The following is a 142,891-nucleotide window of genomic DNA, read 5'->3' on the forward strand; positions in this document are numbered from 1 at the left end:
AGAAAATGTTCCAGAGTTTTGTGTGCGTGGTCAGGCACAGCGCTCCAGAGGATGGGGGCGATCCATTAGACCCATCCCAGCATAGAACACAGTTCACTGGTTCCTCTGTGCTGTAGGTTTGGACCCCAGCACTGGATAGGAACATTTGCCAAGTCGAAACTCATTCAGCAAATGTTTTTCATCTCTCCTTTTAGCATATTGACCTTTTTTTCAGAAAAGCCAAAAATCACCTCAAGCTAGTGTAAAAACATTTTTGAAAAGTTATTTTGAAATTTTGCTGTTTCAGTCAACCTTTTCTAATGGCTAGTGTTTTCAAATTTATTGTCATCCAACACTGACAATTCTTGGACGTGTAGTGGGAAAATTTAAGGTTACTGTGATTATTAGCTGAATCATTGCATTGCAATATTAAGATCCTTGTGTGATGCATGAGCTCATGACAAAAGATTTCTGAAGGACTTTAGTTTCTCTGGCCTTAGCATTTCAGTGAAGTCATTGGGTTGTTTCTTTAGCTCCTGGTGAAAGAAGACGTGTGCTTCCTGACTGTTCTGTAATCAAGTAGATTATCAAACCATGTGAATGGAAAGCAACTCTCCCTCTAAAGCTGTAAGTTGTGTTTTGCTGGAGGTTTTTCCCCTGAATGCGATCAGTGAGACTTCGAACACTATAAAACCTTTGAATAAATACTGATTTCTCTGGTTCTTGAAACAGTTTTTCCCTCAATCTTTGTGAAAGAAAAATTTCTACAACAGATGATACATTTAATTTCCATTTCGGATGAAGTATTTCAGCGCTTTTCTGAAGTGGCAAAAAAATTGTACTTTTGTCTCGAGCTTTTAGAGCCAATTCAACATCTCTGTTCGTTAGGATGCAAACTGAATCATCAGACTGGTCATATAGCTAGATATCCTTACTGTAAATTTATCCCATGGAGCAAAGAGTTCTAAAAGTATTGGCCTACGAACTGAGCCCTGTGGAACTCCATGAACACAGAACAATCTATGATTACCATTAATGACTCAACAAGTGAAAATATTTTTACTGTCACTTTCATCAGTGCTGTTTGTTTGATGAGCATAAGGTGCATTATTACAGCCCCCAAAAAACAAGTTAAATTGCATAAAATTAAAAATGTCTATGTCCCTGAATTAAAAGTAGTGTTTTAATGGCATAGACACATTTTCACTAAAGATTTTGGCAAAAAAAATAACTATTTTCTTGTCATAAAAAACTTTTTTTTTCATAGTAGACTTTGATGTTGTAGACAACAGTGCCTCTAATAACATTCTGGCAACATCAGTAGCCAAAGAATCATATCTGCTGCATTTATTGTGTACAGTAAGAGCCATTTCATCAATATGCATTCATATACTCTTATTTTTAAATCAAAGTCCATATAGGGACGTCAATATCAGACATAATTGACGTTAAGCAGCGACAGTGATGATGATTGCGATGAGATGACAGGAAGAAAAGCCCAACACAGACAGCAGGTAGATTTAATGACATCTGCCAAACATGTTAAAACTGCATATTAAATGATGAGATCTGCCCAATACGATCGACACTATCTGAATTTAATTGATCACAGAAAGTAACTGTATTAAGTGAATATGGATGTGAATCAGAATGCACCAACTGGTTGTGAGAGTTTTTCCTGCTGAGTTTAGGCAGAGACTGATGGAACAGGAAAACCTCCCTTAAATGATGTTCAACACGATTAAAAATAGACGTTTCCTGCTTTTCTAGTCTAAACTAACTCAGTTCAGGAGAGACTGTTCCATCGGTTTGGGGCGGCGAGGTTGGTGGTGGGTGGAGGCTGACGGGGTCTATGAGTCGTTGACAGACATGCTCTCCAGGGCGTTGGGGAGGTTTTGGTCTCCTCCTTCCATCTTCTTCTTTTTCTTCCCTCCATCCTGCTGCTTCTTTGCTTTCTTGGACATCTCCTGATCGATGGGGGCCGGCTTAACAAACTTAAGGATTTCTGTCAAACCTGGCAGGTGGACAATGAAAAAAAAGAAAGAAAAGAAGTCACTCACGGACTGCGTCCAGAACAGAGACATGTTCTGTGTGACCAGTTGATGCCCAGTCTTACCAGGAGGCATGAACTCCCTGAGCTTCTCTGGAACGACGATGCCTTCGTCCGTCTGGTAGTTCTCCAGGATGGCGCACATGACGCGTGTCGTTGCGCACATGGTCGCGTTTAACATGTGCACAAACTCTGCCTGCAAGAACGCAACAAGAGCAAGACGAGTGTTCAGCACTTTGGTCTGCAGGGAAGAGGCTCAACTGCTCAGACTGCTGGCATTACCAAGGCAACATTCATAATATAAACTACTGATCTTAACTTAAAAATATCAGATGGTCTGGAAAATAAAACCTGAAGTAAAAATTCTATTTGTCTAAAACAAATCAAAACTACAACTATAGAATCAGCTGGTTTTAATGAAAATGAATAAATGAGGAAAACAAGGAAGACACCAGGATCAGAGGGAGGAAGTATAACAGAAGAGAGGAAGGGGGAATTAGAAATTAGTAAAAACAAACATTTCTCCATAATCTTATTTTCTTTCTCCATTTTAATCCAGATCTGCAGCAACTCAGATTTAACAGAAGTTATGTCTTTTTCTAAAAATGACTGGATTATTTTCCATGATGTGTCAATCACGTCTTTTTCATTCCAGCACGATGACACCCAGAGTTTTTTACACATAAACTGGTTGAACATATTTGCAACAGGAGACATAATTGCTCTTTGTTGCTAACCAGAAGGATCTCTGTAATTTAATATTATAAAACTTGCAGGAAAACCTTAAAAAAAAAAAAGTCCATTTAAGTCAAACAATCCAATTTGTGTGCTCTGTGCTGAACCTGAGCACTCACCTTATCCATCATCTTTTTGGTCTGTCCGTAGCGGATGCGGAGTCGCCTGGCCTGGTAGTCTGTGCAGTTGGAGCAGGAGACCAGCTCTCTGAAGGCCCCCGATCCGGGGAACCAGGCCTCCAGGTCCAGCTTCTTACTGGCTGCGTGGTTCAGGGCCCCTGCAAGAACGACGACCGTGAAGAAGAGGCTCCGTGAAGCTGACATGTCAGCTCCAGACTCTCACCGCTGGAGACCTTACCGGAGACGATGTTGACGATGCGATAAGGAATTCCCAGTGACTGGTAGAACTCCTCTGCTGTTCCGATCATCTCGTCAAACATCTCCCATGACTTTCCATCGTGAGGGGAGGCGTAGACGAACTGCTCTATCTGCACGCAGAGACACCTGGATCAGTCTGAGCTGTCAGACTGGTAACATTTCACATGATGTAGAACATGTGACTTGACTGCATAAATAGACAGCTGGACTTTAAATCCTCACTGGTTGTCATGGTTACCCATGCGCCGACTGTTTATCACAGTGTGATAAAATAAGTTACGTCTTAGTGACCCAAACCTGCTTCATGCAGGTGAGTTGACAAATGTTCCAAACTTCACTTCCATGGAAGATGAGAACAATATTGATGGTGATCTGGACTGATTGCAAATCATTTTATTTGCCTAATGGTAAATAGTTTAACTATTTAAAGTCATAGAATAATTTATGCTGTCTTTCTGCAGGAGTTATTTCTGTGGTGCTAAAGCAATATAATGTCCCTGTATAGAATTGATTTAGATAAACAATATATTTATTTGCCTCGGGGTGAATAAATGTATTGGGGCCCAGCACACAATTCATTCAATTAAAAATGCAAAAGTTAGCTTAATGTGATTTTTTTAGTTGTATTTGATCAACAACAAGGTTTTTTTTTTTTTTATGAAATTTGTATATTATTAGGGATCCAAAGAATAAAAACCCTTCAGACTGTTTTCTTATTAAAAGAAAGAGTCAATTTCCAAATTTGTTGGGTCTTTGATTGTTTTCAGTTTTAAGTGCCAAATTTTTTTACCATTCTCCATTTGTGGCGAGGGGCTGAACAAAAATCATTCCAGGGCCAGAAATGGCCCACAAGCCACACTTTGGACACCCTTGGTTTGCACTCTCTTTTCCTCTTATCAGTCACATCATTTAAACAAAATCTCTAGACGGCTTGAATACAAAAAAAATATTTTTGAATTGAATTATTGCCCCAAAAAGCAGAATTGCCAGATACTTAAAGATTTGCATTTCTGTCACTGACCTTTTCAAACTGGTGAACCCTAAAAATGCCCCGGGTGTCCCTCCCATGGGAGCCCACTTCCTGCCTGAAGCAGGTGGAGAAGCCGGCGTAGCGCATGGGCAGGTCCTCAGGCTTCAGCCACTCTTCCCTCAGGAAGGCCGCGATTGGCTGCTCCGAGGTAGCGATGAGGTACTTCTCGTCGATGGAGCTGTCGTCTGATTTCTCGCTGCTCTTACCGATCACCTGGAGGAAATGTGGGACGGGAGGCAGGAAGTCGGCAATTACAATTATAACAGATTTAAAATGCATTGTACTTTCCCTGTTGGATTAGGTAGGAAAAAATTGCAAGATTTGTTGCTTTTGTCCTGTTGTTGGAAGAAAAGTTTACTGTCTGATCATTTTCTGATTTATGGAGAAAATTCACTTATTAGTTATGGCCACTAGAGGGCACCACTGCAACTGTAGTGCACTGACTAGTTTTATAAATGGAAAATGTCTCCCTCCTGACCTATTTTTTGTTTCATTTATTCATTTAAACAGTTTATTTAGTCCCTCTTTAAGAACATCCTGCAGGACAGGAAGTCTCCACTGAAACAAACAGACGACAGAATTCAGTCGAGATTTACAAACCTTATAAAGTTCCTCGTCAAACTGGCTGAGCTGGGCCACTTCCTGCATGACCTCTTTCCTCATGAAGAACGGTGTGTACAGCATGGTGTAGTTCTTGCTGTGGAGGATTCTTAAGGCGTAGTTGATCAGAGCCTGCTCCAGGAACACCAGGGGCCCCTGGGAGCAAAACAGGAGAGCAAAAAATTAGCAACCACTTCCAGAACGTACAGGTGAAGGATTAAAACTTCAGTCAGAAATGTTAATTCTTGGTGAGTTATGCCTGCACAGTTGAGGCCGCAACATTTTTATGCTAGTAGGAACAGAGCAATCTTGTCTTAGTATACACAGAGGAGCTCACCTTTAGAAAGTATCCTCTGCTCCCAGCCACAACAGCTCCTCTCTCTCCGTCAAAGCCGTCGATCATGACCACCAGGTCAACGTGGGAGTACTTCTTCTGAACGCTGCAGTCGCCCCAGGTACGCTCCACCTTGTTGTCTGCATCCTGACAGAAGAGTTCAGCTAATGTTTCTATCCATCTACTGTTACATTTTGTCCAATAGAAATGTAACATTAGTTATGGCCCCTAAGGTCACTACTATAATGAGGTTATAGCAGTGATGCTCTGACTCAGAAAAACTTCAGCCTGATGGGGAGTGAACTAGCAAGTTGGAAACTTAAAAATCCTCTTTCAACGCATACAAAACTCTTCAGTGAATACATCACTACTCAGTGTTTGCCATTTCCAGTAGCTGGAAATGGATTCTCTTCAGAGAAGAGTTTAAGCTAACTTTATGGGAGGCACGTACATTTAGGAAGCTTTTCAGCTAAAACCTTAAGCTTTCTCTGTCCCTTTCATCGTAAGGTACGTGGAACAATATAGATATGCACTTTGTGTGCACTTCAAGACCCATTCTTGGTCCCATTAACGTCCATTACAACCAAATATTTTCAATGGATACTTACACTACTATTTTAAAATGACTTTACCATTAAAACCAAACTAATTTAAGATTCTGTCTTTAATATGCAATAAATAATTGTTTTAGGTGTGGTGACCCCTCCTCAGTTCCCCGCCCCTTTATTTAATCAAGATTCAATGATTTAATGGTTCCATTATCTTCCAAAATCCATGGTAATAAAAAGATTGACCTCAAACATAGTCTTGGTATGTTGGCAACTATGTAAAGGAGTGGTGTGAATGTGATTGAGAAAATATTTAATCTGCACATGTATGTATGTGTGTGTGTGTGTGTGTATGTGAGAGCCTGATGAACCTGCAGATTTAAACACTATTATTACTAGATTCATTTGGCGTGATCCATTGCCTACCTCATCATTGCTGACCGGTACAGATGGATGCAGGAGATTGCCGATCTCCCTCAGATACTCGAACCTCTCCGCCTCCAGCTTCATCCTGTCCCGGTCGGTTTTCTCCACCGCTTCGTCCACAAGCAAACGCACCTTTTTGATCTGTGTTACTGTCAGCGCCTGACCCGAGAAGAGTCACAAAAAAAAAGTAAGAAAGAGAGTGGAAAAAAAAAGAGGAGAACATGTGTCCGTAACACCCACCGACAGCGTTTCAGCTGTTAGGTCCTCCAGGTTCTGGGCTTCCTCTGGTACAGTCTCATCATCCCCTACTGGTTCCTTTCTCTGCAATGACACAGAATTATGATTGAAAATCTCCACTTAAAATTCCAAGCAGAAGTGTTTTATGTTGATGTTTTGCCTCTAATCCAAAAGTCGTTTCAGTTCTGAGTGTCGACTCCTGTTTTCATACGAGCGATCGTAAAAAAAACTTGAAATCTTTTGTGTTGTTTTGCTACAGTGAAATCAACTAAAGTTTGCAGTTTTAACCCGAAAAACTTTTGGGAAAACCCAAAACTGAACCACATTCAGTTCTGCATTATCCATACCTTCATCTTCTCCCCGATGCTCTTGCTGCAGAGGTTCTTGGCTTTGTTCAGGTTGTCTGCAGTGAAGCGGCCTGTCAGAGGTGACATCAGTCATTTGGAATCAAATCTGGAATCAATAAACTCTTTCATGACTTAAGTAAGAGTTTTTTTAAACATCACATTTGGGATTTTATAATGTGCATAAAAATATCTGTTATGGTGAACCAAAATGAAAGAGTCAGCAGCTGCTCTGCAGGGTGAGGTTGACCTGATGCTGCAGGGATTGCATCAGATTCTACATTGTCAAGCTTACTCAGAATTAGACGTGAGTTTACATTTATCTCATTTAAAAAAGATTATTAGATCTATATTTAGTTGCCCATTAAACCTCTTTATGTATAATGTTATTTTTTTTATGGTAACCATATGGCTTATTTGTAGTCCTAGAATTACACTAGCTAAGCTAGCGTTAGCTTCCTTCTGAATGACCCACAGAAACTTTTTATTATATCCGCTTCTAGCTGTTTGCTTTGCTGTAGCATAAAATTTCAACTCTTCTCATGATAATGTATCTATTTACATCCAGGAAACTGGCTTTGGTGAAGTGCTGTTCTCTGTGGAAGCGTCGCTAGCCTTAGCAGCATTAGCCTTATTGCTAACGTTAGTTGTCATGACTCAAAACAGCAGCGGTGTTTTTCACACTTACATTTTCTCCACTCCGTGTCAGCGGCCACCAGTTTATCCACCAACGTAACGTCCTTAAATCTTTTCCTCTGAGTCTCGCGGATGATTTCGGGATCCCCGCCTTTGTCGGTCCGAAACAAGTCCAAGTCGAGCACCATGTTTCCACGCTGCCTGCCTGTCAGAGAGAGGCTGAATGAAGCAGCACCAGAGAACCAGCTGCTAACCGGGTTGCCAGGTCCGACCGGTGTTCCGCATTAGGGCGCCGTCACGCAAGTTGCGCTTCTAAACATTGTTTTCTGGGTCTGGCGCAAGATTGTGGTACTTTCAGGTGCAAAAGGGGCTTAATAAAGCTTTTTAAAAATATATAGTTATTTATTCAATTATTTATAGCTATTTATTTATATTTATTTGCTTTCATAAGACATTGCCAAAGTCGAATTGCAATTTTCTCAAACAACATCCTTGCTCATATTTAAATGATTTTCTCACGTTTTTAATTGTCTGAACGATTAGGGTTTATTTTATTTACTACCAGATCAGCTTTTAAAATGGTTTCAACCTGAAAGTGTTTCAAACTTCCAGCCATCAGCATCTGGAACAACTATTCAAAAAAAAAAAACTGTATGAATAAAATAACATTTCATTTTCTTGGGTCTAACAAAGCATTTTTAAATTTCAATAAAATCTACATTTCGGCTTTTGATAAGTGATGCATATTTATTTGTAACATTATTCAACTGGAACATATTTGAATAACTCTTCACAGCCTCCTCCCTCAACTTTTATCAGCACTAAAGCCAAACTGACTCTTTGCCACAAACAGCATCAATATTAGAGTGGAGTTTTCATCGAAAAGGTTCTGATGTACAGTATGTTGACATCAACAAACTTTTTTAGCCCATTTTTTAAAAGATATTAGAAATTTGCCAAGTTATGTAAAATGTTCCATCATATCCAATCACCTTTCTTCACATTTTAGCACTAGACAGTGATAATTCATTAGACACTGAAAAAAAAGGATAAGAGGAAAAAACTTATGCATATTTGATAAAAAAAAAGTCATAATAGTTGTTTATACTTTGCATTCCTTATCTTTCATTTTTGCTTCCAAGAATATGTAGGATAATGTTAATATTAAATTGATTCTTTGTGTGTGTCTGAACTAACTGGGATTGTGGTCAGGTTTCGTCACTTGATAAAACCATTTAAAAGTTCTATTCACCAACTGTTGACTAAGACCTGATTATCTTATTTGATGAGTTTTTTTGAGTCATTCCCAGGCACATATTGTGGTACGAGCAAACCCGAATGCACCAGAGTCAACTACTGTGGAAATGCAAATGACCACTGCCCTCTACATGCTATTTTATTCAGTCAATTAAACAACTCATTAAGCAGTTCAACATGACATGTAGAATTGTTGTCTGCTGATTCTAAATCACTCTTTGCTATATTTCAAAAGTCAGTCAGAATCACAGCATGGGCATCAAAACTTGATTAGTTACATTTGGAAACTTTGGCAAACTTGGTTCCAACTATTGTTTATTATAAATTTAGTACGTAGTAAAAATATATGTTTTACAAAAATACTTTGATGATGACAATTTACATACATAAACATTCCATTCAAAAGGTTCTCAAAAAGGGAAAGGAAACAATACATTATTTCATTCATTCTTGAACAATTTGAGATTAGCACAAGGATAAATAAAGAATAAATATAAACACTGATCTTTTTTTAGATCCATAGGTAACACTTATTTTCAAAGTGTTTCAAATAATAGCAGCATTTTGTAAAACATTACTCAGTTTTTACATAGCGGTGTCAGGACTTATTTTTTTTTCCTGTATGATATTGCATGCATGAAGTCATAAGTAATAGCACAAAATTGTGTGTATCTGAGGTCCAACTGGAATATAATGTATGTATAATAATTAGTGGGGAAAGATATTGAGTTTTCAGTAACTATGTTTCTGATGAGGCTATTGGCATGAAATTCACTCCATGTATCAATAAAAATCCAAGAGATCCCCACATACCAGGAAATCAAAATAAATGAGCCCATGAAATTAGTTATGTGTAAAAAGGTGAAATGACAGAAAAACAAACTACAAAAAGGCATAGAAAGCTGATAAACCATCCAAAATTTGCCAAACATCAATGAACATTACTCAGTCCCTTTTTTTTAAATTATGTGATTATGGAAAGTCATGATCCTCTTTTTCACGCTAATACATAATTGTGCGTTTCAGCAAAAAAAAAAAAAAGTCAAAAACATTGTGACTTCTAACTTACAACTGCAGGTGGCAGTATTTATTACTTCCACTGCTGCCTCTGTTGTCTGGCTACTGGCTTTGCCCTACAAGAGATGCCTTGAACTTCTCACTTAGGTCGTTACTGACATCTGGAGTGAATTATCCACCTTTATAACACTTCTTTACTACAAAATAATAACGTATATTTTTCCCCAATACGATTATGTTCAGGCATCCACTCTATTATAGCTCAGCTCCTCCATCTGCTGCTGCTTTCCGTTCAGTGCCATCCCTGCCTCCTGGATTGCCAGCTGCAGAGCAGCTCCCATTGGGACGCTGGTGTAACCTTCCTCTGTGATGCTGTTTATCTTCAGGTAACTGCCGGGTCTGTGCAGGGCCACTCCATGCAGGTGTGAGAAGAGCAGGGGCAGGTCGCGTGGTAACGTGTAGTGAGTTGCCAGCCTCAGCTCAGTGGGAATGTCCGTTTCCTTGCAGTACTTGAAAACAGCCGCCATGTATTTAGACATGTCTTCTCCCCGGGCCTTGGCCCGTCCCACCTCCTCACCGATAAGTTGGACAATGGCTTTGCAACTGCAGGCATTCGACATTAAATCCACACTGTCGTCATGAGTCACGTCTGGATCATATCTCTGCCTGAGTCCCGGAGAACAGATCACCAGAACAAAGTCACTCTCCCGGATCTGCCGACAGTACCAGGCCATAATTCCTTCCTCAGCAATGTTCAGATAGTCCCAAAGGTCCAGACACACCTGTGAAGACATGCATATTCAAGTGTCTCACAAAAATATTCATGGCAGTTATGGTTTTTCTAAATTTTGTTGCGTGGCAACCCCTAACTATAGTGTATTTCGGTGGGTTTGACAAATATTACTTTAGGGAATGCCTCACAGTTGTGCATATCCAAGACTCAAAATGTGTAGCGGAAGTTTTTAACCTAAACACTGCTTCTAGAAGGTCATATCTTTGTCTGAATGGAACAGAGTACATCCTTCCACATAATGAAATAGACAACATTTTGCTGGAGTTATACATAATACAGACAAGATTCTAAGAGTGAAGATGTTTTAATGTTTGCAGCATGTCCTGTTTGACAGTGTGACACTCAGAATTAGGGTTGGGCATTTATCATATTGTTTATCATTCATTGTGAAAAAAAAACTCATCAAGATAAGAATCTTGATTTATTGTTATCTTGATCAATTTTATCTATTGGTGGTAAATAAAAACACTGACAGTAAGATCAGAAATCACATATTTGTTTTTTGCTATTTTCTCCAATGTTTGCTCCAAGAGAACGCCAATAAATATTAGTCATTTGAAAGTATGATTAAATGCAGTTAATTAGCAAAGCTTAGAGATATAAATCTCAGGCTTTTAAGAAAGTGGCATACTGAAGAAGCCAGTTTCAAATGAGCATGTTTTCCAAGAACAATATTTGTGTTTGGGGTGCTATGAAGGCTGTGCTATGCAGTCACAGCCATACAGTTAGTTACCTAACAAATAAGAAATGAATACTTGTTTAAATCAAAATCTTTATCGTTATCACAACAGCAGCACAAAATATTGTGATAAAATTATGAATCCATATCACCCACTCGTACTAAGAATTGTTTTGTCAGTGCTAAGGTGAGGTCCAACACATTTACCGTCACAAGTGGGGAATTACAGCTTTTGCTATGATGCTCAACTTGATACATGTACCAAACTTTTAGAAAGTGCTCTGAAATTCTTTCAAATGGAAAAGAAAGGGGGGAAAGTAAGGGAACAAAGTGTAGAAAATGTTTAAAAAAGGAGATGAGAGCAGAGGAGAGACAGAAGCCAACAGCCTAGAAGTCTGCTTCTACACCTGCAGAAAGAGAACCATAGCAACTAGCAAAATATCCATATCTAACAAGAGGAAATACAACATCACTGAATGGTACACAGTGCAAGTTAATACAAGATTTTGTGGCAACTGCAGCCTAATGTAATGTGTCTGAAAAACCTCTGAATCTAAGGACGTGGGTTTGTGTGTGTGAGTGCGTGTATGTGCAAAGGTTACCCGGGTTGCCATGTGCTGCTGTATGAAGGCTCCCAACTGCATGACGGCTTTGACATGAGCCGCTCCGTCATAGCCACTGTAGCATATTAGTAGACGAGGTGGGGTCGTCCTGTTTCCAGACAACCCCACCGGTTCTTTTAAGGCGTCTTTCTCTTCATAAAAGGTATCGATTTCTAGATACAAATAAAAAATAACATGTTACACATTTGTGTCAAGCCAAAGTGTGTTTTTGCGTGGTTTAGTAAGCATGTATTTGCACCCGGGTTTGCATCGAGTTTCTTCCTGTACACCTTCGACCTCCAACACATGAGCGCAGCGAGGAGGACTCCAAAAACAGCCACCACAGGCAGACACACAGCTAACACCACAGCCAAGGATGGAGGAGTAGAGGGAAGAGTCTCTGCTGATGGAGGAAGTTTAGATGGGGAGGTTAATGTCCATGTTTTCTAAAAACACTTTACTCAAGACAGTTCAAATTTCAGAACCACAAGAAGAAGAGAATAAAAACAGTCATTAAAAAGTGAAAGTGAGACTCTTTTAAATGCATTAAAACTTTACAGGATTAACTCCACTCTCATTAAGAAAACTAAGGTACCAATTTACAATCAATTCTGCTTGTCAATTATTTGCACTGATCAGACTTAAAAAGCACAACTGATGTAATTTTAGGTATTTTTGTATATACAATTGATCTAAAAAATGTACACACCCCAGTTAAAAAATTGTGACAATAATACAATATTAAAAAATATATTTACAAATAGCTGTAAAATGTTCCTCATCAACCTGCTTTTTTAAGTCTTGGCCTTTTGATTCCCACATACTGACTTGGTAATACTTCACCACTCTGCCTTGTTAAGACAATTAGAATGGAAGCATCCTTGAAGCCTTCCATACCTTTCTGGATAGAAATCTTGAAGCGCTTTCTTACTGCGTCTACCTCCTTGGCAGCAATCTGTGACAGAAGCAATAAAGTTAATTTCAGGTTTCAAAATCTGAAAACAGGAGCAGCGATCTGATTCCTTCCACTATAAATTCAACATTGACACAGGTTTTGCTGTGTGTTTACATTTGATCACATAACTAGAGTGGGTTGTTTTCGCTATTGATCAATGTATCAGTTAGCCTGGCAATTAATTAATTATTAATCGGAAAGAAACAAATCCCCACATTCTTTTCATTTGTTACTTAAGTTTTTCTTATACGCAATTAGAAATACATTAAAAAAATGAAATTAAACAAATGATTACACATTTTGACAGTAGACTGACAGGAAAGAGGGCAAGGAGAGGGGGGGAGACATGTGGCAAAGGTCGCCGGGCCCGGGAGTCAAACCCACGTCATCCGCATCGAGGTTTGAGGCTTCCAAGCGTGTGGCGTGCTAACCCCTGCCACCACAGCGCACTCCCACAACTGTCAATTTAAAATTTCAAATGTATACACATGTAAAGATCCTCAGTAAAAATGTGTTTATTATTAACTCTTTGGTTCAAAGAAATGATTGAAAATATATATTTATTTGTCTAAAATGCAAGACTTTTTATGCTTTTTGTCTCATTTTTCTTATTCAGTCTTTATGATGTCAGATTTTTGACAATTATGCATGAGTTTGAATAATTTATAAAACTCCCATTCATAATAAAATCCATTTACAGTGTGATTTAATGTAATAAAGTGTAGAAAAAAGAAACCTTTACACTGGTTAGGGTACAAACTTTTGTCTGTTAACAGTACCTGGAGTTATCTGAAATACTAAATGGGTTTATGTTGCTGCTCTTCTGAAAAAACAAAACAATACATTTTTTTAAAAAAGTTAAAAATCAGCAGAGCGTCTTACCTCGCAGGTGTAGTTGGTTCCTTCATGAAGGTCACTCAGCTGAAAACTGTGGTGGGTTTTGCTTTCTAAGGAATCCTAAGAAAAATTACAACAGTGTTTTGTTTTTTTCCCATTTATTATACATATTGACATATGTATAATAAATACATTTATGTATTAGTTGGTCAAAATAAAACAGACCAACTAATGCAAACACGATGCACATGCCCAGAATATCTGACGATTGTCATGACGAATGCTGTTAAAAAAATTCAACAAGTCTCATCGATGTTGCAAGAATAGAAACAGGAAGGGAGAGGAAAAAAAATATATCTTAGCTTTACATATATTTATTCATTAAAGGACAAAAACTGCCCTATATTTGAAAAAAACATAATCTATTTGTTCTAATTCTTAATAAATCCCTCCATGATTTGTAAAATTGTTGAAAAAGTCATCCTTTCCAAAAAATAAAATAAAACTATTGCATTTTGTTTTAAAATGAAACAATGGAACAGCATCTTTTCAGTTATCTTTCCAAACTAGGCCAACTATAGATACTAGTATTGTTAGTGTAAATATTTTCTTTCACTTATTCCATAAAATTAGCCAGGAAAACTGCCACAACTACCCTGGCAATAACTAAGGAATGTTTTGTGCAGCCAAACATGAATGTATTTTCTACACACTATAGGCCAGCCTGGAGATCAAATTACAGCTTGTGTGATTTCATCCCCTGTGGAAACAGGGCATCTAAATCTGTAGAAACATAAATATAATTCAAATATAATTAAAAAAAAATTAAATATTAAAAAAAATTCCAAGTCACACAACATCAGTGACAGAAAGGATCTGTATTTTTTCCCCTCTGAGAAAAGCACTGATTGCAAAAGCCTCCAGTATTTACCTCGTGTGATCACTTGGGGGTGCTGTTGTTAATTTTTAGTGAAAGGGCAAGTCAGTGTGTTAGGAATGATAGGAAGTTCATTCTTTAAAACTGGGTTAAAACTAAAGCCAAATTATTACAAATTGAAAAGAAACATGAAACACACTCACCAGAATTATGTCTGTGTATTTCACTTTTCCGTCTCCACGGCAAAGACAGAAGTACCTTCTGATCCCCATGATTGGTGGAGCCAAGTTGAAAGTCACAATAACGACAGAACCGTCCTGCTGGACCTCAATGTGCTGCGGGTACCAGTCTGCAACCGTTTCACAAAATACTTACATGCAGAGTTGATCTTCAGAGGAAATGTTCCTCTCAAGTTACAATAACTTGTGTTTCTTACCTTGCTTACATTGCTCCAAACCACTCTTCTCTGCACATGCTGGAAAGACAGACAACTTGTAACTATACCTAATTCGATATAGAAAATGGTGGGCCAAGTTTTATGAACACACAAGATGAGAAGTCTCATACAATCTAAAATGGATTTACACAATAAGTAATAAACAACAATAAATATTGCTCCGAAGCAACGATTTAGTTCCTCATCTGTGAGTGTCGAGGTTTCACATTGACAGAATACCAAGCCCACAGCTTCTTACAGCGAGTGCTGAAGTAAAAACTTTGGTAAAACTTGTCCCACTGCTCAGGAACCGGCAAGGCCATGACAGTAACGGCATACTGGGATCCCAAGGAGAGGCCGGGAAATGGGTCTGACTTGTAGAACTGTAAAAATAATATATACAGATATATTTTAAAAATCCAGCTCATTTAAAAATATTGGAATGACTGTATTGTGCCCAGGCTTATTGGCTTTGCTGACTGAACAATGTTGCAAACCAAATTTCTTGTTTTATTGGAAACCTTTTGGTGATTTTAAGAAGTCAGAGATGGAGAGCAGCCATCAACCGTAATGACTTGTCAGCTCTTGGTGTATTCTTCGCTGCAAATCTTCAATCTGCAGCGAAGAAGACTAATGTTTACATACTTCATAAGTGAGATCAGCAAGTTATAATCAAAGGGTTAGATCTGCACCTAATCATTAGCAACCATCATGTACGATGGTTACCAATGATTAGGTACTATTATGAACCTAATTATTAAATAACCCTCCACCATCATGTACCAAAAAACTGTTCTTTGAAGTATGCTTTCAAGTCTGCTCCTGAAACAGTACTGTTTATGATATGGTGATAAAAATAATGTGGCATGAATTCAAGCAAAGTCAGCGATTTAATCAAACAACAAACACATCAGGAGGGAGGAAGACATGGGGCAGTTTCTAGGCCTGCTAAGTATAAGCTGCACAAACCAGCTGGATGCTTTGAAGAGGAATTTGGAAAAACAATCACAGTCAAAACACCTGTCCCTCACTTCTCATGTCCATCAAAACGCCACAACTTGATTAGCTGACGCAGTTGCAAAGGGTCAACATACAAGCTGCTAACATTTGCTCAGCAAACTAGGTGCTAGAAAGATAGAAAAGTGACAGCTGAAAACTAAATTTTAAATGATTTAAAATTGGATTTAAAATTTTGAAATTTGTCACATCAATTAGTTACAAATGGGAATTAAACCAGCCAATATGGAAACGCTGAATGAAGTAAAGCAACCTTTTGCAAAAAAACAGTGTGAACTTTCATTGTGCAAACTAGCTAGACGTTTGGAAGAGAAACAAAGAGAATGCCGCCTATTATACCGTTTGAGCATGAGTGGCAGAGAGGGAGACGTTACGGCTGAAGAGCAAAAGTTGGCAGGCAACAGCAGTCCCTCCCAAAGCCTGCACAGACACTTGAAAGCCTCGCAAGAAGGCAATTCCTGCAGAAAGCACAAAAGAAAACAGCATGAAAGCATCCTTATTAAACATATATTATTAAACTTATTAAACATGCAGAAAATTCCATTGACAAAATATAAGGAATTCACTGTATGCAATCTATAAAAAACACAGGTGTGTCACAGGTGTGCGATAAATACAGTTCAGTTGTGCCTGCTGTGAATAAATGATAAATGGTTCCTTCTTGATTTTCAAGAAATCTTTAGAGAGTATCAAGGTAATTCATTTCCACAACAAAACATCTGGATTAGGGGTGTTATGTCGTTGCAGTTGCAGGAACATGAAAGCTAGAAACCAAAAGACTGACCGACAGAGATGTCTGTGACAGATGGAAGAAATTAAAATGAGCAAAGTTCTTGACCATTATTAAGTGTGCACAAGCCTTTAGCTTTTGTTGTTTTTCTGACATATTTTGGTGTTGAGCCTTTTTAAAAGGAGGAATTTCCTTTTATATTAAAAGAAGATTCTTGGGCGTGCTGTGGCGGCGTAGGGGATAGAGCGACCCAGGTTTGGAGGCCTTGAGTCCACGACTCAACTCTGCTTTAGGCATCAAAACTGTGTAATAGGAAAACTTTTTCTCCTGTTCTTGTCTGGAGGAGCTTAAAGTTACTAATCATCTGGACGGGATTCAGATGTATGCCAAGCTGGTATTATGACAAGATCTCCAAGTTGGCACGCTTTGCAGGTTTGTTCAAATAAAGCTTTAAAATTGTGACCGTCAGAGAAGAAGTTTGAACTAGCACTTAGCCAAAGGATGACATGAGACTGGAAATAACCCTCCATCTGAGAAATGCTTTATTTTTTTTCACTGAAGAAAGAAAATTGCCCAAAATGACTCACCAATCATTACCCCTCAGAAGGTGTTTTTAGGTGAAGAGTGTGAGTGAACATACCGTAGTGGCTGGGCTTCCAGGAGACAATAACAGTGTCCGTTTTAGGGTTGGGCTCATGTACGAACTCAACCTTCACATTGTCCGGTGCTTGGACGTAATGCTCACAGATTGATGGGTCTTCATCCCCAAGCAGCTCCAAGCAAGGCCATGGAATACAGCCTGGGGAGGATCAATATTATGGCAAAATTATGTATTTATTTATTTTAATTACAGGGTGACAGTGTGAAGGTATAGCACAACAAATTAGTAGCAACATGCTTTTGGAAAGTGATGGGGGGGGATTTGTATTAACTTTCAGGTCATTTTTATTAAAATTAAACACCTTTCTTTCATCTGTGTGTGTGACATTTTGGTCTAGAACAGGGGTGTCAAACTCCAGTCCTCGAGGGCTGGTGTCCTACAACTTTTAGATGTGTCTCTGCTGCACCACACCTGAATAGAATAATTAGATCATTAGCAAGGCTCTGAAGATCTTATCTACACATAGAGGAGGTAATTAAGCCATTTCATTCCTGTGTTTTGTACCTGTGGCACATCTAAACACTGCAGGACAGCAGCCCTTGAGGACTGAAGTTTGACACCCCTGGTCTAGAATGTCCACTCACCGGTAAATCAATATTCCTGGCTACCATTACATCGTGGAAATAAAAGGTCCAAAGAAAATCCATAGTAAACTTATCTGGTGTGGGGAGATTTAAATGTTTGTAGGTTATAAGTTTGAGAGGATCAGGGAATAATAAGATCTTGAATCTTCTGTCTGCTCCTTTTCCAACAAATAATGTCAAATAGCATGCCAATGGGCACGACAATCTGTTTTGCATTTTATCTTTTCTTGTTTTTGCTTTTTGTCTGTTTGAAATAAATAAACATTAAATTAAAATTGAATTAAAATCTATGAACCCAAAGAAAAAAAAAACAATCAAACATTCAGTCTGTGCCGCCAGGCTGATTGTGACCTACCATGGTTGGAGATGAGACCCACTTTCTTCTTGATGTCATCTCCGGTTACTCTGCAATATTCACATTCAGGTCGTCCCTATAGAGCAGAAGGTTTGTAATTAGATTCAGTTTCAGCTTCTTTGTTTTTCTTTGAATTCCTAAGGAATGTCCACAGACCAACATAAAGGAAAAAAGAGGCCAACAATAAATCTCCATTTATTTAATGGAGCTCAGCTGGAAAATCTCAACTTCCCGACACTTTTATGCCTCCACTTTCAAACTTTAAGGACAGTATGCTTTGATACTTTCCATCTACAAGAGCGTTACAAAGTTGGTGCAGTCAGACTTTGAAAATATAGGCATGAGATGAACTTGGGGAGAGACAATCATGTTATCTGCATCAAACAAAACTTTGGCAGTTTTGTTTGAGAAAATAAGTTGAGCAAAGAAAGTAGTTCTGGAGCCTTATTTTGTTCAAATATTGTACAAGTTCCTTAAATTGAAACCTACCAACTTCCAATTTCCTTGTTTTCCTTTCAACTTTGACTTGTTCATTCAACCACAAACTTTTTGCACATGGTCTGCCTACAGGCAAAGAGATTTACATTATATATCTGCTTTGACAAAGCCAGTAGATCTAATTAACAGTGAAAAGGCTTTATGGAATTTAAATTGGAAGCAGATCTACAGGAAGAATGGGCTTTTTCATCCATAAGCAGGACCATTTGTTTCCCTGAGCTAACAGTAAAACAAAAATGTAACTTAAACAGTAAATTTTTACAGCTGGATTGTTTTCATTCAGACCAGTTTGCCTAGCAGCAGTTGTAAACTAAAAATTTGAAATAGGAAATATTACCTAAACCTTCTTCTACTCCCCTAGAACTTTTGCTTTCAGTGAAAGCAATCCAAGGACCACGCGTGAAACCATTGTGTCTATACTGGCCTAATGACATTCTATGCGATAACCTTGGAACCAAAGTTTTATGGTATTTACACAGAAATATAGAACACAAACCAAATAAGTAGCAATTGTTTCAAAAATAATGTGATGTGTTATTACAGCCCTACTTAAACACCTCAGCCTCTATCTCCTTGCCAGATTATTGACAACCATGAGCCAGTAGAGATCATTCCTTCCAAGCCTTCAGTGTTTCTACGACCCTTTTCTGTCCAAGGACTTCCCCCTTCTGCCAAGCCCTTCGTGGATCCCTTCTATTCTGGATTTCTGGACCCAACCTCTGCCTCACAACCAACTGTTTATCATCAAAGTCCCTGGGTGTTGCCTTTTGGATCTCCTTGTGGAGATCTTCATTGCTTCCACAGAAGCCTGTTCTGTTACCTGCAACTCCCTGTCATCCTACCTTCGGTTCCTCTGCTGCACCCGTCCACTGCTCTACAGGTCAGCTTAACTGACACCCCTCCTTTATCCATGCATCACCAGCCTCTTAGTGCTGTGTTTGACGACTTCATCCTGAGCAGCAACCAGAATCCAAAATAAATTAAACTTCATTTTTTCCTTTGCGTACTCCTGTGTGTGGTTGAATTTCCAGGTCCTCACTGAGTGTCCTTAAAACAAACATGTTCATTGAAGCAGCTTTTGGAACATTTGGCAGTGCAGACAGGTGCCAAGTCCTGTTGAAAAATGAAATCAAAATCTCCATAAAGCTTGGCAGCAGACGGAAGCATCAAGCGCTCTAAAATTGCCAGGTATTGAATTCACTGACTGTGGAAACTTCACTCTGGACTTGGAGCAACATGGGTACTGGGCTTCTGGATTTATTTATTTTTCTTCAGACTTTGGGACTTTGACTCCCAATGAAATACAAATTTTATATTCATTTGAAAACGCAACTTTGGACCAATGAGCAACCGTTAAAACATCTACTAAGTCCAGGTATGCTGTCTGTCTTGGCTGCAAAGGTATCCAACACAGATACTTATGCAGGTATCATTGACTACGGTCAAAGTTCAACTATTTTTAATTTAAGAGTACAATGTAAGCCCCACTGACCTCTGTTCCATTTGTCAGTGTTGAAAGGCAAATACATACATTCAGAGCTAAATGTATCTGGTACTTCTTTCAGTCTGAAAGATAATTTAGGATATAAGTGACCTGTATCTGAAGCTTTCAGAACCAACTCACAGAGAACTGCTCAATCCATGCAAAGGTGGAAAGAGTGCGGCACAACTACCAGTTTAGATGGTTGGTTTGAAGGAAGACTCAGGAAGGAGTCTCAAAAAAGAGCATCCCAGTCTCTGGATGTGAAAAACCTGGAGAGGCAAACCTGTAGAACTACAAAGATATTCCTATATCCAGGAATATCCAAGTAATTCCTGAATATTTATACCCCATCTTTTTATAAAAAGAAAGCGCTGAATTATGGATCTTTTCCCTGCTTTGAGTTAAAACCAAAACAGACCAACAAAGTAGATCAAGGCCTGTGGTTTTACCAGGGCAAAATGTGGAATTCAAGGGCTGTTAAAACTTTCTCTGTAAAGTTTTAATAAGTGATGTACTGAACTTATTAGGTTGCCTCTGAGCTTTCACGTTTTTGTTTTTCTTGTGATTAAATAACACTAAGTAAATTCAATTCACATTTAGTCCCAGGAGTTTCAGTTATACAGTTTGATCTTCCACTTCCAGCCAGATGGTCGTTTCTTCAGTCTACAGCCTTCTTAATGATTAGAACATCCTACCATCTTATATGTCCTTCTTTGGAAATGATGCTCAGCAAGTCATGAAAACAATGCAGAAAAATTTCATCCAACTGCAATATTAAAATTTTGACTTGTTCTCTATTACTAATGAGATTCCACTGGAGTTATGTTGCTATTATAATTGCTATTCTATAACCTTTGTATTTACAGTAGATTAGCATTCCTCATTTTTATCAACCTGCTTAAACAATATTCACAGATGATTATCTTATACACAAAATGTAAAAGTTTTAAGTTTTGAGGTTGAGAAGGATTTTATAAAAATCTCAAATTTAGGCTTGTTTCCATTTAGACCACTAAAGCTAGTTAACCTGCTGGCAAACTGTGATGATTCATCTTGGGGCAGTTGATATACATGACTGTCTGGGGAAAAAGGGTTAAATATTTCACGTTAGAATACATGTGAAATATTTAACACTCCTTAAGTTATATTTTATGCTTAGACACCAAATCAGGCATATTTGTGATTTTGTTTCTCATAAAACTTGTCCACATCCATGTTCAAATGGCAGCTGTTTGTTTTTTATCTTAACCAATCTGAACTCGCAGGTTTTAAATTTATTTAAGAGGGGGTGATTCTGGACTGACTTTTCATGCAAATGATTATACACTGTTTTAACTATTTAAAACAACAATGATTTGACTTTTGAATAATAAAGTAAAAAATAATACATTTGCTGATTCTTAAGTTTTTTCATTTAAAACCTTTCATTTAGGTCCTGGTTTGTTTTCAGTATTTTAGTTCAGTAGGAGCAAAATGATATTCAAAATGAGACAGAAGTGAACAAATTTGGTTGAAACAACTTTGGTTTCATTTAAATTTTCCAAGCTGGTAGAAGGACCAAAAATTAGTAGTGTTAGTTTTCCAAACATCTGTGCGTAATCATCTCAGTAAGAGCGCTGGGAGTGTACTTTTGGCAGATTGCGATGTTTTTACTTATCAACAATGCAGTACAAACAGGATGGAATTGTTTCAAATTCTTTTCTATTTAGCTCATTCTAAAAGAAGGAGTAATTATTGTCTGAAATTAGGTCTGACTGACAAATCTGTTACTCTAGTGAAATGATAAAACACACTGAAGAAGACATTTAGTAAGGTTTAAAAAAAAAAAAGACACCCCATACCTTTCAACCACAAAGTCCCCAAACCTCAAAGGCATCTTGAATTACAGAAAATGTTTCTTTTTCCTTGAATAAATAAAATGAAGTTATGATAGCCATCTGAGAGTGAATATAAAGTAAGAGAAAATATTTAGTTAAGGGAAGAATCAAAATGTTGAGAACATTTCCACAGGGCAGCTTTTTTGTTCAATTTTGTTGCAACAAAGAAAGTACAGTTAGTTGGGAGATATCAGGTGCAGGTCAGTTTTTCTAAAAATAAAAACAATTATTCTTATGTTTTTATTAAATAGGTGTGACATGTTTACTAATCGAGTAGATTTATGAAGTCAAACGATCCCTTTAATACTTCAATTTTCTGCAAGGTTTCTTTCTAATTCTTCATCGGTTTTGGAAAGGGCTTCCAAAATTGTGATAGTTTCTATTCATACTATTTAAACTTCATGCTCTGGCAGCAATAAATAATGCTTCTTCCTTCATGTGTGTCCAACCCACTGTTGTGTAAAAAGAAAGTATTTGCCTCGAGCATAAATTCATATCTTCTAACCTTTCTTCTGGCAGGCGAGCTGATGAGCAGCAATAATCTTGACAAACCTGATGCAAAAGTACATAATGGGTCAGGCTGCAGGAAGCAAAACATGCTCCAATTACTGCTAAAGTCACCATATGCTGAAATAGTGGTTTTTTTTTTTGTTTGTTTTTTTTTTACTCAATCTGAACCACTTTTTCCACCTCCAAACAATGTTCTTGCTTCTTGAAAAATCTTTCAGAGATGATTTCTAGATTTAATGTGAAACAATTCTTGCTAACTTTACGCTTTGAGATTTACCATTTTAAACCTTTGGAAATCAGATATTAACTAAAATGAAAGCATGACATGGGTTGAAAAACTGTACTTCAGTAAGCTCAGCAGTACATCGACATTTTTACTGAAGAAAAAAATTATCTTTCAAGAAAAGACAAGTGAAAAAGTAATTTGTAAAAATGCTGTTTCAGTAACTGCTGATGGGGAAACATAATTTTATGTGAAAATTCTGGAATTTTAAAATATAAGAGCCATACAAATAAATCACATAACTACAAACAAATTTATCCAATTAATTTGTTCTTGTTATTAAACTATGAATATAGTTGGTAATGATACTCATGGCACTTCACTTTTTCCACATTTTATGTTTCAGCCTCATTCCAAAATGTATTCATCTCTTTCTGAAAGGTCTGCACTCTAAACACACATTCAGAATGTCAGAACAATCTTGTTTACTTCCGTGTTGATATCCAAATAGTACAGAGGGCTCAGGTGATAAAACATTAGACAATAAATTGTGTAATAACATTACTCAAATAAAAGTATGGTGTAGTAGAACTACAGCAATAAGAACAAGTTCCCCACGCTGTGGTTAAAGCACTGTGCAAATGGAGTTTTCTCTTGATTATTTCATGTCTTCCTGAAAATTCAAGTGAAAACAGTTTTTTCTTCTGCTAAATTCTCTGTTGTCAGTCTATATCTAACTTGATATAGATTTTCGTACGAGTGCAATTTGGAAACGTGACCGTCGTACAACTATTCATATTCGAAGCTTGTATGGCTTTATTTTACACTGTAAAGCCCAAACAGTCAATCGGCGCCAGTGTTTCTGCTGTGTGCTGTTCCTCAGCTGCGGGGGTGACCGTCACATGAAGCAAGCCTCCAGACAGGAGAAACCTACCTGCCGGACACATTCCAGGCTGCAGTTCTGAGGGGCGACGGCTGAAACCGGGACTTCCGTCTGAGCCCACAACGGCTGGGACGCAACCAGCAGCAGGTACAACCTCCACATGCTGCTGCCACAACCACGCTTACAAAAACACTGTGGAGCTCCGTCAGAGGCCCGACTTTTAAAGGCGGCTGCTGTGAAAGCAGCATATCCAGGAGGAGGGAAAACGGCAAGGAGGGGAGTGGTGTCCTGAGGCCGCGGGCCTGCGCAGGTGGAGCAGACACTGCAAGGCAGCGCGTGCTTCCTCCTGGATATCCTGTTCGAGCCGAAAACACGCGAGACGCTGAGCTGCAGCGGCGCTCATACAAGTTGTTTTTTTATGCGGGCACAGAACGAAAGAATGAAAGCTCTGAAGCTACTAATGGAAACTGATTATATCAAGTGCAACAGCTTCATTTTTTATTAAATGTAAAAGTAAAACTGTGAAAGTAAAATAAAAAAATGAGATCGGTCCAATGTATCAGTTAGCTATAATTTCTATGTAACAAATATAAGAAACTGACTTTGTATTGTCTCTTCAGCACAACTGCCAGGACCAGTTCTGCAGGGCGGTTAGAACCGCCCCTGCTGGGATCTCAAAGACGAAAACACTGCTTTGTGCATCTTGGCATGCTGTTTTAATATGCTCCAAAAGAGTGCATTTCAGCAGGGCCATTAAAGCAGACTAACACTAATCACGAGTCCATCAGGGTTAATATCCTTTTTATTCAGCACTGATGTTCCATCATGTTGGTTTTTATTTGTCACCCATTTACAGAGAATGTGGTTAAAAAAAAACAAACTGATTTACAAAAACTAAGGTTAAATACGTAACTATTAGCTACTGAACAAGGGTTGATGGAGAAAAACAGTAAAATAAGAGTTTTTTTCAACAAAAAATTCCCAGCAAGAGTAGGTAGATGTTGGTGATCACCGGATCTGCAAAAAACAAAATGAATACCATAAAAAGCATGTCACACATTAGCTGAGCAGTGATTTTTTTTAATCGAAAGCTAACAGAAAGGATAATCGGCATGACTTCTTCTGATGTTATACATCCCTGGAAGGTTTTGAGTCATAAACTCAACAGATCTATCAAAACTTCAGGAGAGACGTGTTTCTACATGTCCCAATGAAAGTCAATCAATAAATGTAACAACATACAGAGCATGCAGGGTAATATTGCTTTCCTGGCACACTACCTGACCAAATAACCGAAGGTAAATAAATCATCGTCTGGACTTGATGGAGCAAACCGGTTTAATAACCTCCTCATGAGCACATCAGTGATTAATAGAGAGAACATTCCACGCTTTGGTCTTCTGCATGTAGAGCTTCACAAACAACTCAAGTTCCAGAAAAATCCATATTTTGTCACATTATAACCACAAATCCATGTGGCCTGTGATAACTGAAACTAGTCATTTTCGAGATGTTGGTCTTCTCACAACCTTCAGACCAATCAAGTCCAAAAATAAGGAACAGTGAGTTCAGTTCTCCACCTTCACTTGTACGTCAATTGACATTTATATTGATGACTGTATTCTGAAGAGTTTCCTGTTTAACTAGTTACTAAAGTGTTAAATTTATTGGACAAGCAGCATTTTTTTGTAGCTGCTGCTTACATCAAAGTTTAGCTTCACATAAATGTTGCAGTGCACCTGGCTAAATGAGTTAGGAAATTGACAACTGCAATTCTAAACCAGAAGGTTTATGAGTCCATTTCTGACCATTCTACCAGGAGAGCATTTGTGAGGTCAGACACCAATGTTGGACATGAAGACCTAGCCATTGGGTGCCAATGTACAGTCCTTGAGAGCAACCATCCTACAACTTTTAAATGTATCCCTTCTTCAACACACTGATTCAAATGAATGACGCCTTAATTCCAACAACCAAGGAATTCAACCATTTGATTCCGGTGTTTTGCCAGAGAGAGACAGCTAAAAGTTGCAAGATTGTAACTCCTGAGGTCTAGATTTGGGCATATGGCTAGGTCACATATAATTTTGCATGCAAATTTGGTAGAATTTATTAATCTGTGACTGGTAAAGTAATTGCAACACCAAAAATGTTTTGAACCTTGTGAATACAGCTAAGTGGCAATAAAAACAAAAAATTTCAATCTATGGATGTGCAAAAATGGAAGAGACATACTCGAAAAGCTTATATTATACTGAAATGTTCCATGAAGAAACATTTTATTCAGTTAGTATTCAGTTAGAGTAAATAGAAACTATAAGACTAAAATTAAGGTTGTTTTTTTTCTTACCGTGTATTTATCCCATTTCTTCTCAGGATCGTACGGCTCCCAGCGACTTGCAGGAAAGATATGCTTGTTCTTCTCATACCAGCTCCTTAGTACCACTTTTCCTGCATGGGACTTTACACAGAGAGAAATACAACACCATTAACTATAATCTTCCATCTATAAATCCATCTGGCATCACTTTCTTTTGGCCCAAGGTTTGTGGAGTGGATCCATACTTTTATTTTGTTTACTCCATGATGTTGACCCCGTCTGAATGCACAATAGTTGATATCAAAGACCGAATAGACCAGATAACATTTTTCTAATCTGTTTTGGGGAACTTGTGGCTTTCCCATCCTTTCCTAAGATGACTTCAACTGTTGCAGCCCATCTGGTTCCAGGTTCAACATGTGTGTCCATGAATAGAACCTAGAAACAGATTTACAGATGGGTATACTGTAAAGCTTGTTACTGCCAAACATGAGAAAATCCAAACGGCGCCTAAATAATCAGGGCTGGGAGTAACAACTGAACATTCCCGTTTTGCTCCCCATTCTGATGCTCACTTTATATTTCTGCATGTCATTTTCACCTCTTCAAGGTGCTTTAAAACACACAGTTACTGCCATGTGATTGACTGCTTTGGGATTTGTGTTAACAGGCAACTGAACAGAAGTACCTGACTCACGGTCTTCCTCTGTGTATTATAAGCCACCAAGCTTCTGTTGCAGCCCCATCAGGCTACACATTAATAACTTCAGCAAATTAAGTGACAAGTCACAAATAAAGAATCCAAAAATGTTGTACACTTTAATTAGATGAAACAACTGAATTGCAAAAAAGTTCATATTTAATTTAATTTTTTTATGTTTGCCTTTTTTAAGACTTTTTAGTTGGTGTTTAGGTATTGTTAATAATGTCGTATAGTGATATTTTCTTGTCAACTTTGAAAAATGGTTAACACAAAGACACTGTACACCACTGGATGGCTGCCCTGGCGCCTCTACCACTGGACTTAGCAAGTTTCCTGGGAGAAACCCTGCTGTATGCAGGTTGAAATACAGCTGATTTTGTATGGTTATTTGAAGTGTGATGCTCAACTAGGGCCAGGATTTTTGACTTGATGTCACTGTCTCAAGTGTCCCACTGTATTTAAGGATCAACATTCTTATGCTTATGCTTCTTGTACTTTACTTGGAGGACAGATAAAGTAACACATCCCTGTGAGATTACTGTTGTTTGAAAAGGTTTGATTACCCTAATCATCTTACATATTAAAAGCATATTTTTCACACTAATGCTATAAATAAATACATGTGTTTGCATTTCATTCTATTTTTTCTTAGATTACATTCCATTTGTTGGAACATGTTTCATTGTGCTGTTTCATCGTGAAGTTTGGGAATTAACGTATTGCTTCATTGTGAGCTGTAAATCTTAAGAATAAAGTGTACAGAATAATAATGCAGAAAAATGAATGTGCAATACCAGCATGGTTGTAAACACTTATTTACAGTTGCAGGGAGGAAGCATCTTATATAATGCTATTTTGTGCACTTAGAATGCAACAATCTGTCACTGAAGGAACTCTCACATTCAGAAATACTGGGAAGAGTCAAATACGAAGGAAAGCTACGGCTAATCCACATGTCACCAGATATCTGGGCATGCTAATACATTTTTATACGTTATGTAAAAACAAATACATTTTTATGTGTTTTCTTATATCGGGAAATGGAGACTTAGGGTCCCATGCATTACAGTCTGATAATTTGCCAGTATATACTTGCTTTGACACAATTCCCAATTGACAATGTCTTTAATAATGCACAATGCGTTGTGTTTAATTTCTAACAGGAAGTTGTGGTTGTTCTGAAGAAATCTGAAAAGTGCAGGGAGGCTAATTTAGAAAACGGTGGATGCAAAGCTGTCTGTTAAAATGTTGCATAACTATATGCAACATTTCTGAATGAAAGCTTCTTCTCTTATCCAAAGTTGCACCCACCTGCATTGTCCAGTGGAAGCGCAACTCTGCCAGAGTGACCTCTGACATGACTTTGAACGTCTATGTTTTGTCTTGTGTAGATGTCTTTTTTGAATATTCACATGTTTATGTAGAGCACTGTTGAAGACGTATCTCTGTTACCTTTAGTGGCACAAATAAAGTTTTCTACTCTTTTCTAGCCTTTCATGAAGTGGTAGATATTTTAGACTAAATAGTGGTAGTCTTTGGTAATCAGGTGAAGCAATTTGATCAAATATATTTCAAAAATGTAGTTTCTTTTAGGTTTTTAGTGGGTTATTGTTACCTAACTGAACACAGCAGAGAAATTCTGATAGCAAGGCAGAATTTGAGAAGTGAATCTTGTTTTGCCGAGATGATCAGTGATATAACAGGCTTTGCAGATCCAAAAACTTGTCTGTCTACTGACCTGATAAATAACTTTCTCCTGTGTGGAACTTCATATTAACATTCACATGTGGTTTTGATGGAATGCAACTTAGATTTTGGAGTTTTATTATTTATACCAGCCTTACTCATATCCTGTTTATATAGTACACGCCTCACCTCATCTTTTTCCACAGTGGCATCATTCACCAGTCGAATATCATCGTGGACATCAAAGCTGAACAAAGGGCCTGTAAAAGGAAAAAGATTTCTGAACATGACAACATATGGAAATATATGTTCATAAATTTGGTGTGTCTTTCAAGGGTATTTTTTTTCAGAGTAAATTAACGCCAATTAGTGTGTAAAGACCAAGAGCTGACATGGCTTAGTTCAAAAATGCAAAACCAAACCATCAAATTGGAAACAGAGTACTTTTTATTCTCGGGGGAAACAATTCTGAAATCCACTAAAGTCATTTTTCACAAAAACAAGAGTCAGGAAAAAAAGACTTTGTCTCTGTAGCAGTTGCGCTTTCTAGCCATGATATTCTCAAATGATGCAGATTTCTTCATAGTTGGCATGAGGTGCTTCAGCTAACGGAAAACAATGACACATGTATAGTTGCTGGAAAAAAGTGACTTTAATAACTGAACTGAACATAGTAACTGTATTTAACTAGATTTTTTAAATTATTATTTATGCTGTCAGAGAACCAACAGTGCCAAAAACAGTAATAGTAACATACCCGTTCATTACGCACAGTTTTGGGCTTTTCAGATATTTACAGGACTTTATTGTCATAACAAATCAAAAATCTTGTTGCGCTAAGAAATCCTTTCAATAACAATAAACAATTCAACAAAAAACCACCTCTGCATCAGACATCATGCACTTTACCGTATTTAGTACTCAAAAATAATACAAAGTTGAGTAGCACATAGCTAAGTGTATTGTTCAAACTGTCTGAAACATTGCCTAACTTGGCTGGTGTTTTTTTGTTCAATTGCAAAATTCCAATGTGATTGAATGATGTAGGTATACATTAGCACCAGTAGGTGGCAGTGGTGGTAGCAATGGTATTACTTATTCCCAGCAAGTTATCCAAGGCACATTTTTAAATCAGACAACATTATTAAACCTCATTTTAACGTATTTTTGGGGAAAAAACTAAGATAGCACAAAACTAAGGTGAGACTGCAATGTCAGCTTAAAGCTTTATTGCTTAAAACTTTAAGCTAATGCTAATCAGAACTAAAGCGTTAGCGCTGATGTTTTTCAGAGCATGGTTGTATGACATTATTTTACCATAATAGTTCCTTTACCATAACGTAAATATGCCTCTTAATCATCAATTTTTACTAGCTAGTAAATTAAAACTGTTGTGTTTGTTATTGTTGCCCAATAAAGTCTTCGTTTTATGTGGAGTTACACTGGTTATATAATGATAATCAGAGCTAACCCTTTTAAATGTAAATCTTAAATTCCTGTCAGTGGTGGGTGTGAAAGTATAACTAACAACAAACAGTAAGGTAGAGTGAAAATAGTTCAGCTTGAAGATAAAAGGCACACATAAAGTTGTTCAATCTGACTGTTGTCAACTTACCAGACTTTCCTCTGGCTTTGGTCACAATGAAGTCATAAAAACTGTGGTGCTACATAACACAAGAAAATGAGAACCAGTTTCATTCAACTTTCCCACAAAACATTCCTTTCAATACTCAAGGAAGACATGTTTTAACTCTTAGTCAGTAATAACTGTGTAATTAAGAAAAGTAACTGTACTCACATGTGGGATTATGAGATCTTCCTTGATGTACATCAGTTGCTCCACCCCAGCAGACCTGAAAAGAAGAAGTGTTGACTTTAAAGTACACACAGAAATGAAACATCAACACCTCTTCCATTAGTGGTGAAAACCAGAGCGAGTACAAAATAATACAAAATAAATGACAGGAGGAAACATGTTTCCTGATAAATAAGTAAAAAAAAATCTAAAATTTTTTATTCAAAGAATGAAGGAACCGTTTCAAAACAATGAATGCTTAAAATAGAGAAGAAAAACATCTCGGACTACTTTTTGCGTAATGGCCTTTCTTCTAGTCTAACATTAAGGCACTTTGATTATCTCCTGCTTTTATTTTGTCAAACATATCTGAATAAAACATTTAAACCCAGTGGAACAAGTTTAAACAAAAGCCACATCTAAATTTGATGAAGTTCTTATTTTATGAGTCTCTCCAGAACCCAAAAGCCTTCTGTTAGCTGGTTTTCTGTTTTTTAACTGCCTTCAAACCAAGAACTATTCTAGTCCCAAACGTCTCTGGGGCAGGTGTGCTGCAGACCTGTTGAGCATGTTAAAAATATGAGAGGAAACATCGGTTTTAAATTAGGACTGCAAAATATCTTAAGGTGTAATCGTCAACCTCATCTCAGCAACACAATCCCAAAGGAAAGTCTGCATACAATCTGCAAATAAAATATTTGGCCATTAACACACTCTTGTTAATGAATGTAAGAATGTGTTTATTTTTGCTTGGCTCTAAACTGACCTGAGCTCACTGAAGTCCTTCCTGAGGACCTCCAGGGCCTTCTGCAGGAAGTTCTGGATGGTGTTACCCTTCTTCATCTGCAGCACAGGCACACAGAATAAATATGATGGCGCTGCATGGGGAAAAAAACAACAAAAAAAACTACACCACCATATTGGGGCTGCTATCATTAGAAAAAACAATTTATAAATAAATTTCCTCCTCCAAAAAATATGATATTTTGAGATTAATCTCAGAAATTTCCAAGCAAATTTTGCACTTTTAAGACAAATATTTCCACACTCTTATGGAACATTTCTGGAATTCATTTCACAATCTCTGTGTCTTACTAGAGAAACCTTTCAAACTCAAAAATGTCCTTACTTTTTCTACAAATCTTCTGAAATTGATCTCACATTTTCTGACTTTTTTTCTAGCAAATTTTCTACTTTTCAATCTCAGAAATTTTCTTGACTTTCATAGAAAAATTCAGAGTTTAATTTCAAAATTTCTGATTTTTTTAGTGAAACTCTTCTTTTTTTCTACTGACAAATGCCCTAATACTCCTTTGTAAAAAAACAAAAGAAGAAATTAAGCTATCAATCATAAACTGTATGATATATGTAGATATACTTACTTATTAAGGCATACTTTATCACTCTGTGAGATTGTTTTTCTTTAAATTTATACCTTCCCTTAAATTCTGTTACATCAATTAAAGTTTGCACATAATGTAAATTCACAGCATTGTCCAAAAAGGACAACACAAACATTGTGCCGATCCAGACTTCCTGTTTTCTCATTTTACAACTCCAGAAAACGGCCGCTGTCATCAAACTCAGCCTCCTGTTTACCTTGACAGTTTTCCGGTGGCCTGAGCCATCCCAGTAGCTGAAGGTAATTTCAATTTCTTCATCTAAGGACAGAAATTTATAAAAAGATGTGGGTTACACACATGAAAGTGTATGACAGCAAATAAAAAGAAAAAGGAGAAGTAGATTTCTGCCAAAAACTCAAATTTTGAGATAAATCTCAAAAACGTTCTTAGAAAAAAAAGTTAATTTCAGAGACTCTCAAAATTTCAGACCTTTTTTCTTACAAATATGTGACTTTCAGAGATCAGAAATTTCTTTTTAGCAAACATGTATTCTTTTTGTTTCTACATACAATAGCCCTAATATGCTGTAAGAGAGTGCTACATGATTTAGGTTTAAATACAAATAAAAGTCTGACCACTCACTCTTGATCTTCTCCTGTTTCAGCTCCCACTCCTGTCTCAGTTCCTCTCGGAGGCGGTTTTCCTCCTCCTGCAAAAAAGAAAATGAAAAATTGAGGAAAAAATGTAAGCACCAATGTAATTTGAAGTGTAATTTAAACCAGTGGTCCCCAACCGTTTTATCACTGCGGACCAGTCAAGGCTTAGCAATTTTACTGAGTCCTGAGAGGCAGCGGGATGGGGGAGACCATCAGAGAAAGCTTCTTCAAGTGGGAGTGCCCGCTAAAGCCTAGTTCACATGGCACAATTTAACATTTTTTGTCCCGCTTTTCCCCTTACGATGGTCTTAGAAAGTTCCGAGTTCTAAGATTGTCACTTAGAACTTATGTAGAACATCGGGACTGCACCGATCTAAAACTGGGTATATGGAACATGTTGGATTGTCTTGGACTATCTCAGCGAGAGGGGTTTTCCCTGACTGGGAGTGAGAATGCAGCCTGTTGAAAGGGACAGGTAGTCAGTCAGAAAGCGCGTGAACGGAGAGTCCAGTGGACATCAGAGATGATATGTGGAAACAGCATTAATGTTCATTCAGCATTTCATACAAGAAATATCAACAGAAATGATGAGAAGAGGAGTTGATAAACCCAGAAGCTTTCCAGTTATCATTAACACAACATAAATAGGTTATAATGATAATATTAATTCAGTCAGGGCTTGACGCTGACACTAGCTCACTTAAAATGAGTCCATAAACTATCACTATTGTTTTGTCATCTGTGTTTGTTTATCTGAGGGTTTTTCTTCCGAAATCAGGATGATTGTGAGTGAAATTGGTTTGTGTGTGGTGTGTTGCTCATCCAACCTACCGGGATAAATCCATTCTCCTGTCTCTTCTCTGGGCCTTTTTCCCCTTCGCAAAGAAACTTTCCAAAGACATCTGATCTGCTTCTTACACAGTTTGCTGCTTGTGGGCTCAATATTGATGCGCAAGACGTAACCGAGAGAATCCACTTAAAGGATTTTCAAAATAAAAGATCTTCCAGACTCAGATAATATACAAAACTGAAATCTTTTATTATCTCTTGTGTGGCACGGTACCAATTGGTCCACAGACCGGTTTGGTCCGCAGACCGGGGTTAGGGATGACTGATTTATACGAACAACATTTCAGCTGCATAAGGCAGAGCAACTTATGAGGAAGACCACAATTTGGTTTTCCAAGTCTGAGGTTTGTGTGGACCTGACCTCTCTGTCTCGATCCGGAAGGAAACTCGTATCCACATCTGGATTTTTGCCCAATTTCTTCTTCTTGACTGGAACACCTGCAATAGACATAAAATAATATAGGGAATGGCAAGCTCTGCTCACAACCGACATAGAAAATCCCACATGGCTGCAAGTCTCACAAACAAAGCCTCGCGGTGCCCAAATCTGCAAATCTAAGGAGTTTTCTTGAAGTGATGCAAATGTGAAATTTATATTTAGGAATGTTTTTGGAAAGTTTCCCCATTGATTCAAGAGGAAGAAGAAAAAAAAGACATCTGAAGCTACAACTTAGCTTTTGATGTTTGACGATCAAAATACTCACAATCCTGATCTTCCTCATAATTTTTGTCATCATCGTCATCGTCGTCCTCATCATAATCGTCATCTTCCTCCTCTTCTTCATCAGGATTAAAAGATAAACTGGCAATTTTTCTCTTTTGTTCTTCCTTCCTCTTTTTCTCTTTCTGTTTTTCCAGCTTGCTAGAAACAAAACCAAAGAAATATAAAAAATAAAACTAATCAACAGAATATTGGTTTACTAGACATTTCAGTAAGACATTCCGGAGCTATAAACAGATTTGGGTTAATTTATTACAGTGGGAGACATTAAGACAATTCATATATTGGCCTTTATGGCCTTTAAATCAGCTAGAAAAAAGCTGATTGACTAGAACAAAAACACTGGTTGTGTGGGTGGTCTTTAAATTGTTTTCAACAGAAGCAAAAGTTCCAAGGGAAATACGAGAACCACTACGATGTAGGGAATGTGTCCAATTTCAGCTTTTTAATTTACATCTGCTCCTGGAGGAACAGTTCAGATTGAAAACAGTCCTGTCAAATGCATAAATCTGCTTTTAGGCTGTTTGTATTGAACTGACAGCAGAGCAAAACAAATGGTCCTGCCCTTGGCTAACAAAGCCCAGTCTTTCTGAGAGTCTGCTTCCAATTTAAATACCTTCACATTTATACTAAAACTCTAGTGGTTTTGTCAAAGCAGATATATCATTGGGTAAAATAAAAATAATAAATGGTCATCTTTTTGTAAGCAGTCATCCATCATATTGCACATCAAAAGTGTATAAATGTAGGACTTTGTATTTAAAGCCGATGGTTGCAACATTGTTATGAGGTAGAAGGTAAATCATGACTTTTTTCAAGCAGATGAAAGATGGGGTGAAATCCAGCCCAGACCTAAAAAGTTCTCCAAGGACCCCAAAAGAACATGCAATAAAATCCTGAGCCTAGACTTTGAGAAATATCTTCAAATGATTTGAGGGGAACTAGTTCAGGGAAAGAAAATGCTATAGAGACTGAAATGTTTTTCTTTGGTTGTAAACTCCAGCAAAGTCAGCCAAAGAAGACAACTAAAACATATTTTTTACACAAATGATGTTAATAAATAAATAAATCTAAAGAAAACTGCATTTAAAAATAGGCCAATGTTAGATAGAAGGTGATAATCCTACAAAATGCAAACATCAATTTGCTCCTCTAAAGCTCAATAAACAAGCAGCAACACCAGAAAAATGCTTTGGTTTTTACAGAATATTAAATCTATATCTTGCTTAAACAGACTACTCAAAAAATAAAGGGAACACCTGAACAACACAACGTAACCACAAGTCAACAATACTTTTGTCTATCAAGATGGCCACCGTGGCCGTGGTGACGTAACTATGGAAACTCACAGAGAACATTGGTAGAAGAAAACCAAAAAAAAACTGATTTTCCAATCCAATATTAATTTCTGTTTCTGTCCCAATTTTGAAAGAAATTGCAGATTGAGTATTGGTGACAATGTGCCTGATCTATAAGGGCAGCTTATTCTATGCCATGAGCAACGTCATGGTTTGTTATTTATTTTACATTATATTTAGAATTGCTAACTGCTCTTTCTGAACAATTTGAAATAATGTTTGTTGCAGTTTATTTTTTACATGTTTGACAAAGGTAGTCAATTTGTTGTTTTTGCCAGTTTATTTTCTTTATTATTTATTTTACATTGGCTGCTATACTCCTAGTTGCACTAATTGAACACATTAAAGATGATTTTACATGTTTGATCAAGCTTATAACTGTTGATGTATTTATTTGTGCTGCATTGATGCAGAGTTATCAAATAAATTGGTAATTCAGTATACTCACATCTGTGTTCAAGAAAAAAATCATGTTTTGAGTCAATTTAGAACTATTTTTTCTGTATTGGATCAGTATTGGCCAATACTGAATCTCAGATGTTGGTATCAGAAGCGTAAAAAGTGGATCAGTGTATGCAACAAGAAAAAAAGACTGTAAGCTATTCCGTGTACTGAAAAACTTTAATTGTTCCAAAGTTATTTAGTTGTTTAATTAAATAATTGTCACCTTTTTTTTAGGTAGGGAAATAATCAATCAGTATACAAGTTTGTCAGTATTCACCCTGAATGATTTTTAGAAATCTGCAGACTGAAGGTGGAAAAAAAGCACAAACTAAATATGGATATTTGGCAACCTCTGCAGAATAAACCAGGGCATGGCTAAATGTAGCCATGGCTAAATGTTTCAGGTTAATGTTTCAGGCCTACATATAAAGACAAAGTCAAAATGGAGAAGATATGTGTGTGTTTAAAAAACTAAGTGCATTTCCTCCATAGATTGTAGAGTCATCATTAGCAGTGAAACATGTAGGCTTTCTGTTAGACTTTATCAGTTTCTCACATAGATTCAGACATCTGTTTCCGTGGAGCTACTTTGGAGTTTTTTTTAAACTTTTTTTTAAACTCAGTTTAAAAAAAACTTTTTTTTAAACTGAGTTAGGGTTTGGACTTTTAACCATTTCAACACTTTGACTCTTTCAGGCATTCTGTTGAAGGCTTGCTGATTGCTGTGTTTGGGTCTTATGTTGCGGTGAATTTTCTCAACCACTCCATAAAGACAGACATTTAACACAACTAGTATGAAGTGTTTGCTGCTGATCAAACAGCGTTTGTGTTTGATCAGCAGCAAACACTTCATAACAGATGGTATGAAAGTGTTTGTGTTCCTTCTTTGGATGAGAGAATTCAACCACAGCAGAAGCAGCATGAATGTAGTTAGTAGCACTGTTGCCAAGCAGCAAAAAGATTCTTGTTCTTCTGACAATGGATTGTGAAATATCAGCCAGAATGCAGTCCAGATTTTAAAATCCCATTGAGAATGTTTGGGACGTTCTGAAAGTGAAACTCTACAATCATAAAAACAAGACCTTGCTGATGCCACCTACCTTACTTAGCTAGCCGTGAGAGAATGAGCGGCCTAAGTTATCAATGATCAATATTATTGGCTTTGGTCAAGTGTCTATTGCAATATATATTATTACTGATTTATTGTCTATCCCTTGTGAATAACCTTTAGTGAAACTATGGACTTTTGATTGTTCGGAACATTTGCCAAGTTTGATGGGTAGCAAGCTTTGTTTCTCTACAGTCATTACTGAGGTCTTTCCAACTTGGAATTGCTGAGTTAATTAAGTCCCCTTTACACCTGAGTGAAGTTATTTTGGCTTGTGGACGGCAGACTGATCTGAAGAGACTCAGATCATTTAAATCAAACTGTGTTCACTCACAGCTGCAGTTCCTTGGACTGCTCCTTCTTGGCCAGCTGCTTCTCTCTCTCCTTCACCAGTGCCTCCTGCTTGGCCTTCATGTCATTCAAGGTCACCAGACCTGTTTCAAACATTGAAGTACAGAATGTTTGGAAAAAAGCAAACATTCAGTCAATGTCAGTAAAATTGTCAAACATACTTACCAACAGTGCTGGACTTTAGCTCTGCTTCCACAGCATCATAGTGAGCAGAAAATTTCTTGTCAATGTTGGCTTTGACCATGTTGTCCTGCAACAACCAACATGCACCAAGGTAGAGACAAAGAAATACAAATCAAACATTGGTTGACCCAAAAATTCCAAAACTTAGAGAACTAATTCACTCGTGCACATCAACGTGTGTGCTCCACATGTTGATATTCCATTAATGTCATTAATAGAAATTTCTGTGATATGCAGCCTTTCTGATCTGACAGATATGCTTTGAAAATGCTCTTGCAATAGCGGAAAGTACCGAACTGCACTGAGAGGGGGCAGTGCTGAGCCAAGAAGGATAAAAGTCAACAGGAGATCTACGCAATGAAAGGACTGAAAACATTCAACAAGGATGACTTTTACAACACGGAGAAGGTAAATAAAAATAAGTTTCAAAATACTGAGATTCACCGAAAATATTTAGATGTAATCAATCTAATTTGACTTTTAATTTTATTGTTCTTACAGCTAAACAGTATGGAGTCGATTGAAGCATAATTAAAAGTTTTAAAAAAAACAATTAAATATTTAAATTAAGGCCAAAATGTAAATATTTTGAGTTCTCTACATTTGTACATCAGAATCAGATGAGTCAGATCCTCACCATACTTCACTGTAGTAAAGATTTTAATATTCATGTGCGTTTATATTTTTTGTTGAATGTACAGTCATGAAATCGCCAAACTTGCACCTATATTTTTGATTTAATTCCGCTATTTACCGTTTTTTAAACACTTAACATTACAAACACCCGTCCATGGGTTCCTGTAGCTAAACTATATGCAGAATATTCGAATTAATTTTGAATAGGACGTAAAACCAAGTGCGAAGCATAACTCTGTAGGGAAAAACTATTCCAAAAGTAACTGCTTACAAACAAGTTACTGATAGGTGACAGCTATGAGTTACTTGAGTAAGCAGAAGTAAATCACGCTCACAATGACAGGAGCATTTTTTCATAAGCACGTGCATCTAAGATGTTCCAAACCTCTGCTATCTTCTGTTTGAGCTGTTCAAGTTGCTCCCTCTCTTTCTCTCGTTTTTTCATGAGCTGCATGGCTCTGCCCGCCTCGCTGGCAGCTCCTTTGTACTGCGCCATGTCGGTATCTTTATCTTCGAAGCTCCCGCGGAAAGAATAATAACAAAGAAACAGCGAATAAAGGCGTTCAATATACGAATTTAACTAAATATTGTTCCAGAACTGCGAAGACGCTGCTGACAGCCCACCATAACAAGAAAAATGGCGACTACCCAGCAGTGCATGCTGGGTAGTTGAAAAAGAAGACGAGACGCGTTTTCGCACCTGCCATATTGGTCAGGGAGAAGTCGCCTTTTCCAACCCCGGGATGGCTGAAGAGGTGGATTTAGACGTTCAAATTAAAGGTTGGTTTTTAATCAGAGACATTTACTATGATGCAATACACTTCCAATAAAACTTTAGTTAAAACGTCAAAAATCGTAAGGCCAGCCAGGAGACCAGAAACCTTTTAAAAGTCACAAACTCAATAGAACCCCATTAACTGAACATGTTGATAAAATGCGTAACACAGAGACTAATATTATTTCCCTGCTTTGCTAATAGCAGTCAGCCGCATTACTGGGAGCTGGAGTTAAATTTGATGCTATTCTTATGTTACATCTGAAATTTGAACTTCATATGTAAGAAAAACACAGCCAGAGTAGCTTTTTTCTGGTTTAGTAATTTGCTCAAAAAGATGGTTCTCCTTAAGTATTCACCAGGGATCATACAATAAATTATACAAGCCTATAATCACATATTTACCAATGATTTAAAAAAATAAATAATAAATAAAATAGGACAATACATTAAGAACAATTTTTTTCACAAGACTTATGAAAAGAATTTATTTCAATAAAATAATTTTAAAACTTAGAATAAAAAAAAATCATGTGCATTTAAATAAAAGCACTCTGCTTCCCATTCACACACTTCTTCAGTCAAGATTCCTTGGTTTAGCGAGGAAATATAGCTGGCGGATTAATGTAGGACGCACAGTGTTTTGTTTCTTGTTTTTTCTTTACATTCACACAGTGTCTTTGTCTTTCTTTCGATCCAAGTCTTTGTTGGACAGTGAGATGGAGATCTGAGTGCAGCAGAGTGCCAGAGACATACAGAAGGGGGAGATGAAGACATTCACAGCACATATAAACAAGGAGCGCAAGCAGGGCAGGAAGGTGTTGCTCAGCTGTATGCAGGGAACCAGGAACCTGGAGAGAGGAAAAAAGACATCAGAAAATAAATCATAGGTAACAATTGGTTTAATTGCTCTAAATGGATGACATTTTGTTAGGATAGTCTGCTTTGATAGGTCAGGTTGATATTCTGGTACGGACCTGAAGTCGGAACACTGGTCTGCTTGAGAATGTGGGAGATGCTCACAGTGGCAAAATGAAAATGGAGTATTAATCACATCAAGGAGAAGAAAGGATATATCTGCTGTACACGTGATTTACAGACATATGTAAGATCTGAATATTTTTAAATCCTCACAAAACATCAGTTCAATGTAAAAGTGAGCCACACCAGCATAGAATCAGATTGTTGCCATTTAAGTTTCTTGAGCAACAAGCTGATACTCTAGCTTCAGCAAGCAATTTCAAAGCAATAACATATTAATAAATCTATATTTTTACAAGTTATCACTTGTATTTTGCATGTGAAGAGAGTGAGGAATTGAATGTGTCACTGAATGACTGATTTGGTCAGAACATACCAGACACGTAAGCAGGCAAGGACGGCTAGGAAGAGTCCGCACAGGAAAGCAAGAGGCACAGCGAACAGCAAGGAGAGGCAGCGATAGGTCCAGATGCGAGTCCTCTCAAAACCAACCTGACTGTAGGTCCACACACCATCTAGGCTATGAGGAGTGGTAGGTTCAGCCAGAACATCTCTGACCTCCACCTACAGAAGACAAACAAGAAATGTATTCTGTTAGAAAAATATATCTGTCAGTCTTTTATGTACTCTCTTTTTCATTATTTTAATCGGGACTGATTTTGAAATTAAATTGCTTAATGATATCCTTTTTTTTGTATGCTTCGGAGCCATTCTTTTGAGTCAGGTCGGATAGGTAAGGGAAAGATCTAAAACATGAAGGACATTTCTTGACAACTGGAATTAGCCACCTCTCATTGAATGCTTGCTGAAAATTTGTAATCTGTAAAAGTAACTCAATGACGTACTAAAGAAAACCTGGTTTCTGAGACTGAGGAAACACTCTGTTTTTCGAGACAACTCAACCAAAACATGACAGTAGCTGTGCCTCCCTTAACCATAACATTGTAAAAATTTAAATGACAAAAAATGGTTAACAGAAGCACACCAACTTTGAAAAAAAAACTCAAGTTTTTCTCTAAAGTTTTTTTTTCAAAAGAGTTTTTGGCGGTAGGATGAAAGGGCTTTTCAGCCATATCAAAACACTTTTTTCACATTATACGAGTCAGGTGATCAACAACTCGATGTTACCACTGGCAAAAACGAGGAAGAAGACGACAGGAAGTACTAGAAGGATAGTGATTTCTTTTTTTTTTTTGACAATGTGCAGCTGGCTCCACCAGAGCTCTCACAGGATCGCACAGTCCATTAAGAGTTGTGTTATGTTATGAGCAAACTACAATTTCCCCAAAACGGCACATAGATGGCCTCTCCCGAGTATAAGGGTCCAGTTGCTCAAACGTCTTATTCAGCGTTGTATTCAGGCATTAGAATAACATACCAATGTCTCCTCTGACGGCTGATGGATGATGAGCACTTGTGCCAGGGCTGAACTTTCAATGTATCTCATGTAACTGTTTACTGTTACTGCCATGCTTTTTAATGACAAGCTTATTAAAATCTAATTTCAATTAATGACAATGCCACAATTACAAAATTGTTTTTTTGTTGTTGTTTGTTTTTACATTAGCAGAACATGTGTGCACATTTGTCATGGAAACACAGCTAGTGATTCAAATTTAAGTAGAACCAAGGACAAACTTTGAGGTGCTCCACATGAGACAAATGAATTGAGAAATTTATGACAAAACAGGTCCACTGTTATGTCAAGGAAAGGAGAGTCGGAAGGAAGAGCCAACCGACTGACCAATTGACCTTAAGGTGTTGGTTGATGCCATGTGGGTCTCTGTTGACAGGTCGGGTTGGAGCGGGAGTCGGAGAATTTGCGGGAGGGGTTGGGTCTATTGGAGCTGGAGTTGAAGCTTTCGATGCAAATTCTGGGGGAGGAGGAGGAGTGTTCACCTGTTCCTCATCACTGTCATCAATCTTACACTCCACCAGACAATCATCGCTCACCATCATCATCTTTGCTAGAGAAAAAAACCCACATTTCTCTGTTATAACAACAGAAGCCAAAGACATGGGATATTGTACTTGATCAATCAATTAATCAATCAAGTATATTTGGATAGCACTTTTCAGTAACAAGGCATTTCAAAGTGTTTCTCATCATAAAAACACAAGAATACAAAATTCTAGAACACACAGTCAACAATTGAAACATTTTGTTAAGTGCCATAGTTATACACCAGAATGTCGATTAATGTTTAATTCATGATGTTTCAGAAGCAGCTCTAAATAGCTGGGTTTTTAGTTTAGATTTAAAGGCTTTCCAGAAGTTTGTTCCAGATTTGTGGTGCATAGAAGCTGAATGCTGCTTCTCCTCGTTTGGTTCTGGTTCTGGGGATGCAGAGCAGAACCAGAACCAGAAGTCCTAAGAGGTATGGAAGCTTGATACAACAGATCTGCTGTATTGTGGTGCTAAGACGTTCTGTGGTTTATAAACTAGAAATAGTATTTTAAAGTCTGTTCTCCTGAGCATGGAGTCAGTGGAAGGACTTTACCACTGGGTGATGAGCTCTAGCTTCCTGGTTTGAGTGAGAACGTGAGCAGCAGCGTTCTGGATGATTGATCTTTTAGGCAGTCCTAATGTATACTGTTGCAATAATCGGTGCAACTATATTTATACGTATGGATGAGTTTCTCTAGATCTTGCTCCGTTGTTAGTCCTCTAATCCTGGAAATGTTTTTCAGGTGATTGAAGGCCGACTTTGTAACTGTCTTTATGTGGCTCTGAAATTTCAGGTCAGAATCCATCACTACACCAGATTTTGGGCATGACCTCTAGTTTCCATCTGAAATAACAGAAGCTGAGTGTTGACTCAAGATTGTTCCTCTTTAGGTTCAGAGATAATAACTTCAGTTTTGTTCCTGTTCAGCAGGAGAAAGTTATTACACATCACATATTTATCTGTTCTTACCATCCGTTTAGTGCTTGGATGGGTTGAGAGTCTAAGCAGAACTGGACACACACACACACATGCGCACACGCACACACACACACACATGCACACACACACACACACACACACACGCGCGCGCGCACCCCCCCTCCCCCCCCCCACACACACACACACACACACAAACTTCTCCACCAGACTGTGGTTATGTTAGGCTATATCAGCCAGCTCAGCCCTGTACTACCACCTGTTTTAGTGCCCCAAAAAGATGTCACACCAAAATCTGTAAATAGCAGCTGTTGATTTTAGGATGGATTTCTTTAGATGACTTGCATATGCTGCAGTCGCTTCATATCATTAGAAAAGTTGCATAGAATTCAGATCACATATCTATCTCATTGCAGTTTTAAATATCAGTGTCAAACCTGGGATTTCTTGAACATACCAACAATTAAAATATATGTTTACAAAAACACAACAGGATACAAGATGAGGTGATACAATTTCTTGACTTGTTGAGTAAACATCAAAGTAGATCTGCTAAATCTCTAATATGGTTGAACCATGTCTTACTTACCTCACTTAAAACGCTTTCCTAGTCCTGTATCAGTAAAGAGATTTTTTTTTTTTGCAGAGAGAAGGGACAGACTGCAGCAAGTTAATCGAAAACGTTACAAAGATCATCAGATTCATTACCAAGCACTTCAGAGATTATATGCCATATTCACCAAGCACACCAACATCAACAGTGCTCTACTAGGTCTTTAGAGTGATAGAAGTGCTAATGTGGTACTGTACGACTTATTTCTTGTGTCTGGGTCTTGGTTGGCTGTAGGGGAAAGGAGTTATTTTAGGAGGAGGAGTGGATGGGTCCAAAAGATCACATTGCAGTGGGGGAGTGGTCTTAACACAGAAATTGAAACAATGTCAAACCTACTGTCTCGTTTTGAACACAATGTAGAAACATAGCACAAAAGTGAAATATTAGCGAAAGCATGCTGTGATTCTAGATATGAGCAAAGTGGAAATGAACACCATCTTCCCTTTCTGTTTAAAGAATTGGTTAAAAAAACAGCAAATATTGTGGTATTTTATATTTTTTTAAGATAAAAAATGAAAACATTTGAGTGTAAAATTTATTTTAATATACAATTTTAGTATGAAAGAATCATGATAAAATTAATGTCCTAATAGGTTTTCAGTTGTTGTGTAATTTATATCCACATGCTCAAACATACTGTGCTTGCTTAAGAAAACACTATGCAGCATAAACACACCAAAACTTGAATCAATTTCTTTGTCGTCTTTATTGTATTCATAATTCTTACCCACATATACAGTTGAACACACTAAACTTAATAACATCATCAAACAGTGATCCAAAATATCAAGATGTTTCAACCACAGAAGAAGAATCATTTCAAAACAAAGACTCTACTTCTATTTTTACATGAGTGTAAAAGGACAGTGAAGAAATTACACATGTAAAAATGATTCAATTATATATATTTTTAAAATCAAATTCAGAAGTTCGTTAGAATTGGACCAGTGCATTAGACTGTTTTAAATGCCAACAGGGCAGAAACGAGTGGCAGATAAAAGAAAAAAACAAGTTTCTATTATGGCTCCAAGAAGCCAATATTGGTTTCACAGTTTAAACCAGAGCAAGTCACTGACTCCTCTGATAAAGGGACCATTTTGGCTCTTCAGGCAAGGGGCACAGTTTCAAGTTGAAGGGTAACAGTGCATTCCATTTGACTTGAAGGGTGGAAGAGATGGCAGATAAAGGCAAAACATCTGACTTGACTCCACTGTAAGCCAAACAAGCCTGAAAAATCAATGGCGTTTGCAAGCCATGTAAAGTAAACATTTCAGGAAATGCAAGGACTGCAAGGAAAAACTAGTCAATGGTCAAAGTTGTTTATGAACATAGATGACCCTAGTAAATAAGTCAGTGTTCCCTCATTTTCATGCACAGAGCTCCCTTCCCGGACATTGTATTTGAGAGCTGTTAGATTTCAATAAATTCCCATCAGAATCCCAACCAAAACAGAGGGCGTTCCAGGTAAAATTTCGGTAACGGAGTAAATCCGACTTTTGAAGTTCAAATGGAAGTCACCATAAGTCAACCAAAGACCTGAGAGAGAAACTCATACTTATTCTATCAAAGCTAAACCTGAGTTAGCTCATCTTGCAAAAGCCCTGAGTTTTGGCCTCATATTTATGCCTTTCATCACATATAGAGGGGAATGTGTTTTCAGTCTGTATGTTCCACCGTATGTAAAAATGATACTGTTTTTCTCGTTGTAAAATGGAACCTTAAAGAACAACGCTATCAGCATTCATTTGAATAAAATACCTAAAATAATTTGTGATGCACTATGTAGCTGATGTGTGTGACAGTGGTGTGGTCAGCCCCCAGCATTAGCTTCCTAATTTAGCAAACCCAATAGCCAAAAAAAAATAAAATAATGTTTTTGCTATTAGCAACGGGAATAAAATAATACCCTTTTATTTGCATACACCATTGAGTAATGTTGCAAAAAAATCCAAAAAACAGTTCAGATTCTAAAAATGATTTGAATGTGATGCAAGGGAACTGCACAGCAAAAATGTAAAGATGCTATGCTAACAAAAAGGTAACTGTTTCCAGCTAGCTGCTTTTTCATTGGCTGATGATAAAATTGCTCTAAAGAATACAATAATGTTTATGATTCTAAAGCCAAATATGCTAGTTATTTTGTTGATTCTACACTTGTTTTACCATTAACTATACTAGCCTAGCTTGTTCAACAGTAGCTGCTTGTTAAGAGATTGAAAGAATAATGTGTCCTGTATTTAATGGCAAATCCATTGGGTTTATTTGATGTTTTGTTTTTTTAGCATCATGTACTGGAGCTAACTGATTGAGTTAGGCAAAGTGGGAAACCATCTTAACTTGCCTTAATATGCATCTAGTGAGTTCACAATTAAAGCATGCAAATTTGACTCCAGAAATTGAGCTGCCTAACATTTTACTATACAAGGAGCAGAAAATCACATAAACTTGGCAAAAGGTGTTCAGGTGAAAAATTTCCTTACATTAAATTTATTTTGTAGGTTTTTTCAGTAGCAACAAGAACAATTCTAATTTTTAATATCACACCCTTATTAGCTAGTACATGCTTCAACCCGTTCTCTTGTCTAGCAACAAAATGATTAAAAGTATAAACCCAACATTTCAGAAAAAAAAGGTTTATAGGAATACCTTTTTCTCAATGGAAGAACTGCTCAGGTCTGGTTGACGTTTATGTCTGTCCACACTTCGATGTGTTCTATTTCTTGAAGCAAAACTTTACTTTTTTCTTGAAACAGTTTCACTAAATTCTGCATGACTTCGTTCCTTAACATATTTTAGAAAAATAATGCGTAGAAATAAAATAACTTGAGAATACCACAGGCATGGCTCCATTTGAAGGCACCATTTAAAACCGAAGTTACGCAAAAGTAGCATGAGCCCAACTACTAAACTAAAGATAGTTTTCAATTGATTTTAAAAGGTAATCACTGATGTACTATGAAAAAGTGATGAAGTTGGTGGCAAAGGTTCAAATGACTTCTGTTTTTTAGTTTAGTTTTTTTTTAAAATCATTCGGAACACTTTTGGGCTGACATCATACCGGTACACATTTTAATTTCATAAACAAAGTCTTATCTGGTGTTTTCAAGTGAAAAACGTCAAAAAAGACGCAAAGGCACTCCTAGGCACAGGCCCCAGATCAGTTTTCAAGAGCAAATGATTAGGGGGTGCTGATCTCAGACCTGCCACTAGGGGGCAGCTTAAGTATTTTCTTGTTGTTTATGTACACTCAGTACCGTACCAAGCAGTTTTTCTGGTGATATCTCTGGTGAATCCACATCCCTGATTCTCAAAAAAAAAAAAAATAAATAAAAAAAGTGCAAAAGTCAGGAGAGCAAAACAAAGCTAAACAAAAACCAGTTGAAAAAACAGACGCACTGGACATACACCTACACGGCACCAAGACTAGTGGCACTATGAGATGGCACACGCAATTATTGTTGTCCATAAAACAGAAAAAAGGGGAAAAAAACTCAAGATCTTCACTTTCAAACAATGAACCTATAACTCCACAGCTCTTCATGCTTTCATCTCAGTCCGGACTGAAAAGGGCCTGCCCTTCTCAGGCCAAATACTTTCTTAGCCGAGGGGGCGGCTGGAGCAATCGAGGAAGACGAGGAGGAAGGAGTGGCGGAGACAGAAGGAGGGAAGGGAGACGACTGCACAGGAGGCTGACGGGACAGGAGCTCCTTAAACACAGAGTTCATCTGCCGGCTAATCATGTCCTGTGTGACAACAAGAGGGGGAAGCAGACAATATAATGTCTTTAACAATATTTTCTACTATGATGCACCCCCAATTAATTAATGATTAAGAAAGAACATGCAATTTGCAGCCCTGTAACAACACAAAAATTTGTTTTGGAATATACAATAAAAAAATGTCTTTCTATGGTGGACATTTTGTGAGAAAAAAAATAAAAACACAAAAGAAATGTTACATGTAGCCTTTTTAATGTTCATGTTTAAAAGCATTTCTAGAATATGTTCATTTTATGCAGCAGGCAGGATGTTGATGCTTCTTTTTCCCTTTAATAATGAGAACTGCAAAAACACAAAATCTTACCAAGTATTGTTGGTCTAGTTTCCAGTGCAAATGTCTTAGTACTCTTGAAGTAAAACAAAACTAACTTACAAGTGACTCTTCAGCAAGATATAGGAGCTTGTTTTAAGTCAATAATTTCTTAATATTGATAAAAACAGTACTTGTTGTGCATTTTATTTCAAGACATTTTTCCCACGTTGAGTGAAATAATCCGCCGATGGAACTAGAACATTGTCATCAATATTAAGGAATTATTGACTTCAAACTAGCCCCTATCTCTTGATGAAAACCTAATTCTAAGTTTAGTTTCATTTCAAGTTTACTAAGATATTTGCACTAGAAACTTGACCATAAGTACTTAAACAGATTTGTTGTGTTTTAACCCTTAAATTAGCAATATTATATATTTTCCAGGCACATAGTGCCATTCTATAGTACAATCAAGTAACTGTGTTTCCTTCACTTGTTATAAAATTGTATATTTACATATATCGAATATGATATAAAAGAAATTTGACTCTGTAATTTAACACCTTGAAATTGGGCTGATGTCTCTTTAAGAAACTCCTGCTCTTTCTGAAGCTCTGCCTTCATCAAGTCATCACAACATGGCTCCTCTATTAACCCTTTAACATAGTTTTTACCAGTAGCTTGTGGAATGAGCTCAGTAGAGTCACAGTTTCACGCAGGTGTTTTGCACAGCTGAATGGTTGCCATTGGAGATTAGAAAATTTCTTACATATGCATGAAAGAATCAAGATTTCACTCCAGGTATGATTCTGAATAACATTGTAACATGATATAAAGCTCAAAATAGTCAATTTTACATGATGGTCGGCTCCTTTACTGTCAGCTGACCAGAATCAAAGGCATATACTTTCTTCATAGAAACTTGGTTACCCAACCTAACCTGTGTGCTTCTGAAGAGCTTCGCAGAATTGCAGAAAAAGATCCGGCTTAGTAGGACCATTACCTTGTCAACTGTTGGTCTTTCTGCTGTAACGAATGGAGGCTTGTCTGGGATTCTGCAGCTGGGCTGCCTTACAGTGTCCAAAGTGTGTCTCCGTTCCTGAGACCTGTAAGAGAGGAGAAAAATAACCCAAATCATCACACACCGCAGAGCTTCTCGTCTGTTTGTTCTTTGAGAGGAGCAGCAGCTAAGAGCTAATGCACTAACAGAGGAGCTCTTTTTTTTGTTAAGTGCATTAGTACATTTGCTAACTCTGAAAGCATTTAGCACTGTTGGCTTCCTCTAAATTAAGTTTCCCACATAAATTCTAAAGCATTACTTTACTTGGAAACTTTCAGTTGAATACAATTTAACATTTGTGTCAAAGTTGAGGTTGATGAAGGTGAATAATTCTTCAAAAAGTTTGGCGTTTGTATTCATGCTCTTATTTTCAAGTGGATGAAGATGTTTCCCCCTTTAAATAAACTTTATTGAGCAAATGAAAAGTGTGCAACCAGGAGGTATTAATTAAACAAATGTATGTAAAAATATGAATTGTTTAGAGCCTCCTTACATTCTCTTTGTGACAAATGGACATGGTGGTTATCGACCTGGCTGAATTTAGCATTTTACCACTTTTGCATTAGCTTCCACTAACTAACATGTTGGCATAATGCATTAAACAGGAGGCCATTCATTGCATACGCAATGAACAACACATACATGAACAAACATTTAACTGTCTGACAAAAGAAAAATCTCTCAAATTGATTTGCTTAATTAGAATATTGATTATATAGTTTAATGTTGAGGTACAAAAAAATCTGTTTTTTGGGGGCTTACAGTTGTATTGTATTAGAATCCCAAATCCTCCAATTCATGTAATTCTAAATGATCGTTTTGTCTGGCGTCATGAAGGGGAGACATCTCTCCCACCATGTGGTGAAACTAGAAATTACAACACAGTCTACACTTAATCCAATTTCCTGCCCTCTGCCTTTTCATCCAGTAATCTTTGTGGTATTTCAGGTCACAGCTGGACAGAAATTCGCTCCACCTTTTCTTACGTCCTGCGCCAGCCGTTGTTAGATTGATGCTCTGCTTTGTCCCATCCACTTAAATTCAGGCTGTTATGTAATCCTGGCACTCTCTGTTGCTTTGCGCAGATGTGGCTGAATCCGGCCAGATTGACTAAATGTCTCTTGACTTTCTGTTGTTTTCCTCTCTGAATTCACTTGAATCTGTCTCAGTCTCATCCTTCTGCAAATATTTGAACCATGCTAAGCACACACAGAGTTTGGTGTGTGCCTGAGGTATGCAGCCTTACACAGGTATTTGTTGTCTTGTGGCAGGGGAAGCTTGTGGTTTTCGACTTGGGCTCCCCTCACTTCCTCTCTGTCTCCCTGGCAACGAAGCACTATCGCTGTTTACTCGCATCCTGTTGAGACACGCCGAAACGGTAAGTGTCTGTTAGCGTTTGTAGGCTTGAAGACTTGTATTACTACTGAAGGTGTTCTTCATTTTGCTCATTTTTTTGTCTGTGTAAGAGTTTGGTTCACCTCAGATTCCTTGGTTTGACAAATCTACTCACATTACAACTGTTGAGATGTCTGTAATAGCATTCATAGGAGTGTTTGAGTGAGTGTGTGCTTGAGCATGAGTATTTTGTATTTGCATGTATACCTTGTTGTGTTTTCCGTATGTGGATCTTCTGCTGATAGATTTCCAGTGCTGCCTCCGCCTACTCTACCTTCTTCTCTTTTCCCTCGCTCTGACCTAGAGGAGGAGAAGCAGAGGGAGTTATATATAAAGCATATTGTTTCATGTTTTAGGAGAAGAAGATGAAACAACAAAAGTTTGAATGTGGGATAAAAACTGACCTCGTAAATATACTGGGGGAACAAGAACAACGTGATTCTACAGACAATCTAAACCTGCACACACACACACACACACACACACACACACACACACACACACGCGCACACACACACACACACACACACACACACACACACACACACACACACACACACACACACACACACACACACACACACACACACACACACACACACACACACCAGCTTGAACGTCATACAAACACTCCTTTGTATTTTAGTAACCTGCCTACTTTTATACCAAATGCAACCCAATCAAGCATTTAGGATGCCATCTCCAATATCTCTCCACTAAAGCTGCCCTGGCACATGTAGGCAACCAGCTTTTCATTTGGTTTGCATTAAATGTTGCGCGGAAACACAATCTCTTTTATCAAATATTATCTTTGCAATGCCAGCTAGAATTGCTGACACATAAAGATCACTTACACTTCAAGAATGCTGATGTACTTGTGTGGGACTAGACCCTTAACTCCTCCAACTTCGCCTCTCCACCAATCACACGAGGCCTTGCTGTAAAGGATAATAGGATCTCCCTGCTTGAAGGAAAGCTCTGCTGGAGATCTGGCCGTGTAGTCGAACAAAGCTACTGCCTCCCACTCTACAAGACAAAAGAAATCACAACAAATTTGATTGAGATAATCATTTGTGTTGCATTTATGCGGGAGCTTTTTTTGATGCCTGGCGTGCTGTCAGTATGTGCACTGACCGTCCTCACTAGGCAGATGCTCGGTCTCTCCGTCTCCCTCCTCTGTGATTGGCTCACTGCACACAAGCAGAAAAACAGAAAGTAGGTGGTCACACAATTCCTCTAGTGGTTGAGACGCAAACCAGAACTGCAGCACCACAGTCCTAAGTTGTGACAATGTGCTTACATCACACGCAAGACTTAGAATTAGACAGAATGATTTAGTGATTTCTCCATTTTGACACAACACAAATAGTTGAGAGGCTGTAGGCTTGTGTTCATTTAAGTGAGTAACAAGCTTATTTGTATTTACACAAAGCATGTGAGCACCACCAGTGTGTCTTTTAGCTTCACTGTGAAATCCTGTTTTGAGATGATGAATTATGAAAAAGGGACAGAAAGGAAAGCTGCTTTATACATTTGGAACTGTTCTACCCACCGTCTCTAACTTTAAAATAACATAACAAAACTGTAATTGGGGAGGCAGATATCAATCACTGGATATTATTTACATGGACCACATTTAGTCTTTTCTGTTGGTGAAAGGATTAAAAAATGTAAATGAGAGCAGATGTTTTGAAAATGTAGCCATTATAAAACAGTTTGTGTTTTATAAACACAAAACAAATAATATGCAAAGAGATCATTTATACGTAAATGTTTTTGCTAATCTTTCACTTACAGAGGTCAGTCCATTTACCCCATAAAACAAAAGAGTTCATTTTTTTAAAAAAACTTAAATCAATCAAGCCTTAACTGGATTATTTTATACTACGTAGAAATTATACAGTAATAAAAAGCACAATATATTATATGAACTAACTAAACATCCTTTAAAACAGTTAATGATGGGTGAAATGTAGTCTTCTTGTAAAAGCAAACAAAATATTGGGTATTTTTTCCTGTTTTAAAATGCAGAGCGACGACCCTTTGAAGGTTTGTATTCATATTGTCACTCAGGTCTCACCAGTACTCCTGCTCCAGTGTCATGTGCTTCTCGTAGACCGGACCTGGCAGTTCCGATTGGCCGGGGAAGATGCTGTCATGCTGAAGGATCATGGTTTTAACAAGATCATTGATCTGTGGTTGCCTAGCAACGGCGTCGTCAGATTCCATCCCCCTCAGCAGGCTCGGACCGAAGCAAACAGCCAAGTTGTAGGGCTGCATCATGTTCTCGTCGCTGTACTGAGACACGCTGTGACCAACAAAAAATTGAAAAAAAAAACAAACAAACCCGAGCACAGTGACCAGAAGTTTCAAAACGTCGGTGGATATCAGTAAGAGGAGGACATCAATCACTCGGTTTCAGCTTACTGGTTGAGGAAAGCGAAAAGGTATCGCATCACGATGAGGAGAGGCCGTGGGAAAGTAGAAACAATGGCTCTGATCTGGACAGCTTTCTCAGTCTCATCTTCGATTTCTGACCAACATGGGGAGGAATCAGATGAGAAACTTGTTGAGAAACGATTATGTGTTATTAAGTTACAGCTTCACTGAGAGCCAGAAACCCCAGAAAATGTGACTTAAATCAATGACTATCTATGTGAGATGGTCACTTAAACAAAATCTAAGTAATATTCAGCTCAAGGACAAAGTTTTTGTCTCCCGACTGTATGGGCTTTGAAAGCAGATACAGCTGTTGCATGGTTTTAAAACAGGTTTCCACCAAAACAAAGACACAGAGGTTACATGAAGGCATCTTACGGACACATTCCAGCAGCGGAGAGTAGCTTTCGTAGGGGAACAGAGGAGGCTCAAGCCCCCTGAAGTACAGCTTCAGCACGCCGGCCACAGAGTCCAGATCACACTCACTGTCTGACAAAGGATCCTCCCCTGCAGGAAATTAAAAGAAGTGCATGGGAAAAAAAGATTGCTATTGATAAATTGGCATATTATTTGTCACAGACTGTATTCAGAGACCCTAAATCTCTCATGTGCACACGGCAACACAAATATGGATTTTTCTCAAATCTAAACTCAAGTCTGAGGGGTTTTTTTATGTAAATAAATGTTTTTACGGATATGAAACAGATTTTCTGTGTTTATGAAAGACCAACCCATATAAAAATGTATTCATTTTCCTAGATATCCGGCTATGTGTGGACTCGGCCTAAAAATAATATCGGCCGTTGGTAAAATAATTTATCACCCTTCTGCTTTTCTACATCTTTTCACTTTGCAACAATAAATTGAAATTTTTCAATTGGGATTTTTTGCAAAGTAGAACATAATAGAGGAGCAAAAATAGTACGTGGTTACATTTTAAGGGCAACAACAATAAACATACAGCCACAGCTACTATGCGGTAGTTTAGGTAAAAGTAGATTCATGTGTTAGAATTATTCAAAGTCCAGAGCCAAATATATGGGGGTTAATTTAGTGGCAGGACTTATAAATTGCTTTTCAGAGACATTCTCCATCCACTCTTGATGGGCTGGAGTTATTAAGCAAAGAAGAACAGGCACAAAAAGTCAGTCTAAGAGTGTTTTCACACCTGACAGTCCAGTAGACTCAGTTTGATTAGGGAACCAAAGTTGCAACATTTGTTACATACATTTTCAGCTTGTGTGGTTCTCTTTCACACTGCATTGTGTTAAACAAACCAAAGTCTTTGAAAAACTTGTTCTCCTCCATGTCTGTGGTGGCGCTGCACCAAAACCTGCTGTAGCAAACCACACAAAAACTTCTGATAAAGGCACTACGCACAACTTCCTTCTTTATAAAATGTAAATAAAAATGGAGTGACGTCAGATTGTAGCGGTAGTTTCTTTTTCTCTGGCAAAAGATCACAAGCCAATTCTCCTGCCAACGCTAGACTAGACCGATCTGTTTTGGTTGTATTTACCCAGAATGCTCTGCACTATAGTCCGCTTCCTACTTTTGGCTGCCCACTCTGGTCCGCTTGCATCCTCTTATGCATTCGACCACCAGCTCATCAGCATTCCCTTCAACCCAGACCAAACCGAGGTCTCTAGGCTGACCAAACCAGTTTGTTTTGTTGGTCTGCATCACAATCCAAGTACACATTTCACATCTTCCCCATAGAACCAAACTTTAGTGAATGCTCCCTTAATCTACAATTCAGGGAATGAATGTAAAAGGTTCTTTATGTTTGGTCTAACATGCTAAATCTCAATAAAATACCTATTTGTGGTTGCTTTTTGACCAAAAGTGAAAAAGTTCAATGTGTATAAATACTTTAAATGTAAATGCAAAAAGAAATCCCAACATGGGGTCTTTCTGGGTGGAGTTTACATGTTCTGCCTGTGCATCCGTAGGTTCTCTCAGGGTTCCCTGACTTTCTTCCATGGTCCAAAAGCATGATCGTTAGTGTAACCGGTCTCTCTAAATTGCCCTTCGGTATAAGTGTGTGCACAGTTGTTTACTGTGTGTCTCTTTGTTCTCCTGTAGTGGACTGGATGGATCACTTACCTCTCTCAAATGCATCTCTGATGAGGTTCACCTCCCTCTGGGAACCAGGAACTCTGAAAATTCCTTCATGGTGGAGGCCTGCAACACACGCCCTGACATCAAAGTCCATCTTCCCCATAGAAGCTAAAGGTCTGGACAGACATGTACCCAAGCTAAGAGCAGTTCCACCTACTCATGACCCCCATCATCCAAAGCTCTTTCTCTCTCTCTGTCTGCTTGCTATAGCAGATAAACTGACTCACCATGAAGGTTTATGAAACGAATGCAGCTCTCAACCACCACAGGAATCTGCTGCCCAGAGCTCTGCAGAGACAAGACAGGCATGCAAATGGAGAGTGAAGATACAGTCAAACATAGAGGAGAAGGAAATGTTAAAATGTGTAAGAAAAATGAAGCAAAAACAGCAAAGAAACAGGAGAAAGTTGAAGCAGAAGGCTAATATAATGCTACTATTATCTAATAGTATTTTTCAGCCTGTAGCCCCCAAAGCAACAGTTTCAGAGACTGTTGACACCCTAAAAATACATAGAATTATTGATACTGGCTTAAAGGGGTGTATAGTGCCTTTCAAGTAATAACTATGTTAACTCCAGTTGATAAAAAATGAAATGCTATATAGATAAAATATGACTGAAGAGAAATTTTACTTTCTGATTTAATGGCTTGAGAAATTGGGCCACTGTGTCTTTAAAAACTCCTGCTCTTTCTGAATCTCCGCCTTCGGAAAGTCATCACAACAAGACTCCTCTATTAACATTTTCACCAGTGCTGCATTGGGAGGTAGCTTGTATCATGAGCTCAGTGGATGCCCGGTTCCAGCAAGAACTAATTGATGCTGGCTAGTCTGAAGGAGCTGAGTGGGGGAGTCTGTGAAGCTTGTTAGCTTGTGAACTGTAGCTCAGAAGAGGAGCTGTGTCTTGAAGGCAGTGCTAGGTCCAAGTGGGCGTGTTGCACAGTTCAATGGTTGCCATGGAGATGAAAGCATTTCCTAAATATGCAGGAAGAAATCGAAGCAACACTAATAATCTTCTGGTAATAATATGCCTTTATCCTACTAATATTATGACGTTAGCGTCATATGATGTTTTTATAAAAAAAAAAGACAATCTCTTAGCCTGGCCCTAATATTCAGTCACAGTTCAAAACTTTCTAGTCATAAGGAGTTCTTTCTACACCGCCGTCGATTTCGGCTTAAAACTTTCCCCGTAGGATTTGAACTCCAAAAATGGGCGAACAGAAGCGACACGCCGGACACGGCTGTGGCTGTGTACCTGGGTCCGAGACATTCTCCTTCTTCTTCTGCGCCATGCCAACAGCAAAGCAAGGACACAGAAAAAAAAGGCAGAGATTAGAAAAGAGACAGAGAGAGAAAACGAGAATACGGAAAGTAAAGATTTAAAGGAAGTGGGAAGAGACACACACACACAAACACGCACACGCTTGATAGAGTAGTCGAGAGGAGGAAGCAAAGAGGGCAGCATTTCAAATCCTTTTCATAAGCGAAGGGGCGGCGGGGGGGATGTGGGGTGAGATAAGAGGAGTTTGGATTGAAAGGAGAGAAAGGCAGCAATAAGCTGTAAGCATGATGGCACACATGACTGCAGCGTGCATTTCCACCTTCAGTTCTTCAGCACTGGGATTTTCTCTGTGATTTTATTTTGGAGGGCTGAGCAGCAGAGCAGCAAACTGAAAAAAAGGGGGATGGAAGGAGGGGGGCAGTAAAGTGTGTGTGTGTGTGTGTGTGTGTGTGTGCTGTCAGAGTGTGTTACCTCTATGTAGGAGAGTATGTCTGTGGTGAAGAGTGTGTGGCAGAATTGGGAAACTGGCCTGGACTTCCGAACCCGGACTGACCGAGTAGTACATTGCATTCTGGGAAATATAACAAATGAAATGCTGGTAATCATGATGATGTCTGACAGATCTGTGCAAAGGTTTTTAAAACACCACTCATTTATTTACTTCGTCCTTCCAGTTAACTTTCTTGAAATCTTTAGAAATGCAGCATGCATCCCCAGTTTTTCTAGTGTTTCTGAAAGTCTTTCCGACATTTATAATAATTGGAAGTAAAGTATAATGAAAAAATTGAGTATAAATAAATACTTATGCATGGTAATGCCATGTTTTTTTTAACATAATGATGATCGATTGGTCTAAATTTCCTCCATGTTTTTCCTCTGCCCCTCCCCTCGACTTCTCACTGTCCTCTCTCAGGCACACTTGTTCTTGTTTTTGAACATGTGCATGGAGCCTATTTACCTGGAGGGGTCGCTGTCCACGGCTTCCGCTGGAAGGAAGATACAGAAGAAGTGTGAAAAAGGGAAGACTAACAAGTGTAGCAGTGAAACAATACAATGGGAATGCTAGTAAAGTGTCTCAACAATTACAATCTCACTCTTAATGCCAATTTTTTTTTACACTTTGTCACATTAATGACCACAAAGTTCAACAATATGAGTGAAACTTTATGGAAAAAGGTTCAATCTGCGTGAGAAGCAAAAATAAAGTGGAAGGAATGTTACATGTGATGTTATTTCTAGACATAAATATTGTGAAATATAACCAAAAGTATGTCCAGTTCCTATTGAATCAATGCTCACTATTTGATGCAATTACAGTTATAAATGTTTCTGTTTGAAGAAACATAAACATTTATGGCCTCCTCTTTCTAAAATAACTCTATAATAATCAGATTTTATGGAAAATGTTGGAATTTGATGGCAACCTAAAATGAAAAAAAAAAAAAAATCTGTGATATATCGATATATATGTATATATATTCTACAAATAATTCAATAAGCAGTGGTGAACTCAAATTTTTTATCAATATCAAGCCGTTTCCAAGAGAGAGTGCAGCTTAGTCATGCACTGGCACGGTAAAAATAACTTTAAAACAGGATGAAACTCCATGAGAGGAAAGATTAGTCATGATCTTTTGTTTCACATGAATTTTCCACAGAACTGTGTGAAAACCATTAGCGTTCGGCTATTTCTTCATTTCCGCCCATCGTGTTCTGTTAGCCTGAAGGGCCTCATGAAAGCAGGCAGATTCTTGGTAATGAGTTTATACAATTTTCCATGTCGATTATTAGCAATGTTGGGTTTAAGCTGCTTCTAATACGCTGTATAAATATATGAAGAGCACCTTTCTGTATGGCATCTTGTAGAAGATCGTGTTTGGCTTGAAGTTTGGAGGCCAGAGAGCTGCTGTTGAGGAATTCTTTTACTTTCTAAATGAATGATAATAATTAAAAAAAAGAAAACAGAGATATCAACAACTAGGTCACTCAAAAAAGGATTTTCCCATTGGGAAAATGCTTCAATATTCTTTATTAGTGAACTGTGTCCAACTCACTGTTAAGTAGTAAGTCTCCGTCTCCTGCTGATTGGCTCGACGCTTGGCGAGGGAGAGTTTCGCCGTGGTTGTGACTACTGTGGTAGGCGGCTCATGTGATAGGCTGGCGGACACGTCGGGGGAGGGGTTGCACTCGCTGTCACACATGGAGTCCAGCAGGGCAGCAAGTGTGGCTTTAAGCGTTTTACTGATCTGAAAAGACAGAAGGAGCGATCGCGTTGTGTTTTCCATGTTTCCAGCAGCAATTCTTGACTAAAAAACACAAATTTTCTGCAGTCATGCTGTTCATAACGCAAAAAACACAGTGTTAACTGACCTCCTCTGTTTCCAAGGTTACGGCAGCGAGTCGAGACTGAAGCTGTTGGAATCTGGTTTCGAGCTCATACCTCACCTGGCTCTCCGCACTCACCTCGCACACCTAAAATGTTACAAAAATATAATGCGACCCAAAAAATAAGATGTGTTTGGTTTGGTTAGAGAAATTTTTTAGATCTTTTTCCAGCCATCATTGGGCGAGAGGTGCTCTGTTTACAGGGCAAAACAGGAAAGAACAACCTTAGCAAACATAAACTTGACAGTTAAAAATCAACTTTAGGACTGTAGGACCATTGAGCAGTCATATTTTTAAACTGCTTTATGTAATAAAGTTAACGTGTCACATTACTGTGAAGCGTAAACTGAAAACTATGTATTTGTATTCATCGCCTCCCCACTGGATAGTTTATGCTTAACTTATTGCTGAGTGGCTAAAAAGAAAAAAGAAATCCCATTTGCAATTTTAGTTTTTAAAAATACTTTTTTTAGATCTGCAAGTACCTTCAAGCTGATTATTTTGGACATGTAACAAAGGTTTGGACACCCCTGGTTTAGATCAAAGCATTGTTATGTATTCAAAGGGTCCAATCAAATTCCAGACCTAAATCTAATTGTGAATTAGACTTGAAAATTGACTCTATCACAACTGGAGCTATGTTGGAAAGAACGCAGCAAAATCTGCAGTCTGATGATGTGCAAAGTTCTAGAGACGCACCCATAAAAGACTTCTTAGAAGTTTTGAGTCAGTTGAATTCAAAAGCACACCACACTTTTAAGATTTTCAACTGTAAAAATGCTGAAACTCATAGATTGTTTTACTTCCATTTCACAACTATGCTTTAACACCGAAGCTTGTGGCTCAAATGCAACTAAAAGTGAAAACCATCAAGCGGGATGAAATCCTTTCAGCTCATGTTGGACATCCAGGATGTTTCATCTTGGCGCTGGACGCCATAGCAACAAAGAGTGACAGTACCTGGTCACCCTCGTGTGGGTGATAGTTGAATCTGAACGGAAGGCAGAAGGCGGCATCATGTTGCTGTAGCAACGCATCCCTGTCTCCACTCTGGTCCAGGGATGTCACAGCAGTTTCCAGCTGCTTCAGCCCCGTTTCCTCTGTCTTCTGAATGCGCCACCTGCTGGCCAGGTAGCACTTCATCACTCTCTCCACGGACAGATGGAATCCAAGGTCACAGCACTGCCAGGAGAACCAAGAGAAAATGATGCAGATCTTGTGAAAGGATTTTGAGAAATTTTTGGTATGTATGAACTGTTTCTGCTTTCTAAGATCCAAAAACCAAAATCTATTCCAAAAACTAAATTGATAGAGCTTATGATTAACAAAAAATCAACATAAATGACCACAAACCTAACCCTTCATTGTAAGAAGAACATAACTGCACTTAAAAGCAAACAAACATCTGAGTAGTTTTAGAAATCCCCAGAAATGTTTCTTACATCAATGAGAGTGCTGACATCCTGCAGGTAGTATTTGTTCATGGCTGCATTAGCTGCAGCGAGATTCAACAGGTAGTCATTCCGTGCCTTTGTACACTTCAGCTGGGTCTCCTGCATTTTTCCATGTCTCTGTTCACACAAATACATGAAAAATCACATTTAAAAAAGGTACTCAGGTACTCGCTTTTAAAATTCAACAGAAATTTCCATTTGCAGATGTTGAAAACACCTGAACTCATTTAGCTCAAAGAGGAAAAGGAAGTGGCTTCCGCTGCAGAAACCTCACTTCAAGACTTCCTGTGGTTTTGTTCAGTTTTTGATTCGACAGACGTTCACATTCACCTTCTCCATCAACCGCTCCATCTTCTTGACGGAGCTCCGCCTCTGCCCTGCCAGTTGGCCGGGGCCGAGCTCGGCCGACTTCCCAGTGTGCCTTTCTTCCAGACGCTCGGCTTCCTTCAGTTTTCCCTCAGCTATCAGGCAGTCTGTGTGGTACTGGTTGTACGTCTTTAGAGCCTTCATTGAAATGCAGAACAGCAAAACGTGTCGTGAGCAAAATCAAAAGTATTGTCCTTTTAACGTGCCAGATGTTTAACTCCGCCTGTACACGCCATCTAATAACTGGTGTTACGTACCGTCTGCAGTTCGGTGGTGACCTTTAGCAGCTCGTCCTGCATCTGGATTCCCACCTCTTTGCTCTGCAACGTGCACAAGTGTAGGTTGTTAGCAGAAAATGTGAAAAGTGTATGTGTAAATGTTCAGATATACACATTTATGGCGGCCAGATAGGTTTTTATTTTTGTGGTCTTGTCTGTCACTTTATCAATGCATGGCTGGTGATTTTCTAAAATGTCTTGATAGAGTTCCAGTAAGTGTTACATTCGTATAAATGGTGTCTATACACAATACTGTGCGTTCTATTTTTATAGTTCAAAATGATTCTTTCAACACCTTTTTGCCAGTCAGCTAAGACAGTGACTTTCGTGGGCTTTTTCAGTCATCCCAGTTTTGACTTGTATAAACTAAGACTAAAATAAGATGTTTTCTGCTGAAGCTAATGAAACAAAACACAGGTTGAAACTGGCAGCTACAGTATAAGTGAAAAAATATTGTATTAGCTTAAAATATGGAATAAGTTATAACTTGTGACTGATGTAGCAATTTACCTCAACAAAAACTTTACAGCTATACTGTAAATAAAGACAACAACAGTATTTCTCTAGTTACAGTACGGCTACAGTAAGGAAGCATCTAGAAGGGCTTTCTTTACTCTTGCTGAGGTTCTGCTTTAGCAACTGATATTAACAGCCACCATGATAAGTTCCTTTAGCAATGAGTCAAGCGGTATTAACGATCAGTAGGAGAGCAGCAAGGTATTTACAAAACTAAAATAGCAAAGCTCCTAACAGATGAATATGGGCGCATGTATCCAGACGAGCTAATGACGTAAGAAAGAAGAGTGTTTTTTTCTGACACTTTATGTCAGTTGATGATTTAAGAAATATTTGTTTCAGCAGCTGCCAAACATAGCAATGTGGAAGCACAAATATAGAAAATATGCATGTCTAAATTAGTTTCTTTGCATCAGCAACATTTAAGATACATTTAACATTTAAGTTGAACTGATATAATGTCTAATGTGGACAGGCTGTTAAACAGTTTTAGGGAACATATTATACATATTAAAGAGACGATTTCAATGCCAAAGAAACAACCGGGTACTTTCTGCAGAGAAAAGGGAAGGCAACTTATTTATCCGAGCATATTTCTCTTGCCCAATTCTACTTTTGGCTAGGACATTTTCTCATAAATAATACAATGACTTATGCTCCAGAGCACAGCAGTATATATATGTCCTCTGCAGAAATGAATGCAGGGTTTAAAAACTAAAACTGTGTCTTTAATTACTCAACTAGTCAAAGTTGGAAGCAGAAGTTCCAACATCTAGCGTATGATAGATTAAAACACATGTATGCTACATTTTATTTCCACTTTACTGTCAGATTCATAACCTCAAATTATGGATGTAATCTAAAGGCTCTTTCACACCAGAAAGATAACAAACAGTGAGATTACACTGACAATGTGGGAGCACTGAAAGGTTTTCAGATCTCATGTACTACATGTCTATAAATCATACCATACCAACTTTATTTATAAAGCACTTTAAAACAACCACAGCTGAAACAAAGTGCTGTACATAAAATAGATAAAAACAAATACAGTTTAAAACAACAAACATACAATATAAAACTAGATCTCGCTGGAGTTGAAAGCCAAGTAAAATAAATGGGTTTTAAGACGAGCTTTAACTCATAATCCTGACTGACATAAATCATATGTTTAACATGTGAAACAACCTGCCCTCTCTCTCCTTGGTTAACTAGATAGTACATCTGATTTTTTTTTCTCATAAAAACTTTTTTCAAACCTTTGCTATGACATTTACAAAGGAAGAACAGAGGAAGAGAAGCCCAGTGAGGTCACCTCAACTTTGTCTGAGGATCAGATTTCCGTCTGTGACTGAGAGACCAGACTAGAGCTCAGAACTGACACACTAGATGATTAAAAAATACTTAATCTATCACCTTACTGTTCTATAAAGAAGGAGAAACGCTTTTCTGTTGGTTAACAGCCCGATAGATGTGACTCCAGACAAGAACATATGTTCTGAGCCAACTTTACCGAAGAGTCATATCAAAACAACTTGGATCATGGCTAGCATTAACCAGCTACATTGACCAACATCTAAGAATTTGGCAGAACATTAAGAGAGGATTGTTACATTTCAAAATTTATGAGAACATTATTATACCTGTGAAAGATTTTGTAAAGCCCAGATATAGATGTCATTGATTTGTAAGTTTCTGATAAATTATTTCGCAATGTTTCAGTTTAACTTATACACTGCAAAAGTTTGCATTGACACAGGCTGAAAGGCGACCCAGAGAAGAAGCCATTAATCCAAAACTAATAAAAAAAAACCAAAAAAGTGAATGTTAATGATATTCTGCTAGGAGATCTGTCCTCTGGTCTGATGAAACTCCAATTGAAGTGTTTGCATCTAATGGCATTTGTTGGGAAAAAATAGGAAACACGTGAGACCAATTTCTAAGAAAATCTATGTACAATTCTGTTTGAAGAAAGTTACCTCGCTCATTATTCTGCAGTTTTGTTTTTCATAATCCTCACTGACATAAATAGGTTCACTCTGATTTAATGCCAGACAGAAAGAACAAATGTTTAATTTTGCTCTTAATGTGCCTAAAATTGCTTATGTTCAACCTCAGAGCATAGACATGAAGATGACAGTTGCTTTGAGGTATTTTACCTTACTTGGGTTTGATTTACTTTGATGTTTTTTTTAAATAATGAAAAGTAAAGAATATACTTTCAAAGAAGCATGTTTCTTTTGAAAAAAATAATTGAGGTATTGTGTGATGTTTCTAAAAGGAGTCAGTACCGTATTGTTTTTAAGGCTGTGCACCTTTATTTTATTTAATTAATTTATTTTTTGATCAGCTGCAATAAGGCCTCAAAATAAAAAAACTCTCAGCTGCTATAAAACAACTCTTGAAACCTAGTTAAGATTCAGCTCAAATTTCAAAGTGCAAAAAGGTTCGGAGAACATCACTGACACGCAGTCATTTCAAACAGCGTCCTGTGCACTTTGTAATCGAATGAGGCAGCTGATCTCACTATTGGAACAAATGAACAAAGGTTAACAGCGAAGCTCTTGGAGCTCTGCTGTTCCGTAAAGTCAGAGTTGCGTTTGCAACGGCGGACGTTGCTTTCACCTTTTTGTGCAGGCGGTGTGCGTCCTCGCCACTGTGTGTCAGGCTCAATGTGAGCGTGTTGAAGCAGGTGTCCCCCAGCGCCGCGTGTTCCCGGCTCTCCAGACGGGTCTGAGTCAGCAGAACGGACCAGACCTGACACACAGACTGACCCCACTGCTCCTTCCTGCGGACGGATGGACAATAACATGATCACTGCCCCGTTCTTTCAATGGACGCCTGTTTGACAACACCAAACAGGCGCTATAGGTTGCTCTTTGGAGAGCAGAAAGAAAGACAACCTCATGCCTTACTTTTTAGTCTTGTGAGTGAACCTCTCGGTTAGTTTGTCGAGGGCTCTTGCATATTCAGTCTCGATGTCGCCTCGGCGCCTGAGAAACTCAGACAGATCTGAGAGCTGCTGCTGCTTCACCTCCACCTGGGAGTCTAAAATCTTTATCTGGTCTGTCAGCTGGGCCCGCAAGTCTGGTACGTCAGAGAGACAGAGAGAAAGACAGAATAAATACATATTGATGACAACACGTGAAAACACCGTGAACAGAGATAGGATGCTGTTTTCAAACTAGAGGTGTCATTAATCTTTCCTTTAGACTAAAAATATAAACATGCTTAATCATATTTACAGTGTGTTAGATTTTAATATACATTCTTCACTGATAAAAGATGCATACCAGCTGCTTTTCACTTACAAATGTGTGCAAATCTTTATTCTGCTAATGTTGGAAAAACACAATTTTGCATTTAACTAAGAGATTAAATTAAATCACACGTGAATGAGCTTGTTTAAGTGACAATGAATTAAAAATCATACCAGACAAGAATCTAAACAGTTACATGAGCTATAGTCATAATTTAATCATGGTGCTAGTGCTCATCATATGTCAGCCAATCAGAGGAAACATCTGCGTTTTATTTGTGCAACAAATGCCAACAACTTCACGAAAAAAGAGCATACTTACTATTTCATATGCATTCTCTCAATGAAAGAATGTGCTTCACAAGGATCTGCATGTTGCTTTTGTAGGAAAATATAACAGAACTTTCTTTACCGGTCAGGATATTGCCTGATAACACTGAATACTGAACACAAAGTTCTACCAGTTTTTAAAAGATATTTCAAACATTGCTATGTCCTCTGTTTAAAATATGTCACAATGTGATTGAGTTAGCAGCTATTCTACCACAAAACACTGTGAAGCCTGCAGGAAATTCTGTATTTAGCTCTGAACAGCTTCAAAGTTCCTGTTAAAGAATAACATCCCAACAGCTAACAGTTAAACGTTTTGTGCAGTGTTAGAGCTCCAAATTACCTTGCTGCTTCGTGTTGGTCTGTCATAGTTTTGGACACACTTTCGCTAATGTGCTAATTGCAAAGCTAATTTTTTGTTCAGCACTATTAGTGCATTTCTTGACCTTGAAATGTTTAGCGAACTTTGCATCCAGTTACATTCTGATGCTCCAATTTACCTGATCTGCTTTGCAAACTTTCAGTTGAATAAAATTTGACATCGATGACGTTTTGGTTACTGTCTGCAAACAATTCTTCAAGTAGTTATTTTGAAGTGACTGTTTACACAGCAGCTCTCTCAGTTTTGTGATCAGTGCTTTATGGTTAGCATGACTGACCTTTTAGCTCGCAGTGCTCCCCATTGAATCACATGAACCCCCATGGCACTGTCAGCACTCTTTTATTCCTGAATAATGAAAGACTCTTCTTTTTGTAAAAATCCTGAATAAAATGCTGTCTCTGAGAGGTGTGTTTCAATCTACTTTGCAATTGATGGATCATCGCCTGCTGTAATCCAGTAATAACATGACATTATATGCACAAGCTTGTAAGCAAACACAGCAGATCCACTGCACTGCACTTTTAATATAAAATGACTAAGACAAACATTGCTCTGTGAGATGTCACTGCTTTCAATTTGCTCCTTCACCCCTCATTCTTTTTTTTCTTCCTTACTTTCTACTATTATACTCATTAATCACCCCTCCTCCTCTGTACTCTTTTCTTCCCCTCTTGCTCTGAGTACACTGCTCCAGGCTGACTCGATGTGAGGAGACAACATTGCTAATGCTAGTTATAAATACCCCCCGTTGTAGTAAAGTACAGAGAGGCAACGGGGTGAGACACGCACATTCCAGACTGTAGCAAACATAAACAAGCTGTTGTCATGCATTTGCCTCATATTGCCAGGACAAGCTTTTTAACACAGAAGAAAGTTGCAAAATTACCAGACAAAATTTGTTTTAAAGGGGAAGTGTTGTGCAAAATCTAGGTTTTTGATCTCTATATTAAGTTATTTCTTCATCAAAAACACACCTGGAGTGTTGATTTTTTCATGCATGTTTGACCAATTGCTTAATCTCCCATGGCAAATATCCAGCTCTGCAAATTGCCTGGGAGGACTTAGCCCCGCCTTCAAGGCACAGCTCCTCAAGAGAGACCATGCTTCTGAGTTTCTGCCTCACAGAGAAGCCCTCCCCTGCATCCCTCCCCTGCAGCCCTCCCCTGCAGCCCTCCCCTGCAGCCCCTTCCTACCTCCCTGCTCATTCAGACTAGCCAGCAGCAATTACCAAACACCTGGTGATAATGCAACATCTGCTGAGCTTATTATAGGAACTTCTTCTCAGGGAAATGCTGGTAAAAATATTGTCAAAGGGTTAAAAGAGGAGCCATGTTATGATGACTTCCTGAAGGCAGAGTTTCATAAAGAGCAGGAGTTTTGTTTTTTTGTTTTTATTTTTAATCAGAGGCCCAATTTCAAGGCGTTAAATTGGAAGACAAAGTATTTTCTGAGTCATTTTTGATATAAATGGATTTTTTAACAACAGAAGTTAACATAGTTACCTGATTGGATTATAAAATGGTGCTACGTGTCTGGAAAATACATAAGACTGCCCCTTTCACTTTCTGTAACATGTCAGCTCCATGAAGTGCTATTTATGTTGGATACATGATGCATTTGTTTGCAGGAGCGCTCCCTCTCCTGCATACAAGGATCTACATGGATGCATACAATCATGCATCACTGCATCTTTAATGCACTCATGCATGGTAAAAGGTGTATGTACGCAGACACTAACCCTTCATTTGCGACTCGTACTCCGCCACGCTGCCCTTCTCCCTCCTCAGCTTTCCATGTGAAGTCATCATCTTTGATCCGCCGACCCTTGACCTTCTCTCCCAAAGCCCTTGCTCCTCAACCTCAGCTTCAGCTGCAGCCCTGTAATCTTTGACCTTTCCCCGTTGGCCCCCTCGGTCTTCCTCCCTCTTTTGCCTTCTTGCTCTACAGCTGCAAGCGGCGCGTCGGCATCAGGGTCAATAGACGGTTCTCAGCAGGGTCGATTTGTCCATGAAATTCCGGGGTGGGATGGGCCTGAAAAGAAGACGAAACAGAGAGTGTGATTAAAGACAGAGCTGATACGGTGACAAGAGGGGCCGTGAGGGACCGGGGGGTTACTGAGATCAGAGCGGACAAAAAGAGTCAGAGGAAGAGGGCAAATGAGATCAGGGTGACAAGAAAGGAAAGGGACAGTGACACCGGGGAAGAGAGACGCCAAGACAGTAAGAGAGCAGAGTGATGAAAATGAAGCATGGGGGATGGAGCAGATGAGGGTGATGAATAACGGCGGTAATAAAAAGGGCACTCGCTGCCTCGAGGTCGGTGGCTGGGGATGCCCTTCAAAGCAACACTTAAAAAAAAGCTGGGAATTAATATTATTGGGACGTAAGATGAGAGAATTAGCAACCAAAGAGCCTGAAACAAACAGGCCTTTGGTCTGATTTGCATGTAGTTTTAACACATTACTCCACTAATGACGCAAGAATTGAATCAGAGTGAAATATGATTCTCGGAGTGAAAAAGAGGTTTTCTGTGACTAAGGAATGACTCCTGGAAGACAGATGACCTTTATGTGGATTATATTAACACATCATAAGTACTGAGGTTGCCTCTTTCTCATTTTCAAACGATGATTTTAATTTATTAATGATCTACTCTGGGTCATCCTGGGTTAGCAGCAGTCCCACCATTTTATTGAGCTGGCATCAATTTAGAAACGTCCAAGCAACTTCAAGCTATGAAACGATTGTAAACATAAATGTGTATTTGCAAAATTCAAACAAAATGTTGAAAAAAAAAGTATATATATGCAACAATTAGACTTGATAGATGTGCACCAAATACAGTTTTCTGGTAGATTATCGATCTTCAAAACACCTGACCTTCCGATTCCCATTTTGCCCGACACTAATTTGTTTAGTCAGAAATATAAATCTAACAAAGAAAGTTGATGAGTTGGTGACGGTGGGGTAACTATTGTTAACTATTGTTAACTGTACAGACATGACCTGGTCTCTCAGTCAACTCTCCCACAGCAGAGACAGTGATTGATATTTAGACATTTGCTGAGGTAGACAAGATCGGTGGATAAAACTGACTTCACATGAAAGCATCGGCCAAGATCTGATCTCCCAAAATTAAGAAAATCAGCACTGATATATTGTTGTGCCCCTAATACATAGTACTTGTTCTTTCATCTTTCCTTGTTGACATTAAAATTTGTAGAACAAAAACTGAGGAAAATCAAATCAATAGCAGACTCACTGAAATAAAAAACACTTCACTGAAGAAAGAGCAAAGACAATCCTATAACTCCTGTTACGTTTGGGGTATTACAACAGTACCAACACCTATCATACTTTCTTCTGCAAATTTCTGTTCAGCTTTAACAGCATTCAGCCATTCACTGTGTATTCCTGCAGGGTCAGAGGCAGAGGAGTGCTATCTCCAGCAGTGCAGTGGTGTATATGTTGAACACTTCATCTGTCTTTCATGGGACAACACAGAGACCAATGGGACAGTGGGAGTGTAACCAACCACCAAGCAGGCCTCAATTCAATTCACTTTATTTACACATTCAACTCACAGGCTGCGCAGGGAAGCCGTTGGTAGAGCGGCTGCCTTGTAGCAAAAAAGTCCTGGGTTTGAATTCCTACTTGTGGTTTTTCTGCATGCAGTTAGCATGTTCTCCATGTTCCTGTGTGGGTTCTCCGACTTCTTTCCACAGTCAAAAAACATACAAGGTTTTTTTTCAATCATCGACAGTCTGTCTTGGTGTGGTTGCCACTAAATATCTCTTGTTTTACTTAGAATCATGTGCTTTTCAGTGACATTTTTTCTCTCTGTCTTTCTGCATGTTTTGAAGCAGACTTTGTGTTTCCCTCTTTCCTTTTCAACCCACCTCTCTTCCGTTCTTTTTTCTCTTTTGTCCTTTTTCCCCCTCCCTGTTTTCACTGCATTTGAAATAAACCCAAAGCAATTTTAAATAAAGTTTTTCCATCTACATCCACTTGATAAAGCTCTTTCCCAGGTTTTACCGAACTGAGCATTGTAGCAAAAGCTGTAGCGCTCCTCTTATGAAAGTAAATCTGTTGGATTTCATCTTGGCTCTCAGACAGCAGCTCTGAGTGCTACACTGCTGGACAGGTCATATTTAAAAAGTCAGTGTGTGAGCGTGTGCATGCATGCGTACCCTTCCTGTTTGTCTCTAAGTTGCCCTGGTATAGCACACCTCATATCTCTTCCTATGACACTCGAAGATACGCTCCACCGTTAGGGAAATATGGACAATGGATGGATGACTTCAGATCCAATGTAATACTAAGGAATCCTACAAGCCAGAATCCAGAATGGTCCAAATTCTTTCTAGATCAGTCAAATTAATTCCAATACACACCAATCAGTCAGATTAAATACAGACCAATTAAATCTGCAGTGCTTCACAATTTTGTGACACACAAGTGATCATATAATGCCAGTTTGTAAAAGTATGTCAATGAAAAGTCAATTAAATTAAAGCGATTTATTAACTTTGCAGCAATCTCTCTGCTCTGTAGGCATGTGGAGGTAATGGAAAGAGGACAGAAGGAAAATAAAGAACTCAGCACCTGAGCTGCTGGTGCCTTTGCCACCCGTGGACATTTTCTTTAAGTTATAATCAGTGGATCGTTGTTCACTTTGAAACCTGGACTTTTATAGCCTGTCCGCATTTGGCCTCAACAAAAGCAATGACAGTCAGGCTCTGTGAGACCGTTCAATCGACCCCAACCAGCTGTCAACCACAATCTTTACATCATTCCCTATTTCCTCGCTTTCACATGTCTGTTCGACAGAAGCGTTCGTGTGCATACACTCACACTTGAAAACAATTTGGGAAGACATGCAACATCAGTGATTTTGGACCGTACGAGGAAGTCCTCAGTGAAATCCACCCATGCACCTCAGACTGCATGAATGAAGTCCCAGCCAAACTGAGATAACAGGTTTGTTATAAAAGGCTTGTTATTTTTAAAGACTGATAATGTGTGGTTTGATTTGGTCTTTCTTTTAGAATTAACACATGAGCAGAGACATAAATACACAAGCTTCAGCAAACAAACATTTTCACTTCTCACATCCTGTGTCTCAGCACGTCATGAGTGTCAAAGTGTATTGCTTTCACTGATTCCAAAGCCGGTTTTGGACAACCAAACCAAACCAAACCATCCCCTGCAGCAAACAGGTTCAGAATTGTCTGCTGGAAAGTCAGGCTGCGGAGTGAGAAGGGCAGGCAGTTGGTAAGTTGTGTCAGTTTGGCATAATGAAGGAGAGGCAACATTAAAAAGTCCCCATTAAGTCTTTTTCTCCTTTTCCTTGTCCAGGAAGGCACGTTGAAGTGATCCATCAAGAAAGTGCAAAACAAAGATGGCCTCAAACGTTAGCCTCACATAACTGAAGTCAACCACCTTTTCTTTAAATGCTCCATGAACTGTACTCTCGTTTCCTGTTCTAGGAAAATGTGGTGAATGTGAGTCAGACATGTCTCAGCGACGGTTTCAGAAGTGGAGAGTAAATGCAGAAGCGGCACAAATACGCGCAAAAGAGATTTCTGCGAATGAGGCGGCGAGGCCCTGAGACTCCCGAAGTCCACGGACAGGCTTCGTCAGAGTGCGACCCTAATCTGCAAAGAACAAAGCGGAAGTAAATGATCTGAGAAAGAAATAGGAGGGGGTTGTGGGAGAAAGAGATCAGGACGAGGGAAAAGAAACAGCTTCAAGCAAAAAAGGCCAGTGAGGATAGAGAAATGGAGGTTATTGGAGAGCAGCTTTTCATGCTTGAAGTCATGGTTAATGAGAGAAGGAATGTGATAGCCAGAGTGAATATGAAATAAAATGATGACAAGAGAGGAAATGGTGCATCGTGTACAGTAATAGATCTTTATTTCCATGGGATTTTCTACCAATTCCTTCAGAGAAGAAAACAGGAATACAAAGAACAAGTATCAACAGACGGGACATTGTGTCAGATATTACGTCCTGATACTCTGAGGGGATTTTCTGATGCTGACGACAGCACACAACCCCTGGCTTTGTTGACAGCTTACTGTAATTTTATGCTGTGGGTAACTTTGAAGAACATTTAGCAAATGTGTCCAGTTCTTCTACAGCTCTGTCTCTTAAAAGCAGCTTTCTGTGAGAAGCAAATCCTCTTCTCACTCATCTGAAGCCCTGCAAACTTCAGATAAAGCCAAACTTAGGATGTGACAAAATAAAAAAGGATAGAAACGAATTTCTGCCGGTCAGATGATCTTGCTTCCTGGAAGCCGTGACACTCCTGGGAAAATAAAACGCTTGCCTGCTGAGGAGGACTCGATGCGTGCAGGTGACAGACGGTACAGGAGAGCACTGAAATGTGAATGAAGATGTCGAACTTGATGTCATGCTAATCGGTGCTGTCAGCCACACTTCAGCTGGAGACAGGTGTGATGGCTGCTACTCCGATGGATGGAAGGAAGTGGATACGGTACAGGCAGAGCTTAACCACGGTGAGCTTATTGTACTTAAAGCTGATCCGGGAATCAGTGAGATACAGCATCGCAAAATATATTTGCGCCCTTTGAACTTAATAAGGAGGACTGCAGGACCTACTTAAGTTTAAATAACAGTAGTAAAGGGAAGATATGAGGTCAGACAGGAGTCAAAAATGAGCCAGAGTGAAAGGAGGACTTTTAAGATGGAAAAGTTGTTTAGCTTTTCGAAAAACAATCCCATCAAAATTGGGACCCTCTCTGAGCGATGTCCCACACATGAGCTTTCAAAAATTGAGTCTCCTGACAGAGGAGATGGATGTCAACCATCTCCAGTTCTGAACACATTGATGGAGTATGACACCACATTGCTGTGTGCAAAGAAAACTACCCTTTGCTGAAGCCCAGAGAAATGTTGGGTCTCATCGCACTTCAGTGCTAACGGTGCAATGTGTTGATGGTAAAAAATGATGTGCATGTTGTCCTGCTCTGCCCACGTCCCGGTGTGTTTAAAGCATAAATCTCCATGCCGGAAAGAGAGAGACTACAAAGTCTCTCTCTCCGGCCAACACTACATCACATCACACCATTGAGCTGGGAAGATAGCTGATCCTTACTAAAGTCAACGCATTCAAGCGAGACTAAATCATGGACGAATATATGCATCAGGGTAACTTCAATCCACTATACTATTGCCATAACAAGATCTCATCATACAAAATTTCACAAAATTAAAACATTACTCATTGAGGTTACTGTGAGCAATAGGCAGTTGTGGCCAGCATGGCTTCACCTGACAAAGTTGTATAAGAAGACGCCCAAATGACCTTTTTAACCATTTGTTTTGCAACATTTTGGTTTTCCAGTAAAGACGATAAATATTGACATGGTGACAGACATTGATGGAGTAATGACGTCCTAAACAGCACTGCAAGGTACAGCACTGCAAGGTATTTGCCTCCTTCAGATGCTGAAGGAAGCAAAAAGCCTCCTTCAGAACCATCAGTTGTTTTAGTCTCCTAAAACTAAAACAAGTGTTTTAGTCTCCTAAAACTAAAACAAGTGTTTTAGTCTCCTAAAACTAAAACAAGTGTTTTAGTCTCCTAAAACTAAAACAAGTGTTTTAGTCTCCTAAAACTAAAACAAGTGTTTTAGTCTCCTAAAACTAAAACAAGAGTTTTAGTCTCCTAAAACTAAAACAAGTGTTTTAGTCTCCTAAAACTAAAACAAGTGTTTTAGTCTCCTAAAACTAAAACAAGTGTTTTAGTCTCCTAAAACAACATCAACAACCCTGAGATGGTCTGGAAATGACTAGAAGATTCGTGGCTGTAATGATGGAAGAGAGTTTCTGTAAGTTGACAGGATAAAATTGAATCAGATGAGCCACTATGAGAAGAACAAAAAGCAGAAGAGGATGATCGATCAAAACATGCTTCACTGCTGAGAGGGATATGTCTTACAACTTTGTCAAAGCTACTATGTAAAAAATTGTTTCACAACTAGAGGTGTCCTAGCTATTTATTGACTAATATTTAAGAACCTTGAAAAGTTCACCAGACTGCTCTTCAAAAGGCAACGCACCTTGAAATTTGGGCCCACAGCACGTCTCATTGACAGCATTTTTAGAATCACTTTGTTTCAGTGTATGAAGACACGAACAAGCAACATTTAGCACCGGAAACAGGAAGCTCTGTCATCTTGTGCCACCACAGCGTTTCACTCCTGCGCGTCAGCAGAGAATTACTCTGTTCCTTCACGCTTTCAGAAGCCGCTTAGGCCTCTCTTCTCTACTAAAACACACACCGCCGGCACAAGTAGTTACAGATACACGCTTAATACAGAACATGTAACACATTTTGAAGATGTTGGCTTTATACGGATTTTGAAACATTGAATATTTGCAAAGAACTGCATCATATTCATGGCATAAACTGCCTCTTAGATTCGGACTTGTTCCCTGTCTGCAGCAGGGTTCCAGTGTTGTCATAACATGCTTGACTTTTAATGCAGAGCAATACAGGTAATGTTTATGAAATGCATACCTGATGGAATCAGTAAAGAGCAAACATGGAAAAAGAAAACTGAAATGAAATGGATGGGTCAGTGTGCCAGAATAGGCTGGCCCCCTGGATGCATTGATCTTTCGGCTCAAAGCTTGGATTCTTCTTCAATATTGGAACTCTCCCAAAGTGAGCTGAAACACAGAGCTTGATGATATCTGAATCTGCTGTCAGTTTTGATCCTTATTTATACTGTGTAGACGGATGAGTCAGTATCTCTCACAGCTGTGATGCACACACTGTACTATTAGGATATAAATACTACAAATATGCAGTTTCTTTTTTTTCTTTTTTTTTTGGTGTGTTAGAGTAAGATTTCTGTTAGCTAGTTCATCAGTCCATTGTCAATCAAATTTTTGAATGTTTGCACTAAACGAATACTGAACCATACATGTGTTTCACTAGGAACATTCAGTACCTTGTAAAAGTAGTCACACCTCTTACATTTTTCTTTTAATTAGTTTTGACTAATTAATTAGTTAGATTTTAAGGCATACATTTTTTCATGCAATTAATTATTAAAATTCAATAGTCCAGGGCGGGAACCTTTGTATTTGCGTTTCTGATACGTCCCTAAATTTGATGCACAAGTGACATCTGCTAACAACATCGATGGACGACAAAGCCGCTTGTCTCAGCCCGTTGGGGGTTAATATTTGCTTTGATCTGATTGGTCACTGGAAAAGGCTATTTTTGTGCTCAACTTATCTAATAGGAATTAGCCTATCAGAGAAGCTTTTCAAGCCTAAAATAGTAGCTCAGTACTAAACATATAGCAGCTAGCACCCAATGCTAAAGTTAGCATCCATAGGCTGCCCTCTGCACCAATCAGCAACATTAAAATAATAAATATCTTTGTTGTTGAGCTAATTCAATAATTTAGCCGCAAAAATGTTTTTGAATTGAAAATATTGCTCATTTTGTCAAAATATGGTTTTCAATTGAAAATGGAAATAATTACAAGGCCTGCAACTAACTCCATCTTAAAAATGATCAAGTCCCACCACAAGTTACAACCAAAAGAAAGATCCTTCAAAAAATGAAGGACATTAGAGACAACACGCAGCCCTTTAAGAACCTGTCAGTCAGAGACTATTTCAGATTTACTGTAATACAGACTGCTACAGGAGATCCTTCCCACCCACAGCTGTCAGCATCCACAACAACTGTATGAGGAAAAGTGCACAATAAGAGCAAGGGAACGTAAACTTTCCCTTTAAGTTCTTTTTAATTGAGCTGAAGTGAACTGAGAAACCTGTTTGGGGTTTTCTGTGAGAGATCAGCACAAACGTAGTACATAATTGTGAAGTGAAAGGAAAATGGAAAAGAAAACACAAATCCAAAAAGCTGATGTGCATATGCCTTCAGCCCCTGTTAGTCTGACACCCCAAAATAAAATTTGGTGCCATCAGTTGACTTTTGATGTCACTTATCAACTGAATAGAGCTCACTTGTGTGTCAGTGAATCTCAGCGTAAATCCAGTTGTTCTGTGAAGGCGGCAGAGGTCTATCAGAGAGCAATAGTGAACGAAGAGCACTGAAAAAGCAAATATTTTTTCTGAAAAAAAAAAAAAACAGCTGTTGAAACAAAGCCATGACAATATCTTGTTTACAGTTTGCAATGCACCACTTAGGGAACCAGCGAGCATGTGGGGATGAAAGAGCTCTGGCACAATCTCTATGATTGTGCAATGTTTCTTTTTTTGTGTGATTTTTGCAGTTTAAAATAACTGATGTTCGGTCAAATTGGTGATTTTTATTTATTTTTGCTTTATTTTTACAGCAACATGTTCTTGGAAAAAAGTTTAACTTGCTGCACACAACCTTCCCAAAAAAGACCAGACTTTAATCTAGTTGATAATTACAGTAAAAATGACATTTTCAGATATCTTCTTATAGCCTTAGTACAAAAAGAATCATGTCCTGAATGCAGAAGATCAATTTCATATTCCAAGTTAACATGAACTATACACCCAGTTTGCAAATCCTACAGAACATCTCTAAGTGGTTGTAGCAAAATCAAACAAAGAGGGAAAATGTTATAACGTTTAGCATCACAAGCTTTCATCTCGCAAGTTAGGTGTTCAAGAAGTGTCATGAAACAGGAAGTTAAATTACATTTGGGCAAATTACAATCGGACTAAGGGAAGTAGTCAAAATTCAGCAGAGTTTCAGTGATTGGTCAGAAAAAAGGGGAATACAGAAAACATTACAGGAATTGCTGGTCAGATTTGTGAAAAAGCTGTGACAATTGGTGGAAATTGCAGCAAATTTTGAGAATGACGAGTTTATTTGTGTTAATAATTGAGATTGCAACCTCCTGAAGGGAATCTCAAAAGCTAAACTTTCTGGTCTCAATTTAAATCATTGTGAGCAGGAAGACTTTAGTCTGAACACCATCCCTGAAATAAAACATGGTAGTGGCAGCATCATGCTGTTTGAACGCCTTCTTCAGGGTTTGATGACGAATGGAGCGAAATACAAGAAAAATCTGTTGGAGGTTGCCAAAGGTGATTCATTCGATTTTTTTATTTACTAGGCATCATTTTCCTTCTTCTTGCCAGTTATGCATTATTAGTCAGTCACATAAAATTCCAGTAAAACACGTATAGATTTGTTGTAGCAAAAAAAATGTGAAAGAAGGAGTTGTTTTTTTTCCCCCAAATGACCAAAGCTGTGCTGCAAACCCCTGATCCAAATTTGGGGACAAATAAAAATTCAACATCCTGAGCTTCCCGTTATGTCACAGATGCCACCACAACAGCTTGCAGGCTAACCACCACATGAAGGAAGTGGGGCAGCTCCCAATAAGTAACACATGATGCACTTCATGCGAGTGCAGGTTAAAAGAGGCACATGCAGCGCAACAAATGTGGCTCAAAAAAATAAATAAACAAAAAAGAGCTCGACACAAGGAGGAGGAGGAGGAGGAGGACGGGACGGTGTTAGCCTGCAACCTTTTTGCCTTGTTGCTCTTTCAGGTCAGGGATTTAAATCACAATAAGGTTGCTCATTATGATACACAGACCATTTGTAAGAAATCAAGGTGCACCATGATCTGACAACCAGGAGTTCTGTTGTAAATGAGCTAAAAAAGCAAAAACAAAACACACAAAGACAAAAAAAAACAACAAAAAAACAAGTAATTTTTTAAATCTTTCAATATTGTAGTGTTTCTCCTGATCGTCACTGTTGCAAGAGGGAAAGGCAGCGATTCGCAGCATGCATTGCTTATCTGCATCTTTTGATTGGATGCACAGTGTTGGTGATGAGGGCAGGGATTTAATGGGGAATTAAGAGCTCCTCAGAAAAAACAACAAAAACAACAAAACAGCAGCAGCAGCAGCAGCAGCAGCAGCAGCAGCAGCGTGTTGAGTTCTGTGTGCAGTTTTTGTTTGCTGTGAATGTGACCATATGGTTAAAGCAGTGTTCACACAAAGGCCACAGGAAACACCTCAGGATAATTACACAAGCATGTAAACACAGTCTGAAAATGGTGCACACGTATTACATAAGTGGTAAAAAAATTAATAAATAAAGTGAAAAATAGGGTGTATTTAGAAGGACTTTATTACAAATAAACATCTCTCACTCATACTCTGTGGATCACACACACACACACACACACACACACACACACACACACACACACACACACACACACACACACACACACACACACACACACACACACACACACACACACAGGTTGTTACCATAACCAAGCAGCATGACAGCTGTACATACCTTACTTTATGGTCCTCCTCTCCCTCTTTCTAGCTGTTCCTCTGCTCTTCTCTTCTCATCCCTTGTTTTTTTGTATCACACACTTACGCTTACACACACACGCACACACACACGCAGACAGGCAGGAAGGCAGGCGTGCTCACACAGAGCGGAGTGTGTTTGAATCTGACAGATTTCTCCCAGCTCAGTACTCTTCTCTCTCATTTCACACACACACACACACGCATGCACTCACACACAAACAGCCCTCCCCCTCCATCTTTCAAAATATGCCAGATCGCCTCTCCGCTCACGCCAGAGCAGCGTCTCTCCTCCCACTGCCGTCCGCATCAGCGAAAAGCCCCAACCCGAGCCCAGGCCACGCCCCCTCCCCTCTCCAGTCCCCCTCTCTCCTCTCCTCTCCTCTGGGCGGCTATAAATACCGCTGCTGCTATGAATACACCGTCTTTCTCCCTCAGCATCTCCCACTCTCCCTCCATCCATCCTTCCATCCATCCATCCCTCTTTTTATCCTTTCTTCCTTCCGTCCCGCGCCTGCGCTGCCGTTCCTCCATCTCTGCTCCAAAACCTGCTTTCCGAGGATGACCTTGTGTTTCCACAACAGCGAGATGCAAGTGATGGCCAAGGAGAAAGAAAGAGCGACGTTTCCCTGCAGACTTGGTTGTTTCTTCTTTTTTTCTTTTTGTTTTCGAGCCGCCAGTCTCCCCGGTTTCCTGTCTGTTACAGCGGATGTGTTCCTTTCTTTGAAAAAAAAAAAAAAAAAAAAATCTCCTGACAGCTGCACTTACAAATGTCATCATTTCTTGCTCAAAACATAATCCAATCTGTGCACATTATTAATAGTTGCCTGTGTTACAGCTGCTTTATAGCAACATAAGAATGTGGAAGCAAAATAATAATGAAAAACATAAACAAGTGCCAGTGTTCAGTGGATAGAACGTGAACTTTCAATGCAGTCAGCAGCAGCATCCTGTCTTCTGCTTCTAACCAGGGAATGAGGTTAACCCAACATCTGGTTACGTGCACCGAGGGCACACTTAAAACGAAATCAAATCTTCGCCTGCAGGGCCTTATGGCCTGGCACGGACATAATTAATCCTAGTGTTCATGCAGCGCCGTGGTGTAATAACTTCATACGTGAAACACGAGAGCAAGACAAAAGGCTTCTCTACCTGACCGGCAGGAGAGAAACATTTCTGCTGACATGCCCCTCTGATGCTGACAGACAGACAAGCCACAAGGCTGCCTGCACACAACCATATATGGATCTATGTCTCCATCTTCTATGTCTACTGAATTGAAGACATTGGTATTTCATCTGGCTGCACAGTGGAGCAGTTGGTAGCACTGTTGCCTTGCAGCAAGAAGCTCCTGAGTTCGATTCCCTTTCTGCATCAAGTTTGCATGTTCTCCCTGTGCATGCCTGGGTTCTGTCCAGGTACTCAGTCCAAAAACATGACTGTCAGGTTGATTGGTCTCTCTAAATTCTCCCTCGGTGTGAGTGAGTGTGTGTGTGTATAGTTGGTTGTCCTGTCTGTCTCTGTTGCCCAGACTGGCGACCTGTCCAGGGTGACCCCACCTCTCACCCGGAACGTTAACTGGAGACAAGCACCAGAACCTCTTCTGACCCCAATAGGGACAAGGTGTTAGAAAATGGATGGCTGGATGTATTTCAGCCCTATTATACTGAATCCCAACCTTTGTCACGTTTTATCACATTTAAATCACAAGCTTCAGTTTATTTGATTAGAGTTGTATGAAGTGGCATGCTGGGTTCTGCAGCGCAAGAAACTGTTCACTGGTTTTAGCTGTCAAGTTGTCAATACAAGGTGCTAAATCTTAAATGTGCATGTGATAGATTAAAGAAAAAGAGATGCAATGCTTTGCTGCAACTTAACACTACGAGAACTAGATAAGATCAGTAAAGGGGAACATCAACTTTCGGAAAAATGCACACATTCACATTCTGTTCTTGAACAAAATTATTCAAAGAAAAAAAAAAAAAACCTAACGGTCAGAAGTTTGATTAGATAGAGATAAATATTGGTATCGGTATTGGTATTGGCGACATGAGCCCTGAATTTACTTGGTATTGGATCGTTGGAGCACTGACTCTTCAACACATTTTGTTTCACTAGATTTTTATTCATAGCAATCTGTGAAAACCATATTCCTTTCTACTGTTCTGTTGGCCTTTTCACATGAAATCCCAACAGGATCACTGAATACTGTGGTGGCAACATGACTAAATCTGGAAAGGTCCAAAGAGTAGCAGTACTGCTATAAGGCACTTCATTAAAAAAAAAACAACAATCCTGTTCAAAGTTAAATCAAGAATATGTTACAAAAGAATGAGAAGACAGAAAGATTAAAAACCAGATACTGAATTTGTCTCCATAAATGGTAAAGGAAATGATGAAGTGTTGCTTAAAAGCTAACGCACTGAAAACCAATGATGAGTCATCGGTGTTTTGTGTGGGAGCAACTGCAAGTTTCAGGGTCAAACTGCTCAGATGAGGGTTTATGTCAGGATGTGCACATGCCGACATGCTTTAGGGTTGCTCTGTCAGTTTAAAGACCTCCTGCAGGTTCTGCGCAGACTCGGCCTGCGTCCTCTGGGAGCCCCTGAGAGCTTCCCGGAGGTCCCCAGGAGACACCAGGTGGAGGCGGAGCAGAGAGTTCATCAGCTGGGAGCGAGCAATGCCAATGAAAGAGTGCGACAAAAAGCATGAAAGGCCTCCGCCGGATTTTGTGGTGTAGAGAGGGACTCGAACCATTCCCAGCACCTGGATAGAGAGAGAAGAAGAGGAAGAATTGATGCAGCAGCTGAGCGCGGGATCCTGCAGGTCGTTTGCCGTTCATCGCTCGTTACCTCCAGACCGTGATCGGCTGCGGTTGAGGCGGCTGCTTTCTCTATCTCCCGAATCTGCTCCTCTTCTATCTTCTTCACGTAGAAGTGAAGGATGAGGCGGGAGGATGAGGGAAAGGTGCCTGAACGAGGAGGGCTAAAACAAGACTCCACGTGGTCCTCCATAGAAACTGGCACAGCCACGCCCAACTCCTCCAGTAATTCCCTGGTAAGCCCCTCCTCCAGGGTCTCCTCCGAGGGGTTAACGAAACTAAAGTGTCGAAAAAGTGAGGTCGAAATACAGTGTAGGTTATTAATGGAAGGTAATCAGACATAAAAACAATTTGAAAACAGGTTATTGCATCTTTACACTATTTCCTCAATCAGAAGACTTCTACAGTGTCTTCCAAGGCAGCAGTGCTGATAAGAAATATAGTCTTGCATTAGCTGTATACAAAGAAAACTTTAAATTCTGAATGTAAGCAAAGAACAATTCTGGTTCAAGTGGTGTACCCCAGAAAATCTGAGGTGCCAAAGAAGAAGAAGAAGCATGAGACACAACAAAACCGAGATGAAAGGATGTGCCGAAAGGCTGCATACATGGCTGAATATCTGGGAAAACAAATAACTTTTTATGCGTTTTGACCTTTCATTCGTACAAACACTGTTTAATATTACTAAAAGCAATTATTTCTTGAACCTCAGACCTCAGTGTGTTTTAGGCGAGGCCTTCAAATATATCCACTGATGAGCATCATGTTACCTCACGTGTCAGTGAGGGGTTCCCTTCCAGGTTCCTTTCCAAACATGGAAGGGAACCCAAAAGGTTTGACCTAAGTCATACAGTTTAAAGGTCAATTATCCCTCATACTGACCAAATGAATATCAAATTCTGAATTCTAAGAAAGTGGCAAACAAATCTCTAAAAATATTCTGACATTTAGCAAACAGGAATAAATTTGATCATTCTAACTGGCCTAAAACAAGAGAAGTTTAGTTCTTATTTGCAAACATCCGATTGTTTATATATATATTTTATATACCTCTCGAGATAATGTTGGGTTCCATAAATCTTCCTAAAACTTCATTAGTGTTCACTGAAAATTCATTAGTGACGTACATCTCAGCATCAAGGAAGTTCAAAGTGTTTTACATGATTAAAAAAAAAATAATCTGACATTAAAGTGAGAAAATAGGAAAAATATTTCTTGGTTTGTTACATAAAGTCAACATGTCGGTGAATGACGCACCAGCAACTCTGTCACTCCTGTAATTCACAGACAAAAGGACACAAGTGATTCACGTTTAGCTGAATATTAATCGGTTTGGTGAACAGTGTTTTAAAAAGGCTATAATAAGAACCTTCCTGTATGAAGGGACTCCTCATGCATGTCTGATTATCTTTATAGTTCATCTTTTGCTGCTTCAGTCTCCTAGAGACAATGTGTGAAAGTTACTGCTGTGCTGTGAAAGATTGATATCTTTATTATGTGGCGGCTGCTCATAAAGATGGGTTCGAATAAGCTAACTTGTTCACATTATATGAGGAAATCTAAAACTTACATTTGCTTTCCAATCTTCCTTTTTACTTTGTTTTTATACATTAAAAAACTTTGACTGGCCCAATCTATTGTATGAACTTAAGGGTGGGAATAGTAAATGGCTTTGTACTTGTATAGCACTTTATCAAGTGCAGAAGATCCCAAAGTGCTTCATGCAGCATTCATCCACGCTGATGTGGGCAAGCTACTAGATAGTAGCTTGCCAGACTGCCCCAGCTGCCCTGGGGCAGTCTGGCAGCTGCCATGCAGCTCCGCTTCTCCCCCCACAATGCAAGGTGAATGAAATGTCTTGGCCAGCAACTAAACGACAGATTGTGGGGTGAAGTCCTGCCACCGCACACAAACTGATAACACTTTTAGCTTCAGGTCAGTGCTACAGAGTAGAATTTGCAATAACCAGCTACCGGAGAGGCAGATCTTTCCCCCAGGCTGTCTCTCTAATGGACACCATCAACCACTTACAGCCGCATAGTCAGCTACTCTACTGTAAGACAAAATAAACATATCTGCACTCTCACAATCTGCCTTTCTTTTTTCCTTTCTTTATTAAAAAAAACAAAAAATCAACTACACAAACACATACATGTATGTACATGCTGTTCCTTTTACCCTTTATTTTATCTCTTCTAAAGTTGATATATTTATACTTTATGTCTATTTGCTGTGAGTGCTTGAAACCAGAGTCAAATTCCTCGTTTGTGAACATAATCAATACCAATGAAGCTGATTCTGATTCTTGTGGTCATTTCCAGTCCCCCGGTGAGCCGTGGATATCTGCAGCTCCTCTAGAGTCGTTCCGGTTTAACACAACAGATTGACAGGATGATTTATGCTCAGGTTAAATTAAGGAATTTATAAATAGCTATAGGTGAAACTCACCCACCAGGGAAGCCCAGCAGTCCATCAAAGCGCATCTGCATCTGTTGGATTTGACAAAGGCCTGTCAAATACTCATCATGTCCACTCAAAGAGAACATAGGGAAATGTGAGGAGGATTAGCTTAAAATGAGGGGATGTCAGTGTTTACATGTGATACAAGGAGCTCATTTTGGTAGGTGCACATGACCAAGGCTGTTAAAGAAAGTCACCACGCAAACTCTGCTCACCAGTACAATGTACCGGATGGGAATCCTGTCAAACAGCTGAGATGCCGTCTCAGAGTAGAGCATCACATGGCATGCATGCCTGCAGCGAGTGCATTCCAGAGCTTCATCCCTCGACATCTGGCCACTTGCCATCTACAACCACAAACAAAAAGAGAATTTTATCACATGCTGCCACAGGAGCAGTGACTCCTGATCACTGTGTTTTTAGTAAATTGCAAATCAAGAGAACTTACTTCTTTTTTAATTTGTTTCCCCTTCTTTCTGTGCTGGGCCAAAAGTCCTGACTGCCAGCAGCTGACCAGCCTGGAAAAACCTCTGTATTTAGCAGAAGTCATGGAAAGGAGGAACTAGGCAGGTGGCGTGGTTTTCTTTCTTGATACTAAGCACTTTGGCTCCCTCTATCTGTTTGGAGCAGGTTTATAATGCTCAGATTTTTCTTTTCTATTTTCTTTTTCAAATGATAGTTAATTTGTTTTGTTTTTGTGCATTGTACAATACACAAAAATATTCACATAAACCATTGTTTATGGAAATATAATTTCACAAGTACTACTTGTGAAATTAGTACTTTTACAAAAGCCGCATCTCATCCGTAAAGTTGAATAACTCAGCAAAGCAACGACCTAGAAGCGTAAATAATATATTTAATGGGCATCATTTCTACTTCAGAACGTATTCACTTTGTTACTTCATTAAAGTTGACAGTATGTTCTTTCATGCTGTAAATTATTCATTCTTCCACCAGGATGATAAATAACTGAGTTCCATAACTCTGCACTATACTTTGCACTCTGCACATCCACTTTAGCTGAACAGATGAAATCAAATATTTTTGATGATTGAACTGAAAATATTAATATTAATTTACTTGTCTGTTTGCTGAATTTCAGAATAATGAGTTTCAGCAAACAGGTTTGCTGCAATCTGGTTCGGGTTTGGACTACATCTTAGTAAAATCTGAATTTTAAGAAAGTGGTGAAAACAACTTTCTAGAAAGTATATTAGCATCATTATTGTGACATTTAACAATTAGAAATTATTCTGATCATCCCAGCCCAAAACAGGAGATCCTTAGTTAGTCAAAGGAGACATGAGTGTTTTTATGCATTGTATGCAAATATTTGCTTGTGCTTTTATTTGTGTAACTATTGGAAGAGTGGAAATACAATTAATACCGCACCGAAAATGAGTCACTTACGTCACACGTAACCGACTTCTTTTATAATGGAGCCCAAGCAAAACTGCTGTCTCACCTTTAGGCAGCAATATTTAGCCGAACGTTACACTTTACACTATTTTGGTTGCGTCAACACTTGATTGGTTGTTCAGTTTTACGTTGACCCATCGCCATTGGCTAGTGGAAAGTATATGTGAGTTGCTGCATTCGGAAGAGACCGTAATTTTGGCTTATTATTTTAAAGAAACATGGAAACATTCTTTATTGCCTCAACATGGCAATAACGTAAAGATATGTATAGCACGTTTGAACTACTGTGCATTTATATATTCGTCCCTGACCTTTGGTTGCTTATAGTAAAGGAATTGTCCGAAAATACCAAGCGAAAAAATCCAAACTACTTCAGATGTGAATATAAATTCCTAGGTACTTTAAACACACCGTTGAGCTTCACTCTCTGCACCTCTGCTGTTTGTTCGTAGTTATTTCGATGGGGCTAAAACTCCACCCTGAACTAAGCACTTTGTTTGGCTTTTCCACAGAAACGATTATGTTTATCGGCGCCTGAATCGATCACGTGCTTAGTTTCAATATCACAGAAGCTGAACTGTTGTCCACAGCAGCTCATTCAGTTCTCATCAGGAGACAGACGCGCCGCATGTTTCAAAGACCTCGATTTTTATGCGGATTTAAAAGACTGTCAGAGCTACATCAGTATCCATATACTGTTGAATATTCCTGTGAATATTTCGACGCGATCACATCGATGCTATAGCTGAAGCTAGCTGAGGTAGGAAGCTAACAAGCTATAATCACTAGCCAGTGGCTTCGCTAACAAAACTTAGAGAAAATGTAAATGTGCTCATATGTTAAGTAGCTTTTTCTGTTATTTTTTCTAATTTTGTTTTAAACCTCTGCAAGTAGTAAAGCGTTGATCGGTTTATTATTGTTCTTGGTTTTTAATGTGTAATTTGTTATTCTGGAATTTTGGCAATTCTACTTTAATATCAAACAGTTGGATACTCGTGCTGTCAATATTTCTTATTGGTAATGATGTGATGTATGCTCTGTTATAGCAGACGAATGTTAAAGCACTTTCTCACTTTTTAAACAGATTCTCAGTCGGTTTGTTATCAACAAGACCTGATTTTTTCTTGTCAATTAAGTTATTAGGATTTTTTTCTGGTTGACAATGGAAACACCTTGCAAATTGAATAAAACTTTCATCTTTCATTTTTGGATCTGGTATTTCTTCTAGAATGGCCTTGAGCATCCCGGATGAGGTGATGATGGACGCTGCACTGATAAAAGAATTAGCTGAAGTTGCAAAGGACAAGGCTCTTCTTCAGGGAGTATTGATGAGGACCAAGGAGAGCCCAAACTCATCTGAGGTGTTTTTTTTTTTTAAATGTCATTTTAGTTGTTCTTTAGACTGTTGTTATAAACGCAGCATGTTGTGATCAAGTCAGCAGATTTGATCACAACAAATTACTGATTTGCAGACTGTTAAATCTGCTCAGACTGTTATGTCTGAGCTTCTGCAGGTGAGAGGACTGAGAAATTGTCTCAGGAAATTGTTCTGTAATTTCAAGTGATGATAAAAAGAAGCCATCATAAATTCTGTCTAGTTAAACCGTTTTTTTCCCCCAGCACAATTAGGTTTCTGCTTTGATTCCTCTTGGACCCACTGATTTTTTTTTTTTTTTTCATATATCTCCTACATCTCACAACTTTATTTTTTGTTGTTGTTGCAGTTGGTGACATACGCTCCTTTCACTCTCTTCCCTTCGCCTGTGCCGAAGTCCGTGTTCCTACAGGCTCTGGCGGTGCAGACCCACTTCAACACGTTGGTGGACAAGATCAGCCAGGATACGAACTTCCTTCAAGAGGCTTTAGCCAGGTAGGATGCAGCAGCACCGCCTGCAATTCATGGAACAAATGTTTTTATGTGCAAAGCAATGTGAGGAAACAAGGTTATTATAATTAACTAAAACAAAATAAAACAGTAATCATTAGGAAAGATTACAACTAACTGGAACTAAAATGATATTTTTTAGTGTGTATGAATGTAGACGTTAGCTTATCGAAGTTGATGTTCCCACCCCATGCACACACACAAGCGGTTTACGTCAAGTTACGTCACTATATAACCATTGGCATTTATGCTGGTCTGCAAAATGGTGACCACAAAAGTTGTAAGGAAACCAGTCAGTTGACAACAATAATTAAATAGATGTTTTGAAAATAGGATCTTCTGACGCGTATTTACTACGCGTGCTCAATTGTGATTCATAATCACAATATAATACTTTGTGATTCATAATCACAATATAATACTTTGACCTTTTTGAATTTTACACCTAAAAGTTTTGTAAAGTAAAACTACGACTATAACTAATTAAAACTAAACAATATTTAACTAGTATTAGATTATAAAATCTAGCAAACCCACTTTAAAAAATAAGTGGGTTAACTGAATTAGAAAAACAAAAAGGCACATTGAAATAAAAGTAAACTCTTAATTAAAAATCCATAAACCCAGTGGAATCATGTAAAGTCCTTCATATGTTGTTTTTCCTACCTGGTCAGGACTTTAATAGTTTGTTTGTTTTTGTTTGCAGCACAATAGAAGTGGATGATTTCACCGCCAGGTTGTTCAAGATCCACCAGCAGATCCTAAAAGAAGGAAGATCTCAGGTGTGGTTACCTTTACATGAGCAATCCTGGACAAAATTTCAGTCATTTTGCAGTGACTGGAAAATGCACCAGCTACTTCCCAGTTAAACATTGTTAAAGAGTTAAGGAATTAGATACTCACTGAAGCTCTGCTCTTTCTGCATTATTTAGTTTAAAAGTCATGAACCTTTTGTGTTTAAGATGTTAATGACTTAAGATTTTTGCTTTGTTTGCATTGGACTGAATGTTCATCACTTGACCTCAATCAGTACCTTCATCTATATATGTTCTTGTTTTTCTTTTGTGTAGTCCATTGTGTTGGGTCTCAATCGTTCTGATTACATGTTGGACCAGAGAGAGGACCAAAATTCTTCTCTGAAGCAGATAGAAATCAATACTATTGCTGCCAGCTTTGGCGGCCTTTCCTCACAAACGCCAGATGTACACAGGTAAGTTATTGCGCAGGTTTGCATATTTACTGAACAAGGATGGAAATAATTAATTTTCATTCATACTGTAGCTGGGCAGAGCTGGTAAAGTCAAGGAGAAAGGAATCTCTCAACCCAAAAAATAATATGTGAACAGAAGTTCACAAAAGGAACAAATCAAAACTAAAGTAACAAATACAATCTGTTTTAAAGTGACTGGTGTGAAAATGGGAATTTTGTTTTTTGTTGAAAGAAATTTCCTGCTTGAATGTATTTAATACATTGTTTAAACAAGACAAAAAATAACTGTTTAAAAATAGAAAAGAGGACAAAACTTGTGTAAAGATTACAGAAGGTTTTCTCCCTCTGGCTCCACAGACACATCCTGAAGGTGGCTGGGAGGCTGGAGGAGAGTCAGCGAATCCTGGACAACAACCCTGCAGCTGGTCTGGCCAGAGGACTGGCCAAAGCCTGGGAGCTGTATGGATCAGAGAGGTGACTCACTCAGATATCCAAATGCGAAAACCTGCGGTTAAAGCAGATCAAACCCCAGAGTGGACAATATAATAAAACACACAAACCCTTTCAGCTAAATATTGTATCAGTGAACTCCATGTTAGCAAAGAGTTTCAGCTGTTTATGTTGTAAGTTTTCCAGTCAGAGAACTTTATTTTTTATGATGGAAGCTGACGGTGTTACCATGAGTGTTTTGTTGTTTCAGGGCGGTTGTCATGTTTTTGGTGGAGGAAGTCCAGAGGAACATCTTTGATCACCGATACATTGAAAGTGAACTCTGGAAGAGGTCAGAGTCAGGTCATTTGTCCTGGAAGGCGGAGCTACGTCCACACAAGCGTTTTGCACTTGGAGATTAAGGGATTTCTCAAACCTGCATTAAAGAATCAAAGCAACACTCGAGTTATGTTTTTGCAAAGGGAATAACATGACAGTCGACTTTTACATAATACTGTCCCTTCAAAAACTGAAAAAACAGCAAAAAAACCTTAACAAAATGATCTAAGTTATATGATCTGCGTAAATGGAAAAATTGGATGTATTGCTCATGGTGTTGTAAACTTTGTGTGTTTCAGAAACATTCCCACAGTAAGAAAACGGTTTGATGACGTCTATAAAACAGGATCTCTTGATCAGGACAAGAGGCTTTTTGTGTAAGTTGTCTGTATCTGCATCAAGAAGTTCTATGAATTTGTTAATCCCAGCTAATTGCTGAATGTTAGGACAGCTAATAATCACTTACTTTAACTTCAGGGATGGAAAAGAGGTGGCGGTGGTATACTTCAGGAATGGTTACATGCCACAGAACTACATTAATGAACAGGTATTTCAGAACAACTTCATTCTTCAATCATTCTTCTATGCATCATAAACGGCTAATTAAAAAAAATTGATATGCAAGTTATTTACATGGTCTTAAAGAGTGGATTCTAAGCTGTCAAATGTAGAAATAAAAAAATGTACCTATGGCCACTGGTTGGACTTTTTCACATCCATACCCATGCTGATGTTATGACTTCACTGAAACCAAGTTACTTGATCATTTTCTTCCAGGCCAAAGATACTGGAAAACTGGGTTATCTGTTTTAAAAAGTCAACTTGTAAAGTTCTGCTCAGCGATTTGTTATTGATCTGATCGTGTTCCCGTTTCCTGTGGACAAAGAAGAACAAACGGTTCTCACGCTCTGCTGGTCAGTGTGTCCACTGACCAGTCAGGAATGCAGGTTCAGAGAAAACAAGCAGCACTCGGCCCAAAACTGAGCTGCTATGGAACCAGTGTGGCACTTTATACACAAACATTCAGCTGAATTATCATCAATAACAAATTTAAAAGGGTGATGGATGAAAGAGGTTTGTGTATTTATCGATAGGCAATTTATAAGTATTAACAATTAAATTAATATTGTATGATCAGTGGAGTTATTCACTAATATAATCAAGAATTTAACTGTTTGCTGTTCTGTGTTTTTTTGCATTGGTGCGTGGCAATGCTACAGCGCCACCGACTGGCCAGTAGTCGTTTCCGAAAATTTCCTGTGTTCGTCTTTGTGTGGACGGGGGCCTCAGGTTCTCGGAAATTTCCGACTTTTAATTCACATCAAAACTGAAGCTGACGCAAAGAAACAAACAAACAAACACACAAACAAACTAAATGGCAGCATATTCCTGAGCGCATGGAGGAGATAGTAGAGGTTTGAAATCATATTTCCATATTTGCGGTTTGTGAATTGCAGTGCTGGGATGTTCGTCTCATGATGGAGCGCTCTCAGGCTGTAAAATGCCCAGACATCAGCACTCACCTGGCAGGAACCAAGAAGGTCCAGCAGGTGTTGGCCCGACCTGGAGTTCTGGAGAGGTTCTTCCCTGATCAGCCTCAGGTGGTGCAAAAGATGAGGGAAACATTCGCTGGCCTCTACACTCTAGACATGGTGAGCAAAGGGAATTTTCATTCAATCATTTTGCTAGTAAAATACAACAAAAAAGTTTTCCTGATTTCTTGTTGTGGTTCTGTTGACTGCAGGGACCAGAAGGTGACAAAACTGTAGCAATGGCTTTAGCAGAACCAAACCGGTTTGTTCTGAAACCTCAGCGAGAAGGAGGAGGTAAATATATGTATTAAAAAAACAGATCTGCATGTGAGAATTCCTTATATATCAGCTACTTGTTATTCAACCTGGCGATCTTCTAAGTTGGAGTTTCTTTCTTGGAGGATGACAAACTTATAGGAAAAGTCTGAAAGTTTTAGGAACTGGAGGTGAACACTTCCTGCATGCTTTAAAACTTGAATGTTTTACATATAGTGCAAATGGGCAACAAATACTTAAGACAAGGTTTTTGTGTTAACTCAGAAGTTAGCACAAAGTGTTAGGCACATTTTCCACATTGAATATCTGAAAGCCGCATCTTTTACATATAGCAGCTCAGAATTGAAGCCATTTTTTTGTTTTTCTTTTTGTAGCTTATTTGATCATTTTGAGAAAGGCTGAAAACATTTGACCTCCACTTTGAAGTGGTTTTCATTCCCTGCCACTTTTGCCTGTTTTCCTTGTCTGAGCTGAATGATTATTTTTTGAAATACACTCTTGGTCCCTGAAACTTTATAATACATTTTGGATATTTAAAATGTTTTTCAGCTCCAGTGTTAGATTTTCTTTCGAAATGTTTTTTTTTCCTTTGAGTGTGTTATTTGCTTAATAAGCAATTATTATCATATTAGTTGACAACGGTTTCAAGATAACAGTGCTATCATTGATGCAATCATTTCCGAGACAGTTTACCATCCAGCATAATTTCCATTTTACCCATTTTCTGTCCATTTCTGATTTTAGTGCTTTCAGCCTGTGTGTCAGTTTCTACATTATGAACATGTCTTCCAGTGCTGTAGTTCAAATCAATGGGGCAAATCACAGTTCATCTATCAGAGATGTTCTGTTAAAGAAGATAAATGCCTAAGCAGACAAGTCTCTGATCCTGGTTTCATTTTTTCCATCTTGAAGTCGACCGCTCTAATGAAATTCAGTGCTGTTGAATCTTAATCCATTCTGTTGTTCTAGGTAACAATATCTATGGCTCGGAGATCGTCCAGGTTCTCGGGGAGGTGAAGGGGAGCACGGAGCGGACGGCGTACATCCTGATGGATAAAATTAATCCCGCTCCCATTCGGAACTACCTATTGAGGAGAGACGCTCCTCTCGCCATCAGTAACTGTCTCAGTGAACTGGGAGTGTTTGGCGCCTACGTAAGGTACAATGATGTTTGTTCTTCTCAGTGCGTGGCTATTTTCACACAATAAAGATGTTTTGTTATCGAACTTTTAGCTTTCACTAATCTGAGCTGTCAGTTCAAAAATAGCGGATCACATTCTTTCAGCTGGATTCCTTCCACCGGGGGGCGCTCTTTGCAGGCGTATCCTCTCTGTGCAGTAAAGCGTGTTTCTCTCTGGTTTTCTTGCTTCCTGGCAGGCAGGGGGCGCACATGGTGATGAACGAGTGTGTCGGTCACCTGCTGAGGACCAAGAGCTCAGAGCATGCTGATGGAGGGGTGGCCGCGGGCGTGGCCGTTCTGGACAATCCTCTGCTCGTCTAACGCACACAAACATGTCACAGGGATTCAGCCCGAGTCCATAAAAAGACACATCAGATTCTCTTTCTGTGCAAGTTAGAGTTGTGTTTAATAGATTTTTATTTCAGATTATAAAACAATTCTATATAATTGATACTCCTTTTAAAAAGAAAACAAATGTATATTCCTGGTTTTGCAACGAGCTCGTTAGAAGAAATACTGACCTCTGGTGGCTGGGAAGCCGACCTACACTACTGGAAGAGTTGACTGATTTAAAGGTTAAGTGGAGATGTTCTGCTTTTAGGGCCACATGGAAAAACTTAATCTCAGAAAAATCTAGGAAATTTCTAAGTTTGAAAAGCGTTGAGTCAACATGCTCCATTCAACACATCATAGCTCTTTTGTTGGAAGTTTAAGCTTTAATGTGAGAATGCTTCCAAATATAAACAATCTACTTCAAGTTGAAGGAAACTTGCCTTTTATTCACAAAAGTTCTGTAAGAAATTGTATTGCTTATTTTGATTTCATAGGAAAGGAGGAAAGTTCCCTTAATAAAAAGCACTTTCTGCTACCTCAACTCTTAAGGTATTCTTCACTGTAAATTTTCTACCATTTCAATTTTTGTAGCTTTAACTGAAATCATTGAAGAAAATGAAAAAGTATGTATTTTTTTTCTATACTGCAAAGGACAATGAGATTTATACATTACATCTATTTGTGCATTGACAGTGAAGGACATTAAACAATCCACTGCTTCTTTTTTAAAATAAATCAAATGATGGTTTACAATCTAAAGCAATCTTTATTTACTTTTCTTAACCTCTGATGTGATCATGTCAACATTAAAATGTGGCTTTATGTTTTAGCTGAGATTCATCAAAGAAATTAAATGGAGAGTAGTTCCAGGATTGAAATGGTTTGAAAATTAAATTAAGGATTAAATGTCTGAACCACAATCATAAAGAAAACATTAAATGGATCTACTGTAAAGTTGTCTGTTTTTTATTATTATTATTTTTATTCTGCTTTCACATCTTTTTGACTATTTCATACATGTTGGAAAGGTAAATCATTTGAAAACTTCCACATTTATAGATGTTTTTTTTATTCAAATAAACAACAGATCTATTACAAGAACAAAACCTCTTTTTTTAAAAAAAATGTGTGGTAGCATTCTGGGATTCTTCGTAAAATCTTTCATCTATAGAAACCCTGATCGTTTTCACCAGTTTGTTTTACAGCAGTATTTTCAGTCAGAGGCTTCTTCACGTTCCTGTATTCTAATGCTACAGGAGAATGTTATTTCCCACAGCAGGCAGCAACTCTAATGTTTTAGATGTTTCCCTGCTTGCTGTTTGTCTACTCTGGATCAACTAGGATTCATTTTCCCTTTGTGAAAAATAAAGTATTTTTGAATTGAATTGATTCAGACCCATAAAACCACAAAAGCCAAGAGCTGAAGTTGGTGATGATTTGAAGAATTCTGGATCCTGACAAAAAAATAAAGTCCTGGTCCAGTTTCCTGCAGCAGAAGCAGAACAACAGAGTTCATGATTTACATTGAAGTGAAATCTAAACTGAACAATTAATTCACATCTGTTGACTTATCTTTGGATAAATTAATCAAAAATGGATTTGAGAAAACTATTTTTAAAATAAGCAATTTATAGATAAATTTATATTATTTCAAGATGGATCCAGAATATGGAGCGTGTAGAGTTTTAATAAACTGACATATTTAAAAATATTGCATGTTATTTATTGCAATTTGGCACTCTTCACTCTCCACAAGAGTAAGAACATACAGGAGCAGCAGTTTATATTCTGTATCAAAATGTAGGACTGAAGAATTGCTTTTTCTTTAAGTTTTGAAAATTAGCATTTTTCTAAGAAGTGAGTTCATTCCTAATATAGCTTTAGAATAATTGAGAAAAACTGTAACATTAGTTTTCTTACAGGTTGAGATTTGTCTTTTTTAATTGTTTTGCAGCTGGGTGTTTTTACATTGTGTTTGGACTGTAAACTGTCAGGCCGACCAGCACCATGTTTGTTTATGATCTATGTCTGTCCGTGTGCAGACATGGAACCAGTGTTCTGATATCCATCAGCTCTGGAACCTGGTTGAGAAAAATAGAGTCTCTGTTTTCTGAAGACACCGAATCCACATGGACACGCAGCCTGAACGACTAAAACTTTTGCAGAACCACCTGAAATGGTCTTAGTATTGATGAGGTGTAGGAATCTTGCCACTTTCAGCTGGTTGCAGTTCAATATATCAAACCCTAGATGGCACCAAAACCAAACATCTCCTTCCCAGTTTAATCTCTCCTTCATTAAAACCTGTTTGGAGAACATTTCCAGTGTCTGGAGCAAATTGCTTTGCTTCTCTGTTATATTAATTACTAAATCAATTTTGAAATATTCATATTTTTGTACTATGAAAAATAATGTAAATAAATGAAAATGTTCACATACAAGTTATTTATGATGTGCATCAGCTGCAAACATCTTCTCCAGCCAGTCTTTCTCCAGAAGGAGCCAATGTTGTGTCTGTATTACAGCAGCTTTATGTATTAACTGTGAATTCAAATGGAAAAATACTTTAATGATTCCAAAAGGAAATTAAATGTTTGAACTCATTCCAAAATGATTCAAAGGGTTATTGTAGATGGTGATGGTTGTGAGCAGAAAAGATCTGCACCAGCACCTCACTCACACTGCCAATCAGGTGCTGAACCGACTGGCACAACAAATATATCACTCACTCAGAACATTTGTGGACTTACACAGCTGCTACAGAACAGGTGCCAGTTTAGAGACACCATGGTCCTCTATCAAGCAAGATTGGGAATTTTGTCTTTTCAAAATGTCCATTTCCGAACAGTTTGTGAAAGCGGAAGAGGCATTTAAATGGGTTGCATCACTAAGGACATACAGTGCTACAGTTTTACAAAATCACTTATTTCTTCATATATGTTATGGAGTTGTGAGTAAGACTTTCCTGTAACTCTTTCAAAGTTTTTCATGGACTTTAGCTGCTTCTTTAACCCATCAGTGAACTTTGACTAGGAACATTAGATGGTCAACGGAAGAATGATACATCTTTCAGGTCTTGTGTCAGCTGAAAGATGACACAAGTCACCCTGGACCTGCTCATCTGTGACAAATATGTTTCAGACCTTCGCTTTTCCATCCATCCTTACTTATTCACCTACCTACCATTTTATTACCTATCTGTTCACCTATCTAGCTGCCTTCCTTCCTTACCATACACCCTTATTCACCTACCTTCCTCCCTTGCTTTCTTTTTCTTTTTTCCCATTCTCACACACTTTTCTTGCTTCTTTCTTTACTCACCAACCTACCTACCAATATACCGTCCACCCACTCACCCACCCACCCACCCAAACTTCCTTCCTTCCAATCCACCCTCCATTACTCCTTACCTACATACTTCCTTCCCATCCTTAACTACCTACCTACCTACTCATCCTGTTTCCTTCTGTACTAACCAGCTTTCCTTTTCTTCTTTCTTCCATCCACTCATGTAAACTCACTCGCCTCCCTGTTTACCTTCTCTCCTTCTTTGCTTTCTTCCTTCCTTACTCACCTATTTACCTAATATCCATGAATCCACCCATCAAGTCTTCCTTCCTGCTCATCCACTCACGTCATTACTACCTATCTACTTACTTCCATCCTTCCTTCTTTCCATTCTTTCTTCCTTGCTATCTGACCTCATGTACTTACCTGCCTACCTACCTTCCTTCCTTTTTCTTTTTTCCATACTCACTTACTTACCTTCCTTAGTGACCTATCTATTATCCACCCACCTACACTTCCTTCCCATCCACCCTCACCATTACTCTCTACTTACCTATATTCTTCCTTCTCATCCTTACCTACCAATCTTGCTTTCCATCCTTCCTCTCCTTCCTTCTCATCCACCCTGTCTACCCTCCCTCATGTCAACCTCATTGTCCATGTGTGGTTAAACTTCTGGAATTAAGATTTGATCTCTACAACCTAGGACCATGTGTGTTAGGTCAGCTAGAGACTCTTGACTTTCTTAAAGTGTGACTATTTTTGTATATCCTGTATAAAAACAAAATGCTTAATAACAAGACATCAGCTCCACCTGGTTATCTGTAAAAACCAATGTGCTATATCAGGTCAAAAAAAAAAAAAACTGAGTCATAGATTCAGTGTGACAAAGTTAAATGCACTGTAAAATGTTGACATTTTTAATTTGATGCAGGATTAAATAGTGTGTTTTCTGTTTAAATAGTCATTAATAACTGTTAGAAACTACAGCTGTAGCTTATTGTTGGTCTGGTGGTCGATCCTCGCGGTTTCACATCCTTAAAGCTGTTGCCTTCTCATGTTTGAGGTATTTTTTTGTGGTGAGTGAAGAAAATTGACCTTAAATTCTGAAGCTTACAATTTCTTGGAAAAGTATCTCTGTACTGTTTTTATATTCTACAATGTTACAGCCACACACCTCACAGGAGTCTATGGGGACATTCCTAACCCTAACCATAATCCATAATTTGCACCTCCGTCATGACAGCTCAGAAATAAAATGCATTCTTTTCATTTTATCAGCCTCCCGTTTTTGTCTCTTGCTGATAACAATAAGTCAGTGTGCTAACATGGGTGACACGTTCTTGATGTGCATGAGGGTCACCCGGCAGAATGGAGAGCTTCTGTCAGAACCAAAGAAAACCCATACAGGAAACTCCGCTGCACTTACTGTAAAGCAGCACAAATTCTCACCCTGCATGTCTCAGATTAGAATGACTCTGTCTCCTTATTGTATCAAATGTCACAAGAATTCAAATGAGCTTTGCTATTTAGTTTGAGTATCTGACATCCATAGTTTAATTCAGATGAGCAAGATTCTTACACAGATTTTGCGTAAAAAATAGGAAAAATGCAGTTGTTTATGTGGGACATGAAATCAGGCTGAACGTTTCCTGTCTTAGGTTAGTTACTATAACCAAAGGCATATCTATTTGCTAAATGCCAGGTAAATGAAATATTCATTTTTTCATTAACTCCTCAGTGATGTTTAGATGCATTGGAATAACCCTCCCTTTAAAAAGCTGAGAAAATGATGTCATGACTTTTTGAACATCTTATAAACTCATTCAAAACTGGAATAAACTGGAGGCACATATGAATATATTATACCTTATGTTTAAGGTATAATCTCAAAGACTAAGGATGCGTTCACACCAGCCCTGTTTAGTCTGTTTAATTGAACTCTAGTTTAATAAGGATAAAGTCTGGTTTGATCAGAGGTGTGAATGTTCAATCAAACTTTGACGCCAACCAACAAAGCAATCTAAAGACTTAGGGCTCAGTCTGGGTGAAGTGACAAACCAGAGAGTGTGGCAAAACCAGAAAAGAGCATTGCATTCTGGGTAAATACAACCAAAAAAAAACCCATGCGTTTCTTTCGCTCGGGAAAACCTGGTTCATGGTCTGTTACCAAAAACAAAAATCATACAACCATTAAAATCTGACGCTACTCCGTTGTTGTTTACATTTTGTGAAGATGGCCGATGCGCTCAGTGTCTTCTTCAGAGGTTTTTGTGTCGTTTCCGTCAGTGAATCTTGGCCCAGCGCCGCTAGAGATGAGGGGGGAACAGATTGTTCAAAGGATGCTGTTGGTCTGATGGTGCAGAGTGAAGGTGAACCTGAACAGCTGAAAATATAACAAATGTTGCCATTTCTAATCAAACAGTCTACCAGGTTATCAGGTATGAAAACACCTTTAATGTGTATAATTGTGTCATTGGTACTTTTACGTAGTGGATGTAAATGTCTGATGTCGACTCCATTTCCAATTCGCACTCAGATCAATCAGCCTCCTTAAATAACCAGCTCTTTTTTTTATTGTTCAGGCTTTAAAAAGGACAGCTCTGTCAGCTGAGGCTAAAGCTTTGCAGTGTAATAAGCCAGTTACACAAGCGTTGGCCCAGTTAGCCAGTGACCTGTCTTGCCTAAAGTGTAAGTAGACAGCATGTGGATTAGTTTGTTGAACAGACAGAGGAAGAGAGTCAGGATGTGGGACGCAGCAGGATGGAAGTGGGTCACAGTCACCCTGCTCTCCTCAATGCTCCAGCTCTGCAGAGCGGTGGAGCGACAGCGTCAGCAAGATCCCAATATCACAGTGTGTGAGAGTGCGCTTAATCAATGTCAGCTTCTCGTAAAAATGCAATATATGTGTGTTTATCCTAGGAGACACAGTGACGACGGTTAGCGCCCACAACTTCGCTCCTGCTATTTTCTGCTACGTCCTAAAAAAATGAAGAATTGCTGGAAGTAAAAGTACGACTGTCACGGCCTCCAGGGTTCTCCATGTACCTCTGGACACAGTTTCCAATTTTGAGATCATTGCTGATTGTTCTCAATGAATGACAAAAAATACATTTAGCTTCTGGCCTCATTTAACTTTAGTTCTACACATCCAGAAAGGCTGTTATTACTTCCTGTTTGCTGCATTTCTAGGCTGTGGACAAATTTAGAAATGTGAAAGCATTCATACTGCTTACCTCTTGTCATTCATTTAGCCCTCAGCAATGTATTTTATTGACATCATGTATGAAATATACAAATTTGCGTATATTAGTGAAGTGGAAATGAAAAGATATATAGTTTTGAATTGAACCCTAAAAAATGTGGTATTCAATAGGAATGCCCTGATAGGAAGATTAGATTTTCTATAATAATCCTTCCCTTTCAGCCATAAAGACATTTTCTTTATGCTCCCCAGTTCTCTGCAGCATCACATGCCCCACAAAAACTACATGGGAGAAACTACAACTCCCACCCAAAATACACAGAGAAACAGTAAAATGCTGGTGGTTAATAATATCTGCACATTTTTATTTATTGAGCCAATACAAGTATGTTAAAAAATAACACATTTTACATATAATGATATACAAACTGATACATGCCAAATTCTTGTAACATTTTTGTAATTTCCATCATTCTTCATATGCAACATTTCTCTGATTGCGGCAGGATTTAGTTTCTCCATAAAATTTGTTCTGATTCTTGATGACGACTAATGTCACATTTCTCCACAGGTATTCAGCTCCTCCTAACCTGCCTTCTGAATTAGCACATTTTGCTTGTCACAATTACACATTTGTGTAATGTTTAATTATTTTTGTTATTATTTTGCAAATCATTTTTCCAGTGTTGTGGAGGAAGATGAGCTTGTAATGATGAAACACAGCACAGTGAAAAGCTGCCAGGTCATGCTGAGTTTCAATACCAAAGGTGTTTCTTGCTTTTCGTGTCTTACGTTGACGTCATGTGTGTCAGGACCAGCTGAACCTGTACTTTTACTGTAACTTTGAGATTGTGGTGTGTTTCATGAAGAGTATGCACAAACACAATTTAAGAGTTTTCTTAAAACTTCAACTTGGTGGAAGTTTTTATAAATATTCGTTTTTTCTGATTGAACAGAGTTTTCATGCAAATAAAAGACCAAAATGTATAAAAATGTGTTAATTTTCCAACATATCTGGCTACTTGTGGATCAAGCCCTAGACAGCCAGATCTTTGAGATTGGAATTGTTTTAGTTAGCTTGAGGCTCACATTTTGGTTTTGGATTTTTTTCACAGGTGTTTTGGCACCTGCCACTTTTAGTCCACTTTAAGTGGACCAGAGTTTGTTTCCCCTGTGGTCTGGACCTCATGTGCCGGTGTGAATACACTCACACTGTCATAAAGTGTGGCAATTGAGTGGTGAGGGAGACGCTGTGGACCCACATAGTTGAATTAATTGATAATTTTAATAATGAAGTCAAAATCCAGGCAGCACAGAATGAGCGGAAGGCTAACAGCTCAGTTCTAGTAGCAGCTGGTAACAGGACAAACACAAATGACGACAGACTTGACGGCAGCAAAGACGAGACGAGGACTCGACGAGGAACAAGGCACACAGGTGGGATTAAACACACAGAGGATAATCGGGGGAAACGAGATCCAGCTGGGAACAATCAAAGGATAGACAGGACAACAGGAGACTCAATAGACACAGACACCAAAATGAATACACAGAAAAACACCCAAATCCTCACACACACCCACACACACACACATAAAGCACATTTTGGTTGTCATTTTTACACACACATACACATATATAATTTTTAAAAAAATAAACTTGATCTTATATTTATCTTGGTATTATTAATATTTCATATTTAATACCTTAGAGAGAGTAGATTGTCAGTGAAAGCTGTTTCCCCCTGGGGTTCAAAAATGTATATTCTGTTCTGTTCTACTCTATTAAAAAATGGCGATAATTGAATGTGCATTACAAATATCAAGCACCACACAGAGAGCAAGGACTCTGACTGTTGTTCACATTGAACTGAAACCCACTTATTATGTAACTCTACACAGACCCGTCCTCACAGCTCCGAGCCTTGGCGTTCCACTGCCAGGGTCGAGTCTGAAAAGCAAATGTGACCCTGAAAGCCAAACAGCAAATAAAACAAGACTCTGTTAAGAGTCACTGTAAGACCCTGTGACCTTTATTTTAGTCACATCCAGACAGACAGACAGCTTAGTTCCCCGTTTCATTTTCACGTTAGTGACCCCCATGGACAAACGTTCTCTGTTGCTAGAAAACTGTTTCTGGTCTATCAGTTGATTTTTTTTGTCTTTAATCTTCAATCCGTCTCTTTGGCTCTGTTTTGTGTTTCTGTTTGCATTCCGATTTAAAGTGGCGTCTGGAGACAGTCACGCGTGTCGATAGCATCGCTGGGCCATGTTCACTTGGTATGAAGATGATAATCGCCTCCCAGTGTGTCACCACTCTGTAATGTTCATGTCCTCCCGCTCCGAAGGATTTCAAGAACACTCCAGAGACCGACAGACACTGTCAACACGGCAGAGCTGCCATGTACATTCCAGCTTCAGCACAATTATTGTCCACCTGAACAGGCTTGACAGAGGAAGCAAAAATGTTCCTCTGCATTGGCATAAACCTCAAACATAAAAACACAGCCCCACAGGAAGAGTCAAGGTCAGTTCCTGTTTTTGTACCTTCTCCAGTTCTTTATTAGTGTATAATCGCCAACCTCATAATCCCCAGTTTCCTCTGCTGAAAACGACCGATTCACTAACAGCTCTCTGGAAAGTTCATAGAGTCCAGTCAAGGGTGAGGGGGTGAGAGAGGGAGAGCAGGGGGGGCGGAGGGGGGTGATTTTATATAACTGACGGTCAGCATCCACCGACAGCCTCGTCCGTACTCAGCAGTTACTATCAGGCCTGAAGCCGGAAAGCCTGTTTGGCCGGCAGCGTGTCAGCAGGAAATCCATCACATTGTTTTCATTTACTGGCAGGAAGTTTAAAAGCAGCAGTGAAAATGCAAAAATGTGAAAAATAAGTCAGAGAAAAGGCCACAAGTTATTTCTGGGTTTCCAGGTTGCAAGTTGATTTGAGTTGTTTAGATTCTGGTTTGAACTCATACTCTGTGCTCAGCAGGTCAATAAATGATAATTGATCAATATTGATACAAAATCGGTTATGAAAGGATATATTATTGTACATTTAGGGAACTTATTGGACTTTTAATTTTCCAAACATAGGAGCAATGCAGACATTAGCTGCATTTCCATGAATCATGAAACTGCACAAATGGAAATAAATTTGCTTAATGGAGACGCTGCAATTTCAGGAAAAAAAAAAACAACAAAAAAACAAATACTCATGTTTTTCTATAAAAAGCTTTTGTGCCAGGATAAGGTGGTTTTTCTGCTGTGTTGAGATTTATTTAGCAAAACAGCAATGGAAACACTTACTTCACATCATAAGTCACATGGTCAACAGCTGGACATTACTGTTGGCAGAAATGACAAAGAAGGCAACAGGAAGTAGTAGGATGATAGTGGTTTAATTGAACATGTTGAATCTGTAGCTCCTCTGTAAAATCGCTGTCTACCGTTTCTTAAAACGTCTCACACGTACTCACTCTGCAACAAGTACATAAAAGGCTTGTCGCTCTCTGATGGCTGATCGATAAGCGCCAGCAGAATGCATCAATTATACGTCCTGTACATCTGTTTACATCCAACGCCGCTCAATTTGAAATTTTACTGCCAGAGGGGCCCCGGATAAACATCTGCCCTTTGCACCACACAATCTTGGAGCGGTTCTGAAAGAAATAAACGTTCAAGTCAAAATAGAGCTAAATTAGCTTGTTTTGCAGAAATTACAAAATTACTGACAAAGGAAGTTTTAGTATTAAACACATTGAAACATGAGGCACTCAGAATTTAAAACAGAATTATGAATTAAAACCTGTTCTTCATTTCTAATATAGATTGGTTGAGATTGGTACAGTTTAACCCATTTTCTTACATCTGTATGAGACTAAAAGAAAAAGAGTCACATCAAAAAACCCACTCTTCTAAAGATTAGGACACAATGAATCAGTAAAGTAGCAAATAGAGAAGTAAGCAAATAAAAATTGTTAGATTGACATGCAGTTTATTTGCAAGTTAAAAGATAAACATAGGTTTTGCATAAGCAGCCTCTTTTTTTGTCGCTGCTTCCTGGAGTAGCCGTGTCACTTCCTGTAGTCTAAGAAAAGTGAGGCCAGTTCTGTGGAAATGAGTTCTAGAAAAAAAGGTCGGAAATGAGGGCTCTTTCTGAAACTGTTAAAACCGCTGAAAGGTCATCAAAGAAAGGGAACAATAGTTCCCTTTCATTTAGATGAAAACAGGAACTCAAGTTTAAAAGGGCAAAAAAACAAAAACCACATCACAAAATCTCAATTTGATTTAAACATCCATCTGTCCGTCCGTCCGTCCGTCCGTCCGTCCGTCCGTCCATCCATCCATCCATGAATAAATAAATAAATAAATGTTGAAGTTTCACCAGATATATTTAGCAGAGTTTGAATCTTCTTCAATTACTGTTATTCATAGAATTTGAATTCACCCATATAGTCGAAATTGATTTGCAACTTCCTTATGCCCAAATATGGACATTTTCCCAGCTGGACATCCTGGACGAATTAGAGAAACTAATTAACCCAGGGGTGTCCAAAGTGCGGGCCCCGGGACAATATGTGGCTCTTGGAATGATTTAATGTGGACCTACTGCACACTTCAAGACTGGCACAGATTTATTTCACCAGACTGATGGTGAAATATTATTGAAACAATTAATTAAAAGGACATTAGCCCTGATCAGCAAATAAGTAAATAAATAAAGGAAATTAAAGTAATGTTTAAATGGAAAATTTAAGCAACAATACAAGATATTCATCTTTTCATAACCACATTTTTTGCATTTTGAGTATTTAGTTTTTGCAATAGAATTGTTTTTGAGTTTTTCGTAATAAAAGAGATAAGATTTTTGTGATGACTTTTAATTTTACAGTTGTGGCAAATGAGCAGATGTTCAGGAAAGTCCCTGTTGGGCAGCTGAACTGAAGGCAGGTGTGAGTCTGCTCAACACTCCACGCTGGAAAAAACCCAAAAGGTGCTTCAACCCAGTAACTTATTAGTTTAAGGGTGTGCACATTAATGGAAACAAGATATCACAGCTGTTTTCCTTTCTTTGGTAAATGTTCTATCTACTTTACATTCTAAGGAATGTAAAGTAGATAAGTCACATAAAAGATCTAAGGCAATTATTGTCTTTCATGTCACAAAACTGATGATTCAACTAAAGTGCTTAACTTTTTATACCCACAGTGTGTGTGTTTGCCTGTGGGCGTGTGTGTGTGTGTGTGTGTGTGTGTGTGTGTGTGTGTGTGTGTGTGGGTGTGTGGGGTGTGTGTGTGTGTGTGTGTGTGATCAGTGGTATTTGATACATTACAAGGACCATTTTCCTGACACATTGAAACCACAATGATGTGCTGTTTTAGGACCAAGTTGTGAAGTGAGGTCAAGATTAGGGTTGAGGACACCTTAATAAATTGAAGTCAATGGAAAGTTCCTGCAAAAATAGAGAAATGTGTACAAGTGTGTGTATTTCTATAGCTATTTTATTTAGGACTATTTATGGCATATTTACTAACCTTCTGAAGACAGATGGGCCTTATGGAAACCAAAGGCTGGTCAAGTTTAGAGGTAAGATGTGAATTCAGTTTTAGTTAAGGTTATGGTTAGGAATAGACTAGTAATGTTCAGGGTAAATGTCTGTTTTAGGCATAAATGCAGTTACTAAAATGAATGGAGGTCAATGCAAAATCTTAATATGGGTAGAAATACAAACATGAGTTTAAATGTACTTGAACAAGATGTTATATGTTTTAGTTGGAACTATATAGATCAACTGAATTGAACAAATGCCAATTTCCACCTTGTGCATTTCTTAGGAATGCTGGAACCGTTGAAATGGAGAATCGTGGGAATACCATCCAACTGGGATTGTGGGATTCCATGGAAAAGAAAGCGATAGTTATGGTCATATATGTTATCTGTTATTTTGCAACAAGATTGCACCTGCCTGTGTTGTTCTACGTGATTCATAAAGGGGATTATGACGCACTTGCTCATGTGAAACCTGTTTATTGCACCTGTATCTTTCTTTTTCTTCTACTGTTGTCGGCCGTAAATCATGATTCAGCTCGACAATCGACAACAGCAACTCGAAAAAGCCTCCGGCTCGTCTTCCGTCTTTCCCAAGTAGCTCATCTCTAGACGTTGGAGATCATTGCCCCTGCAGGCGGCCGTTGCAGGCAGAGGCTTGAGCGTTGCCACACCACTGCTCTTTATTGGGTTTTCAGGAATGAGGAAGTGTGAGAGGCAGCGACTTTACGGGAAGCCGGCCAGGCTGGGAGGGAGGGGCGAGTGGGAATGCACGTGGGCGGAGAGGTTATGACAAATATTTGTTATGACACACAGGAAGAGCTGGACGAAGAGAAAACAAACGAAAAAAAAAAAAAAAAAAAGAAAACTGTACAAAAGGTGGAAAGATTTAATGACATTTGAGCCCAGCTAATCACATTTCTCATCTTGCTCACCGTGCCGTTGGTCTACCCACCCTGCCTTTTCATCACCGCCATCATCATCATTGTCGCTGTTGCTACTTGCAAGCTCTTGGCAAGGGAACAGCAACTGCTTATTGTGAAAGTAATTCTTTTTGGCAAAAGCCTGGAACTGTACAGAGTAGGAATTACTGTAGCCGGAGGCAATAATACATCGTGTTCTGTTTCACAATGCCATCAAACAAAAACTTGCTCCACTTTTTGGGCGGAACTGACCACAGTTCACCCTTCCTGGAGAAAATTATTGATCCAGACTGCATGATTTCCTGCCCTTTGTAGTCACTACGCCGACACTTTTCTTCCCCCTTCAAGTCCAGATCCTCTTCTGGCTGGGACTGTTTGTCCTCAGATGACAGAGAGTGGGAGCATGCTAACGTCCCTTGGCTAACTGATCTTGCACGATGTGCAGCGTGGTGAGTCAGGTTGGGAGGAATGCGGCACTCCCACAATATCCAGCAAGTTTCTCACAGAGGGATGGACCCTGGAAGAGGGGCAGACCTTCACAAGATTCCTCTTCCTAATCCCATCTGGTTTAACGCCTAAAAACTGAATGGGTTCCAAAAAAAATCCTTCCTGGTGACCCAGTCTGGCCGTTTCCCCCAGGTGGGTGGTTCAGCCCTCAGGTTATTGACTGTTCCTCAGATCTTACATACCTGAATGCATTTGATGTGGTCCTGAACTATTTGAGGTTCTGTCTCATCAGAATTAAATGTTCCCTTCTAGATCTGAAGCTACTTATTAGACTCTTGTATTACAATCAAAAACAGAAATTTCTCAAATGTTGCTCCAGGCGGACCAACCCTGCCTGGAGCAACATTGTACTGCATTGTCTTGTTGGAAGTTTATTTGATAGACAAACACAGAGTAGCTTTTAGTTGTGAAGAGAAAAATCCATGACATGTTGAGATTCCCTCTAAAAGTGCATGTAGCCTCCTATTTTAATAGTTCAAACACCACACTTACCTTAAAGGGTCAGTATTAAGTGTTTTTCCAGGCACATTGTACAATTTTACAGCACAAACAAGAGACTCTGTTACCTTCATTTATTAAAACGCTGTATACGTCAAACAAGGCTTAAAAGAAATTGAAATTGGGTCTCTGTCTCTTTAAGAAGCTTCTGCTCTTTCTGAAATTCAGGAAGTCATCACAACATGACTCCTCTTTTAACCGTTTAACAATGTTTATACCAGCGATGCTCTGACAAGTGCTCCACTAGATGTTTGCTAATTGTTGCTGGCTAGTCTGTAGGAGCTGAGTGGAGAAGTGTTGCTCCATGAGGTGGAATCTTGAAGCTTGAAGGCTGAACTAGGTCCATCCAGGTGTCTTACACAGCTCAATGGTTGCCATGGAGATTAAAGGGTTTTTCCACACATGCATGAAAGAATTTAGGAAACACTCCTGATATGTTCTTTTAGCAGCTACATAACATTATAACATAACATGATGTAAAGCTCAAAAATACATACTGCCCCTTTAAAGAAAATTTAAAGGGCACTTGACTAACTTATTGCACGGTGAAAAATTGCCAGATTGAAAACATTTCTCAAACTCTTTGGTAACAAAGTGAGATAAATGGACATTTGTTGTGAAAACCAAGAGACACAACATGAGCTAAAAACAAACCATCCACAATAGCGAGCAGAACCTTTTTGGAGTAATTCTGTCCGGAACCACTCATTTGAACCCCCTAAACCTTCCCTTCCCATAACCTTTCAGTTTCAAGGATCCACTGCCTCCCCCTTCTGCAGCCTATCAGCTGCTCAGGGAACCGTCACAGAGAAAGTCAGGGTCACCCCCCGGTGCAGACAAGTTACTCCCACTGCCCTGGAAACCCAGCAAGCATCCTGGAGACAAACACAGAGCCGCTGAGTAACCATGGTCGGGTTTTGGACTCCCACAGTTCCCAGCCTGGCCTGGGAAAAATACTCACTGAAAATAACAAAGACAAATAACGGAGAAGAGGATGTTGGAGAGTGTTTAATGAAAAGCTCCAGTCATAAAAGTCCTCATTTCATTCTGGGTTTGAATGTTCCTTTTTATTTGTTTTCCTCTGGCAGAAAGCAGAGAACTGTGGTCATCTGTGTTTCTCAAGGGCTTTGAGATAATCTGGCCCGGATCCAAATGAAGGCCGTTCACACTGCTGGGGTTTGGATCACTACCTACGAGTGCAATAAAAGCTGCTGGTTTTAAACTCATTGAGAATTTCAATCTACATTTCCTCAGTATTTGTTCATTGTTCTAGGGACATGACTGAAATGTTTTTCTAGTTCTTTTAATACTACCTGCTCAACATATTTAGCTTTGTTGGCAATTCTGCTTGATTCTCATCTCCCCTCACTGTTCTATCTCACATGGAGCTCAATTTCTCAAGTTGAATTTCATTCAGCAAACAGAAGGAGTTGTGTCAACATTCTGTAATGTTTTAGATTTGCAATCTGCCTACGGCTGTAGTTTGGCAATTGCAGCGGAAGAAGTGAACAATGTCAATTCAGACTGTTAGCCACGCCTCCAGATAGTGAGCAATAAAGTCAGAAAGAGAAATGTTTAAGACATTTTATTGCTGGCATAGTTGTTTCCTGCACATGCAGTTAGTAGGAGGTTCTTAAAGAGACAGAGGCAAATTTCAAAGTGTCAGATATGGATATGATTCAAAGTCAAATCTCTGCAGCATTTTTATGAGCAGTGAAGATACCACAGTTACTTCATTCTGCTAAAAATGGCATAATACCAAGTAGTGTTAAAATCAAGGCTGTCTTCCATAACTCTGATCAGTCAATTTTTTAAAATGAGCTGTTGAGGTCTTATGAGAGTGGGTAGACATGTCTGAGATGACGGAAAGGTAACCTTAGGTCAAAAAAACAAACATTTACTACAACCAAAGTGTGGAGAACACCATCAAACCTCCATGCAAATGGGCTGCAGGAGAAGACCACAGCAGATGCCACTCCCATCAGCCAATCCAAGGAAACTAAGGCTACATTTCAAACAGGCGCTGCGAAACAAGTGGAAAACATTAGCTGGCCTCATGTTCAGCTGCAACATTTAGACGTTAAGGACAGATTCTGGTCCAAAGGACATCAAAGCATGGATCCATCCTGCTGCTGGTGGTAAACTGGTGAGAAATGACATGTTTTTGGCCCACTTTGAGTTACTTAGCAACAGTTAGGCATCAATTAAAACCTACTGCCTACATTAATATTGTTGCTCTACATGTCCATGTCACACTGAAGCGTCTTTGAGATTTCGTGGAATGAGAGAATCTCCAAGAACAGTGTGATGCTATGGAGTCAATGTGGACAGTTTCTGACACTTTGTTGAATCTGTGCCATGAAGGATTAATGCAGTCCTGAAGGAAAAAGCTACCAGTGAAGGTACCTGACCAGCATTAGAGTGAACAGCAGTGCCAGGCTACAAGAGCAGACCGACCCATCCAAAGTCCTGTAAGTAGACATGACATCTCAAACGACAGCTTTCAGTTCCAAAAAAACGGGAAATGGGTCTTCCACTAGTTGCAGAATCTCATATCTCTGTGCATTGAGACTTCCTCCGATTATTTCCGATGTCAACCATCAAACCGCCTCCACCAATGGCAGTTTGGCATTTGCAGAGATTTTGGGAAGCTTTCTCCTAGACACAGCCGTTACATGAAACTCTTTCGCTGCTTATTCTCTGTACAAATGTGGCACCATTTAAAGTGAATTAGACAAGCTTTTCTGCCTTAGATTTGTTGCCATGAAACATTGTGACAACAAAGAAAAAACCCCAAATACAAATAAATTCTTTCTTGCTCTGTTTGGAAGTAAAGATTTTATGAGACTGCAAAGTTCGTCAAAACCTGTTAGGAGAAGGAATAATGATGGTTTCATTTTACTGCTATGACTAAAGTAGCTTAAGACACAAAAGGATAGTTGTTAATCAAGCAAGTTGCTGGTTTATGTAAACTTGTTACCTGATGCTTATTTTCTGTTTGCTAAATTTTATTTCTAGTTGATGTCACAATTCACATAGAAAGGCTTGAAACCTGCCAAATGTGTGAGTTATTCATTGTCAGAACTTCTATTTGTCTGGTATTACATGTCACCACTGAAACAGTAACAATAACAATTAAAACCTTTTGTAAAAATTCACAGGTTTTTTTGGTTTGCTTTCATTCTAGGAGGAGAAGTGACACACACACGGATGTCAAAATGACAGTTATTTACTCAGCAATGTGTTTTGTCAGCAATGAGTGATCTATGTGGGAAACAAAATTTGCACCAGTTTCAATTGCCCAACATGGTGGTACTTTGTGTTTACACAAGCCTGGTAGTCCCGCTGTGTTCAGGCTTGCAGGAGTGACACGACCACGGAAGGCCACGGAACCGTGGGATCCGCTTTGACTGTTGAGAGAGCGCTGAGGTGGGGCAGAAAGGTGCCCGGCCTCGCCCTCTCTCTCCCATCACGCAGCTGAGTCATTCACAAAAATGTGAAAACAAAGTCAACAACAGAACGGCCTTCGTGGGCCTGTAAGCTGAGTAAGAATGACAGATGGATTTACTGTCACATGAAAACACAGGAAAGCATTCCCATTCAGTGAAGCAAAGCGGCTCATGAAGAAAAGGTGTGAATCATCTTTTTATTGGTACATTTCATGCTCTGCTGCTTTCTTTTTTTTGCAAGACAAATACAGTAGGTAAAAACTCGAGCTCCTCTAAGAAAGCTCTATTTTTGGATGTAGCGTATCGACGTCTATCATTAACATTGCAACAAAAAAAGAAGCAACACTAATAAAAGGATACGATCAATTATAAGCTGTTTTTGTGTTGGTCTTTCAGTTAGTCATGGGTGAGGCTCAGTGAAACTGCATTGTATTGTTGTGTTGTTACTTTTGTTTCTCTGGTATTGTATGTATAAAGTGTGAAGGACAATAAATATTCTCCAGAGAAACCAAGGCTGCACTGAGATGCATTGGTTTGTAGTTATACCTCATATGACATTTCTCCATTGAAAAGTCTGACTCTGTCTGGTTACCAGCTTTGTATCCATTACAAATGTGCACAATTGTGTGTCTAGATTACTCCCCTGAAAAAATAAAAATTTTGCAATAGCAGTGTTTCCATCAAATAAAAAATTACATTAAAAATGATGGCAGATGAGTCAAAATTCAATCACACAGTACTATTCAACTCTATTAATATTTTAGCCATGGCACTAGTGCTCATCATCTATTGGGGTGACAAGCCTCTTATACCTGGGAGTGGTTACAGGAGAGCAATGGATTCAACATGTTGGAAAGACACAACTTTTTATGAACTGTGTGATGCTTTATAACCTGGTGGAGCCTGTCTTCTTTGTCGTCTTTGACAGCAGTAACATTCTAGCACAAAAAATATATATATTTATGAAAAAAATATACTTTTTTTTTTTTAATTGATGTGTTTTTATTAGATAATTTTATTGTTGTGATTTCAATTTGCACAATTTTTGTGCCTGATGGAAATAGAGCTAGTATCCGGTTTGGACCATCTCCGTCTCAGTCCATTCCTCGGTGTTGTTGGCATAACGTGGCTCTACTGTCAGCGCAGAAGCTGTGGTCCATGCGCCCCTGAGGTTTTCAACAACATTCAGCATTGGAGAGCCTCATGGTTGAGTGTCAACTTTTATTCTGTTGTGAATTCAGACAGCAACTCAATTTGTACCATCAGCTTATTATCAAAATGGGTGAAGTTGAACTAAGACAGCATGCAGTATCTTTTATGAACACCTTCTGTGTCCTGAAAGGTCCTGGTCTGAACTGAAACAGATAACTTGGAGGAAAACAACTTTGTCCTTACTTGTTTGCACATATGATTCAAATGGAACAGAGAGACAGAAAAATGCAAACATGATTAGTCAGTTATTGTGTAACTGTGTGAATGTGTATTTATTCTTTCAAATAAATGTTTAAGTGTTGATTAGTTCTTACATTCTATTTCTTCCCAAGTAAAAAGTCTGCAAAAAATGTCAATCTTTGTTTTAAAGAATCTCTGTCCCATAAAGAACCATCCAAGTTTTGATAGTCAGTATTAATTTTGAACTATAGATGATCAAATGCAGACTCAATAAAAACACACATGCTATCTTTAGCATCGGCAGTAGCTACCGGTCAGCCGCTCAAAGACAATTTTGTTTTGTTTTTGACCTTTTTTGTTCTTGATTGTTGAATTGACTGAATTAATAGCTATTCAGGCACATTTGGTCTAAAAGGCATAAGAAAACTAGCCACTTTGATCTGCAGCCATGAATGAGAAAGGTAATCGGATGAATCAGGGAACGGTGGAAGGATGGTGTTTAATCCACGTCCAAATATGGAACGGTTTGCCTCAACGACAAATACCAGATGAATGTGTAAAGTGTTCATTTGAGAAATTTTTTTTGATGATTTAATTTCCTGTTCCTGCTTTAGCCTGTCCAGTGTCGCAGCATGACTTTGAGGTGTGATAGTGCAAAAAAAAGCTATGAAGTTTTGGACCAGGCTGTATTTCATCACTGAGGCGAAACAGAACCAGACAAGTCAGGTCTATGTGCTGTTAAGAAATCCAGTTATGAAACTGTAACAGCTTTGTGCATCTGTCCAAACATTAGATCCCACCGTCTCTGGTTAAAACGTGTGCACTCATGTTCAATTTAACCCCCTTTTGTTGCCTGTATGCATCAGCAAACAACAAGGTTTTAATTTCGACACCTGCTGCAGGTATTTTTCTTGCTCAGTTATTATTTTTTTATTTCTATGATATCAAATCCACATCCAGATGTAGAGAATTTTGTAGCAAATACATTTTCACACTTTACAAACTTTAATTTATTCCTGTTTTTACTTCAACACAAAATAGTGTGTTAATTGTAAAAAAAAATAGAGATGTAAATAGCTGAGCGTTTTTTGAATATCTTCAATAAGCTCTACAAAGAATTCTAGAAAAAAATAGAATTCAGAAAAATGAATTCTGTGACAAATAATTCGACATAAAAATTCTCAAATATGCAAGTCCTCAAGTACTGAACTACAAATAGGCACTGGTACAGTTTGAAGACAAAAAAAAAATCCCTTAGTTACACCAAGTAATCCGCCTTTAACTTGGTAAAAGTTTTGATTGGTAGAAAGTTTCTTAATCTGACATTTATTCCTAAAATGTGAATGACCATTACTGGCAGGTCATCCCTCCCCCCCACACATATAGAGGACAAATCATCAGCTGGACAAACAATGAGGAAGAGGAGGGCTGAAGCTGAGCAGGGACATCAGGAACACTGTGTAAGTTTATGAGGAGGCAGTTCGTCTTGACCTTTCTGGAGCATCATACCCTCAGTTCTGTTGGACCAAGTGACCGACTGCTGACCAGCAACATCAGCTGCCAATACCTGTGTGTGTGTGTGTGTGTGTGTGTGTGTGTGCGTGTGTGCGTGTGTGTACCTGTCTGTTCCTTCATGAGGTTGAGCCGACCTTGCTGAGAGAGAAATCGTGGAGGAAGCTGATGCTTTTTATTTGAACTGGCAGCTTACTGAGCATTGCGGCAATTCAATTAGTCTTTTTCAACACAGAGACAGGCTTTTATTTTATTTTTGGGTATTGAAGCTTAGATATGAATCACTTGGATGTTTCAGACAAGCTTTGAGAAGGTGCATGGTTCATGATTTTAAACCAGGGTTCCTGAGAAACCATGCAACTGACCCATCTAATGCTGCTCTGTTGAATAACAGCTTCCCTAAAAGCCCCACTGTTGCACACATGAAGGAAAAAAGTGCAGTAGATGTTTGTTTATTTTTGTTATGCATTATCTGATTTAACTACATATATACCATCTCTGGTGCTGATGCGTTTGCATATATATATTTAAAGTCTTTTAATTTATTTGGAAGTTTTGATAACATCATACTCACTTCTCACAAATATAGAAACCGAGAGCACTTTCAGCACAGAATCTTTCAGAAACAGAAATGTTCTGGTGCATCAGAGAAGAAATTGGAAATATTTGTCTGCTACTCTGAACTGTCATTGCATCGAGCTGTTCGATATAACTAATCCAGGGAAAGCTAACCTCTGCTTCTACAAATGTTCAGTTCATTATTGCCTCATCCAATCAAAAAACACCAGTGGGACTGGTGGTGTATCGAGATGCACCTGTGATATTTACTCAGACTTTTTAAAACAATTAATCCCACTGTTTGCATGAACTATTCTGATTGGATGTAGGCAATAATGTAATTAACACTTAAAATAACTCAAAAGCTGAATATTTAGAAGACTTTGAAGACTTAGAAGTTGGAATTACCTCAAAAATATCCATGCAGGTTGTTATTGAAGCATAACTCTTTGACCACATTTTGTGGCTGATAAATCTAAATTGTTTACATTTCTCAAAAGCATGAGTAGCAGGCCTAACCAGCACGCCCATAAGTTCCAGTTCATCCTTCCTGTAAGTGTGAACAGGAATGTGTGCGTCTGCAACTCTGTCTGGCAGATAAGGAGAAGACAGGCCTGTACAGATGGAGACAGTGACAGGGAGAGGGAGCGGAAGTTCCTGGTAGCATTAGCCAAGAGATCTGCGTCCAGCAAGTGGAACAAGAACAGGGGGCTGATTACGCAACCCTTCTGATTTCTGTTTCTCTATCACACAAATGAGGCCGCGGCTCTCGACTTACGGGAACGAACCCAAGACGAGCCAATCAGCTTTCGGCCGCAAGTGGGCCAGTGGCGTTCCTACCACTGAGCTGCATTTAAAAGAAATGACACTCACTGACTCATTGTTACACATGGGGTCTTCTTATTATCGAAAGTGTCTTTTTCTAAACATAGCGCTGCTGTGTAGATGTGAAAGCCAGCTCACTCTGCAGAACAGGGCTCTGCGGTGACTCAGTGCCGGACTGAGGCAGTCAGATGAACTCTGCAGGGCAACAATGACTCACCATGCAAATACCCAGGTCCGTGCTCTGTTTCTAACTCAGGGGGATTTGCATTTCACAGTCCTTGAAACGAACAATACCACAGAAGAGAAATGCAGGTGCGCATGCAGACTCAGAGAACATTTTGGATAAACGAGCTTGACATTTTGAGAAAATAGGAAGACATTTAGAGATGTCGGTCGGTCATGTTGCTGACTCAATGAGGTCAGAATGGTTTAAAAAATAAAAGAAAAAAAATACAAGTTAGCTTGTAACAAGACTTCTGCTGTCCTATCCAGACGTCCTGTAGGAACCCATTAAATGTTGAATAAAACTAACTGAAATCTGCATCCCCAAGATGAAACATGGCAGTGGCAGCATCATGCAAAGAGAGGGAAGGTTGTTCACATTTGCTGTCTATCCAAAAAGTAATGGGTAACAGCTTTATATCTAGAAGTGGAAATGTTTGAGAGACATACCCAAAAATAATAATAATAATGATGATGATAAAATGAAGCACATTCATTAGAGCCAGGACTTTGATGTAATTCATTTTGATTAATTAATAACACAGATATTTTCTTAAAAGTTTTAACACAATTAATTGTGCACTAATGGAAAATCTGTAAATCTGAGGCACAAGTGACAGACAGCAATGGAAGACGAAGCCATGAGGGTTCACTTCTTCTTTGCTTCAAAATAACAATGCGATAGGGAGGCCAGAAAAGATCAGCGTTGGGTTCAAATTGTGCTGAAGGAGTCAACATTTAGCACCTCAAAGCTAAATATGCTGCATCGGCACAGACTTTCCCAACGCTAATGTCTGATTGTAGAGCAACTTAAATGACCAATTAAAAACAATCAGTATCTTTGTTGTTGAGCTCATTTGTCTATCTATTTAATACTCTCACAGCAAAAATGGTTTTTGAATTGTTTATTTTGAGATATATTGTTTTTTGATTAAAATGTCACTAACTGAAATTAATTAACTAAAATTAATATGATTTTAAAAAATCCAAATCGAGTGCTGACACTTTGTATTAATGTGTTCCAATGGTCCAGTCAAAGTCCAGATCTAAAAACAACCAAGAATCTATTACAAAACCTAGAAACTGACTATAATCAACAGTCATTTGGATTTTTCCTTCCACCTTGCTGCATTCCCCTGCTCTGTGTTCTATCAGACTAAACCCAGGAGGATGAATGTTTGTTTAATGTCCACCATGCAGTCCACTGCCCTGCTCAGTAAAGGAAGCGGAACTCTCTTTTTTTGGCGGCAATTTTCAGATGTTGAGAGCGGCGTTAGCAGACGCACAGGCACCCAATAAGCAGGCAGTTCTCAGAATGACAGGGGAAGCCATCAGCGGTGTCATTCGTGGAAATGTGTGCTCTTCAGCTAGCTGTGGTCTCTTTCAGAGAAATGCTGTGTGTCTACGTGTGTGTGTGGGTGTGTTTTCACTACTTTGACAAAAGAAAACTGCAGCAGATCAAAAGATTCCACCTTTTGTTTTCATGCCAAAGATGGGATTTTATTTTTAGCTTGCATTTTTGATGTGTGTGATCTCTGTTTATATTTAACCGCCTTCAATATCCATGCAGAGAGATTTTTGTATTCTCAGGGAATCAGGCAGATGTATGGACTGGAAGCTTTGCATGAGCTGATGTGAGACTGAACAGTACTGATAAACCACAGATTAGAGGTTTTCGTGTGAGTTTTGAGCTTGCAGCTTTACTTGGTTGGTAATTTAGGACACAATGGGGGGAGCATTAGAAAAACCCTCGAGGCATTACCTGCTTTCTTCAGAAAGTCTGCGTCATAAAACAAACATTACTGAGACGTTTTCTCAGGATGTAATTGTCTTTTCCTGCTGAAAGGAGATAAATGGAAGATTGCTTTTTAATTCACGCAAAAAAAAAAAATAATAATAATACTTTATTAAATTGCAGCTTTTTTGCTTGTCAGTGTTCTGTTCTTAAAAAGCACAACGTGAACAGGAAATGCTTTCAAAAATCAGAGACAAATTCTGGAAAGGTACAACAGCATTGTCGTAGCAACCCATTTACAGTTCATCAAATGACACTAGAAGCAAAGTGAAATTTTGACAAAGAAAACAAAAAAACAACAGTTTGTCCAGTTTAAATGCTGATCTAAAATAAATGGCTCCCAATCTAATTAATAAACACACAATACTTTAAATATATATATTTTTTTATTTCCTTGATTTAACCAGATTGAGATCTCATTTTCAAGAGGCTCCTGGGCAGAAGTCTACAATACACATCAACCTGGTTACAAGATGAAACCAATTAATACATATGCACAAGTGTAAAACAATAGAAAAGTATGGCAACAGCAACTGAAACAAGAGAGGAAAATATGGAGTCTGTCATCATCTTAATTGGTTATGATCCACAATGGTTTTCTGTCTTTTTATTCAATTTGTTTAAATTTTATTTAAAAATACTTTATTGATCCCAAACAGAAATTAAATGTTATTGCAACTGATACTTTTTCAAATAGGCTAATTCTGCAAAGGGTTGTTGTAGCTGGTGATCCAAAAGCAGGAATCAGATGATAGTGCAAAGCATTCTGGGTAAAAACTATCAAATCAAATGTGTTAGTGTTAGTGTTAGCTTGGAAACATGGCTCATGGTCTTTTACCAAAGGCAAAAGAGAAATCCTACAATGGCGAAAATATGTCGCCACTCCATTTTTGTTTGCATTTTGTGGCTCATTGTCTTCTTCAGAGGTTTTTCTGTTGTTTCCTCCAGTTGTTCTTGGTGCAGAGCCCCCTCAGGTGAACAGGGGAACAAGTCTTTCAAAGGGTTTGGTTTGAGACAGTGCAGAGTGAAAGTGAAACGCAGCAGCTGAAAATGGAACAAATGTTCGAACTTTGGTCCCCAGTTGAACCGAGTCCACTGGTACATCAGGTAGATGCTCAGATGGAATTAAATATCCAAGCATCTCAGAATATTTCACAAAATATTAGCCTTCCTGAATGAGTTCAGTTTAATTGTGATACAAGTGAAAGCGTTTTCTTAAAGTTGCTGAAGCATCTTGTTAACTCATGGACTCTTTTCCACCTTTATATCCCGCTTGTCCCTCCATCTCCTCAGACCCCAGCAGGTAAAAACACATTGTCTCATCCTGACAGACACTAACTGGGACTGATGGGAACAATAATTTTTTTTTCTTCACCCAGCCTCATTTGCTGCAGCTGTAAATCTTTTCCTGGCTGTCGGTGGGGTCCAGCGCTGTCTCCAGAGATTAGCACCGAGTCCAGGAACCGGGCCCCCCTGATCCTCTCAAAGGACCCTCACAACTGATTAAAGCCACAACTCTTATCAATGCAAGACAACAGGAGCCCTGATGGGTCACAGCCTGCCGGACAGCATCACCACCCTGGTGTCCAGATTAATCCGTGTGAAAATCTGCAGCCTGTTTGGAAGATTGAGGAAGACATGCAGTTGAGTCATCTTTCAAAATTGCAGAGAATGATTATGCATTGTTTGGATTGTTGAAATTCTTTGTTTTTAGGCAAAAGAAAAGCGGAGGAATATATATTTTTTAAATATAGTTATTTCATGCATCAAAAGGAAACACTTGAGTAACCTCTTTTATTTTTCTCACACAAAAATATAAACAGCATGTATAACTGGTGTAATGCCACAAAGCTCCACCAGAGATACCGGAGGGGGATTTTTGGACCACTGGGTGTTATGTCACCCAAACCAACTAACCCACAGGGAAAGCAAAATAAACTGACAGGAACTTTTGTGTACTTCCAGATGTTATACGAGGATCCAGCATAAGAAACCCCCAAGATTCAATTATATCTACTTAAAAAATACTTTGTTTATTCCAAAGGGAAGTTAAATATCATATTTACTCATCATCCAAGTACCTTTAAGAATTGTTGTGCTGTTGTAATGTTGCAATGAATCTGAAGAGACCTCTGACTGAAGACTGTTGCTTTAAGGGAGCAGAGATGATATTCCACAGTAACATGTCCTGGGGGTTATCATCAGTTGTTGCTCTTTATGAAACTCTGCCTTCAGGAAATTATCACGACGTTGCTCTTCTATTCACCCGTTAACAACGTTTTTACCAGAGTTTCACTGAGAATGAGCTTCTACAATGAGCTCAGAATGTGTGCAGTTCCACCTGGTGTTTGCTAATTGCTGCTGGCTAGTCTGAAGGAGGTGAGTGGAAGAGAGGTACTCAGGTACTCAGTGAGGTGGAAGTTTAGAAACTGCAGCTCAGAGGAGGAGCTTCATCCTCGAAGGCGGAGCTTGTTCCATCCAGGCGATCTGCACAGCTGAATGGTTGCCACAGGAGATGAAAGAATTTCTCAAACATGCATGAGAGAATCAAGGCAAGAATCCAGGTATGTTTTTGATGAGAGAATAACTTTATAACATGATGTAAAGTTTAAAAAAGTTGATTTTATTTAGCACTGCCCCTTTAAATCTATATGGCTGTAAAGTAAGAAAGTTGGACCTTGTGATCGATGGTTTGAACTTCCTTCTTTTCTCTTTTTGCTTCTTGGTCCTGTTCTACATCCATGAATCCTCTTTTTTTCAAGTCCTCTGGGATTTGGGTCAGGTATTATTTGACCTGGAGGATGCTAAAACATTGCATTGCTGCCACATTTTCGCATCACAGCAACTGCTCAAATGTTTCTAAAAAAAAAAAAAAAAGCATCCAAAGTCCATAGGAAATAATTGTCCAAACATGCAACGCCTCAGCCAAAGAAACTATAAACAAATGTCAACAAGAAAAACAGATTAGAACCAACATCACAGAGGAACGCCATCATGCTACCACCCAATGTGCCACCATGGGAAATTTTGCTTTTTATTTCTCATTGCTACCATCCCAGAGAGAAACCTGCTTCCTGGACTGTTACATACCTCTGCTGAGTGAGATGACCTGATCCCCAAGGCCAACTCAAAGGCCTCTGTGCCAATAATCCCAGACTTAAGAGAGGGAGGTTTGGTGTCTGTGTGACTTGAATGGCTGATGTCTTCAGAATCAGAGGTTGGACCGCTTTTGTTTCCTGCCCCAGTGAGAGTGAAGGACAGCAGGTGTCCACTGCACAGGAACTAAACCTCTTTTATTCTGCCTGCCCTCTGGTTCCCGTTCCTGTACTGATGACTATAAATCAGGGAAAGAAGAATTTTTCCACATGGAGGTTTGACCAAACAATCTGCTAAAGATCTTAGAGCTTGTAGAGCATGACTGGTTGAATTATTATTATTCGTTAACGTTTTCTGAATCAGTCAGTAAAAGTAGATTGTCTGTCCCACCTTGTACATTGTTATGTTTATCTAAGTTTGGTTTCTTGTCATTAAATGCTTTAAGCTTCAAGAAATTTTGTCCAAGCAGCAGAAACTTAATAAACGTTCATTATAAAAGCAAGATACTATAAAGAACCAGATATGTACAACAAACAGTTCAGTACAATCAACCAGGTCATTAGATAGTCAGTTATTCAAATAATTGATGGATGTGGGGATAAATTCATATAAACTAGTTTTGAATACATGTAAATACAAATTTATTTCCAATTTTTTGATTTTCTCACAGTCTGATTGACACGTTAGATCTCTGGGTGCTCCAGTATATAAAAAGAGCACCTTCTGTGGTCCGTTGAATTGCCAGCCACATATTGTACTCAAATAAAAAAAAATTAAAAATTGGCACTTTTTTGACCAGAGCATATCCCTAGTGTACATTTAACTCCTAGTTGGTTGAAATGTGAAATAACTGATCATCCAATTTAGAAGAAAAATGATTCATATTAGATTGAGCAATAGTTTAATTGCACATACGTAAAAATAAGACTGTCTGATTTACAAAATATACATTAGTAGAAAGTATTGTAGCTCCACAGATTTGTTCGAAGTACAATTGTCATGACTGTATTCAGCTGTAAAGATCTGGTCAGCGGATCTGACAGAGACGCTTTAGTGAATCCAAATTTTCTACAAAATAAACATGTTTGAATCATCCAAAGTTTGAGGTTTTCATTAGCAAATGTGTTTTACTTTTGTGGAGTGCATTGACAGACTGATCAGGAAATTCTGGGCTAAATCCTCATGTTGACCTCCTCTGTCCATGATCTTCCAGGTAACCTAGGATCAGGTCGGGTTGTGGGTAAAGCAGACTAAACAGTGGAGAGGCGCTCTATGACACTGACCTCATTTTGTTTAATTGGTGCCTGGCTAGAGGAGATTATTGCTAATACAAGACAATGACTTCAAGCATATGTGCTTTATTTATTGCTTTTGATTAATTAGATTATTAGGTGAACACTTTTGTTTTGGTTAAACACAACCTTCCTACTTTTTAACATTACTTTTATTTTTTCACATGTTTTGTCTTTGCATTTCAGGTCTACTTCAAAGAGAAACTGGTTGACTTCGTGCAGGGAAGATTGTTTTCTACTAGACTGGTTTGAGTCTTGCCTAAAGAACAATGACTTCTTTGTGTCAAAGGTCACCGCATTGGAACAAATATTAGTCGCATCTGGGGAACCCCAAGGTTCAGTCCTGGGACCTCTTTTATTTTTTAATATCTGCTGCTGGTTTGGATTGTAACAATTAAGATTAGCTGTCATAATTACGCAGATGAAACAAGGGTCTACATTATAATAGACCTTTGACTCTGAACCCATCCAAACACTGAAGACATGCTGAGACCAAATCAGCAATGAAGTTATCTTCAGACTGAAAGGGGATTGCATAATTAGCAGGTTAATCCAGAGTACTTGTAGGGTGAAATCAAATAGTTTATGAGGCAACACCAAGAAATGCAGAGAAACTGTGCAACAAAGTTAGGAGCACAGGCCTATAGTTGTGAATACAACTAAATGAAGAAGGTGAAGACACTGAAGCTGGTTTTTACACCTCAGTGTCAACAAACCTTGTAATAAAGTTTGGTTTCACATCTCTGCGATCGCATAAACACTCCGGGCCTTTTTTGCCGCCATCTGCCACCTCTTATCTCCCCATCAGCTTCCCGCATCGACTGTTTTTTTTGACTAAAGTGTCAAACAGGAAGTTGAAAAACCTTCTAACCTACTAAACTCGTGTGGGCGTTCACAACAAACACGGCCCGCGTGTGGCAACAGTTCAAAATGATGCAGAGGAGTCGAGAGTCGTAGTTAAAAAAAATATTTATTGAAATCATATAAAAATAGCTTCTAACATAATTTACAATTCTAAATCAAGTGGGTGAAAAAAAAAAACCCAAACAATCCAAGTTTTCTCATACACACTCTCACACACATCATTCACTCAAACTCCAGCGTGTGGTGAACACTGGTTACCATCAGTAGACCTTGAATGTTTACGTACATTAAAAATGGAAGTGCTTTTCAGGATTATTTACACTTTATTTACACACATACACACACATCTGCTCTTTGAATATTTCAAGCCATAATAAATATGGTCAAAAACAAAAAAAACTCGATCTTTGTTTTCTTTCTCTTAAATAATCCGTGGGCCCTTCAGTGACTGAGGAATGAAATACATACATTCAAAGACAGCCGAAATTCGCTCATAAATAAATAAATAAATTCTGCCATGAAAGAAAAAAAATAGCTCATTAGGTGTGGGAGAGCTGTCACAACTATAATAAATATCTTATTTACAATTTTTTTTGTCCCCAGCAAATTTTTAAGACCTGTGTGAGGCACATTTTTTCCTTTCTTTTGAAAAAAAAAAAAAAAAATCTCAGCGTTTAAAGAGCAGAAGATGTTTGTATCTCGGTGTGTGTTGCGTTGCATTGTTGTGTGCATTCAGGTTGAAGAGACTCGACACTTTGAGTTAAGCCCTGTGTTTGTATACAGTACAACACAGGAAGTAGAAGAGGAGGAGGAGCAAGGTGGAGTAGAGGTGGATGTTGAAGTAAACAGACTGAGGTAAGTCCAGTGTTTTTTCTTCTTCTCTTGATTTTGTTTGCACGAGTTGCTGCCGGCGCTATGAGGTCGTCTGGTTGCTAATGACATTGGAGTAGTGGTGATAGTAGTGGTTGTAAAATAATAACAAATTACACAGGCTTTACTGATCTAGGCCTATGAGACGGAAAAACAAAACAAGCCTTGTAAAGAGGAAGTAAACAAAAAGGTTTCTTTTTTCTGTTTGTGTTTAGAAATTCAAGTATTTTCAGGCTCCCGTTGCCTAAAACAATCTCACATAAGGCACTTTGTTTTTTCTCTCCAGAACTCGCTACCGATGCCTCCGCTTTTGTTCTTTTTGGAGGAAAACCAGCGGAGCGCTGCGAGAGCTAGCGTAACTTGGGCTGTCCGCGTGCTGCTCAGCTCGCCCTCCTGGACGCCTGCACTGAGGCTTGGCGAAGGCCTCCGGGGTCGCTTTGCCACGCAAAGCCTTTACGTATCAGTTCAGTTCAGCTCGGTTCGATTAGGAATGGGCGAGCCCCCGTCACCGGGCCGCGGCGGTGGCCATGAAGGCGGTGGGCTCGTGGGCAATGCTGTGTAGCCTGATCTCAGCAGGCGACTTCTCCGTCTGCACAGTGGAGGGCACCACCGACGGCGATGTGTTCTGCATCCACGAGTGGTTGATGATGTCCTCCAGGGACGGCCGGTCAGCAGGCCTCAGGCATAAGCACCACTTGATCAGCTGCTGGCACTCTGGAGGAAGAGAAGGGGAGAGAGAGCTGGTTAGACGACCGTTGGCACCAATCTGTGCAAGCGTTGCAGAGGCATGCGTTCTCACCTGTGGAGATTTTCCTCCGGAACAGAACCTGTGCCTTGGTGATCTCCTCATCGTGTTCAAATGGGATGTCTCCACACACCATGTCATACAGCAGGACGCCCAGGGACCAAACAGTGGCTGAGCGGCCGTGATAGCGGTGATACTTGATCCACTCTGGTGGACTGTACACTCTTGTGCCTGTTAGACAAAAAAAAAAAGCAATAAAGGTTATTAATATTAGAAGCACAAGAATGTAATTAAAATAATTTATACAACAACCTTAAGCTAATAAATGTTTTTATTATTATTATTGTTGTTATCATACTGAAAATGAAAGCATTTAAGAGTTCCAGCTAAGCCTGTTTTTTTTCTCTCAGAGCTCAGCTGCCAGGCAGCGTGACTTGCTGTGTTTGTGTTTAGATAGAAGCGCGTGCGGGAGGGAGGGAGTGAGCAGACATGTGACTTTGTTTACAAACTTTGAGTTGTAAAAATACCGCTTCCCCCCGATAGGGGGCGACAAGGCTACAGCCCTGGAGGAAGATGACACAACCCAGGAATTTCTGCTACATAACTCTTCAGTCTACATGCTATGTAACCTTTATCCAGGGGGCAAAAAAAAAAAGCTTTTCTTTCTTTTAAAATTTTCTAATCAACATACCGTCAAAGTCAGTGTAGACTGTATCTTTGAGCAGAGCCCCGGAGCCGAAGTCGATGAGCTTCATCTCGCCGGTGCGGAGGTCAATGAGGATGTTCTCGTCCTTGATGTCCCGATGAACCACTCCGCAGCTGTGGCAGTGCCGCACGGCCTCCAGCACCTGGCGGAAGAAGCTCCGCGCCAGCTCCTCAGGCAAGGCGCCTTTCTCGGTGATGAAGTCGAAGAGATCCTTGACGGTCTCCGGCCGCTCCATGACTATGATGAAGCTGTCGGGCCGCTCGAACCAGTCCAGCATCTTGATGACGCCGCGGAAGCCAGTGCCGACCTTCTTCAGGAGAACTATTTCCAGCGGCACGCGCGAGCCGTTAGCCTGAAGAAGCACAAGTAAAAAAAAATAATTAGATAAAAATAAAATAAAATAAAAAAACGTATTTGACAGATGGAAAAGCACCGGAATATGAATAATTTCTCACCAGTTCTGCCCATTCAGTCACTCTGTCCTTGGCTACATGTTTGACAGCAACCTAGCATGGCAAAGAGGACACCGCTTTAGAAGACGCACACAACAACAAAATATGTAAAACCGCCATTTCAAAATGACAAAATGTAAATAAAAGGTGAAAAGTGGACCAACCGGAGCTCCGTCGGATGTCCTCGTGCCGGAGTATACGGTGCCGAAGCCGCCGCTCCCCAGCACTGCGCCGACCTGATAAAGCTTCTCGAAAGCTTCTTTCTCCTTCACTGTAACACAGAAACATAACCGTGAGCATCAGAGCCAAAAGCTCTACGTGTCCCTGTTAATTAGCAAGCGAAGCCTTAGAAATGGGCGGCCAGCCATTGCTGTAGCCCCCGGCACTCCATGGACAGCGCAGTAACGCAGAGGGATACAAAAAAAAACAGGGCGTCTAACCTTGCTGAACTTGCAGCTGCATTTTCGCCGGCATATCCACGGCGGAGATGTGAGCCAGAGAATTCAGCTTAGACAGCAGCATTCCTTAAATCAAATCCAGCACGGAGAAGCTCGGCGAACACGGTTGTAAATGTTTTATTCCGATGGAAGGAGCCTCCCGTCGCTGCGGGTCCACGTTGCAGGAACAAAAAAAAATGCGGCAAGGATCCTCTCATCCAGACAGAAGGCAAAATCCGCCTGTGGTCCAGGAAAGTAGAAAAATAAAAAGGCAAAAGCAACAACTCGATGTGTAGATGTGTTCTCTTTAAAAGGAAAGCGACGCGAAAGCGCAGTTGTTCCCCGTGATATATGTAAACAGAGGAGTAACGACGAGATGAATCACAAAAGTGGAAAAACCAAACCAATGCCTCGGCCAGACACCGGCTTCTGGAAACAAAAACCCGGGGGTAGGACGTTTATAAGGCGGTAGTAGAAGGCGTAGCGATAAGCGCTTTAGTCTTTGATAGCCCCGCCCCTTTGCCTCCGTGAGCCAATGGGAACGCAGGCACGCACGTCAATCACAGGATGAAAATAGAGACAGCCTCGTAACCGACGGGGCCAGACAGACGTGGCGGGAATCAAAACGCGCCAAAAAGGGCTGGAATAATGCGTGATTAGGGATTCATGTTGGAGGGAGATGCAAATTGAAAAGCTGAAAGCTAGAAAACACATAAAAAAACACAAATAGCATCACTAGAGCGCTTTTATTTCATATGTTGCATTTGCCATTATTATTTCTAGATATTTGCTTGATTATAAATGTGAATTAATATGAAGAGAATAGTTTAATAATAATAACAATTTGAAACTTTGACTGTACATGAATACAGCAGAAGTTTTATTTGAAATAAAGTTATTTGAAAATAAACAGCCATTAAAGTCTTGATTAATAATCATCGCTTCAGGCTTTGAGTAGGTAAACTGCTGAGTTTTTTTCTGCATGGGAAGCAGGCTGCTCCCACTGGAGCTGCGCGCACAGAGTTTGTTTTCACACAAAAGAGGCACAAACAACCCGAAAGCAGTTCATCATTCCGGGTTTCATCTACTCGAGCCGCCATTTACCCTAATCGCTTTCGCATTGAAACAAAACAGTTTATTGGCTGCAGTGGAGCCTCTCTCTCTTTCTGTCTCTCTCTCTCTCAAACTGCGCCGCCGCGCATCAAAGCGGCGCAGGAGGAGAAAAGGCGCATTCCGCTCATTCTTTCAAATTGGGTGGCCGCGTTTGTGGGTCGTTCACAGGATGTGGGAAACTGGAGATAAAAAGACTTCCATCCCCCCTCCTTTTTTTTTTTACCCGTCACCCCTCCTGCCTTCCCTCTCCACTCCTCGTCTCTCCACCCTGCCTGCTTTTCCCGCGCATGTTATTGTCTGAATGGCGCCTCCTGTTTCAATTCACCTTTTGTTTTCCTTGGACTTTTTTTTAGTGCATTTGTACAACTTGCGAAATCATACTCAAAAACAATTGAATCTTTAAGCGTCATTAAAGTTTAAAGAATAAGACAATGCTATTAAAGGCATCACCATCCAGCCACTTGCGTCATATGAAGTGAATGTGGAAAGTCAGTGGAGCGTTTCCGTGGATGTCTGCAGGTGGTGCTGGGTAGGTGGAATGAAACTTTCTCGAGTTTGAACAAAAAGCCCCCGGGGCAAATTCCTCATATACCTTCTGACAGTGTGAGAGTTGAAAATGAGCTCATATGCAAATCATCTCTCGCGCTGCTCGGCTTGTTTTTGGGAGCCGCAAACAAATAACATGGAACTTCCACTCTGCATGTTTAATACGTTTTTCTTTGTTGTTGTTGCCTGATTTCAGTTTTGAGCAAAATCGGTGTGCTCTTTATTTCCCCCTCTTTTCCTTTCAGGAAAAATAAATAAATAAATAAATAAATAAATAAATAAATAAATAAATAAATAAATAAATAAATAAATAAAATAAGCAGAGGTCTTGTTTACATTCAGAGCTTCCTCGCCTGCATCCAGCATGACGTCCTGAGACAAAGAGGACTGACTGAATCCAGATTGAAATTTGGGATGATCTGCTTGAGTAGTTTAGGCTCTCTTTAATCTCTGCCTTTTCGTGGATAATCTGCTGATATTTAGTGCTTACTTATTTCCTGATGAATCTTTTCTAAACCCTGGCCTTTTCTCCTCTGCAGTGTGTATTTTTTATGAACAAACATCAGTGTTTTCAACGTGGCTTCATTCGTGGTTTTTTAAAAAACATTTACTAAACAACTGCTTCAGGAATTTGTATTTAATCTGATTTATAAAATCTGGCGCAACCAGTTATCCTCGCCTAATTACGCTACTGTGGAATATAATCTGTGTGTTTTGGATTCAGGTGGAATGAATACATATGCACAGGATTCTTTTTAGAATTCCATTTTGGGTTAGAGACCAAATACAGTAATTTGATGGGCAATTCTAGTGCAAACACTATGGCAGCCATCTTGAAAAACTCAATAATTATCATTAAATGTGATTCATATGGACCCAATTATGTAAAACATGATACCAAAAGTATTCATCTGTAAAATTGACAAATGTAGAGCAAAAATGAAATTTTGCTCTACATTTCAGCCATCTTGAAAAATGGCCGCCATCTTAAATTTTTAAAAAGTTACTGCAATTCTTTTTTTTTTTTTTTGCTTTATTTATTTATTTATTTATTTTTTCTTCAAACAGGTGAAAACTAAACATCTGTGCCAAGTTAGCTCCCAGTGTCCACATGTGAAATATTTTGCTGAAATATTCACATTCATATGTGCTACAGTTTCAGGTTGTGACGTGACAAAATGTGAAAACTGTCAAGTAGCATGAATATCTCATCAGGCCACTGTTCATCTATCAATGCATTGCACAATTCTTTGTTCCTAAAATGATTTTATCTGCAGCCACCTGTTGAAGCACTGGTGGAATTGCAATCAGAAGTGAGTTCATGTTCAACCAGAGGTCCTGAAGAGGTGTGTGTAAACGGAGATGACCGGTGACGTAAAAACATCACTAGTGACCGCATTGGTTTTTTGGGTGTGTGTGTGTGTGCGTGTGTGCTGCAGATATTCCTGCCTGCATGGATCAGCAGGGTTCAAATGACAGCCATCCAACCCCATCTGTCAGAAGGACATATTATTAGTTTGGACCAGCTGCTCACACCAATATCTGGAAGTCTCAGTTACTGAGGTTGCCTCGGCAGCAGGTTCATACCGGAAAGCAGGACTGACATATCTATGTGGCCACGAATTTGATCATATCAAATTTTTTGCCTACTTTGTCATTAATGGTAACGTCTTTGATATGCTGGAACTCTGGAAACCATGAGTGGAAAAAAAAAGCAGCGCAGTGGCTGATTATTTGGTTTACGTGCGCAAAAGCTGTTTTCTATGAATTAGCCTACTTCCTCTTTCTAGAGAAATAGAAACCATAACCAGAGGAACCTTACCCAACACCAGATAATGTTTCTTCACAAAAATGTGCAGAATTCTTTGATATTTCTTTTTCCAAATGCTTTTTTTTAATTACATTATTATTTAAAAAAAACAACATGTTATTGTTGGTTGCTACCTATTAAAAAAACATTTCTTTATATTTCTAAGTTGGAATGCTTTTGCTCTTGAATTGCAAGAAGTTTTTATTATATATTCAAATGCATGAAAAATATGCACAGTTCTTTGATATTTCATTTTCATATTGTATTTTTTTATTACATTACAATAAAAACAACTTAGTTGCTACCTATTAAAAAAACAAGTATTTACATTTCGAATATGTCAAAGTTTGAACACTGTGGCCCTTGGATTGCAAAAAATTATGTTTTTTTTAAATATATATATATATTCAAGAAGAAAATGTGAAGAAACAAACATTTCTTTCATTCTGCTGCTGTAAATCTTCTGCAGAGGAAGCTACACGGTATCCAGCTGAAGCAGCACATGTTCTGCCATCTTGATACTGTAAAGTTATGCAATGTTGTATCCTTATTGACTACAATCTTGGAGCTTCCCATAACTTCCCTTATCTCTGCGCCCTTTCAAGGCATCCTTGACCTGGCGCTCCACCCTCAACCTGCTTCAGAAAGTTACAATACTTCCTGCCTGACACATTAACTGAGTGAAAATAGCATTTAGCGTTTTTATGTCTTTTTATTTCACGGTGCCTCGCAAAAGTATTCCCGCCTCTTAGACTTTTATTGTATTTTGTCACGCTCCGGCCAAAGAGCTCAACGTGTTTTATTGAAATTCTTTGTGAATTGGTGGAAGTTTGTGAAGCAGAAAGATAATATAAATTGATTTTATATCAAATGTGATTCATATTTGTTCCCATTCTTCTTTTTTTTTTAATATAAAATAAATCAAACGCAGGTTAAATTGGAAAATGAAATTCCAAGACTTCCAACAAAGGTTTCAAATGAATATAGGGTTTGGACTTTGAGTAGGCCATTCTAGAAAATGAATATTCTTCGATCTGAACTGTTCCACTGAATCGTCACATGCATGGTCAGGGTCCTTATACTTGCTGGAAATGAAACTCCACAGTCAGACTACAGAGGGATGAGATTAAATAAATCAGTTTTGTGTTTAACCTGCCCGCCCCCCTCCATAAAGAATGTGAAAAATGTTTCTGTATTTCTGTCCTCATCTTAGCCAACAGGTCCAATCACCTAGCTCGGCTCAGAGAACTTGTTTTGCTCAGACGTCATCATGAGGACTCAATCACGCCTTCAGCTGTTGCTGCAAATCCCACCTGCTCCAACCCTGCAGGAGTCAGGAGAAACAGCAGGAGTTTAAGTGAAGGCCAGTATATCTTCACCCGACATCTATTCCTGCAGCAGCCCGATGAGGAGTTCTGAAGTTGGACCGGTCCAGTCCGTCATGGAGACTCAGTGGACGGTGGCTGGGGAGGCTGAAGGCCTACAAATAAGTGAGGTGCTTCATGCTGTTATTTTACGATTGACAAAGATTGGCGCATAATTACAGGGTGGTCTCAAAGCTGCCCCACCGCCCAGCAGGAAGAGCAGCACCCCTCCCTCTCACAAACACAGAGCCGCCCGTGTCATTTACCCCCATCAGCTTGCTGGACAATGAAGCCCTCAGGGCCGTCGTTTCAAACCACTTTGGATTTGACAGCAAGGAATTTATAGTTAGAGGTGGCTCTGATGAACAGCTTTCAGGTCACTCTTCCTCTTCGTCTGACCAGGGGTCCGCAACCTTTACAAACCAAAGGGTCGATTCTGCTCTCAGTCTAATAAAAACTTGTTGAGAGCCACAAATCTTATATAAACTTTCATGTAAAAACCAACTTGAATATATGCTACAGGTATTATTTTTTAAAAAGAAGCATCATTTTCTTTCTATTTTTAGGTTTCAAAACAAAGAAAAATATAAAATATTTATAATATTTATAAGAACACAAATTCACACTGGTTTCTAGCCTGTTAGAAAAGTAACTTTCAAAAAACTTTTCAGGAACCTACATGAGCTTCAATAATTTCTTAATATTGATCAAATCTGTTTCCATTGGTAAATTGCTCACTTGTTTTCTATATGTTTTTAAACATGTTTTCAGTGTACATTTTGTTTTACACCGCGAAAACTAAATCTCACTAAGTCTTTATCTAATTTCTAGTAAAACTATCTTAACACACTTACAATAATACAACAAAAATAGAATGCAAGTAACTAAAAAAAAGGACTTGTTTTAAGTTGATAATTCCTGAATATTGGCAGATTTTTTTCACTTTGTTTAGTCAATATTGGAGAATTACTGACCTCAAACAGGCTCTTATGTCTTGTTGAAAAGTTACTAAAGTTAATTCTTATTTCTAGTGGACAAAGAAATTTGAACTGGAAACTGGACCAAAAATACTTGGTAACATTTCATGTTTTTGCAGAGAACAGAATGTTGACGTGACTGGAAAATGTTGTGAACAGAAAAAGAAGTTATGATGAGGGAAAACAATTTTCAGGCATGCGTCATTCTATGCAAAAAAAAAAAAAAAAAAAAAAGTTAAAAAACTGCTAGATTTTTTTCTTTATTAAAAAAGAACAACTAGTTGGTTCTGTGCTTTTTTAGCCCAATTACTAAGAAAAATTGCTGAGAATTTCACTGTGATTGATTGCACCAAATTATTCAAATAAGAATTATGGAAATATCTTCTGAAGGGGATCACTGCAGTTTGTAAAAAATGTCACATTTTTCTCTAACACTTTCACAAAATGCAAAACTATTTTATATTTACTGCATTTTTATACAACCTTACAAAAACAAAACTAAAATCTCCAAAGTACTCCGAGAAAATTATATAAAGGTTCAACTTTTTTTTCTGTCTGGGTCTTCCAGGGTTAAAACCCCACAAATAAACAAACGATGAAACATCATCTGTCATGCTTCCTATTTAGCTGGAGAGTGTTTTTAATCCTCTCCAAATAAGGACAGCTTCCGCATGTGTTGCAGGCTGACGTGTGTGTGCGGGTGGGTGTGTGTGTGTGTGTGTGTGTGGTGGAGGTAGGAGGAAAGGAGAAATCATTTTTAGGGGTCAGTTAAAGGAAGTCAGAGCTGCTGCGTTGTGCTCAACCTCTCCTCAGGTAGCTTCCTGCCCCCCTCCTCACCACCAGACCTGACCGACAGGGCCATGAGAAAACCCTCTGACTGACATCAAACGGCGACCTTTCTGGGAAAAGCCCCACGCAAAGTTTGCAGCTTACCCCTAAGGTCACCAGAGGTCAACTTTCATGTCATCACAGGCCTTGTCTGGGGTCAGAGGTTATTGGCATACCTGTGTAGCGCCACTCAGGCTGTTCCTCTGAGGAATTAGCCCCACTTGCCCCGGTTAAAGAAGTTGATTACTAAAGAGAGATTATTTATGGTTTGTTTACAGCCACTGTTGTGCTCGTTAAAGGGGGAAGTGGTAGATAATCGGTATGTGAAATAAGGCAAGGTGCTGTTAAAGTTGCCAGTGGTTACAATGACGAGACTGTTGTCAGCTTCAGATGTGTCCGTTGTGGGGTTTATATGATAGGAAACAACATTTCCTACTTTATCCGGGAATTCCGTCTGGATAATGACGCTGTTGACAGAAAGGATTATCCTCTATCCTTGAAAAGGAGAAAAACAGAAAATATTACCATCTTGCAGACAGACTTGGCTTGATGGTATTCTACTGTGATTATGAGGAAGTTACGGATTTGAGCAAATGTTGTTGACATTCATGAACGTGAGCAGCACATAGCCAGGAAGAATGTAGAAGCCTCCCTGTTGAGTCAAAATCCACAGAAATGTGTTTGGTAGAGTTAAGACCAATAATTACTGTCGTCCATGTTTGGTGTTATTTCACTTCATATGGCATTATATATATTTGTGTTCATTTAGTAATGTATTTGTCTTATTTGATGATTTTATGTCTTCTTTGCTTGTTTTCTATTTTCATTTAGTATAATTTTACCATTTCTAAAAGTTGTAATACTTCTTATTTTAGGCAGTCATTTAGATATTTTTCAGCTCACTTTGTACTTTATTATAATGTGATGGGCTTGGTTCCAGTGTAAGACTTTCCTAATTTTTGACAATCTGCTAACATAAGGAGGCAAGATGCCACTTCTATCAAAACAACAGTCAAGATGCCCAATTGAACATTTTGACATGTACACTTGTAACTTTGGCAACCTTTTAGCTTAAATGTCAAAATTGTCATCTGAGGTAAGAAAGAAAAATGGATTGTAGAAAAATTGGATTTGGCTTTCTACACATAAAGCTAAAGCAATGTCAAAAGTTTCTTACAAATGTTGTTTTAGACAAAAAATTGAAAAAAAAAAAATACAAATAACATAGATGCAAAATAACCAAATGACAAAGGACATTTATACGTAGTTTTTTGTGGACATTTTGTCTATTTGGAGGGTTTTCATATCTTTCACTGAGGAGATCCAAGACCTCTTGCCACTACATTGCCCCCTTTTAAAAGTTTCCAGAAATACCACTGAGACAAATTGGAAAAGATTATACAAACAGCAAATTAAGATATCTACACCGTAATAGTTGATTAGTTTCAACATTTTTCCTCTCCAAGAGGCTCCACCACACCACACAATGAATTTAATGGCTAAAAAAGTATATGTTGCATACGTCACCTTTAATGCATTTTAAGGTATAGGTGGTGTTTGAACGATTAAAATAGGCACTTAGAGGCGTCCTTAGAGGGGGTCTCAAGTGTTTGCCGGTTTAGCTGTGATTCCTAACCCTAAACACTCTTTTTCTTTGAATTCACATTTCCTTGCAGATTTATGTTGGTCTGTCACTTTAAACCCCCATAAAATACATGTAAATTTGGAGTTTTAACCTGACAAAATAAGCCAAACGTCACTATGAAGACATATACTAACAATAGAAACATGCTGCTGCTGTTGTTAGAAACCACACGACTGAAGTCACCACACCACAACTTGTGGTATTAGAGTAAAGGCAGAGCTGCTGCTGATAATGATGATAATGATGATGATGAACTTCTGGTGCATCATTTCCAGCTCCTCTGCTGTAATGCTGTTACTGTCAGAACCAGTGGAAGGTGGTGGGGGCTGTGAGGCCACGTTCCTCCGTGGAAAATACGCTGAACCAGGAAGAAAGCTCTCTGTTGTCACCTTCCCACGGCGGCTGAGGAGGGGAGTGGGCTGGCGGTGAGGGTTGTTGTTGAGCACGGCCCGTGCGCATTCATCCACGTGGGAAACCGGCAGCGGTGACATATTAAACTGGCGTCACAAACAACCCAGTGTCACTGCCGAGGAATGCGCCCTGCGGGATTATCTCAAACTTCCCACAGGGACAGAGTGAGAGAGGGAGAGGGGAGTTTCAGCTTTCCTTTCTGTTCAGTAATCAGCTGTTCTGTTTTTATTTTCAGCAATGTCCTGAGAACAAACAAACAAAAAGGTTGAAGTGATTCCAGCTATTAATAGTCTCCTCTGTTATGGGACACTGAACGAAATCCCCTGGAGGGAGGCAACGTTTAGTCCTCCTTAAGCATTTAAAGGTTGCCTCCGCTCTGTTTTGTTATGTACCACACTCTAGTTTCAGCTCTAACTTTCCCTTTCTTTCTTTCGCTCTCTCTGCCTCCATTCCCCCACCCTCTCATGTTTACAGTCGATTTGCATCGTGGCCTGGGAAGAAGGGGTGAGCAGTTTTTGTTGTGGCGCTGGCTGAGGGGGGTTTCCCACCAGTTTCTCCCTCTCATCCGGCTGAATCAAAACACCTCTGTGTTGCTGCCGGTGATGTCATGGCCCAGAAAGCGCTCAAAGCTGTTTCCCTGGGAAACCCCATATCAGGAAATCCAGACACCCACCCCTTCTCTTCTCTCCCCTTGATTGTTCTAGCAGTGCAGTTTGGAAAGAACTGAGGTTTCTGATTAGGTTCCCATCCTTCTGCTGGTGAAGGTAGCCAACTTGAACTTACTGAACTCAAATTAACTGGCCTTTACAAGACGGGCTTTAACAATTCCTGCAGAGGAGTCACTATTGCCCGATTTATTGGGTCATTCTCCTTTAGGTTCTCAGAAACTCTAGCAGTGATCACAAACTCTTTGTACTACATTATTCCATTCCCTTTATGTAATGCACAACACTCTCAGCATGCTGCCACCACCACCCTGCTGAGCAGTCAGGACAGTTTTCTTCCCTGTTAGGGCTTGAACCTTGACTCCAGCGTTCACTGAGGGCCAAGTGGCTCGATCTTTATCTCATATGATGATGAAACTTTTTTCCAGAAGGTGTTTGACTCGTCCATGTGGACAGCTGTGTCTGTTGGTGTTGCTATTAGCCTCACTTCACTGTGGATACTGGTGGTGCAGCATCTCAACTTGGGTCAGATCTTGAACCCTTCTGGTCAGTGACCCCAGACTTTTAACCCTTCATACATATAATAATAAAAAAACACAATAAAGTAAGGCTGGGAAATAAATCAGTAGCTTCATATATTGCGATACACATGTGATCAATAGCAACAGAATGTTCAATAATTTCCAGAACTGCACAGGATTCTGGGGAATGTAGGCAGATGAAAGACTTTAGTCGCTCAACTCTAACTAAGTTGGGTGGATGGCATCGACTAACTCAATCTATGGTTACCTAGTAACAACCTATTGTGTAACATGCGCAGCAGCAGTTTCATGTTTTGCCTCATTACTGCTTAAAAATAAAAAGCAATAGGTGGGAGTGAATGCAGAAAATGAGTCCAACAGCTCAAGAGGAAACTGTGGATAAAACAGTTTGTTTGTTGTGTTAAATATCTGAAATATTACCAATCAGTAATTATTGACATCGACTGCCGTGAAATGCTTGTGACATTTTTTTCAGTCAAACTTTTGCATCATTTTAAAGTGACTGAATTTGGATGTTGCATAACCAAGCAAAAGGAATAGTCCAAATAAATAATTAAAAAGCCAAAAGTCTGACTGTTTTTGAGGGGTGCAATCAAAAATCATAAAGTGGAAAAACAAACAGAGAATAAATGCCAGTTGGGCTGATAAAACGCTAAAAATTGGGCCGTTTTAAGTATTTTAGAGGAGTTGTGACTAATTTGCGTGTTTTTACTATTCATGGGTGACTCTGATCCTTAACCTCTGCAAATACTGAGGTCCCACTGGAGTCTGATTTTACACTACCTACAGTTTGAGTTAGGCTTGCTGTCCTTTCTGCCACATTATAACTTCTAGGTCTTTTAGCTCCACTGTCATTTGGTAACTTTATTTAGAAAGAATCTAATAATTGAGGCTGCAAAACAAAGCAAAAGTCACACTGAAAATGTTCTAATTGCAGCTTGATTATTAACATTGTTGAAAAGTGTAGAACTGGATCAACCAGAGTGGTTCTATAAATATGTAATATTTATAGAATATTATACATTGCAGAGAGTTGAAATTTCTGAGCTCTGAGTGACGCTCTGGTCATCAGTGACGAGTGTTCAGAGGTTCTGTTTTCCAGTTGCAACACCTCTGGATAAAATGTCCATTTAACAATGTAAATGATGATTCTCCTGACTCATTTACTTTGAAACAGCTGGAGAGTTTTGCATCTACTTTGCTATTCTCATTCCTAATGAGCAGATTTGCTTCTGAAAGCCCGTGGACTTAAAGTGCCAGTTGTGTGCTCATGGATAGCTTTCCACTAATGTGTGTGCATGTGAACTGAATGCATGTCGTTGGGTGGCACTCAGAATGTGGAGCCGTCAGGCTGCAGGAGAGACAGGAATGCAGAAGAATGTCTTCACTCCTCACCTCCGTCCTCCAATGTCTCCTCTTCTGCACTTATCACATCCTGTCAATGTGCCATTACAGGATAAGGCCGACATTGCATTCTTCTCATTTGATGTTTCCTTTGTGATAAGAGTGAATGAATAAAGCCACCCACTTTATCACTGGACATAAACATCTCGGCTTAATTAGTGGCCAGACTCAAAGGACGAGTTGATCTGGCTCCATTCTGTTTTCTCTGGATCAAACATTCAAAAATTTTAGCATCCGGCCTCATGGAGACAAACTGATTTTAGATGCAGGGTTTGCTTCATGGAACATGGTGTCTTGAACACAGATCTGTTAAATGTTTTATCCTTCCCTTTCTTTCCTTTCTTCTATCTTTCCTAACTTCCTTGTTTTACCAAGTATAAAATACATTTTTAAATTGCGCATCAGTTGTGCAGGAGCATCAAAGATTATACAATCCTGTGCTTTAGAGGTTTCATGGCAGTCGGAAAGTTATCAACAAAACTTCACAAAAAAACCCAATCTATGCCTTTTAGCTAAATAATTAACTGAACACTTGATAGTTGTTTGATTATATAATGACAGCAGTATTTAGTAATCATTCATTCATGCATCCTGCTCAGCTCTGCCAGTAACAGGTACACATTGTCTTCCGACTTTTCAGTTTTCCTGGACAGCCCCAGGGCTTTTCCAGAGAACCAGAACCTCTCCAGTGAGGTTGCTCCCAGGTCATCCTGGGAAAAACAGAGTGAGGAATCCCAGATGCATTCCAATCAGATAGCAGTAAAGCCATATGTTTACTTTGAGCTCTCTTTGCCCACCCATAGTGGTTTGACAAGGACGGAGACCGAAATGATGAGGAAATGGAAACAAGCAGCTGAAACGATCCTCTATGTGGCAGCCAGGGTTTGTATTACTAAAACAAATATCTTAGTGTCAAACAAATGATGCTAAATGCTAAGCGATAATCTCCATGCCAATATATGAGGATGCTTGTGTAAAGTAATAATAATAATCCTACCAGGAAAGTGACCTTTATTGCACGTCACAGCAGTTGTTTACTTTCCTGCAGCAAATGACTCCCTGTCAAACTCCCAACCCTTCTCATTGTGGACAGGTCAAACAAGAACCGCAGAAGAGCCAGATCTCAACGACGCACGCGGATGTGTAACTTTCCCTTTCCTACACCAGTCACACCCCGCCACCGCCGCTGCTGCTGCATGTGCAGAGGGAGTCCTGCTGTAAACAGCGACCGATGGGAAGGAACGTGGGAGAGGCTCGCTGTGGAGAACCCAGCCTTTGTTTACATTCTCCAGCCCTGACGTCAGCAGAGCGAAGGGGCCTGGTGGATCAACAGTGGCCATGCGGGAGAGTCGTGTTTGCCTACCTGGGGGAAAATAAAGATGGATGTGTCATCAGGGATGTTTGCTACATCTTCAGCAAACAGGAGGAAGGAAATGTTGAAGCAGAGAGAGCAGTGGAGGAATAAGCAACGAAGAGGAAAAAATGTCACATGAGGAACAGAGATGATGCACAGGGAAAAAGATCCATCCATCTATCCATCCCAGACTTCCCTCTCTCTACCCTCTTAGGTCAGCTCCTCCGGGGAATCCCAAGGCGATCCCAGTTTAACAAAAAAAAAATAAATCTCACCGTGGTTTTCTGAGTCTTCCTTTGGGTCTCCTTCCAGTGCCTGGAACACCTCACCAGGGAGGCATCCTAACCAGATACCCATATCTAGTAACAAATTCCTTCATTTGCCACAGCCAAAACGAATACAAGCAGGTTTGATGAGCTAGTTGGACTCCCAGCTCAGTTTCTTTTTTGCCGTTTCAGCCATAAAACAGTTTGATTTCTTGCTGAGTTGCTTACTGTCTGGTTTGGGGACACAATCTGTGGGACAAGAAGGGTACGGAGTGACACACAAGACAAACTTCCACGCACATTAATACGTAAGGGAAATTCAGAGTACACATGGTTTTTAAACCATGGAAAATCCCGACTCTACTGACTCAAGGCGGTGGTGGCAACACTCTGTAAGGATATGTTTCTGCAGCTTTGAGAGAGAGGCTCAGGAATACAACCCCAAGTCACGCTTTCCCAAAAAATAAAAGAAATCCATTTGTCTTTGTTTACCCTACAAAAAATCTTGTTGGTCTTTAACATCTTGGTTGCAAGTCCAAGGAGCATGAATACTTTTGCAAGGTGCAGAAAAAGGGTTCCAGTAAGATAAGATAATAGAAGGATGCGTGTACGATTTCACATAGGGAGATATATCAAACAGTAGGCCAGTGCTAAATAAATCGGAGGGCCTCATTAGAGAAGTATCTGCTAAAGTAAGGCTTTCAACCTGAGACACCTCCACACCTCTGACATAAAAGATCCCTGTATTGAAACTTCAATCTCCGCTAAAGCCCCTCTCTTTAGTCGTTCAAGGACTCCTCCTGCTGTAAGTCATAGATTATTTTGGTTCTTGTCAGAACTCACTCATCTTTCTGTCTCCACACATATCTCTATAAAGCTTTTACACATGCTCATCCATCAACAGTCCATATTTTATATTTTTTTCACTTTTGCTTCTTTGCTCCAGGATCTCTGCAGCTCATTCAGTATTCCTGACAAGTATGACATTTATGATTTTAGCCAAATCATGGCTAAAATCATGATTTGGCCATGACTAAATCATGACAATGACTAAATCATGACTAATCATGACTAAATCATGACTAAATCATGACAATGGGACCCAGAGGACCCATTGTCCTCTGGGTGTGATGGAAAGACAGGCTTTTGGCACAGCTCTCATGAGCGTGTCCTCATGTTGGGCAACATACGCTCCCGGCTGCGGGCCACTCAGTGATGCTTCGGTTTACTTTTATTCACCTTGCAGGAAAGGTTTGACATGAGCCGCACCCACAACTCTGCTCAGGCAGATTCCAAACATTTCCTTGTGAACCATCAGTCATGCATTGTCCTGTCAGTAGTTCTTAAACAGGAATCATGCGCTGGCAGGTGGGGACGGCTGTATCGACTGAACTCGTACCTAAAGAATCCCAGTGGAATGAGCTGCTTTTGCAGCTTCTGATCATCTGTCTACAAATATAAAATCAGACAGATGAAGCAGAAGATCTGCTGGTGACAGCTTCAGCTAAAGCGGTTTACCAATCCCACATATGTCTACAAGGTGGAGCAGCTGTTAGAGCTATTGCCTTGCAGCAAGAACGTCCAGGGTTTGAACCCGAACTTTGAGTTTTTTGTGCACAGTTTGCAGATTTTTACCCATTCATGCTTAGATTCTCACCAGGTACTCTGAGTGCAATGAGAGTATGTGATACTCTGAGTGTTTGATCAATTGGTCTCTATAAATTGCCTGTAGGTATGTACTGCACCTCTTGCCCAATGACTGATGGAGATAGCATGCAAGGATAAGACAATAGAAGGATGCTTGTACGATTTCACATAGTTTCTGCTTCACGAACCGAAAACCTAATTAGGACACTCCCTCTTTAACCCAGCTCCTGCAAACCATAGACAAAATTTGGATCATTTCAACCAACAACAACAATCCACACCAGATTCCAAAAAGGAAATACTATCCAAAGTATCAGTTGTTCTAGTAGACATTTCATACTTCAATGTGACAAACCACTGGCTGTTGTCAGTCAAGTACACAAAATAATACAATAGAAATATCTTCTTTGCCCCAGAGAGGGAAAATTCAGTTGTACTTTCAGTTGACTACAAGTTTGACTTTTAACTTTACAGTACTTTTGATAGTTTATAGATCACTGAATGTCTTAGCAACAAAATTAATTAAGGATCTACTGTTGTTGTATCAACCTTCCAGACCTCTCAAGTCTTCTGGTTCTGGTTCTGCTCTTCATCCCCAGAAGTTCATGGTTAATAATTGGTTATTGTATGATGCCTTTTATGATGCTTTTATTATGAAAATTATTTTATTTTGAAAATGATGCCTTGTTGCTGAATGGGCTTTACGAATCAACTTGACCTTAAATCCGTGGTCACCCTCTTTTTCTCCGGTCAGACATTATTCCTTGCTGTTCTCCAGCTCTTCTCCACATCCACTCTTAGCATTCTGGGTGTAACTGGGTAAAAAACTGCGAGCTTCTTTGAAGCCAACATTAGTTCATTTCTGGGTTTGGGTCTATCCAGGATGCAACTCTTTATTATTAGAGATTATATTAGATCATTTTTGTAGCTGAATCCTGAGGCAGAAGCTGAGTCGTCCCCATAACTCAGTTGTGTAAACTAACACAGGGTTACGATTCTACATGTTACATTTTTATTTACATAAAAATAGCTGAGAATCTTCACCAATATTCTTTTACAATACACACACACACCGTTTTTCTCTTCTGGTAAAAACCAGGTTATGAAGAAATCAAAAATGAACTCAAGCTATTAATTTCCATATAGAGAAGGTTCTATTAAAATTGGTCACTTTTGAGTGCAAAAAAGCATCAAAAGACTTTCAGTTAGAATTGAACATATCTCCTTTGAGATGATAAATGTCGTTTTCTGGAAGAGGCAAATATGAGGAGGTGAACAAAAACGGTAAGAATGGAACACAAACTTCCCCTGATGTTTTTGCTCTTCCTTGTGGGAGTTTTTCTGTTTTGAAAAGAAAAAAAAAGACTTGATGACAGAAGAGCAAAAGCACCATGACTCTTAAATCAACCAAAGTGGCGGCAGATCTCAGCAAACGTTTCTCCTCATCTTCTAATCACATTGCTGCTTTCCAAACTGGTGGAGATTCATAGACATTTCTGCCCTGCATGACATGAATGTTATCATTCAGGATCCCAGCGTTCTGATTTGCTTAATCAAGCTATTCTATTGACTCTAGTTAACAAAATTACAATCGTCATCTGTCTTGTCATTTTTGTATCATCTACAAAAAACATTTCACCCCTTTGCAGATTTGTTCTGTTTTCACTTGATCACTGTTAAATGCTTTCAGTACATCAAACAGATTTAACATTAAATTAAGATAACCCGAGTAAACACAAAATACAGGCTTAAGAGATTACTTGTATTAAGGGAAGGATGCCACCCAAACAGTGGGAATTGCCTAATAATGGAAGTTCCTAATTCAGTCACATTAAAAGGTTTGTGGGCCTGTTTAAGATCGCCATCAGATTTCAGAACCTTGACTAGACCATTTCAAAACTGCCATTTTGCTTTTGTCAGAGGTTTGCTTGCTGCCATGCTTCATTTCATTGACCTTCTATGTCGGTCAAGTGTTCCTGGACTTCGGTTTCAGAACTGAGAAACGGATATTCTCCATCAAGAGAGCATAATTGGTGTCATAGCACCATCCGTTACTGAAAATGATCAACAGCGAACCAGTCCCTCATAATCACAGCACCACCATCATGTCCGACTGGAGAGATCATGTTCTTTTTCTTACACCTGGTAAGGTTTTTTCTGCAGAGTCTCAGCCTTATTGCCGAATCCCAACTTAAGCGAGTGACATCTGCAGTGCATCAACTATTTTTCTTTTTTTCTTTTAAACTTCCTTTATGAATTGTAGATGCATTCTTGTGGAAACACTGATAAGCAGGGCATGCATGGGAAGATTCTCAGGTTGAAATGTTTTCTCCTGTGGTTAATAACAGGTTCACTGGAGTTCAAGTCTGACAAATGACTGTCGCCATTTCTTGGCTGCCCAGTGTCAGTAGCTGTGCTTCCATTGACCTTAAAATTGTGCAAATTGAAATTACAAAAATAAATTTGCTCTAACGAAACATCTCATTTGAGAAACAACTTACATTTTTTCATAAGTTTCTCTGAGGAGGTTTTTCATATCGAAATGTGTTTCTTTTAGAAGAAACACTTTTTGGCATCACACAAAAAAAGTGTGTAATCAACAATCAGATGTTCCTGCTTTCAAAAAAGACAAGGAAAATGACAGGGAGCGGAAAGAGGAGGATGACACAGTATGTTTTTAATGACTTATCACATGACCAACTTATTCATGGGATTTTAACTGTATTTATAATTTACTTGAGAAGTTTTGCTTTTTGACCATTAGAGGATTATCAACAAAGTTTTGTGTGCATTGGCAATGACTTTGATTTTCGTTTGTTCTTTGGAAGGAGGCCTACTTCATGCTGTCAAACCGGCTCTATTTAAGGAATACATTTACAATCCCATGAGTTGTAGATGCATTCTTGTGGAAATTCTGACCTCTTGCAGGAATTATATGTGAATAAAAAAACACAACAAAAAACGGAAAAGGTGAAAGCAAATACTTTTTCTCAGAACTCCAGGCTGTGTTCATTTCTTAGATTTCTCATCTCCAACTGATATTAAAATAAATTATCACATATGGCAACACCGGTGTTACCAGGGTAACTACTGTTAGCAGTACAAACTAATACCTAATATCTGTCACATGTTGCACATGTAAACAATGTTTTGTTTTCTCCATGGGAGGACTTCAACATACAATCTGTGTCTCCGAAGCTGACGGAAACTAGTTCCAAAAGTCAAATGCTCATTTGTCATGACTCCAAATCAAGTGTCTCGTCCTTGTTTCTGCTACATTTGTACAACAGATGCTCTCTGCTATGCCATTGTAGCTGTCCCTGATTATTTCAAATCATTTTTACTTTATCCTCAAACACAGCCATCAGGCAGTCAGTCCCTTCCCAATGCCCTCACATCGAAAAACTGGATGTTCTCCATAACAATTAAAACCTTGGTGCGGGGAGACACAGTGTTTAGAACAGCATGTCCCCTTTTGAAAGTAATAATACAGACGCTCTTTTTAGATAAGACGAGAAAAGGAGGATAGAAGAACATGATCCCCGGGTTTTGAGCAAAGCGTTCCTCCCAGGCATCTTCTGGTGTAGCATTTAATGGCTTGAATCATCCGATGGGCGTATGGAACACAGTGAGCCGAGGCGAGACATTTCTGGCGAGCTCAACATTTGTTATTGTTATAAAGCAGGAACTCGGTTCGGGCTCGATGCTTTACAGCAGGAAGGTTATAGGTTTGAATCACTAACACAGGCTGATCGTGTGGAGTCTAATTTTTCCTACCAACATCCAACGTCTCTGTTTATCCTGGTTTCATGTCACCTAAAACCACCTATGTTATAAATTAGCTATATGTTTGGGAATTCGCTGCAAACTTTACTGGTTATGACCCTGATTGGAAAAAAGCAGACATGGGAAATTATAAAACACAGGGTCGGATACGGACGGGACTTTCTGATTGGAAAAATAGAGCAGAGAGAAATGAAAAGATGAAGTAGAAATACACTTGTGTAAAAGTATAATCTCTGGAGTGATGTAAGACTCTCAAATGCAGAAGTAAATCATAAAATACCCTGTTGAAATGAGCTTGCTTTGGCGACCAAGACACAAAGCCCTGGGGTATAAGTGGGACGTAAGGAGAACAGCTACTGCAAAAACATAAACTCTTACCAAGAATTTTCGGTCTCATTAATACAACATCTGAAGACATTTGAATTAAGCCAAAATTAACTTAAAAGTAATGATTTGGCAAAGAATAGGAGCTTGTTTTAATTCAATAATTTGTAAAAAATTCTCTTTTAATAAGGTATTTTTTCTATATTACAAGTGAAAAAAATTGCAGATTTGTAAGAAAAATATATATATTGTAACGGAAACATGGATAATGATCCCAAGACACATGTCCAAACTGGTTTTGGACATCAATTTGATTATTTTTTATATTACAAATGATTAACTATATTAAAAAGTTGGGTTGGTTCTGGGAAACTCAGCAGTTTGAATGAATCTACTAACACTGATAAGAAGACTTGTCACTTGTGATTATGAAGTAAACAAAAAGATTCACATAAACTTTCAAATGTTTGCATCCATATTGCTAAAGTTGTTTGTTGTATAACAATGTATCAGAGGGAAAATAATTTAAGGTGTATGCAGACTTGTGGCCAGTTCTTTGAGGTTCCTGGACGTTGTAATGACCCTCCAGCTGAAGTCCAGACTCTACATAAAGAGCTTTATTCTGGTACTCTGGTATGTTTCTGGTGACTTTGGAATCTTTCTTCGAAGTAACGCTTACCTTTTAGTGTTACTGAAGTTGTGTAAGTTAAAGTCTTAAGTCCAAAGTACATTTCCATTTGTTGTTTTTCGCTACCTTGTCTTTGAGAGACCATTCCCGAACATGTCTCTTCGAAACATCTGTAGAAACCCGGGATCATCCATCCATCAGTAAGGAGGGTGGAGTTCTTGTTGTTGTTTAGGCAACTTTAGCTGCTTAAAGTTCAGGCACTAACAATTCTTTTCTGCTTTTTAAAAGTGAACTATTTGCTGCCTGTTCCATCATTTTACATAATAAATCCCCTTTTAAATATGCAAAACTTCAAGGATTATCAAATAATGTCATCTCTGTTATAATGCTTAAAATAATCACTTCAAGTATCCAGTGACATATTTGATGCTCCTTTTTGTTGGAGGTAAAACTTTGGAAGGGTTTTAAATCCTGCTTCTCGTTGCGAAAACCTTCTGTTGATAGATTTTTCTTCCGTTTCTTTGGTAAGAAGAAAATTGGACTAGCTAGATAAGAGGAAGTGCTCTAAAAATATCTAACTGTTGTTTCTGGATTCATCGCATGACCCTCAGCTGTTGAAGCCAAAGTGCATGTGTCTGCAGTCAGGAGGAGTGCAGCAATGCTGCAATGTAAACAATGCAGCAGAACAACACTGACAACTGAAAGCAGGTTGAAGGACATTTTATTGTTCTTATTTTTGTCCCCCCCTTTAGCTGCAGAAAGGCAGCTATTGATCCAACCGTGAAATTTGCAAGACATCAAAGCATTTCAGAGGGCAAAGCTCTGAAAGCTGAAGCTGACCCGGAAGGTGACCTCTAAGCGGGATAATGATCCTCAACATGCTAGCAATCCACCCAGGGACGAGTGA

General features: G+C 39.0%; 8 protein-coding genes and 1 long non-coding RNA gene across 11 annotated transcripts; 2 read left to right on the forward strand and 7 right to left on the reverse strand.

Annotated features, from left to right (window-relative positions):
* Positions 1-1,485: 1,485 nt before the first annotated feature.
* Positions 1,486-7,533, reverse strand: sars1 (seryl-tRNA synthetase 1). Its single transcript, XM_055048688.1, has 11 exons — positions 7,349-7,533; positions 6,664-6,734; positions 6,320-6,400; positions 6,080-6,238; positions 5,109-5,252; positions 4,772-4,927; positions 4,163-4,384; positions 3,122-3,251; positions 2,884-3,041; positions 2,096-2,225; positions 1,486-1,993 (listed from the first exon to the last, which is right to left on the reverse strand). Exons 1-11 carry the CDS (start codon positions 7,482-7,484, stop codon positions 1,830-1,832), a joined length of 1,551 nt encoding a protein of 516 aa, XP_054904663.1. The 5' UTR covers positions 7,485-7,533; the 3' UTR covers positions 1,486-1,829.
* A 1,318-nt stretch (positions 7,534-8,851) lies between these two features.
* si:ch211-207e14.4 (interleukin-17 receptor D) lies at positions 8,852-23,850 on the reverse strand. 2 transcript variants are annotated; one of them, XM_055048613.1, is made up of 12 exons: positions 23,622-23,850; positions 18,097-18,172; positions 17,137-17,295; positions 16,106-16,224; positions 15,009-15,132; positions 14,750-14,788; positions 14,517-14,662; positions 13,482-13,556; positions 12,542-12,599; positions 11,904-12,044; positions 11,645-11,817; positions 8,852-10,352 (listed from the first exon to the last, which is right to left on the reverse strand). In XM_055048613.1, the coding sequence occupies exons 1-12, from the start codon at positions 23,730-23,732 to the stop codon at positions 9,810-9,812; spliced, it is 1,764 nt and encodes a 587-aa protein (XP_054904588.1). In that variant the 5' UTR covers positions 23,733-23,850; the 3' UTR covers positions 8,852-9,809. The 2 variants fall into 2 exon arrangements, with proteins under 2 accessions (XP_054904588.1, XP_054904587.1); XM_055048612.1 differs by having other exon boundaries at positions 11,904-12,047.
* Positions 23,851-24,354: 504 nt separating this feature from the next.
* On the reverse strand, positions 24,355-38,375 carry fam50a (family with sequence similarity 50 member A). Its single transcript, XM_055048647.1, has 13 exons — positions 38,109-38,375; positions 37,070-37,154; positions 36,888-36,987; positions 33,627-33,784; positions 33,284-33,360; positions 32,060-32,126; positions 31,674-31,735; positions 30,841-30,917; positions 30,078-30,132; positions 29,895-29,943; positions 28,469-28,539; positions 25,921-26,031; positions 24,355-24,587 (listed from the first exon to the last, which is right to left on the reverse strand). The coding sequence occupies exons 1-13, from the start codon at positions 38,217-38,219 to the stop codon at positions 24,579-24,581; spliced, it is 1,032 nt and encodes a 343-aa protein (XP_054904622.1). The 5' UTR covers positions 38,220-38,375; the 3' UTR covers positions 24,355-24,578.
* A 487-nt stretch (positions 38,376-38,862) lies between these two features.
* Positions 38,863-43,192, reverse strand: cav4b (caveolin 4b). Its single transcript, XM_055048453.1, has 4 exons — positions 42,954-43,192; positions 41,232-41,446; positions 39,856-40,043; positions 38,863-39,349 (listed from the first exon to the last, which is right to left on the reverse strand). Exons 2-4 carry the CDS (start codon positions 41,439-41,441, stop codon positions 39,166-39,168), a joined length of 582 nt encoding a protein of 193 aa, XP_054904428.1. The 5' UTR covers positions 41,442-41,446; positions 42,954-43,192; the 3' UTR covers positions 38,863-39,165.
* Positions 43,193-43,664: 472 nt separating this feature from the next.
* On the reverse strand, positions 43,665-77,247 carry arhgap4b (Rho GTPase activating protein 4b). Of its 2 annotated transcripts, none has more exons than XM_055048456.1 (24): positions 76,587-77,247; positions 66,016-66,308; positions 63,222-63,393; positions 62,932-63,094; positions 59,770-59,832; positions 59,477-59,650; positions 59,135-59,263; positions 58,653-58,874; positions 57,678-57,779; positions 57,362-57,553; positions 57,152-57,236; positions 56,266-56,293; positions 55,281-55,308; positions 54,252-54,312; positions 54,010-54,087; positions 52,282-52,410; positions 51,892-51,997; positions 51,545-51,772; positions 50,599-50,654; positions 50,319-50,490; positions 49,672-49,764; positions 49,316-49,426; positions 48,013-48,115; positions 43,665-46,720 (listed from the first exon to the last, which is right to left on the reverse strand). In XM_055048456.1, exons 2-24 carry the CDS (start codon positions 66,083-66,085, stop codon positions 46,523-46,525), a joined length of 2,763 nt encoding a protein of 920 aa, XP_054904431.1. In that variant the 5' UTR covers positions 66,086-66,308; positions 76,587-77,247; the 3' UTR covers positions 43,665-46,522. The 2 variants fall into 2 exon arrangements, with proteins under 2 accessions (XP_054904431.1, XP_054904430.1); XM_055048455.1 differs by lacking the exon at positions 55,281-55,308 and adding an exon at positions 55,779-55,878.
* On the forward strand, positions 51,826-54,677 carry LOC129371709 (uncharacterized). Its single transcript, XR_008607187.1, has 3 exons — positions 51,826-51,911; positions 53,989-54,138; positions 54,235-54,677. It is a non-coding gene; the product is annotated as an uncharacterized LOC129371709 (long non-coding RNA).
* A 1,148-nt stretch (positions 77,248-78,395) lies between the features above and the next one.
* zgc:103759 (U8 snoRNA-decapping enzyme) lies at positions 78,396-82,449 on the reverse strand. Its single transcript, XM_055048529.1, has 5 exons — positions 82,336-82,449; positions 82,103-82,234; positions 81,876-81,916; positions 79,459-79,705; positions 78,396-79,372 (listed from the first exon to the last, which is right to left on the reverse strand). Exons 1-5 carry the CDS (start codon positions 82,435-82,437, stop codon positions 79,139-79,141), a joined length of 756 nt encoding a protein of 251 aa, XP_054904504.1. The 5' UTR covers positions 82,438-82,449; the 3' UTR covers positions 78,396-79,138.
* Positions 82,450-83,734: 1,285 nt separating this feature from the next.
* Positions 83,735-91,246, forward strand: gss (glutathione synthetase). Its single transcript, XM_055048689.1, has 13 exons — positions 83,735-84,069; positions 84,538-84,670; positions 85,034-85,179; positions 85,901-85,976; positions 86,265-86,404; positions 86,762-86,878; positions 87,105-87,185; positions 87,472-87,549; positions 87,650-87,719; positions 88,630-88,824; positions 88,917-88,998; positions 89,950-90,139; positions 90,358-91,246. The coding sequence occupies exons 2-13, from the start codon at positions 84,539-84,541 to the stop codon at positions 90,479-90,481; spliced, it is 1,431 nt and encodes a 476-aa protein (XP_054904664.1). The 5' UTR covers positions 83,735-84,069; position 84,538; the 3' UTR covers positions 90,482-91,246.
* A 28,305-nt stretch (positions 91,247-119,551) lies between these two features.
* pim1 (Pim-1 proto-oncogene, serine/threonine kinase) lies at positions 119,552-123,115 on the reverse strand. The gene is made up of 6 exons (XM_055048639.1): positions 122,678-123,115; positions 122,402-122,508; positions 122,241-122,291; positions 121,771-122,137; positions 121,134-121,310; positions 119,552-121,048 (listed from the first exon to the last, which is right to left on the reverse strand). The coding sequence occupies exons 1-6, from the start codon at positions 122,757-122,759 to the stop codon at positions 120,840-120,842; spliced, it is 993 nt and encodes a 330-aa protein (XP_054904614.1). The 5' UTR covers positions 122,760-123,115; the 3' UTR covers positions 119,552-120,839.
* Between the last annotated feature and the right edge of the window lie 19,776 nt (positions 123,116-142,891).

Source organism: Poeciliopsis prolifica, unplaced genomic scaffold (assembly GCF_027474105.1).
Source record: "Poeciliopsis prolifica strain line A6 unplaced genomic scaffold, Auburn_PproV2 SCAFFOLD027, whole genome shotgun sequence".
In the NCBI taxonomy this organism is placed as follows: Eukaryota; Metazoa; Chordata; class Actinopteri; order Cyprinodontiformes; family Poeciliidae; genus Poeciliopsis; species Poeciliopsis prolifica.

Coding starts and splice junctions, on each gene's coding strand:
- si:ch211-207e14.4 (XM_055048612.1), bottom strand. CDS start 23,732: ATGTGGAGGTTGTACCTGCTGCTGGTTGCGTCCCAGCCGTTGTGGGCT. Junction 17,296..18,096: donor GGGTCTCATCTCCAACCATG/GTAGGTCACAAT, acceptor GATCCTCCCCAG/GCTGTATTCCATGGCCTTGC. Junction 10,353..11,644: donor AGCAGCACATGGCAACCCGG/GTAACCTTTGCA, acceptor ATGTCTTCACAG/GTGTGTCTGGACCTTTGGGA.
- fam50a (XM_055048647.1), bottom strand. CDS start 38,219: ATGGCGCAGTACAAAGGAGCTGCCAGCGAGGCGGGCAGAGCCATGCAG. Junction 30,133..30,840: donor AAGGACTTCAGTGAGCTCAG/GTCAGTTTAGAG, acceptor TCTTCTTTTCAG/GTCTGCTGGGGTGGAGCAAC. Junction 26,032..28,468: donor CCACTGTGGAAAAAGATGAG/GTGAGGCGTGTA, acceptor CTCTGTGTAAAG/TCCCATGCAGGAAAAGTGGT.
- cav4b (XM_055048453.1), bottom strand. CDS start 41,441: ATGATGATGGTGAGCGATGATTGTCTGGTGGAGTGTAAGATTGATGAC. Junction 40,044..41,231: donor GCATCAACCAACACCTTAAG/GTCAATTGGTCA, acceptor TGTCTTCTGTAG/GTGGAGGTCAGAGATGTTCT. Junction 39,350..39,855: donor CTTGCCTGCTTACGTGTCTG/GTATGTTCTGAC, acceptor TCCTCTCTCCAG/GTTCCTGGTTCCCTGCATAC.
- gss (XM_055048689.1), top strand. CDS start 84,539: ATGGCCTTGAGCATCCCGGATGAGGTGATGATGGACGCTGCACTGATA. Junction 87,550..87,649: donor CAGGACAAGAGGCTTTTTGT/GTAAGTTGTCTG, acceptor CTTTAACTTCAG/GGATGGAAAAGAGGTGGCGG. Junction 88,825..88,916: donor GCCTCTACACTCTAGACATG/GTGAGCAAAGGG, acceptor TGTTGACTGCAG/GGACCAGAAGGTGACAAAAC.
- zgc:103759 (XM_055048529.1), bottom strand. CDS start 82,437: ATGACTTCTGCTAAATACAGAGGTTTTTCCAGGCTGGTCAGCTGCTGG. Junction 79,706..81,875: donor CTGCTGGGCTTCCCTGGTGG/GTGAGTTTCACC, acceptor TCGACACTTTAG/TTTCGTTAACCCCTCGGAGG. Junction 79,373..79,458: donor CAGCCGATCACGGTCTGGAG/GTAACGAGCGAT, acceptor CTCTCTATCCAG/GTGCTGGGAATGGTTCGAGT.
- pim1 (XM_055048639.1), bottom strand. CDS start 122,759: ATGCTGCTGTCTAAGCTGAATTCTCTGGCTCACATCTCCGCCGTGGAT. Junction 122,292..122,401: donor GGACATCCGACGGAGCTCCG/GTTGGTCCACTT, acceptor TTGCCATGCTAG/GTTGCTGTCAAACATGTAGC. Junction 121,311..121,770: donor AGTCTACACTGACTTTGACG/GTATGTTGATTA, acceptor TTTGTCTAACAG/GCACAAGAGTGTACAGTCCA.
- arhgap4b (XM_055048455.1), bottom strand. CDS start 66,085: ATGATGACTTCACATGGAAAGCTGAGGAGGGAGAAGGGCAGCGTGGCG. Junction 59,264..59,476: donor TGGAGCGGTTGATGGAGAAG/GTGAATGTGAAC, acceptor TTGTGTGAACAG/AGACATGGAAAAATGCAGGA. Junction 57,237..57,361: donor CGGAGACTTACTACTTAACA/GTGAGTTGGACA, acceptor TCATTCATTTAG/AAAGTAAAAGAATTCCTCAA.
- sars1 (XM_055048688.1), bottom strand. CDS start 7,484: ATGGTGCTCGACTTGGACTTGTTTCGGACCGACAAAGGCGGGGATCCC. Junction 6,239..6,319: donor TAACAGCTGAAACGCTGTCG/GTGGGTGTTACG, acceptor TTCTCGGGTCAG/GCGCTGACAGTAACACAGAT. Junction 3,252..4,162: donor GGGTTCACCAGTTTGAAAAG/GTCAGTGACAGA, acceptor CTCTGCGTGCAG/ATAGAGCAGTTCGTCTACGC.